This window comes from Pinus tabuliformis, chromosome 6 (genome assembly GCF_031772625.1).
Source record: "Pinus tabuliformis cultivar Carrire ecotype Pingquan chromosome 6, CPIR1, whole genome shotgun sequence".
NCBI lineage: Eukaryota > Viridiplantae > Streptophyta > Pinopsida > Pinales > Pinaceae > Pinus > Pinus tabuliformis.
The window spans coordinates 281915051-282059229 of NC_142292.1; the positions used below are offsets into that span (position 1 = coordinate 281915051).

The 144179-nt window shown below is 38.7% G+C and overlaps 1 protein-coding gene across 4 annotated transcripts; it reads left to right on the plus strand.

Annotated features, from left to right (window-relative positions):
• The first annotated feature begins 20528 nt into the window (after positions 1 to 20528).
• LOC149258450 (GATA transcription factor 24-like) lies at positions 20529 to 110435 on the plus strand. 4 transcript variants are annotated; one of them, XM_089415382.1, is made up of 9 exons: positions 20529 to 20700; positions 20815 to 20948; positions 22110 to 22755; positions 26533 to 26619; positions 26755 to 26888; positions 51856 to 51984; positions 84622 to 84727; positions 109702 to 109776; positions 109908 to 110435. In XM_089415382.1, the coding sequence occupies exons 3-9, from the start codon at positions 22279 to 22281 to the stop codon at positions 109950 to 109952; spliced, it is 1053 nt and encodes a 350-aa protein (XP_089271508.1). In that variant the 5' UTR covers positions 20529 to 20700; positions 20815 to 20948; positions 22110 to 22278; the 3' UTR covers positions 109953 to 110435. The 4 variants fall into 4 exon arrangements, with proteins under 4 accessions (XP_089271508.1, XP_089271515.1, XP_089271511.1 ...); XM_089415389.1 differs by lacking the exon at positions 20815 to 20948 and having other exon boundaries at positions 20529 to 20814; XM_089415385.1 differs by lacking the exon at positions 20815 to 20948.
• The last annotated feature ends 33744 nt before the right edge of the window (positions 110436 to 144179 follow it).

Genomic DNA, 144179 nt, shown 5'->3' on the forward strand with positions numbered 1-144179 from the left:
TTGAGGAACAGCTGCGAAGAGTGATTTCACCTAGCCATCCTTGTAATACTGCCGTGATTGGAAAATTCCAACCTGTACCTGGAATCTGCTGCTATCCCTGTTTATCACTCGTTCCTCAAAATACGAGTCTTCTTTGAGCTCTTTTCACTGACTCGTAAAAAAATGAAAAGTTTGCCGAGTTTTGGCCTTCCAGCTCGTTAAAAGGACCGGAAGAGCTATCCCTCCTCTAGATTTTAATCTTTTTGGACCTGAGGGATTAGTGCACAAAAAGATCGAGCGCTTGTCTGGTTCGGCTCGATAAAGATATCGAACATTCATCCCTTCTGTATTGTTTTATACTTTTTCGGACTTAAGGGATTAGATGACGAAAAAGGACCCCTGGAGTCCACTTTATGTACCCTTTTCAGACTCTCTAAAAATGAAAAGGACCGAGTTGTCTTTGTCGCTGGGCTCGTTAAAAATATTAGATAGCGACAAACTTGTCTTTAGACAAGAACGAGTTTCCCTATCGCTAGGCTCGTCAAAACATAGCGATGGGCTTGCCCGAAGGGCAGGTTATAGATCAAGCATATGTTATCCTCCTCAAGCTTGACAAAAATAAAGAGGTACTGGTCAGAAATGACTGGGGAAAAATTGGGAAGAACCTCAAAGTTTAATGGTAGCAAGTCGCTCTTGAACATGACACTTTTTGCCTCCGTAAATATCGGGTTGGGTTATTATCATTCACCGGTCCCTTCACCATGGTCTCGCCATACCATCCATACATGGGGTAATGCTACCGATCCATCACATCAGTGTCGTTATATGTTCAAGAGATGTCATTCAGAAAGTGTCCACCGGGTCCCATCCACTACCATACATCATCTTTCATCCTTCCATGACCGCCACCCTGAATCATATTTCACAGATCGTTTTCACCATCATCACTAGCTCCGTTCCGTGTCACTGATGTGGGATTCATTAAGGCCCTCCTTTGACGGATCACTTCTTGTCGACATCAGCTCATTATCCAAGAAGTTGATCTAGGAACACCCCCTCAGTACTTTGAAGCTTGCATGCCTCAATGGCAAGTTTCTCACTTCCGGCGATAGGTATACATTAATGACCTTCGACCGGGAGACTTTGCGTGGTGTTCGACGTCAGATCCTATATTCACGCCACGTGAATTGTGTTGTAGTACCTTGAGGGTCATCATCATTATTGGTGATTCCTCTCGCGCTTGTTAACAGTTTACATTATTGACTGGTAATCAAGCGATGTCTTTCCATGTTCGACTTCAAGAAATTCTCACATGGATCGACTTGTACTAGAGTGAAAATCGGACAAGTTTGAAGACCCCAGATCTAGTTTCATCCATCCGGGCTGCAATAGATATTCAGGAGATAAAAACATAGACATGTGCAGCAGATGAGCATCCTACTGAAAGGATGATAATTAAAAGTAGAGAATTATCCGTCTCTTATCAGACGATCGTCTGTTTATGTACGGCAAATGTATTTATAAAGCTGATCATGGGAAATGCCCGCATCAGCTAGATCATGAAAAGAAAGTATGAAAAGATAATGTATTGTATTGTATTTTGTTACAGGTCACCTCCCGACGATTGAATGAACTTCGGATCCTCCTAATAAAGCATTTCACCCGATAAACGACCTCATACTTTAGGGGGCAACTGTTATAGACATTTTTGTGCCTTACAGCATAGAGCATGAAATGTCAATAATCTAAGGGATCCAAAGTCCCTAAACATGTTGTTCTTACCCTTAGAGGAACAAGGTCAGCAAACCACAGCACTGCAAATCAGTTCTCCACTGAAAAACACTCAAAAACAGGTCAGTTTTGGATCATTGCAGCTGCTCCACTAGGCATCTGCGCTGCATAGCAGGTACAACAAAGGCTACCTGCGTTGCATAGCAAGTAGAACAAAGGCTACCTGCGTTGGGCGTACTTGGACATGTGGAGGAATCTTTTTCTCAAAGTGCCAGTTTCCAGGAAGCTTCTAAAAAGACACTTGATGATAAGATTCGCCTAATGATGAGTTAAGAGCTTCTAAAACTCCAAGTGGAAGACAGAAACTCTGAGTGAAGAACTGAAGAACAACTGGAGTTGAAGAGGACAACAAGTCACACATCAAGCTGACTTATCTTCACTCCAAAACTCTATATAAGGATCTCATCCCATGGGATCTAGAGGCCGGAATTTTGTGCAAAGAATTGCTGTTGGTTTACAGTTGTGAGCATTGGGTGATTGCTTGAGGGAGGTGAAGAAGAGATTTCTCTTCGTCGGGAAGGTGATGCTGGATTGGACCTCTCATGGTTGTATCACCACCTGAACCTTACTTCCATATATTAATAAAGCATTTGAGGTTCTTCTATTCGCATGTGTTTCAATGGTGTATTGTCTTACTTGCGTCTTTGATTTATGCTAATCCTTGAATCGATTATGAATGCATGCTCTTGTAGTTTCCTTTTCTTGTCTTATTTGCAGGATCTCGTGTAGCTGGGCCCGTGAAAAGACTTGGATCTGGGAGCAAGCGGCAAACGAAGGAGATTGGATCGACCATTTGCGCAAGACATCGGTAAGTGGATCTCTTCCTTCTTTCTCTTGCATGTCATAAAGAAGAAACTTTAGATAGCTTTGCTTTCAGCTGTTGCTAAGGAACTGTCACCCTTAGAGTGGGTTAGGGTCATTCCGAGTTGGATACTTTCCCCCACAACAGGATTGCTAGTTTCCTTGAAGGATTTTATCTGGAAAATTCTTCTGCAAGCAGGCGACATCTCGCCTCGCTTGTGCTGAATTTAGGGTTAATCATGAATGGATGTCTATCATGGTTAGATGATCACAAATTTCAAGTATATCTTTCTGTTTACCAACATTGGATTGCAGTTTGGCTTGAACAATCTTACCTGGCACATTTTCCTGTAGCTAGACATGACCTTCTTATTGTTGTGCATGTTTCACAAGTAAGCATTGTGGTTTTTGTACAAATCTTTATGTCGGTTCTAATTATTGACATATTTGTCTTTGCAGGTCAGGAAATGCTTCGGTGGTTGCATTGGAAGTTTGATTTCACTTGACCTGATCTCTTCTTTGGTTAAATTAGGGTTTTAGGTTTAGGCTAGCGAGGGATTTTTAATTAAAGTTTAGTTGTCCAAGTTTACTAATTAGGGTTTATTTCCCAAGATTTTCTTGATTATTTAAAATATGTTATTTTTAATTTTAGGCCAAATTAATTTAAGTGAATTTATTTTATTTAAAAAACAAAAAGAAAACAAAAAAATAAAAAAATTATTAATTAAACTAAATTTAAAATTTAAAAATTAATTAATTAATAAATTAATATAGTTTTAAATTTATTAATTAAACTATATTTAAAATTAATTTAATTAATTAATTAATTTATTAAATTGATTTTATTTAGTTTAAATTAATTTTATTTTTAATATTAGGTCAAATTAATCTAGTTAAAAAAATTTACTTTTAATATAGGTTTAAAAATCATTAATTAAATTAAAATTTAAAATCAAAATTAAAAATTTATTTAATCCATTTATTAATAAATTGATGAAATTCAAGCCGACCTCTCCAAACCTAGGTTATCTATCCATCCTTCTATTAATAGGTTCTCATTTTCTTGACTCTCTCTTTCTCAAAATGCAGATCTCATTACCCTGATGATGGACTCACCTAGCTAGTCCGAAACGTTGGTTTCAAAATTGCTCACAGGTCTTTCCATTTAATTAAATAATCTACCAGCCTGTATGGAATCTCTCTTCAACATTACTGTAGGTTGTTTAGTTTTTTGCATTATGATTTTCCTTTATCTTGCATTCATATTCTTGCAGTGCTCGTTCCTATATAGCATGCATAACATCTTTGCATGGTTCTTTTATCTACGATTAGCTTATTTCTTCCGCACACTTACATAACACAACATTGCATTCCATCATAAGCCCTACCTTCTGCATTACATCATGAATTTGTCTTATGGCATAACATACACTGGTCATTGACCTAGCCTTGCATTTTCCCATATGTTGGATGCCACTGCATGAGGCTTCACGAACCTAGAGCCTTCGATCCTTTGATGTTATGCCTAGATTTCTCACACCTATGTGCACATGCTCAACCCTAAAGGAAGATTGCTTGGCCTCCTCACACATGTTGACACCCTCAGACAATTTCTTTATCACCTTGCCCTAGTGTGGAATACCTAAACCTAACGATTGTGTGCAAATTGTAAAGGCTACTCCAAGAGGTTGCATCTCATAAAACTGGTAATTGAAATTGCGTCCCAAACATGTCTTATGTCTATCTATCTCATTAACAAGGAAAATATGAACAGGTACCTGTGGGGAACTCTAGTTGGATCAAAGGACCTATATTTGTAGCCTGAAATTTGTTTTGGACTTGGTCTTGGATGTTTCATGGTATGTGTTTGTTGCTCATCTGTCAATTAGAGATGTGATGTGGAAGTAAGGCATGAGAGCAAACCTAAATCAAAATATCTTTTAGTTTCTGTCAAACAAGAAAAAACCTCTCTTGCTCATAAAATAAGTCGAGATCCCTCATCTTCCCTGGTGTAATAAACGACCAATAATAAGTGCCAATTTTCACATAAAAGAAACTAAAATTAAACAAAGGGTAAAGGATTGAGAAAGGCTTCCTGCGCAGAGAGGTGATGAAACGACTCCGTTGGGGTACTGACCAGGCTCGCTGGTAGTGAAGCAATGTTTGCGATTTCTTGAAGTGACTTCGTAGGGGTATTGTCTAGGGCTGCTAGTAGTGGAGCATCACCAGAAACCTATTTTAAAATTCTTAATACAATAATCCCTCTGCTTTGTTCTTTGCATCATCATTAACTACTGGCATGTGTGAACTTGTAATTTGGTGTTTAATGACTAGCAGGACCTAGCTGAGACACGGAGGAAGGGCATATCTATAAAGGTCAAAATAATGTAAGAGGTACACATAGAGGTACTGCGGGGATGTAATCAAAGATGCTAGATTCTACCAGTGGTTTGACAATTGTTGTAACCGCTACAACAACACCCAAATTTTTGGGCATATCCAAAATTTTGGGTCCCCCTATGCTCGCTCAGCCCATTAGGGTTTTGATAAGGTTTTCAACTGGTTACTCTCTTCTCCCCCCCTTCCTATCAAATCCTGATTTTGTTCCCATTCATGCGTTACATGTTGCATCCACACATTATGTGTTGCCTCAGATACTCACCTTATGATTACATTAGGGTTTTGAAGGTTTGTCGCTTCATTGATGTGTTAAGAGTCTCCCATGACTTCGAAACTTATCTTTCCATAATATGCAGCATAATCAGTAGAGGCATTGTGTGTGGGAAAGCAAGAGTTCATTTGGATCCCCTTATGTTAAACATATTAGGGTTTGGGAGAAACCCTAGATTGTCAAAGTAAGAGTATCCCCTCATGCTTTAACCTAACGTGTATGTCCATAGGGGCACATTCTCGTCGGAATCACACGACATCATGGTGAGATTCATTGCAAGACATATTCTCCTAGGTTCTTGATTAGTCCTACACCCCAAAATGTGCATTGGGGTTTGTGAGAATTATATATTCCCATTGTGTCCTTGTAATCATAGACATATGTGATTCAAGGTCCAACCCTGCTGTAAATTAATTCTCACTCTCCAAGGTGCTTATCATCTTCACCCTTCTCATCTTATCTAGAAACATGATCACATTAGTAGCATTAGGGTTTATGGGAATACCTTTATGTCGATGACTTCGACTCACCATCATTCTCATCCCTTCAAAATTCATTAGGGTTTATGTATTGTTATCCTCATCATGCGCGCCTAAAACCCTGGATGGTTGAATAAAACCACAAACTTGTTTAAGATTACCTTACCCTCTAGATGCACTGCCACAAACATGTTATGGCACTAACAACACACCATAACATCATATTGGCATTGTTGGGTCATATTTCTATGTCTGCACTAGGGTTGGAAGGGAGTCATTGTTTTAGGGATGCATTAGAAGTCTTAGGCAGCCTATAAATTTATTGCTCTACCATGTGCATCATAATAGAACAAAGACATCTTGCATTGTAGACATGACATCTCTCAATTGCATTACGATTTATGAAGCTACCACCCCCCTCATGCATCTTTAGAACCCTACGTTGTCATGATCAAGGGTCCGCCCTTACTTTGGGCTAATCCTCACTCTCCAGAATGTATCTTCACTTCAAGGCACTCTATGGTTTACAATTAGCAGGCCCATTAAAGTGCCCAAATGTTGAGTTGATTTTTGGATTTGAGCATATCTTGTTCTACTCGTATAATTTAGTTGCAATTTTACTATCACCTCCAAATGAAATTATTTCATTGTTTTAATGATTTATTCCCTTTTTGTAACAGGGATGTAAATGGAGCTGTATTGGGCACATATTAAACAAAATGGTCATCACTATGCATCCAAAGGTCGCCTGTAAATAATTGTTCGATTTAAAGCCCATTGGTCACCATAGAACTAACACGTACTCCAAAATGCATATGATGCAAATGGTAAAGAGTGTTGGTAATCTATGGTTAAGGGGAGTTATGAGAGAATGAGAAACACTTTTATTTGGGTTTATTTAAAGGGAGGCAACGCTTTTAGGCTTCATTTTTTAACATAATCCCCAAAGGGTTATCAAATCCCATATGTCTAGTTGGTGTAATAGTGGCATCTTACAGATATATCACCAAATAAACATCAGGGAAGTGTTGCCTTTCGCAAAAGCATGAAGTCCCAGATTTGCTGGTGTGGTGTACATGCATCACGGGACAATGTGATTGCTTGAGTTCGTTGGACGTCCAAGAACCCATATGGGATTGCATTAGATCAAGGGGCGTCATGACTTCAACCACATGGAACAACTTAGAAAACACATTGCGGCAACACCTATTGTGACTAAAATCATTAAGGGAGCAAGAAATAAAATGTTTCAATGCTCTTAGTCAGGAATCAATGTTTCCAAAGTTGCTGACAGGCTCCTAGCCACAAAAGAATGCAATCATCGCTCCTCAGGTCGAATTCATGCTCCCTAAGTCGCATTTTTGGTGTGCGGTGGTTCTGGTCGCACAATAATCAACTTTGTATACATGAACTCTACTTTAAAGCTTGAATTTTATAATCGTCTCATAAGGCATTAACCATCCGCTTCATTTCAACCCATCTTCTTGGGTTAGGATCCTTGAGTGCTATCTCAGTAATCACATGTTTGATATGTCACATCGACTTCCTTACCTTTGGAAGCCTTTCTAGATTTGGGAACCTCAGGTTCTGAGCATGCATCATAGTTATGAAGATCATCTAATGACTTGAGGCAGAGCTTACAGGCCTTCCAATTTGCCCATAGACCTTATGTTTTTCATCATCCAAATGTTGATCTACCTCAAACATAAAAGAAAAAAAAATCCTCAAGTGGACTACGAGTCGTTGTAGCTGAGGTTGCTGCTGCAGAACCTTCAAAATTAACTTCAACAAAAAAATGGTTTATATGGAGACAATCAGTATAATTATGGAGGAGTAGGCTTAGAGAGGCCTAGCTGAGAGAACTTCTCCACCCCTTAGCTTTTTCAGACAACTTTTGTTATGAATCATCTTTAATTACAATGAAATTAGTCCCGATATTATGTGAATTAAATGTGCCAATTACCTCCATTATGCCCTCTGCTTTGTTTAGTTCACACTTGATGATTTTGAAGCTCAAGTCAAATACCACGAAGTAGAACTCTGAGTTTGACTTTCAACATTCTTAGTTTGTTCAATATTCCAGGCTCATTATGCTCTTGGTTTTCCATAATTATGGCCATCAAAGTCTTGACATCCAATAAAACTCCATGGTTTGAAACATTTTGGTGTCTCTGGACCTGGAAAATCCAAACTTTGAGTCCCAATTTGAAATTCATTTATGATTCTTTACTTGGGCATCTAAAGTCTCCTCTGCTTAACCAAATCAACTAGTTCATTAATAGTTTTTGTTGAATGTGCTATGTCGTGTGTTGGTTGAACCGTTGTTGGGCATGCATGGTCGTTTTTGCTGCCCTAATACCTAAGGGCGAGATAGAGCATGTTTGTAGGATGAGGCTTTAGTCTTCCCTTTCCTTATTGTGACCCTTCAACTAGGTTCAAGAGCCTCAAACTTCCCTTTGTTGGTCATCACAAGAGCCTACTACTACTAATGCAAAACCCAAATATTGCACCCTAACACACGAGGAGTAGCCCACCATTAGTAGGAATAGGATGCAACAAGTGTTCACCACTAGAACCCCATCGGGGCAGATAGCTGGGAAACCAAGCCCTATGTTGAAATGGTGTTTGCAAAATAAAATGGTTGTAGTTTCTTGTACGAGAAGATCCCATTTTGGCTAAGTCCAACATAACACATAGGGCATGGGTGTAAGAAGGTTTGTCCTTGTGGGGTACCCACTAGAGCTTTGCATGCTAAAAAGACCCACACCACCCACCATCAATTTTCTTACCTATTTAAGGAGGTTTGAGCTATTCAAAATCCTAATGTTGAGGGCATAACTATAACAAACTCCATCACCTTACATAGCTTAAATCAAAACATCCTTCATTTCTAACAAATTATCCCTAAACTACCATTGAATTACCATGCTAACCCATGCATCTAAGCAAACCTCATCCAAAGTAAGGTCCCAATGAAAATAATAGGGTTAAGCCTCCACCTTCCATGTGGCAGAGGCATCATTGTTTATCATGATTACTCAATTTAGAGAAAAATTATCCTATCATTAAATAATAATACAAGAAACATTTAAAACTTTTAAATATTTAGTATTTATGACCATATATAAGTATTATTTGTCCTGAATCATAATATTTTAAATTATATAAAAAAGATTTAGTTTATTTTGTAATGTCAAAATGTTTGGAAATGAATAGTAAGCATTTTGCAATTGATTTATATATTTACAATTGCACAAATAGATGTGAGATGCTTTACGACTCATAATAAAGGAGAACTTATCATAAAGTAATATAATATAAAATTACAATAAATGTATTTAAAAATATAGACGAGTTTCATCTTAAACAATCAATATATAGTAGCTAGTCCTACTACTTAGTTTAAATATAGCTAAATTAAAGTAAAAATATTGAATTCAAATTAGGGTTAAGGTTTAAAATTCCATCAATTTGAGTTTTATTGATTGGTAAAGTCATGATTTGTGTAATTAAAGAGCAAGACCCGTCAATGCCTATGCAAACATAGCTTTAAAAAACTATAATATGGTATACTTGCATTTACGTTTGAAATACATATTGGTCGTCCAAATGAAGGTTGTGTGTCCAAGTCAAGTATTATATAAGTTATTTCTTAAAATTTGAACTAAAATATTCAATAAAAACATTTTAATATAATTATTAGTTTATAAAAATACATATATTTTATTTTTAAAATCCAAATTTATATTTGAAAATAATAATAATAACACTGATTTGTTCTTTAGTTTATAAAAACATGTATGTTTTATTTTATTAAAATTTGAAATTAGATTTTAACCCCAAAAAAATGATATATATATATATAAATTATTAATTTATAAAAAGTATTGATATCACAATAATGAGTACATTACATTAATAAAAAATAATTATTGCAATAACAAGTCGAAATTCTCAACGAATAGCCAGAGATAAATACTAATAAAAATAATTGTAGAATATAAAAAAATAATTTATATTGTTGAACTTTGTTAGATTAAAACAAATTTCATATATTTGACCTTACTAATTGGTATTCAACGCAATACACATTGCATTATACTACTTGACGCAGGATAATAAGATAAATTTATATTAATAAAAAAGTTGTTATAAACCAATATAATAAAAAGTTATATTAAAAATTACAAGTGAGTTTCATAAAATTAATTGAAATAAATGATAACTATGTTGATTTTTTTTTGTTAAATTTAGTGGCATCTTTCCTTTAATTTTCGAAAATATAGCAGGTTACATCCATATGTCTGAGAGTTAGGTGGCCTTAACTCGCCTAGAGGGAAACCAAGTCTGTTGGCCACCTAACCGCAAAATATGCCATCCAAAAACAAAAAATAATAAGTCTAACCAACCATTCTATGTAAGTTTGAGAGTCTTTGTTCTTCCTATTTTCTAAATATCTATAAACACAATTGCTAGTAAGCCTAGAAATTTGAAACTTTATGATGCAAAACTAGAAGCAAAGATGCGGCCTGGGTCTGGGATCACAGTTTGCCACTTGTCCATATCAAGTTCAAAATCCTCCTCAGTTTGTCGAATCTCAGTCTCCCAATCTGCAATAAGTTGCTTGATTGGGTTGAAGCTACTAGCATGATACGCTTGAGCTGCCTCCTGAATTATACGAGAGTTCAGCTTGCGTCCCCGACTGGGCCCCTTGGAAGGATTGGGTTGACTACTCCGAGAAGGGGAGACCTTCCTTTGCTTCCCACGATCATGACCCCCATGACCATTCTTACTTTTGCCAGTGGCCCGGACCATGATTTTACTGCTTTCTGACAAAGACTACCCTGTGTCTAACTCTAGAGGTCAACCTAAACATGGTCGCAGCTTGGATGCCCAACGCTTCCAAGGGTCGCTCCAATGCTGTAGAACAATGATCGTTGCCAAGACCTGGAGTAGACGACGATAACAAGTTGCTCAGAACAACCAGCTCAGACCAAATCCACAGAAGCCTGAGGTCGCAGACAAACTTACCCAGCAAGTCGGAGGGAAACCTCGCCTTAACACTTGTCATAATAACGTTGCCACCCTCAAGGAGGGTCATTAAACTACGCATGCGCATCACCACCTCTCCAAGTGCAACATGCATGCAGAGGGTGGCCGGAAAATTCTGGTAGATACACATTAAACAATGGGCCAGGACAAGCCCAATGGGGCTGACTCACACCCCGATTAGGGGAACTATATGGATTTATTAAATATTTGAAAATATTAAATATAAATTAATTTAAATAAAATATAATTATCTAGATTTATTTATTTTTTTTCCATGGAAAAAAACCATAATTTTATTCAACGACGAAATTATATGTTGCAGATGCCTGAAGGCATTACAGATACATCAACCGAAGGCCAACCAGAAAAAATGCCTCATGGAGATTCAAAGAAAAGGCCGAGAAGCCAACAGTTGAGCAGAGCGCACAAGCCCATTGAAAACCCCAAAGGGCACACCGGAAACAACCCCCAAAAAGCCCCAAAAATGGGGACACATAGGCCTGACAGAGAATAAACCCTAAAGGGGCCACATAAAACTAAGTCCAAAACGGGTAACAAATACATAACAAACGACAAAGCCCAAATACGGGTCACCAAACCAGGGCAAAAGCCGCCTAGGGAAACCCCACGAGAGATTTTTGGTAGAAAAACGCTTGGAAAACAACCACAACCGCAGTAGCAACACCATTGAGCACAAGAAGAAACTGGCCAAGGCAACGAAGGAACCGCCACAAACTCGAACCATTGTCACCCACCAACATTGAAATTGACCAAGAGAGGCACAAAATTGGAGAAAAAAATAATATGTAGCTGCCATACTCCAACCCCCTCAACTCCCTACATAAGATCGAGAAAAAAGAGAGGCACAAAGCTGAAACACCCTAACCCCCTCAACTCTCTTCACAAAAACTGGGCCAACAACAAGAAGCATAACAACACAACGGAGATGACCAGAGCATATGCAATGGATGACGACGATGATAAGAGCACCTGCGGTGATGACGATCGAACCAGACTATAAAAATACAAAAGACAACGACGACAAGGGTTCTTGCTGCCAAGCCCTCAAACTGAACTATCTAAATTGATTAAATATTTAAAAACATCAAATATAATTTCTTTTTAATAAAAATAAATTAATACCTAACACAAAATTAAAAAATTAAAAATTACACATTAAAAAATTAATATATTTTAATATTTAAGAAATTTTAATTTAAGAAATCCCAAATTTAATATAATAAAAAGTTATATTAAAAAAATTACAAGTGTGTTTTTTTTTGTAAGCTGCGGTGGTGCCTTTCTTTTTCTATTTATATAAAATCAAGTTGATCCATATACAACATTTTGGTGGCCTCAACTTGCCCATATGGGAAACCAAGTCTGTTGGCCACCTGAAATTATTATAGGCCATCCAGTAGCAAAAATTAATAAGTCTTTCAATCCACGCTAAGTAAACCTCGCAACAAAAGTCACTAATCATGTTCCAACCTAACATAAAACTATTGAAAAGAAAATGCTATCCTAAAAAATAAACAGACTATAAACTGCATGAATTAATCCTTTCGGTCTTCCACATTTTCAGGTGCTGCCGTCGAGTCCCCCGGTGCTGGAGATAGCTTCTTCAGTTGTTGTTGGATTTCATCCAGCTTGCTGTCCTGCATAATCATTATGATTTGCAGGTTTTTCATATCTTTCTTGATATTTGGCATACCTTGGGTGATTTCTGCCATTTCGCCCGCCACCTGCTCCAGCGCCCTGGCAAGTAAGCGCTTCAACACCCAGTACATGTGCAAGGCTTGCTTGTAGAGTGTCATCCTTCCTCTGGTATGCCCCGGGTCGGGGATGATATCTCCCCATTCCTCCATCTTGGGCTCAGAGTCTTCTTCCATGACATTGTCTTCCATTTCCTGTATGAGCTGACGAATGTCAATGTCTATTCCTTCTTTGTATGCACATGCGGCCTCCTGCACAGTCGTCCTCATGGTTTGCCTGCTACGCCTCTGATATACTGGTGTGGAGGTCGTTGGGTCGTTTCTGCTTGGCTGGCTTTGCCTCCCTCTTCCTCCACGACCCCTTCCTTTGCCCAGGAGAGCCATCTTTCACTCTACAGCTGCCTGTTTACAATGATCAACATCAAAAGTTAGTTTATCAGAAATTACACTTATCCCCAACGCCTGCATATCCTTATCGCTGGGCTTGCCCTCCCCACTCCAGTTTCTCCTGTTGGTCTGGATACTCCCTGGTCTCTCTCCCCTTGGGTTAGACATGGGTGTGCCCTTAGTTGTCCTATCCCCCACCTAGATTGCATGCTTAACTTCCTCAGGCTGCCCCTTTGCCCTGCTCCTACAGTACCCCAGCAAGCCATTGTTTTGGTCCTCGTGCTTCCTTACCATACAAACCTCTGCCTCGTTTGGAACCACCCCTTCCTCTGCATTTCCCATCTTGCCCCCCTCCGCCACCTACTGTGCGTTACAGTGTAAATTGCAGACCCGCTCAGACACCTCCTTCCCTTAGCGATTCCTAGCTCCCCCTCTCCTCCAACATACTATGAATGGCCAAAAGAGATGCAAGAATTAATACTAAGAAAACATACCCGGACTTTGATCCAGGTGGATATTGGTGGCCACCTGCCAAGTCCACCTGGACCCCCACCATTGTCTTTCTCAGCATTTTCAGTTTCCTTAATTGTAGCACAACTTACTATTTTTAGCAGTTTTTCGGGTCCTGAACTTCCGGAGCCGTTTTGAGGCCCTAAACGACGTTTTTTGGGGAATCCAGGAGAAACATGGGTCCATGGAATGGACCGATGTTGCCCGTTCCAACAATGATAGTGCTCGGATAGATCTTTCTAATGAGCTATTGTACGTGTCAAACGGAGATCATGTGCCAAAGTTACAACCCCGGGAAGTTGATGTACCAACTTACCCCCAAACGGGGCCCATAGTTTGGTGTTTCATCTCCTAGGGTTAGGTTTTGGAATGTTAAGGGTTTTTCATTGTTTCTCAACAATAAATAGGCCTTCGAGCCTCATTGTAACACAGTTCAGAGGCATGTAGCCATCACATCTCTTCTCAGAGATAAGCTACCATCGCCCTAGCTGGTTTATTTCCATTTCTGATTGTAAGCATATTTCAATATTTTCCATTAATGAAATGAAGTATTATTTCCGCTGCATCTTTGTGTATATGGTTATCTTTGTAATTTGTTGCGTTCCTGTTTAAATTCGGATCAGTGGTATCAGAGCGGTCTGCTTTTTCTCTGTTTTTCTTTGCATGTCCCCAACAAGGTCGGGATATAAGGAGTTAGGGCTTGAACTGGTTGAACCTTTGCAAGACCAGCCTCGCAAATCCCGACGGCCTCCCATGGCGGACGAGAAGAAAGACGAGGGGGCAGGAGATCCCATTAAAATCTTGCTCGAAGAAGCCCTCGAGCGACAACGGAACGCGATGATGGACAGCTTTGCTCAGATCCTTCAGCGGCTACCCAGAAGCAACGCATCGACTTCCAGCAGCTACTCTGGAAACGCCACACCCTTTAAGGTACAAGTTAATTTTGAAATCCCCATATTCGAGGGTCAGATAGATGCAGATGCCGTAGATAAATGGTTAAATCTGCTAGAGGGTTATTTTTCTGTTCATGAATTTTCGAGTCGGGAAAAGATTGTTTTTGCTCTCCTCAAAGCAGCCCCCCACGTCAAGGACTGGTGGGAAACCTACTGCGAGCAGAAGGATGAGAGTACTGGCTCACTATTTTCAGCCGCACCCACCTGGGATTCGTTCCGGGATGCCATCAAGGAGCAGTACTACCCTGTCGGGAGCTATGAGGATGAATACATAAAGTGGACCACGCTGCGGCAGGGAAGGGACCAAGACGTGCCGGAGTTCACCAATCTTTTCCATACCCTTCGCACAAAGTTGGGTATCAAGGATTCGGAGCAACATTTGATACTCAAATACCGTGGCTGCCTGCACAAGTACATCCAGGAAGAAATACAATTCCTAAACATCCCCTCGCTCGGCGCAGCATACCGGTATGTCGTCAAGGTCGAGCAGAAGTTTAAACAAAAGAAGCGAGACTTTGGATCTGCGAATCCAAAGCAGGGGAAAGGTGCCCCTAAACCACAGAACAAAGGACAAAGCCAAGGCGGGACAACCCAAGACAACCAGCCGAAGCTGCAAGCAAAGAACAGCGCCGCGAAGCCGAGAAAGGACACTGGAAAATGGTGCGAGTTCCATAAGAGCTCCACTCACAACACAAGTGAGTGTCGGGCCAAGCAGTCACTGGTGGCTGAGCTAAAGGTTTCAGAATCAGATGCATGTTCCGACTCTGAGTCAGAACCCGATAAGGGGTATGAAAAAGGGAAGCAGATCATTGATGCAGACCCCAGCGCCACTGTTGCTACCGCAAAGATCCAGAGGAGGAGGAGCGTCTCTTCCACTCCCAGATGTGGGTAAAGGGCTCCCCAATACAATTCATTGTTGATAGCGGGAGTCAAAAGAACCTCATTTCGGCAGAGGTCGTGAAGCGGTTGGGCTTACCGACCACAGCACATCCACAACCATACACCATTGGGTGGCTTCACCAAGGACGAGATCTTCGCGTGAGCCAGCAGTGTCGCCTTCCATACAACATCAAGCCCTTCACGGATGAGGTATTGTGTGACATTGCTCCCCTTGAAGTTTGTGATGTATTACTAGGACAACCATACTTGTGGAAGCAACATGCTGTGTATGAATCAAGGCCCCGTGCTGTTATTATTACATTGGGAAATAAGTTGTTCAGGATACCAGAGGTAGCACCACCTGCCGCCCTCTCTTTGATTACTGCAAAACAATGCAGTAAGATTATTTCCAAAACCAGGAAATTTGTTTTCCTGATGATACGCCCTCAAGGAAAGAAGAAGACAGTGGCCACGGCCTCCAAACGGGGCCCCTCTGCACGACAACTACAAATGGACAAGATTGTGGAGGAGTACGAGGACATCTTCACCTCCCCGGTAGGGGTTCCTCTGCACTGTCAAGTCAAGCACTCCATCGATCTGACCCCAGGTGCGCCGCTACCCAATGGACCAATTTATCGGCGCTCCGTTCTGGAGAACGATGAAATCAAGAGGCAGATTCAGGAGCTCCTGCAGAAAGGTCACATCCGTCCGAGTTCATCGCCCTGTGGGAGCCCGATCGTGTTGGTACAGAAGAAGGATGGGACGTGGAGACTCTGTATTGACTATCGGGCGCTGAACAAGATCACTGTCCGTAATAGGTACCCGATCCTGCGGATTGATGACCTCCTAGACCAACTAAAGGGGGCGAAATATTTCAGCAAGATCGACCTGAAGTCGGGATATCACCAGGTACCAATCGAACCCTCCGATGTGTGGAAGATTGCCTTCAAATCCAAGGAGGGCCTCTTCGAATGGTTGGTCATGCCTTTCGGATTGACGAATGCTCCTGCAACCTTTATGAGGCTAATGGATGACATCTTGCGGCCATTCACCAACTCCTTTGTAGTAGTATACTTGGATGACATTCTGATCTTCAGCCAAAGTTGGGAAGAGCACCTCCACCACATCCGACAGGTTCTCCAAACACTGCGGCAACACAAGCTATGTGCCAATTTGGAGAAATGCACTTTTGGCATGACCCAGGTTCAGTATCTGGGATACATCATTGATGAACAGGGGGTGCATGTCGATCCAGCCAAGATCCAAGTCATTCGGGATTGGCCCTCTCCAACCACTCTAACAGAGCTCCGCAACTTTCTAGGTCTTGCCAACTTCTACCGCAGGTTTGTGTTGGGGTTTTCTCATATTTCTTGGCCCTTGAGTCAAGTCACCAAGGGCGGGGCGAAAGCAAAATTCTTTTGGTCTGAATCTCAACAGAAGGCATTCAGGGAGTTGAAGGATCGCCTCTGCACGGCACCAGTGCTCGCGTTACCAGATTTACAACAACCATTTGAGGTCGAGACAGATGCCTCTGACTATGCTATTGGGGCAGTCCTTACTCAACATGGACATCCAGTGGCATATCACAGTGAAACACTTTCAGACACAGTCCGGAAGTACCCCACTTATGATAAAGAGATGTATTCCATTGTACAGGCCTGCCGACAATGGAAGCATTACATATTGGGGAAGGAAACGGTCATCCACACAGACCACCGACCTCTACAGTTCATACAGACCCAAGGGAAATTGCAGAATGATCGCCATCAGAAGTGGTCTACATACCTGCAACAGTTTCACTTGAATATCAAGTATAAAAAGGGCAGCACCAATAATGTTGTAGATTGCCTCAGTCGACCACCGATCATGGCGCTAACCACCGTGCTCAACTCTTGTGGGCACGAGACTACTGATTGGCCACTTCTCTACAAAAGCGACCCAGAATTCGGCCACACATACCAGACACTCTTGGAGGGTCGACAGGTTGCAGATTTTCACCTCCAGGATGCCCTATTATGCCACCTCGGTCACCTTTGTGTTCCTTCAAGCGAGCGTGCCAAGATGATTTGGGAAGCACACTACAGTCGGGCTGTTGGGCATTTCGGGGTCGAGAAAACAGTGGCAGTACTACAAAATTATTTCTATTGGCCGAATCTTCGACAAGATGTTGGGAAGTACATCCGATCATGTACTGCCTGTGCCATTGCCAAACCGGCCATTAAGAAGCACGACCTCTATACCCCGTTGCCTACCCCTAGTCGAACTTGGGAATCCATCTCCATGGATTACATGTCAGGCCTTCCTTCCACTAAGCATGGAAATGACTGTGTTTTTGTGGTCGTTGACAGGTTCTCGAAGATGGCCATTATGGTGGCCTGCAAGAAGAATATCACAGCAGAAGCCACTGCTAAACTCTTATTTGAACGAGTGTGGGTGCACTTTGGGATCCCACAGTCTATCATCTCAGATCGGGACAGTCGGTTTCTCAGCACATTTTGGTCCAGTCTCTGGTCAATGCTCGACACCAAACTCACGAAGTCCACAGCCTTCCATCCTCAAACTGATGGCCAGACAGAGGTTGTCAATAGGATGATTGTGCACATTCTGCGCATGTATAACTCAAAGCATCCACGCACATGGGACGAGAGCCTCCCCTATGTTCAGCACAGCTACAACCGAGCTCTTCACAGCTCCACTGGCCATAGCCCTTTTCAGGTGGGTTTGGGATTCCAGCCACTATGCCCCATTGATGTGGCCATGCCACTTGCAGCTACTCACATGAATTCAGCTCATGTCCAGTCCGAAACAGATAAGGCCACCAGCTTCATTGAGCGCATCCAACATATTCGCCAGCAGGTCCATGACATTCTTGAGAAATCAAATGCCAAGTACAAGCAGCGACATGATCAACATCGGGTGCCACACAAGTTTCAGGCGGGCGACAAAGTCTGGTTGCATTTGCAAAAGGAACGCCTTACTGGAGCCTATCGGAAATTGAGACCACTCCGATATGGTCCTTACACCATTACTAAGGCTATGGGAGACAATGCATTTGAGCTCAGCATTCCCCCATTCCTTGGCCTGCACCCAGTGTTCAATGTGGACCGCCTTCGGCCATACTTTCCACCATTGCTAGACACATCCGACATTGCAGAACAGCTCAAACCCACAGAATTAAATCCAGATTGCATGGAACAAGCTGCAACTGATCGGATCATGGACACACAGATCAAGAACACTCGCCAACAGAATATCCAACTGTATCGAGTTGTCAAAGCAGGCCAACTCCTTCAGCAGGGCAAGTGGCTCACCAGGGAACAAGTTCAGCAGGAGTTTCCTCATCTCATGGAGGAACTCAACGCAATGGGGACCATTGCTTCCTAAGGGGGGAGGAATGATCAAGGTGGATATTGGTGGCCACCTGCCAAGTCCACCTGGACCCCCACCATTGTCTTTCTCAGCATTTTCAGTTTCCTTAATTGTAGCACAACTTACTATTTTTAGCAGTTTTTCGGGTCCTGAACTTCCGGAGCCGTTTTGATAGATCTTTCTAATGAGCTATTGTACGTGTCAAACGGAGATCATGTGCCAAAGTTACGACCCCGGGAAGTTGATGTACCAACTTACCCCCAAACGGGGCCCATAGTTTGGCGTTTCATCTCCTAGGGTTAGGTTTTGGAATGTTAAGGGTTTTTCATTGTTTCTCAACAATAAATAGGCCTTCGAGCCTCATTGTAACACAGTTCAGAGGCATGTAGCCATCACATCTCTTCTCAGAGATAAGCTACCATCGCCCTAGCTGGTTTATTTCCATTTCTGATTGTAAGCATATTTCAGTATTTTCCATTAATGAAATGAAGTATTATTTCCGCTGCATCTTTGTGTATATGGTTATCTCTGTAATTTGTTGCGTTCCTGTTTAATTCGGATCAGACTTTCACTCGACCGCTGAAGAATCCGACTCCCGCTCAGCTCCGTTCTCCACCTTCCTTCGCTGCACACTAATCTCTCTTCCCCCCTTAGCCACCCTCATTAACCCTTTCCCACCTGTCCTGCGTCCCATCCCACTTCCACCGCCATTTCCTCCTTCCTCTTCCCCCACTCTCCTGTCACCTCGATGCCTCGGAATTCCCTCAGGCATGTAGGATGCCACCGCGTCCCTTTGAATTATTATGAGGGCAGTTGGTGGCCGGCCTGGCCAACCTCTCCCCTGTGCTGTCATTCTGGTCATACTCTCCACTTCCCTCACCCCGATCGGGGGTACAAGTGTGTTTTAATTTAAACAACATAAAAATAATTTAAATAAAAGAAATCTCAAATTTAATATAATAAAAGTTATATTAAAAAATCACAAAAGAGTTTTAAGTTAAACCACATAAAAATAATTTAAATAAAATAAAAAGTTATATTAAAAAATCACAAGTGAGTTTTAATTTAAACCACATAAAAATAATTTAAATAAAATATTATTTGTAAAGATAATGGATTTTGTGATTTCTTAATGGTGAAGTGCTTTACGAATTGACACTCAATTAATCAAATTAATTTTTATAATTATTTCTTTTATTTGTCAATTTAACAGTTAAGTGGGGATTTGAACCTTAAGTCTCATTGTTTACATAATACTTCATAACAATAATCAATTAATTAAATTACCTATATAAACTAGATATAAAGTAATTTAAAATTTCCCAAAAAAATGTATTAAATTAATCCAATTTAAAATGAATTAAAAATAGTTTAATAATTTTGATATAAAAAAATATTATATAATTTTCAAGTTAACATATTCATTAAAAAATATAAGATAAAACATTAATGAATAATATATATATATATATATATTTTTGATTTTGTTTGCATTAACTATTAAAATAAACAATGTTAATTATTTTTTAAACATATTATTTTTTTGTTTATCAAGTTGTGTGTGATCTTCCAGGTTTGCTTTTTGGTTTGAGGAGTCTTAATCCATGGGCATCTAAGTTGTCAAAGTTACTCGGAACTTGACTAGCTTACTGAGTTTTTTAGCATGCATCTAAGCCGTCAAAGTCACTCGAAGATTCGCTGACGGGGTTTTTTTAGCATGTCTCCTCCCCTAACACAGGTGCAACTACCTAGCGAAGGTTGATTCTGGGTGTTTAGGTAAGGAAGCCATCCTCAACCAATTGTGCCACTAAGACTTAATTATTTTTTAAAAATATTTAATATTAAAACCTATTTTTTTTTGAATAACCATACAAATAATTAAAAAAATAAAAGTAAAATCATTTTATTAAGAAACCATATAAAAGTTGGACTGGCCATTCTAATTTACAACAATGGCAATGCTCAGCGATGCCCCTGCCAAAAGTCGAGTAGCTTTACTCTTTTTCTGTGTATTTTCGTAAGGCCAGTGATTAATACAGAGATTATACGCGTGATCACACGATTGGAGCACGAAGCTATTCGACATCCACAAAAATCGAAATGCTTAAATAAAGGTAATGAAGTTTCTATCCGAAGCCATATTCATAGCTTGGGGGAATGGTTAGTGAAGCAAAATCCTGCAGATCGTCATCAGAGAAAGGCTTAACGAGATCTTCTTCCAATGCCAGGTGTAAATCGGAATCCTCTTGAAACTGGAAACCAGAAGTTTGAGTGCTGTAGAGCCTCTATTCAATTTGGGATTCACCATTCTCTCTCATTGCTGACCTAAATTTGCCCAATATTTAAATGGTCTGATTACCAGGTAATTGAAAGGGTAAAAACACCCAAATTCATTCTCTGCCATTGCCCATTTTGTTAGACTGTAGACTTAAGCTCCAACTTGAAATTCGACATTAACTCATCCATGCAAAATTTGACATCGCTGCCATCTGTTTTAGTCTTACCTTCTTAATGTTTCACAGATTCCATTTTCTTACCATTTTCGTGGGTTCCCGCATGGATTGGACTCCAGCGCATGCTAAAATTTATATAAGTGTTGGAGCGGGCTTTTTAAATTTATTTAATGGGTTTTTCATGACTTGGGTTAAGGAAATTTGAAATCGATTTTGTTGGTCGTTAAGAATGAATTTAAATTTGACATTTGACTGACATGGGCTTATTCGATTTATTTATTTTTTTCTGCTTCCTCCATCTGTTGATCTTCTGGAAAACATATCTGGATGATTTGCTATTTTGGACTGGTAGGGTATCTAGAACATTAGGGATATTAGAATATTTCTCCGGAAAATAATAATTAGGTTAAAATAAATTTAAGAACTGTTTTGTTTGGTCAAGCTCTTTTGACCGGAGAGGGATGGCGGAACTCCATAGAAGACCCGCTTTTTAAGTAGCCGTAACTGAGGGGATGCTATTCACTCAATATTCGAAGTCACCCAGGACTTGCAACTGGGTTAGCACAGAGATCACCATTAACAGCACCTCCACATTAGTACAAAGCCAGTGATTAATGCATTAACATGGCCCCACGCCTTGGGAGATTTGGTCAACCACATTATTGCTAAGGACTGCAACTGGATTAGCACAGGGACCACCATTAACAGCACCTCCACATTAGTACAAAGCCAGTTACTAATCCATTAACACGGCCTCAGGCCTTGGAAAGATTTGATCAACCACATTATTACGGGGAGCATTTCTGCCAAGTTTTGAACCAGGGTCATTATCATGGCAAGCACTACATAACTCGCTAACGAGACCACAACCACGCCCACGGCTTGATGGACACGATTTTTGTAGCTTTTAGAAGAATTAGGACTTCTATATTGTATATAATCGTAAATTTTACTCTGGACGTTCTCTCTGGTTTTCTGTTCCTATTATCGTCATTGAATCTACGCTTAAAAATACTTGCGTCAAATTTGCATGGTAATAACAATGTAAAAGGAATTTTGTTTTGTTACAGGCCAAATGCATAAACCCAAAGATATTTGTGAACTACCACAGCCACTATTTTGAAATTAACTTGTACACTGCATTTTCTCTGGAAGCTATGACTTGCACCTTCAGCCGCCATTAACAGATGCAACTTACTAGATTATTCTAGCTGAACTGTGCATAGCTATGCGAGAAACATGTCGGATACAGACAATCTTGATCCAGAGTCTCGAGTTATTCATAACAACCACCAGCATCATAGTTTCTATCCTGATCGGCAAGCGCCGATCCATGCTGTTAATGCACATGCTCATGTAGCTGCACACCATGCCCCTATGCATGGGATACTGATGCAAGGCCAAAATGAGGGAGATCCTCACAGACATCAAGGAGCCCAATTTCAAGGAGTAGATAGTGGGCATATGCATATACATTACATGCACAGTGATGAGCATGGACATCCATTGCACCATAGCAATGACAATGGTGCTGGAGAAGAACAGGATGAAGGAGATGGAGACAATAATTGCATGGAGGAAGCAGATGTTCAATCAGATGGCGACAATCTCGCAGAACCCCAGTCGGTTGTCCCTGTCCGCAGTCAGGGAACAAATCAACTTACACTCTCATATCAAGGCGAGGTCTATGTCTTTGATATGGTGGCACCAGAGAAGGTAATTTTTCAGCTTTTGGCTTTGAATTTCGACTGCAGTACTTATAAACACTGGGAACACTATGCTTATGCATTCAAATAATAATTTGTATTATGATCAATTCTATTGAGCCAAAATATAAATGTGTTGGCAAATAGCTGAAATCTGAAACTAGTTAGATTATTATGTACTGCATGATTTGCTTATTTGATATTTAGCCACTGTTTACAATTTTATTGTAATTTCAAGTTTACAGTGTTTGCATTTTTTTCCCTGGAAGAAAACCGTAATTTTCATTCATTGTAAAAATGATCCAAAATTACATTCTGAAGATACACACAGGGTGTATTTGTGCTGTTTTGAGCATCTGTTCTATGAGCTTTTAGAGCTTCTTCACATAAAAGCCATTCAAAGTTTCAAAAAACAGTGACTGTTAGAGAAATAGTTCTAGACATCATATCAGAAAAAGGATAGCAGATCGTACTGTGTAAACAGAACAGCCTAGATATAACAAGTCTGTGATGATGAGCAGATATACAGAGTGACAAAAAAGATGTACAAGTCAGTCCTGCCTTTCCAGGGGTCCCTGAAAGGCCTGTGAAAATACTCATAGCTGCTGTCCTCACACTGCTCCAGTACCTGCCACAAATCTTTTCCAAATTTATACCTTCTTTTAATAGGTGGTCTGCAGTCTGGTTGCGTTCCCTGTATATGTGAGAAAATGAGATGTAAGTGAAACTGTCTTTAATCCTTAATATGTCATCAGCAAGAGGAGCAAGAAGATTTCTACACACTTGAGTTCTGTTAACCCAGCTAATAATCAACATCAAGTCCCCATAAACCTGTAATCGAGCACATCCTTTTTCCATAGAAAAAAGTAATAAATGTTTGCATGCAAGAAGTTCTGCCTGGTTGTTTGTCCCCGACCAAACCCCATTTTGACATGCAAAGTATGAGATTCAGATAAGAAAAGTACGAATCCTCCTCCTCTCCTTTGACCCTGATCACATGAAGCTCCATCAAAATAAGCCCATGGCTGTGATCAATTAGGAAATTCTTCACCAATAACTCTTGTAGGAGCAGAACCTTTTTCCTGAGGAAAGTGACTGAGGATAGCAAGGGCTTCGGTCACTACATGATCAAGAGATGATGGTTGGTCCTGGAATATAGCGTTGTTTTGTGCCAGCTACACCCCCCAGCAAATGATCAAAGGGAGTGCCTTATAAGGACACAAACTGAGATTTGAAAGCCACCTTCTCCAAGATTCTTCCATAGCTGATCCTTCCCACTGTCCTAGCTGGCTTACAGTTGCTCGGCATACTGGTCAGATTTGTTTGATGAAAGGGCATTCCTGGAAAACGTGAATAATCGTTTCATCACTGTTTTTGCACAAGGGGCACCAATCAGGCCCAATCACATACCTTCTTTGAAGCACATCTCAGGTTGGGATCTTTCTTTAGGCACCACATAAAAAGTTCTGCCTTGGCTGGGCACTTAGATCTCCAAAGCATTTTCCTCCATCACTTTAACTCTGCGGGGACTCGAACTTCAATCAGTGTGATGTATCCAAGCTTGGGGACATATTCACCAAAAGGAGAGGAACTCCAGATAAGCTTGTCCTCTCTGTCAGTTAGTCTAATATGATTAGCATTCAGAGCATTTACATATGCATTCCATGACTTATGAAAAGCTGCTTCTAATCCCAGCTCCCCAGCAGTCATCCATCCTTGTCTACAAATGGTAGTTTTGGCTGGGCTGCCGATGTGTGCAAGTTTAGAGAGTCCCCTGTCATGAAGAGAGTCAATGAGTGGTTGGGGCAGAACATGATTTTGCCCACTACCTGGCCAAGGATCAAGTCCTATCCTCACTCTGTTGCCATTGCCAACCTTCCAGGCCAGACTATTGCTGATGAGACTGAAAGTATTTAAAACAGCTCTCCAAACAACAGATATTTTTGACGGAGGTTTGCTATCCCTCCTAATCCAATCTTCCAGCAAGCTTGGTGCTATATATTTTTGAATGACGACAAATGTCCAGAGACACAGCGTTGAGATAAGTCTCTAGCCACATTTTGCAGCCAATGCTTTGGAAAACAAATAAATGTTCTTCAGACCCCATCCACTCCAGACGTTTAGGCAAAACTATTTCGTCCCATTTAATCCGGGGGAGAACCCTTTTCTCCTGCCTACCAGACTATAAAAAATTGCTGTAGATTCTTCTGATTTTCTCTAGGATACCCTTTGGTATCCATGTAAGCGACATCCAGTATATTGGAATGGCTTCCAGTACTGATTTAATGAGTACTAACCTTCCTGCTCTTTATAGCCATTTGTAGCACCAACATTTCAGCCTTTTTTCCACCTTTTGTAGAAGCCATACCCAGTCCGCTTTCCTGTAACTGTTAGGCTTGAGCTGAAAGCATAGGTATTTTATGCCATCATCTAGAGGCCTGGCCCTGAAAGAGAGGGAAAAAACTAACTGATGAGATTCCTCCTCCAAATTGTGGATGGAAGTATGTTTGCATTATAAACATTCTCCAGTCAGTTACTGCTGAGGAAATGGAGTCAACTTGCATGTTTTTTTTTTAATTATTTTAATTTTTATTTGTTAGTTTGTTTGTAGTTTTATTTATTTCTTTTATGTATGTTAAACGTTGGATGTTTCTCAACTATTTTTGGCACATCTATATAATATTAAGAGACATCTCTGATATAAAACAAGGTAAAATTTGTACACTTTTGTAGGCATATTGTTGTCACGGAGCGAGTCTAAAAACTTCATTTTTGAAAGATGAAACAGACAAAGCGTATTTTTTCTCAGCATTCATGTTATGTAATAAATAAATATTTCATGGCTTGGTCGAAAGTCATATCCTTTCCTGAGAAATTCGGAATATCCAAGAAATAAAACTATGGCTTTCTTCTACAAATTGTTCAAGCGTTATTTTTTTGTAGATGGACATTTTTAGGGCTATTTTACTTCTGGAGGCTTGTATGTTGAGGAGTTTCCAGGAGAGGCATCCTGCATCCACTGGGGATTGTCCAGCCTAGTGTTTTTAGTGTCGAAAATTCTCTGATAGATATTATTGGATCCTGTATTTGTCCTATCAGGGTGTTGGATGATGATACTGTTGGTCCCTCTGCTTTTGCTTTGAGCATTGATATAGATTTTTTTTCCAAGGAAACCCTCGCAGGAAAACCTAAGGGGTGCTTCCTCACATCTCTGGATGGCATCCCTGTTAAACCTTTTGGAATTGACTAGCATGCCTCACCCAGGAAGATTCTAACAGGGCATCTGTTCCCACAGAACCAGTCAAATGCCCAGCAACATTGTTGCCAACTGGTTGAGCTAACCCTTGGGCTTGTGCATTGGTATAGATGCGTGACAGCACTGATCTCTTATCTACGTTTCCAGCTTTTGTTTTCATTTCCCTTGAAGGCAAATTGTATGGGTGCTTGGGTCTTATGGTTTAGGCTTACCCCCTCTCACTATATTTATAAATTTGTAATATTTACCTTGTTCATATTATTCTAGTATTTTAATGTTTAGCTACTCCCCACTCCCTAGCGTTTGCACCCTAGTTCTTTTCTATTCTGCTGGATGTGATTTCAAGTCCTGTTGACCTACTTTGGTCATTTGTGGACATCATTTCTTTATTTCTCAAGCATGTATTTCCATGAAATTGTGATGTAGCTGACAAATGTCAGGTTCCCTTTTCTTTTAACTAATCAAGATTTATGTAGATCATTGTCTATTGACTGAACAAGTTATCCATTTTGTATTGTAACTTGGATTCAGGTACAGCAAGTGCTTTTATTGTTGGGGGGTCGGGAAATACCAAATAGCATGGCTGGCATGCCCATTGCCACTCTTCATCATCAGAAGGTTTGCCTCTAGATTCAAACCCTTTTTGGTAACCATACACGATATATATTATGTGATATTTATCAATAGGTCTATTAGTTTATTCTTCTGTTTAGCCAGCTGATTGCTTTCTGCTGTCTGGGACGTCATGACTAGGGCTTGTCAGATGTTTCACATCGTTTAAATCAACCACAAAGACTTGCATCTCTTACAAGATTTCGAGAAAAGCGTAAGGAACGTTGTTTTGATAAAAAGATCCGTTACACTGTACGCAAAGAGGTTGCTCAAAGGTATTGGTTATTTCTTATGAACTTGTCAGTGTTCTACATTAAACTGCAGACAATATGAAATATAAGTTTATTTTCAAGTTTAAGATATTAGCTACATGTAATGCTTACTTACAGTTTTATAGATTACACAGACCTGAAATTACTGTGGCAAAGTTGAAATGAGCAGGAGACATTGTTATGCTTTCTGTACTCTTACTGTTATTGCAAGGATAATGATCACTTTTTCAGCTTGGCAGTATATTTGGTTACTGTGTATTAAATATCAACCAAGTCATGTTTTGTTCTATGAGAATGCCTTCTGTTAAATTACTTTTAAAACTAACTTCATCCGTTCAGCCTTAAAAAATTGAGGTCAATTTGATAAGGCAAGTGGGCACCTTTTTTATGTTATCTAATAGAATAATCTGCTACTATTTCATAGTAAAAGATGTGATCTGCTAATCACTGCATTTCGGATTTGTCAATGTCAGATATAAAAAAAATGATATCTTACCATAAAATATTTGGGAAACTATAAAAATTACTAAAATATTGTTTGTTTAAGTATATCAAAGAAATGCTCGTTCTTTTTATCTGTGATTTCTTCTGACCAGGAAATTATAGTTTTCTTTTCCAATTTTCCAGTACAAAGTGCTTAGATCATTCTGGTTTGGTGTGAAATGTATCATTGAAATGGATTCTTCTACTCAACCATGGCTTCTATAAGCCTCGTAAAGGCTTTGTAGCTTTCCCCCACTCAACCATTTCTTTAGAGTCCTTTGGCTGAAGCAAACCTATTACCCTTGTGCCAATTGAACATGCTATTTATAGAAATGGTTGTATCCATAACACTGCAACTACTTGTACAAAAGGTTGCCCGATTAAAGCTGGGTTAAACCATACAAGGCACCACTATGTAATATTCCTAATGGAAATTTACAGTAAAATACCAAAGACATGCACTAGCTACAACATATGAACAAGTATAAAATTCTGGAAAATGACACAAGCAGCAAAAATTAAAAACCCGTAATGCAGCAACAAGGAATCTGAGCCATTTTATTGATAATATGCTGGAATTTTGGTTACAATAGGTGGTGGAAAGTGTGCACATGGGCTTGCTATGAAAGCAAGCAAATACCCAGGTGAAGATAGCTGAAAATTCCCACGCAAATGGCTCCAACAGGCTGTATGCTGCACCCAGAAATTTTCTGCACTGCTGCTGTAGGCAAACTGGAATTTGAGGGCTCAAAATACTTCCAAAAATTCTGCAAAAATAGGTGCGAGCTCCTTGTGACCAGTTCAGCAAAACCAGAAAGGAATTGGGCTAATTCCGACCTCCTGGAATTACCCAATTTTTGTTCTACGCCCTCCTTGCTAGAAACCATGTCCTCCAAAATCACTACTGCTGTGGGTGGGCATTATCCCTCCTCAATCTGCTGTAGAAATCCTCCAGAAATTACCCCCGGTAGAGAGAGGATTTCTTCCCCAAAATCCGTTACAAGAGAGTAGATCCCCGCCACGAATTTCTGCCTAGTGACCCTCTGCGCAGGCCCAAGAATGACAAATTTGGCCCCCTCAAGAGCAGCAACCTCCATCCTTGAAAGTTTCCACAATCGCTGGTCCACCCCTAGTGAATTTCCTCCAAAATTTTCCGGCCAAAATGCCCCTGGAAACTCGCTCTATTGAATGGCATGACTTGGCACCTGCATCCCCCATGGAGTACGAACTGGCTGAAGGTACCACAATCTCCCACAATATTTTATCCTCACTGAATTTAGTAATACCTCCCTAGGGTGGCATTCAAGGTCCGCCGAAGAATGGGTCAGTTTTCTCCTTGGAAAACTCTGGTGCTAAACAACGCTTGTGACTTAGTTAAACAACTTGAGCAACAATGGTAAATGTCAAGTTATCAAATGTCCCAATAATTGCCCCCTCCTATTTATATTTGCTGCCTTCCTTCTCTTTCTGGGCCCCTCCACTCAAATGTTTGACCCACTTTTCCTAAGTTGGTGTCCAAAAATTGTGATGGCTTCAAAATTGCAAAATTGTAGTTCTTCCCTTAGCAAAATTTATTGAGAAGGGAGGGACATTACACACTAACCATCGAAGACAAACTTCTAGTCTAGACTCTAAATTGCAATCTAAATTTTGCAGTGAAGGGAAAAATAATACAGTTAGCCTTTCGCAAGAAAAATAACCTTCCACTTCATCGTTTTCTCCAAATCCATCTTGATTGTGTCGAAGGAGGCCTTTTTTTGGCTGTTTCCATGTTTTTCATGTTGTTAGCTATCTCTGATTATCTTGTTTTTCATGTTGTTGTAGAAACCCCATCCACCTATAGTGTCTTGATTGCTGCAATTTAGTTTGTGAGTGCAAATATTGAAGTGGTTGATGATCTGTATGTATAATTGTTTCTTTGCCCAATAGGTAATGTTTCCACTTTTTCACACTTTGCACTAATGCATACAATTCTTTATCATATGTGGGATAATTAACTACAGTAGAATTAAATGTCTCAGAATGATAGCATATGGGTTTACCATGTTGCATCAACACTGCTCCCATGGCATAATCATTGGCATCTGTTTCAATCTCAAATGGTCTTTGAAGATCTATCAATGCTAGTACTGGTGCTGTACTAATTTTTTCTTTCAAGTTGTCGAAGGCTTTCTGCTGTTGGCCTCCCCACTGAAACACCTTGTTCAATCCTGTTAAAGCATGTAAGGGAGCTGCAATCAAGGAAAAGTTAGCAATAAACTTCCTCCAATATTGTGCTGCTCCTAACTTCTGTAGCAGATTTGGGTTTAGGCTAGTTCACAATGACTTCAATCTTAGAGGGATCTATCTTCAATTCACCACCCCCTACAATATGACCCAAATAATTTAAAGATGTTTTGCCAAATTCACATTTTGATAACTTCACATAGAGATTTTCTTTTTTCAAAAACATGTACAGTCTGCTTTACATATTTCAAATGTTCTTCCCATGTTTTACTGAAAACAAGAATGTCATCTAAATATACAATTAAAAATCATCAATAAAAGGTCAGAGTACATCATTCATAACTCTCATGAAAGTGGCAGGAGCATTAGTTAAGCCAAAAGGCATAACTAGCCATTCATACAACCCTTGCTTTGTCTTGAAAGCAGTCTTCCATGCATCTTGTTCTGCAACTCTGACTTGATGGTAGCCACTACGCAAGTCCAACTTGGAAAAGTAGACAACTTCTTTCAACTGATCTAATAGATTCTCTATGCGAGGAAGAGGATAACGATTCTTGATTGTTATTTTATTCAGTGCTCTGTAATCAATGCACATCCTCCACGAACCATCTTTCTTTCTCACCAACACAATTGGAGATCCACATGGTGATGTGCTTGGCCTTATGAACTCTTTATCGAGCAGCTCCTATACCTACTTCTTGATCTCTGCGTTCTCTAAAGTGGATAACCTGTACATTTCGATGTTAGGCAATGGAGTATCTTGCTGCAAATGAATATCATGTACAATTTCTCTTTTGGGTGGCAGAACTTTAGGTTCTTGAAATAGGATATCATATTCTGAAACAACTTTATCTAAATCAGCTTTCTGTTTAGCATCACAGCCTTCAAATGCATTGGTTTTATCAGGGGTCTTTTCCTTTACAACCATTAGTAAAAATTGCTTGCATGAATTTACAATTCTTTTCATCTGCCTTGAGTTTATGAGAGTGTAGTTATTTTTGAGCTGATGAGCTCTTACAATATATTCTATTCCATTTTTTGTGAGTTGATACTTATTTTCAATTCTATAGAAAATGGCTTTTCTATCATACAAGTAAGGACTTCCTAAAACAATACCACATATATCCAAGGGAACTATATCTAACTCAACCTCATCTACAAAAGTTGACCCAATAGAAAACATAAGTTCACATTCTCTAGTCACTTGTAGCTTTGCTTTATCGCATACCCAACCTAATGGATATGGCTTCTTGTGAGGTGTTGTTAGTAATTCCAACTTCTTTACAATTGCTTCAGAAATCAAGTTTACTTGTGATCCACTATCAAATAAAGTATCAATCTTTTGATGCTTGGAAATAACTCTAATATGAAAAAGCTCATGTCTTTTCCTCTCATTTTCTTCATTATCAATAGATTGTGCAGAATTACTAGTAGATGCTTTAGAATTTTTACCTTTTATACCTGTGGCTGTGATTGTTGTTTCATCACCTGAGTCTGACCCTAAGTCTTTTTGAATAGTAGCAATAGTCTTCTTCTTCTTACCACCGAACTTCTTGGGTTTTAGCTCTGGATGCAAAGACCAGCAGTGTTCATCATCATGTCCATCCTTCTTGTAGTGAGTGCATGAAGGTTTGTCTTTTTGTACAACGTTTGCCTTCCTCTCCTTCCATTTCTGCTTCCTCTTTTCCTTGTTTTTGCTTGCAGTGGGTTTTGATGATCCCCCAATCTCTGGGTCCACATTCTTGCCTCTAGCCTCTAGATGTGTAGCCTGAATTGATACTTCATCTATGCTAGTAGGGTTAAACATGAGAATGGTGTGCCTCAAATAGCTATGCACATTGCAGACCACCTATATACTTCAGCAAAGTTTCAGGTGAGTCTAGAGAAATGCCTAGAATTAAAGCTCTTTTTCTAAATTCCTGGGTATAGCTTTGTACACTTTGCCCCTTATTGTCGAAGAGTTTGCCAACTCATCATTGCTTGCTGCGTATAAGCTAGTGGATAGAATTGTTTTTTAATGGCATAAACAAATTCACTCCAGGTAGAAAGAATTTTACCATGCTTCTTCAAATCAGCTTGTGTCCTGCCTTCCCACCACACTAGGGCAGTTCCTCCAAGGCGAAGGCTGGCCAGCTGAATCTTTTTCCTTTCTGAATCGATGTTCTGCACCCTACAATATACATCAATCTGTCTAATCTAGTTATCTAGCTTTTATGTATTTAATTCTCCATCATATATTGGCAAATCAAATTTTACATCTAATTTAATTATAGATGTTTTCTTCTTTTTATTTTCAGGGCTAGAAGGAGGTGTTGATGGAGGAGGCTCTTACCTTTTCACTTTGCTTTCTGAATGGCCATCTAGAAGAGGTTCCTCTGTTCCTTTGTCTTGTTTGGAGGTTGAAGTACTTTCACCTCGACCTTTCTTAAATTCTCGATACATCTCTTCTACCATGGCTCTCATGGTCATGAAATTGTCCATGAACTGAGAGTCTGATTCCAAGGGAATCTCTTCTGCCATTTCCCTCCGAGGATAGACTCTTCCAATTTCTGGATTCACCTTAACCAATTCTCCTTCTCCTAATTTGAGATTTGACCTAATTAGCATTCAACAATCCAGCACAAGCTTGTCTAATCTTAACAAACCTAAAGCTCTGATACCACTTGATCTGATAATGAGATCTTAGACAATTATTAAGGTATTACAGACTCATGTGCATGGATTTGCCTACATTTAGTGCAACGGATCGATAAGATTGCGAATAATATAGGCAATGAAGCAGTTAAAGAAACATAATAGACAAACACACATAAACACAGCAAGTTTAATATGGAGTTCACCCAAAACTCTTGGGCTACATCTCCTGGTCCAGCCTTCAGTGGTGACCTCTCTATTATGTCTTCAAGAGCAGAGTTTTACAAAGTGTGAACTCAAATTGAGTCTCAACACACAGATACAAAACAACAAGGTTTTACTTGGATCCCCCAAGTCTTTCTGAGTACACAGACTCTCCTTACTGACTCTCTCTTTGTTTGCTCTCTGTCTCAGCACTGCTTGTCCCTGTGTTCTGTCTTCTGTGGCTTTAAAGCCAATCGGCGCTATTTGTTTGTTTCCCCTTCTTGGGCTCTCTGGCTCTCGGCCTCTGTCCGCTCAAACCCCCCTTTGAGCGTTAGCAATCATTGCTAAACGCCTTCAGGGATGGTGGCCACCTGTTCTGTAACGGAAGGGACCATCGATGCCTTTGAAATCCCAAAAATGGTCGTTCTCTGTTTACACAGAGAAATACACGTAAAATTGTGAAAATCTGCCAATATGCCGTTTATCAGATTTGAAATACTATAAATTCCGCCTTATAACTCCTATCGGGTTCGCCTTTATATCGCTTATCGCATCTCCACCGTTGATCTGAGAGATCTAGATCCAACGGCTGAGGTTCATTTTGGGCGGCTCATGCGTACGGGAGTTAACCGCCCAAAAAGGGTGGTTTTCTCTCTCTAGGGCCTGGCCACGTGGCAGCCAGTGTACGGGCTCGGGCGGAGCCCGGCCAAAACCACTTACCACCTACTGCCCGCCCGAAATCCTGCTTGTTTCGGATCTCAAAACATATATACCTGCATGTATAAACCCTTTTGGGTCCGGTTTATCGCTTTATTCACATTTCTTTCGTTTTTCGTTTATTTAACGAAAATGCGATTTACATTGAAAAAGCCCTTTTAGCGGACTTGAAATATTATCAAATATCATTCATAATTTTTATTGGGTCGGGCTATCGTAGTCATAGTTATTATCAGCCCTGCTCCTTTGCATAGCTCTGATGCGATATTGCGATATTGCAATCGCATATCGCCGATCCTTCGGGCCGCAGTTAAGTCCATATATATATTAGCGATGTGATAGTGCGATCGAATCTAGACCGTTGATCTGTGCACATAGATCAACGACTCTCGTTTGATCGCGCTGATCGCTATCGCGCTTCCCATATAGCTGCCTCCGATAGCCTTCGCCGATTGCAATACGCTGATCGGATCTAGACTGTTGATTGGCCAGATTCGACGGCTCTCATGCAAAGTAATTTTAAGCCTTCGATAGCTTTGTTTTTCAATGTTTTTCAGGCTCGATAGTGTTATCCGCCTTTTTTAAAGATTTACCCTTTGTGATAGTTTTTAACTATATGAAGACTTAGAGGGTTTTAGGATCCATTTGGATCATGTCTGTAGGTGGATCAGGGAAATTTAATTGCTCCACCACTAAATCCTTTTCTTAGGATAATTTTTTTTATCAATAATATTGATTTGAAATGCAATTCTCCCATTAGCTAGACAATTTACCAGCTTGTTCAAATCCCTTAGGACATATTACTAGCTCCAATTGGGCCAGACATTTCATCTTCAATTGAGTTTTTCTTAATTTAGATACTTTCTTAAACACAATATCATGAAATAAAATATAAGTTAGAGAGGGGGGAGAGGGGGGAGGGTAGAGAGAGAGAGATAGTGACAAAGATGGAGGGCGAAGAGAGAGAGAGAGAGGGAGGAGAGAGAGAGAGAGGAGAGAGGAGGGAAGAGGAGGGAGATAGGGAGAGAAGGGGAAGAGAGAGCGAGGGAGACATAGAGATGGAGGGGAGAGAGAGAAGGAGAGAGGGAGATAGTGACAGAGTTAGAGGGAAGAGAGAGAGGGAGTGATGGGAGGTGGGAGAGAATGACAAAGAGAGGAAGGAGAGGACTCAATATCAATAGAGAGAAGGGGAGAGAAAGAGAGGGAGAGAGAGATGGAGTTGGAGGGGGAGAGAGAGGGAGGGAAGAAGAAAGACATAGAGGGAGAAAGGTGGAGAGAGAGAGAAGGGGAAGAGAGAGAGAGGAAGAGAGAGGGGAGAGAGTGTGTGTATGTTTGGGCGGTGAGATAGAGAGAGGGAGAGAGAGAGAGTGTGTGTGTATGTTTGGGTGGTGAGATAGAGAGAGGGAATAAGAAAGAGACACATATACAAATATAGATAGTATATAGTATTATATAACCAGCCTAGATCCATATTAACCCTAAATCTATCAAGCACCGAAAGCAATCAAATCTCTCGAGGTGCAAGCCTTTCCTCAAGTTTTGCACTCAAAAAAAGTTTTGCACCTCGATTGAGAGAGAGAGTATGTTTGGGTGGTGAGATAGAGAGAGGGAATAAGAAAGAGACACATGGATACAATTATAGATAGTATATAGTATTATACAACCAACCTAGATCCATATTAACCCTAGATCTATCAAGCAGCGAAAGGGATCAAATCTCTTGAGGTGCAACCTTTCCTCAATTTTTGCACTCAAAAAAGAGGTTTGCATTTCGAGAGATTTGATCCCTCTCGGCGTTTGATAGATCCAGGGTTAATATGGATCGAGGCTGGTATTAATAATGGCCTATTATTGTGCATAAAACCATCCATAATATACATTTGTACGTATTAATATTATAAATTTATAACACACAATTTGACCAAATAGTATAATGCTTTTTAGGTTTTTTTTTTTGTCTTTCGTTTTATTTATAGTAGATGTCCAGTGTCAATATATTTTATTATAAAGGGAGTTGAACTTTTACCAAATCGATAAAGAAAGGCTGATTAACCCAGTACTAAGAAAAAGTTTGAAACTGCCCTGGAGTCCTTGAAAACATATACCAACATCATTGACAATGAATCAAAATGAAAAGATGAATAACAGAGGTATTCAACAAGCTTAAAACATGACAGCCATTTAAATCAATGACTTCGTACACCTTTGGAAAACATAACAACGTCCATTAAATCTATAATCAAATGACCTGACTAGGCTCTATGAGTGTAAAATTTAAAATACTCAATACACAGATTCATAAGGACACATCCATCATAGTTGGCCTTTTTGGTCCAGCAGGGCTAATGTGATATTGTAAGTTGCCTAGCAGAAGAAAATGTGAGTACATGGATAGTTTGGGCCCAATCAAGCTTGGAATGTCATGGAAATGACACAGGGAGCCTCACACTCCTCACCCAAAAGTGCACAATAAGCTCTCAAAGCTCTCAGACTGGCACCTGAAACTCAAATATTTCCTACTCGTTCCTAGGAGCTGTTCCTGTGCAGCTAGGATAATTTATCTTAATTTTCCTTTCAAAACGATTAAGGGCTAGTATTAGGCAAAATAATCAGAGGAACGACCTCTTGATGTTTTTTTGGTTTTTATAATTGCCTCTTGAGTTTAGTTCGCCCATTGCTAGCCCAGGTGTGTCAATTGACTGTGTGTGTGTGTGCGTGCTTTCAGTGAACACATGCACGTGACACTTTCCAACATGGGATATTACAATGGAGCAGATACATCTCATTACCTACAGAAGTTATCCTTCTGCTAAAATTCTGTGACTAGGGTATCCATGACACCAAAGTTGCCTGAGACTTGCTTCTAGCTTCATGACATGGACCTGCCCACTTATGTGATCGACACAACTCAGTAGGGACAAACATGTCTCTGAGGGGATTTGAACCTTGGTGGGGAGCTTGTAGATGAACTTTTCAAATCCTCAACAGAATTTGTTTCTTCTTTTCTAACTACAATTTCTCATGTCAACATCTCCAACTTCTGATCTTGCTGAGCTGTGTGATTGTAGCAATGTGCTTTGCGCTGACACCATGTCAGAAGGTTTGGGTTATTGGTGATGTAGAAAATTTGCTTTTCTCTGTTACAAATATATTCCAACTCAAAACTTCAGGTTTCAAGCCAGGAATGCTCTCTTCCTTGCTAAACACTGCTACCATTGTTATGGACAACCAACCAATATATCACTGTGCTCTCTTCCTTGCTGAACACGTCTACCATTCTTATGGACAACCAACCGATATATCATTGTTTCAATCAACACTGTTAGAGTTACCTAATTTGTTTGCTATACTGCAGATTACTTGACATGTTCAAAATTCTCTCTCTCTCTCTCTTGACAGGTTCTTGGGTTGGGTTGTCCACCTTTACAGTCTCAGAAAAACTCACTTAGTGTTTTATATCTCTGTACCTTTGTCATGGTTTTTACTTATGTTTTGATGTTATGCTTATGTAGGTTCTTGTATTATTTTCGGCATTTTTGAGTTGTGTTGGTACTCCCAAATTGTATTCATGCTGGTTGTACTCTTCAGTCCCATTAACTTACTTTTGTGGTCTTTTTTCAGACATCAAGAAAATTATCTTATCTACTTTATACTGTGCTGTGATGCAGAAACATCCCACACACATTCTTCTTGTTCAGAACTATGTTAATATGGATCTGTAATTGACATGAATTGAAATAAATAAATTATTCACTGAGATAAAGGAGACCATCACAAGAAACTCATAATTAAACACTCGGAATATTGCTCAATAGATTTGCAGAAAAGACAAGACTTTTAATAGCTGAAAAAAATACAGATACAATACATGTGTTCCAACAATTGTATGCTGTGTGTAAAACTCTAGGCAACTTAGGGCTCACTCAACAATTGTTGCACATAGAGAAGCAAGGTGCTCTTTACATGTCATGGTGCAACATGAGACATAAGAACATTGCATGAATCCTTATTGCGGTGCAGCTAACCAACTCTGCCAATACATCATAAAAAAAAGTGACATGACAGCACAGCCTTATAACTAACACCCCTAATTGGTGCCAAGAGCGCTTTTACCAGTACATGTTGGAATCATGATTGCCGTTAGACCAAAACCTGCAGGTGTTAGTCTCTGCTACAATCACCAGAGTTAGGATCCATGAGAGGCGGTTAGTCGATGTTACAAAACACACAGGGAGCGTTGAATCCAATGTCCAACAATCTCCACCCCAACACGAGTTGTGTGAGTTTCGAACTCGAGACTTGTCGCTCTGATACCACTTGTTGGAATCACGATCGCTGTTAGACCAAAACCTGCAGGCTTAGTCTCCTCTACAATAGCGAAACACATGGGGAGTGCTGAACCAATTGTCCAGAAAAGATACAATAGATTTGCAGAAAATATATACTTTTAGTAGCTGAAAAAAATACAGATACAATGCTCAACAATTGTATGCTGTGTAAAACTCTAAGCAACTTAGGGCTCAGTCAACAATCATTGCATAGAGAGAAGTAAGGTGCTCTTTACATGTCAGGGTGGAACATGAAACATAAGGACATTTCATGAATCCTTATTGCAAGAGGGCCACACAACAGGAGCGTGAGGAGGAGAGACCAGGATGAGAGCAGGCAACTACTCAGTTAGAGACTCCTGCACAAGGAGGAAGAGAGCCAAGTAGGTCGACAGGTTGATTCAGGAGGCCCAGGAGCATGTTGAAGCTCCTAGCTCTTTGTTAAGGCTGAGCAAGCAGCCACAAAGGTACACTGGGTATATGGCACTGATGGCAGAGTTATTGCACAGTGAGTGTTCTTATTATGAGGAGGCAACCGCTTAGCACGTTTGGCAAGATGCCATAGAATGATGTCTGGAAGATTGTGCCACGACCAAAGGGCACATCAATAGTAGACTCACATTGGTTGTACAAGGTGTTAGAATTGGCAACTAGGGTCAAATTCCACCTGGGACAACTCATTTGATGCAGATGATGATTGCATTAAATTCCTCTTTTCGACCAAAATTGATATAAAGATCATCCAATTTAGACAAACAAAAGTGTGTTTTTGAATTTATGCTCACACATGGATAAATTGTGCAGGTCGGCCACATCATCATGTAGGCTCATGAAGCCCAATGGACATGACTCTTCACCCTCAATGACTTGTATAAATACAAGTGACTTCTCACCTCATTTGGCATCATCATCACTCACACATTCTTCTCTCTCCTTCTCTCATTGGTTCATACAACTATTGGACAACTTCTCTCTCTCACACGTGTGGCAAGAAGGATGAGTTTTTGGACTGAATTGCAAGGTCAAAAATTTCAGGAGCAGACCAAGTTTGACCAATGTTGACCAGGGACTCTTTGACCTGTTTTGACTGTTATTTTTGGAGGGTTTTCTGTTTCTTTAGGCCGCATTTCAGGGTACAAAAATAAAAAAGATTTGCGCAGTTTGACTAGCGCTGAGTTTTGGGTTGACTACAACTTTGACCACAGATTTCAAGACAGAGGTTTGACCATTGACTTTGTGACTGTTTTGGGCTGATTTTGACCTCCTATTTAGGCCGAGTTTGACTGAGCTTCAAACGAGACATTTTGCTGTTGATTTGACCACTGTTGACTTTCAGGTTAGGGTTGAATTTGATTGCAGATTTGACAGGGCTGTTTTGATTGTGATTTGGCAAGCCAATTTTGACTTTTTGTACTCTCTTTCTCTGCTGAACATTTGATATAATAATACGAAGATTTGATCAAAGGGTTTTTCCCACATTGGGGTTTTTCTCTGGCATCTGCCAAGTTTGGTGTCCTCTTGTCTTGGCTTGTCTTCTGCATCTTGTTTTATGTTCTATCTACTTTTATTGTCAATGTGATTGCTATTGGAAAACTACATTGAAATTGTCATTGGGCTGCTAAAGGAACACTGAAGTAATTGTGCTAAGCATAGAACATACCATTGTTATCTAAAATTAACAGAAGGTGAAGTATGGATCAGATGGGAGTGTGGAGAAGTACAAGGCCAGGTTTGTGGCCAAGGGCTTCTCACAGGTTGAGGGCATAGACTATGATGAGACGTTTTCCCTAGTAGCACGATATTCATCCATCAGGAGATTTTGGCACTAACAACACAGTTGGGGGGGAAGATCCACCAAATGGATTGAAGATAACATTCCTCAACGAAGTGGTTGAGGAGGAGATCTATATGGAGTAACTAGAGGGGTTTGAGTAGTTCAACAGAGACACACATGTGTGCATGCTAAAGAGAGCTCTTTATGGGCTCAAGCAGGCTTCGAGAGCATCGTACACTCGTATTGTCAACTGCCTTCGAGGATTGGGCTTCACTAAGAGAGGCAAATCCCAACCTGTATTACATCGTGGAGGGCTTTCGCTCATTCTAGTGCTTATTGTCGATGATCTTATAGTGACTGGAGCATATAACTTGATTCAGGATTGCAAGGCAAACCTTGCAAGAGAGTTTGAGATGAAGGATATAAGGCTTATGCACTATGTCCTTGGATTGGAGGTTTGGCAGGGTGATGGTGAGATCTTCTTGGGACAGGGCAAGTACACGCAGGAGATTCTCAGGAGGTTTCATATGCAAGATTGCAAGCCCATGGCCATGCGTCTAGTCACAAACTGGAGGAAGGTGGATGCTAGCAGAGCAGAGCGAGTAGATGCTACATTATACAGGCAACTCATCGGGTCGTTGATGTATTTGGTCAACACACAACTTGATATTTGTTTTGCAGTAAACTAGTTAGTTTAGGATGGAATCGACCAAAGTTCATTGGGTTTCTGCGAAGCATGTTTTGAGGTATCTTAGAGGCACGACAAATTATGGATTATGGTACAAACATGTTGATGGAGTGAGGCTTGAGGCTTCATAGATGGATTGGGCAGGGTGCTCCGCAGTTTGGAAGAGTACTTCAGGTTGCATCTTCAACATTGGGTTCACAACTATTTCCTGGCAGAACAAGAAGTAGAGATTAGTTGCACTCAGTTCAACAGAGGTCGAGTACATAGTTGCTAGTTTGGCAACAGGTGAGGCTATTTGGGTGAGGAAGTTGCTTATGGGACTTTTCAGACAGGGGATGGAGCCTATTGTGATACATTGTGAGAATTAGACTTTCATTAAGCTCTCTGAGTATCCATTGTTTCATGATTTCTCCAAGCATATTGAGATCAGGTATCATCATCTCAGAGATTGTGTGCAAAAAGGGATAGTGAAGCTACTGTACATTCCAATAGAGGAGCAGACAACAAATATCTTGTCCAAGGCATTAGCAAGAAGTAGCTTCGTCTATTTTAGAGACAATTTGGGAGTTGTACAAAATCTCTTCCTTGCTAAAAGGTAGTGTTGAAAATTTTAGCATGGAAGGTCTTCTTTGGCTCGTGCCTTAGCCAGAAAGACCACAAGTTGTCCTTCTATGACCATGGAGCAAAAGCATGGAGATGGTGAGCTTATTTCTAGTTTGTGGGAATAACTTCACGAGTTCATGTGTAGTATTTGAGGATCAGTTACGTGGACCCTTTAGTTTGACTACAAGAACGAGTGGTAGTTACGAGTTCAGTTCAGGACGAGTTGGGACTTCAGTCTTTGATTGAAGGAAGGACACGTTATGATTCCAATAATGATTGGAGAGAGAACCAGACCATGGAGCAAATTCATGGAGATGGTGAGCTTATTTCCAGTTTGTGGGAATAACTTCACGAGTTCATACGTAGTGTTTGAGGATCAGTTATGTGGACCCTTCTTTAGTTTGACTACAAGATTGAGTGGTAGCTACGAGTTCAGTTCAGGACGAGTTGGGACTTCAATCTTTGATTGAAGGAAGGATGAGTTATGATTCCAATGATGATTGGACAGAGAACTGGTTCGACTCAGTTAACTAGTCAATGATTAGTCAAGTTCTAAATTTTTACTTGCCTATTTTAGCATGGATCAAATCTGTAAAAGAAAAACGAAGACACATGTATTGTTCGTTGTTGAGTACACAAGTTTGTGTGAGATCTCTTTGCTTGTGGTGTGCCTCTCGTTGAGGAGTTAGTGCGCACGTTTTTAGGAGCCTCTTTGTGCTAAATAATAGGGAAGAATTGTGCTAGGAAATAAGAGGCAATTCTGTGCTAGGATTTAGGAGTTGAATTCTAAAAAATAAGAGGCCTAGTGTGCTAGGAAATAGGATTCCTAGTGCGCAAGGAGTTCGGGCCAGGCAGAATGCAAGGAAGGAGGAGTAGGGTCAGGGGATTGCAGAGCAGATTTAGGCTTGTATATCAGGAGAACAAGTGTGTTCTCAAGAAGATAGATTGCCTTGTAATCGATCTATTTGCTCAATCAATAAGTACCACAACAAAGAAGGCATGTTTTCCCTTTTGGGTATCTTGGGTAAATGAGTGTGTCAATTTGTGTGATTGTGTTTTTATCTGTGTGTTTATATTCCGCTATCTTGGTGAAAGTGAATTTGGTTTCAGTTTTCAGTTGCCTAGTTTTCAATAATTCACTATGTTGTTGCAGAGTTTTGTAAAAATTTAACACTCCATGCCCATGTTTTTATCTAGCAAAGAAATGTGAAATAGATTTTGTGATTTTTGTCTTTTGAATGGCAACCTCCATAAGTTGCGGGCAAATTGGTAATGGAGAACATGCAGTACAGAATGCAATCTAAATAGTAAGAATAGACCGACCTCTAGAACTATTTGAAAATTCAAAAATTATATCAAGATATTGCTCGAACTTCATAAGAAATTGAAACTAGTCATTTATAAGTCTTATCCCTTTAACCAGTGATACTGAAAATTGATCATCCATTCCATGATCCCACTCTTGAATCATGCTCTAGATGAAAGCTTTGCACCAGTGCCCTTGGGAGAGTCCTGTTGAAACAAATTGTTTTAGGGACTGCAATATTCCACGCTCCTGCGCTGCCTATGCTCTTTGTTATGAATATAAATAATTAATAATTAATAGTTAATAATGATTAGTATATTGAAGAGGCTTGAAGAGGCATGTCTCTAAGGATATCACTGTTTATGAAGGGGCACCTGCCTAGGTATATAAATGGGGCCCTCATTTATATCATCATATCACATATCTTGTATATTCAACATTTCTTATATAAATATATTACTCATCCTATGATGGACATTCTTGTATTCCAGATATTCCGAATATTCCATTGTGTATACAAACTTTGTTCGTTACACTCTTGTTGTGGTCTACCCATGCTCCCATTGGTAATGGAGAATTTGCAGCACTGAATGCAATCTGAATAATAAGAGTAGACTGACCTATAAAATTATTCAAAAATTATATCCGGATATTGCTCGAAGATCATAAGAAATTGAAATTCGTCATTTATAACTCTTATCCAACCAGTGATACTGAAAATTAATCACCCATCCCACAATCCCACCTATGAATCATTCTCTGGGTTGAAGCTTTGCAGTGCCCTTGGGAGAGTCCAATTGAAACAAATTGTTTTAGCGAGTGCAATGTTCCATGCTCCTGCTCTGCCTATGCTCTTGTTGTGTTCTGTCCATGCTCCTGTGGTGCTCCTGCCATGCTCATGTGGTCCCCCCCCACAACTCTCCTGTGTGCTCCCCAAATGTTCCTTGATACTTCTCAAACACTGTCGTGGCACTCCCTCAATGCTCCCACCATACATGTTCCATAATCCATTAGAGAGTGAATAACTAGAATATGGACTGGCCCATGCTATTCAGAATTTATTTCTGAGCAAAATGGTTATTTGCAAGCATACCTGTAGAACGTAACCAAGTGTGGAAAAGGACAATGTGATGTGAGATGTCATGATTCTTAAGATAATGAGACATGTTGATATGATAAGCTGTAAAGCTGACAATTATAAGTGGTCATGTCTTTTAGTATGAGTATGTTAGTTGGCGGAAAGTTTGGAAGGGTTCAGGTCATGTACAATGATTTGTTAATTTTTTATGCCAGATCTGATTTAGTTTTCACAACAATTATTTTATACCCAGAAATTATTTTACCCAGTAAATTTTTTGTCTAAAACTGCTGAAAATAAATACACTGGTATTTTAACTTGAGAAATACAACTTGCAGCAGAAATAAAACAGAAAATCAGCCACAAGAAACAACAGGGAATTCTACTGAAAAAATTCTTCTTCACCTTTAATTAATTCAGGGAAATTAGGGCTCCCCTAACAGAGAAAATGATCCTCAGAGAATACATGGAAAATTATTAACAAAATAGAACCTGATTTTTGCTTCCCTGGAATTTCGGCCTCCTGAAGAATTCAGCCCACTGGAAGTTCTTGACCCTAGAAATAACTCGGCCTCCACCTACAAATTCAGCCTTCTCTTCCTCAACCTGTACGGCCCCTTTGCGCACCAGAGAATTCTTCTTCCTTCCCTCACGGAAACCTGGCTGGGTAAATTTTCCCCCTTACAAATTTCGGCCTTCCAAGATCTCAACCTCCTCTCTCCACAAACTCGGCCTCCTCTTCATTTTATTTCCAAAATCAACTTGCTGTACACCTTTCTCTTCTCCAGTCTCGAGTCTCTCACTCCCTTGGTAAAATCACTCTCCCAAACATTTGATGTCTTGATTTTGTGTCTTCATCGTCTCCCTCGGACTTCTTTTAATAATTTAATCTTGAGTTAAATCCCTAACCTCCAATCTCCAAAGTGATAGATGGTTAGGATTAATTCCTAACCCACTTCGATCAATAGTAGAGATTTCATCCAAGTCACCTAAATAATTAACTTATTTATTTTTATAAACTTATCCCAATAGCCAACATTAATCAATTAAATTGATTAATGTGTTTTTCCTAGTTAGATTTATGAAAGAAATCATATTCATACTTCTCATGAGCAAGTATCTAAAGAGGAATTTGGACATCTTTTGCATGCTTGACACCTGGCCTATGCTAAAGCACCTGTCTGAGCAATGAACATCAATATGAATGACCACAATAGTAGGCTAACTGAACTCAAATTTATAACTAGTGTAAGGACATGGTGGGGAGTGCATAAGAGTAAATAAGTTCAAGAAGAATTAACATTTATTTAATGTATGCATTTTTGTTTTGTTTTGTTTGTCAAGTTGTTTGAGTTCTCCAGAGATTACATCACGCTTGACCTGTGGCTTGAGAAACCACGAACCAGGGGCATCTAAGTTGTCAAAATCACCCGGGGATCACACCCGCTCTGGGCCCTCTCAGCCCTTAACATGACTGGATTTTTTTGTCCACGGAGTTTCGAACCGGTGACCTTCACATCACGGAGCGACTTAACAGTACACCCCATCACTGTCTATTCTAAGCCCCGTGGGCATTTAATGTATGCATATGAGGCAAAACAAGCATGCAAATTTATTACCGTCCTTCTCTTTAGAGTCCAGACTAGCAGGAGTAAGAAAATATTGCAGGTATCTCTTGCAAATAGCTAACAAATGATGTTGAAGGCTCTTGGAAATGGTTTTTGTTAGGATTGGAAGGGAGTTTCTAGGATCAGTGCTGCACTGAAATAAAAAAGGATGTGACCATCGCTTTAAGTAAAAGAAGTTGACTATTCAATGGGGTTCTACCCAGCAGCTGCAACATTTAGTGACACAGGTGCTTGCACAGGCTGTGAACAGTTATTTTGCACAGAGTTCTAATTACCTACAGTGTACTCTTAATTTACTTCCTATAATTTTGGTTTAAAAACTTTGTATTTGTAAATTGTAACTGCTAGATAGTTGATGTTATATGTGTGGTCTGTACTAATGGTTGATGCTCTAATGTTACATCTACCGTGGATGACATTTCTAACTTCATAATAATGTAGAAGTTAGAACACATCTACAAGTAGCATAAATATTTATGTTTTCATCTTTTTTTTCAACTAATTTGGCATTCTGCATGTTTTTTTGGATATGTGTGCATTATAATGTATAAAATATACACTACAAAATACTGCCAGGATGCTTTAGTCTTAGCGTTTTGTGCGAAACTGCGCGTTGGGTGCTTCTGATCTTGCACTAGCAACACTGTATTTAACACAGTTAACTTTGGCATTTTTCTTCCCATTCTCGTTGTCAACTAATGATCTTCTTGTCTAATCTGATACTCCCTTAATCGCGAGTTTGAAAGCTATATGACTGATGTTCTATTAACCACGGCATGTAAGTTGCATAGAATTATAGTAGGCTTACTGTAAAGTTTTGTAGATGTTCTATGCTAAGAGCAATTTCACTTTTCTCACAGCAATCATACAAGTAGTTAAGCAAAATGCAGATAGAACATATAAGCAGATCTTACAGAAGACAAATCAGAAACAAGAAAAATGTGTGTGTTCGTTTCGGCGGTCAACAGGATGCTTCAACCAGCAAAGTCTCCTTTGGTCAGCCAGCCCAGATGTGTCACAAGATCCCTCCAACTAGTAGATGAGTCAACCCAAGTCAATTCTACAAAAAGTCAACGCTGTCCTGAAAAGTCAACGCAGGGGCAGCAAGCTAAAAGTCAACGCAGCAGCAAAACGGTCAACCCTTTGACCTCGATTTTTGTGCCAGATAGTACGGCCTTCAAAAATCGAACTTTCCACCAATTTTCAGCTTGATTGGACCAAGCGTTGACCAAAGTCAACGCTGGTCAAACTTTCTGCGAAACCCTAGCAGCAGAAACCCTAGCAGCAGAAAATCCGTGCGGTCTGTCCTCTTCGTCCTTCCCACGTATGGCTGAAATTCGTCCTCCAGGTAGCGTACTCTCTAAGATGAGAGAGGAAGATGTGAGTTGAGTTGTGATAAAATTCTCTCCAACTTTTCCTGTATATATATCCATCAATGAGGGTGTGTGACACATCTGTTGGGCATGTGAGCCTACATTACAAAACTGGCTGACCTTGCACATATAATTTATTAAGAATAATAAATTCACAATATAAGTTCTGCTCATCGGATTAAGACTATTTTTATATGGATTTTACACCTCTCAGAAAGAGGAATCCAACAAAAATATTAGCCTCTTAATCTGAGCATCAGAAGATGGAGTTTGGACCTAGTTGTCCAAATTTAACACTCCCTCTCAACTAGGGAGAACTCCATTTATTAGTGCAATCAACATCGTGAGTCATCCCGCCGAAACTTGCTTTGCTGGCTTCTTTATTTCAGAACAGAAGTGGGTCAGTCACAAAGACATCATTCCCCGACTGACATAATCAGTCCAGAGGTCCCAGACCTCACAAATCTTGATCCCAGATCAAGAGGTTGGACCATGCCATCCTAGATAGAGAGTACGGCAATCTCTGATGCGTCCATCAGTCTTTGCTAATAGTCTCTAGCTTTTCCACACCTCATTGGCCAAATGAGAGGTACTTCCCATGAGCCCTGAACTCAATGGGTAGGATGCATACGGGGCACAGATTAAATGAGTGGCGAACCAGCTCAATAATCACAAGGGTGGGGTAGAAGCATTATGAGTGCTTATAGCTTCGAGAAGCTATCCCCAAAGCCCCCCAGAGCTCCCAGAGCTCATCGTCCAACAGGACCCACATCATAGGGTCTTTCCACGACACAAAGACTCTCACGGAAGGTTAGGAACTTGACCTTCCCCAGGGGCTTAGTGAGAATATCTGCGACCTGCTCATCAGTTCCTATATGATCGAGCCTTACGGCGCCTCGCTGTACCATATCCCGGATAAAGTGGTACCTGATATCAATATGCTTGGATCGGTCGTGGAACATAGGATTCTCAGTCATACGAATCCCACTCTGATTATCACAGAGTATTACAGTGGTATCTAGCACATGTTGGAACAGCTCACTAAAGAGCTTCCTCAACCAAACTGCTTCACAACAGGCCATACTAGCAGCAATGTATTCGGCCTCCGCGGTGCTCAAAGCCACCGACTTCTGCTTCCTGCTCATCCATGAGATCGAAGCAGAACCAAGATTGAAACAGCATCCAGATGTGCTCTTACGATCCACCACACTGCCAGCCCAATCGGCATCAGTATATCCCGGAGTATCACACTCCCGGCAGTGTATCTCAGCCCATGGTTTATCGTGCCCTGAAGATATCTCAAAAGATTCTTGGCACCAACCCAGTGAAAATGATGAGGCTCAACCATCTGTTGGCTCAAAGTATTCATTGCAAAACATATGTCCGGACGGGTGTTCACTAAGAACATCAAAGCTCCTATGAGTTGACGATACTCAGTAGGATTGGCCAAGATAGGCCCTGCAGCGGTGCCACTCAACTTCTTAAAGTTGAGTTCCATTGGTGTCGACACGGACTTACAGTCCACCATCCCAAATCTTTCCAGAAGCTTCACAATATACTTTCCTTGAGAAAGGAAAATCTCTCCAGGTCTCTGCCAGACCTCTAGGCCTAGGAAATAGAGCATCAGTCCTAGGTCTTTCATCTCGAACTCAGCAGCAAGCTCCCTCTTACATTGATGAATGAGAGGGTCACCACCTGTCAGGAAGAGGTCGTCCACATACAGCACTAGAATGAGAGGCTTTCCTTCCACAACCTTAAAGTAAAGGTTTGGATCAGCATTGCTTCGAGTGAATCCCTGCTTCATCAAGTAACTATCCATCCTTTCATACCAAGCTCTGGGTGCTTGCTTTAACCCATAGAGGGCTTTCTTCAACCTGCAGACATAAGTGTCTCGATCTTGAACTTCAAATCCCAGAGGTTGTTCTACATACACCTCTTCCTTTATTGCACCATGCAGAAAAGCGGTCTTGACATCCATCTGATGAAGACTCCATCCTTGCGTAGCAGCAAGGGTTATGATGGATCGGATGGTGGTATATCGAGCCACAGGTGCAAATATATCGTCATAGTCAATTCTCAATCATCATGGATCTGCACCTCAATGACTGTAATGTTGCTCTCATTATACAGCATCACATTGCTACCCCAAATCAACAAGAATGACAGATCTGGTCTTTTCATTGTAATATACTCCTAGTGGAGATTCATATCTTCTTTGCTGTCTATGCATCATCACGCTGCATGCTACCCATGCTGCCTTTGCATCATCACGTTGCAACACTACAACACAGTCAGATCTGCACTAATTGAGGCTTACGATCACCCAATCAAGCCTCCAAATTTGCTCCCACAGGTTGCCCAACCATCTGATCCAAAACTGATCAAATTCCTTGACCCAACACAAGGCATAAATTGTTGTTCCAATCTGTTTTCGCTGCTGCTCCTAATTGTGACTGGTTAGGGCATCCATATGCTGCAACAGCCCTTAACCAAGTCACCAAACAGCCTTCAAAAACTACGTGCTACCCTTGTATAAGTCCTCTGCATCCACGCTGTTGATTAGGGCTCAATCTAGCCCCAAAACAGTCCCACGCAATGCCTTTTCAGTGGGGTAAGGGCCTGCGGCCTACCACAGGTGGCTTCCTGTACCCACGGCCTGCTGAAACAAAGTTTCCAGCCCGCACATAATATTCAAATCAACCCAGAATTTTGTCTCCTTTATTGAGGCCTTTCTGCTGGTTAATTTTCACTCCAAAACAGTCATAGGAGTGACCTAAACGTCCCCTCTTCCTTCACTGGAAATGCCCTTACCTGCACCCAATAAAACAGAGATTTAGGGCCCAATATACTGCAGATTTAGGGCTCCTGTTCTTAGCGTTCTTGGGACAGCGTATGAGGGCTCTTTAGAACTGCGGATTCTCCTCTAGATCTCTCTGTCCACAAAACCCAAACACGTGGAGAGAGTGCAGTGGTAGTCTCCCTCTTAATGCCAGCTTCTCTGCAGAAGTCTTTGAACTCATTTGACTCATATTCAGTGCCATTGTCAGTCCTCAAAATCTTGATCTTCTTTCCGATCATATTTTCCACCAAGGCTTTGAAGGTACGGAACCACATGAAAGCCTCATCCTTCTTTTTCAAGAAGTATATCCAGGTTTTGCGAGAGAAGTCATCAGTAAATGTCATATAGTAAGAACATCCCCCAGGGATGTTACAGGCAACATACCAGAAAGATCAGAATGGACCAGTTGCAATATCTCAGATGTCTTTGTGACACTTGAGGGGAAAGGTCCCCTTGTATGTTTTCCTTCAGCCCTTACATACACCTTTATGATTATTTCCAAAATCAGGCAGCCCTTCATGTTCATGATCTTATAATGCTGCCTATGCATCATCATCATGCTGTCCTATATATCATTGTCACATCACAGCCATATAAATCACTGTCATACAAGAATCACTTCCATACATCAAGAAACATTGTCCAAATATCACTAAAGTCGCTGCCCAAACATTATTGTCATAGGAACAAATATCTCTTCCATATATCATCTCCATTTGTCAAGAGAACAATATCACTGCCATGCATAACTGTTATAAGAGTAAGTGACACTACAATGAGTGTAGAAGATCACTGTCAAAAACTCTGTCATATTGTCATATTTCACTGTCATACGTACAGAAGATGGGGTCTGATAATAAGCCCACTTGACTACCCTTAAGCTCTTCCATATATCCATTTTTAAGACTCCAAATCATCTACCTTCTAACAGCCCTTGTTGTCCTTCTCAAGGGACTATACTTGGAGCTTTACCAAGCATCTTCTTACAGCCCATTATACCAGAATTGCAAACTGTCTAATCTGGACCATAGTATCTGGCAAATTCATCATTATAAAAGACAAGCACATACCTGTGATAGACGTCATATTTCTGTCCACAACTACATTTTGACCAATGCATAGGACCCTGAAATTTCGGCCCTGGTTAGGGCTTTCTGTGGCTTCTACGACAGCCCACTATACAGCCTTCAAACCTCTTTAATTCCTACGTTGATGGTCAAGGGTACTGCGGCCTTCTTCCTGCTCCTTGCTGGGCCTCTCGGCCCTCTCAAAACAGACTTTTGTCCCATTGTAAAACTCAAAATCACTCAACGGCCTGTGCATAGAGAATAACCCTTGCATTTATGCTCAGAACTCCTCTTTACAAGCTCAGCTAGCCTCCTTCCTTACTTGGCCAATCAGATCATAAACAAAAGACACAGAAATACTCCTCTTCGCACTTTGGCCAGAGCCTTAAGCCTGCAGATACCTCTTCATCACTACGACTTGACTCTTCATGACTGCAACCTCATGTCCTTATGACTGCGGCTTCCTTTACTGCCTAAACATATCCTCTACAGCTGCGCTGTATATCTTTCCGTAACAACGTATATCATTGATAGCGTATATAATCCTCTATGTACAGCGACACAAAGGCATCCATTGACTTCGATTAGGGCATGATTATTTCGATGATGATTGCTATAGATAGAGTTTGTCTTCACCTCAGCTCTAATACCATGTAAAGTTTTGTAGATGTTCTATGCTAAGAGCAATTTCACTTTTCTCACAGCAATCATACAAGTAGTTAAGCAAAATGCAGATAGAACATATAAGCAGATCTTACAGAAGACAAATCAGAAACAAGAAAAATGTGTGTGTTCGTTTCGGCGGTCAACAGGATGCTTCAACCAGCAAAGTCTCCTTTGGTCAGCCAGCCCAGATGTGTCACAAGATCCCTCCAACTAGTAGATGAGTCAACCCAAGTCAATTCTACAAAAAGTCAACGCTGTCCTGAAAAGTCAATGCAGGGGCAGCAAGCTAAAAGTCAACGCAGCAGCAAAACGGTCAACCCTTTGACCTCGATTTTTGTGCCAGATAGTACGGCCTTCAAAAATCGAACTTTCCACCAATTTTCAGCTTGATTGGACCAAGCATTGACCAAAGTCAACGCTGGTCAAACTTTCTGCGAAACCCTAGCGGCAGAAACCCTAGCAGCAGAAAATCCGTACGGTCTGTCCTCTTCGTCCTTCCCACGTGTGGCTGAAATTCGTCCTCCAGGTAGCGTACTCTCTAAGATGAGAGAGGAAGATGTGAGTTGAGTTGTGATAAAATTCTCTCCAACTTTTCCTGTATATATATCCATCAATGAGGGTGTGTGACACATCTGTTGGGCATGTGAGCCTACATTACAAAACTGGCTGACCTTGCACATATAATTTATTAAGAATAATAAATTCACAATATAAGTTCTGCTCATCGGATTAAGACTATTTTTATATGGATTTTACACCTCTCAGAAAGAGGAATCCAACAAAAATATTAGCCTCTTAATCTGAGCATCAGAACATGGAGTTTGGACCTAGTTGTCCAAATTTAACACTTACACAAACCATTGTTTAAAGCATTTTATGGATATTGGTTTGATGTCTTCTAAAACTTCTACTATCTTTGAGACTATATAAATGCTTATTGCATGGTAGTACCTACACATTTTGTTTTCACAAAAAATAGCTATCTTACGGTTTCAAATGCACTTTGTCTTGGCCAAAATGCCACTTCTTGATAATCTGAATGCGATATATGTTCAGAAGAAGAAAAATGGTCAATGAGAAATGTAAAATATAGGATATGTTAAGCTATCAAATATGAACCATGTCAAATTGCCAACACTCAAAAGGGCCTGGAAACAAGCTTTTGGTTCTCCGGAATGATCTGTTTCACCATCAATATATTTTATGTTATGAAATGACCTTGTGCCAAAATTCCCATCTTTCTTTACTGGTTTTATTCATGTCTAAGTCTTGGATTCGCTATTCAAAGTTAACAGAAGTCTGCAGAGATTCAGTTGACATCAAAAGAAATTCATTTACTTTGGCTGTTTTGTGTAGGATGCAACGCAACAAAGGTCAATTTACATCATACAAGTCTGATTCTAAGGATTTAGTCTCTGCTGGACATAAGTGGGATTCAGCTGAGGGTTGGGCTCCAAACACTAATGGGACACAACAAGAAGCTGTGTGAGTTTTCAATTTATTATTGTACTGTTATGGTTTTCACCCAAAGCTGCTAGATAAGTTCTTTTCAATTTAACTGTTTGTGCAGAACTGTTAAAATTTAGGGGTTTCAAATATGTGTTGTGATGGACAAGACATAATTTGATTTTCTTACATTCTCATTTTAAGGGGTGATAGTGTGACGTGCAATGCTTGATCTCATCTCCAGCTCATGTCTGTAAAAGTCTCATTATAAATTTGCGTTGTCGCATGTTTTTTTGTCATGATAAGTCCATGTTTAATTTGGAAACTGTATAGTTTTCTTTTTTGAAGAGGCAGCAACTGCGTTCTGGTAGTGATTGTGTGGAAGCAATAACATGAAAGTAATTTTTACATGTTTTTTTGTCATGATAAGTCCATGTTTAATTTGGAAACTGTATAGTTTTCTTTTTTGAAGAGGCGGCAACTGCGTTCTGGTAGTGATTGTGTGGAAGCAATAACATGAAAGTAATTTTTACTAGGTTAGGCCCTGGGTAGGTCACCCAACTTAGCGTTAATGAATTATTTTAGGTCATTAAATGTCATAATGACATTTATTATTAGTATATTATTAGTGATTGCAGTGAGAGAAGTGAGGTGCATTCTGCAGCTCAATATGGATGAGATGTGTGCTGTGTATAAGCTAGAACGAAAAACAACTTGATGTCTGATAATTGAACAAAAACTGAAAAAAGGCAACATAAAAAAGTAAATAAAGAAAAATAAAAAATAACACAAACAAGTATTGATCCATCTTATTCCGGAATTTTTTTGGTGCCAAGAGGTTTGCGAATGGGTTATTTTTTATCACTCTTGCTGCTTAATAGATCCACAGTTAAGAAGGATCTATGCTGATTATAGAAGTTTGGTAGGATAACCACCAAACTTATAAATAAAAGCGTGTCAAATATTATGTAATGATCACTCCAATGTTAATAAACTTTTGTTGTATTTCCTCTGTGTGTGTTTCTGTTATGCTCTTAACCTGCAAAGTAATACCCGGACATAGAATTTGCGAAGAAAAGATACCGACAACACAAAATATGCGAAGAAAATATACCCTGAGCACAGAATAGCAATGATTTTATTATTCAAAGAGAAATGTTCACAGGCCTCTTCGAGGGGGCAACCTCCAATAGAGCAGAGCTCGATTACAAAACAAGACACGATGCTCCTCGCAGGGAGTCTCTATCCTTTATATATGACTCATACATGCAATACCACGGGCCAATATCGTGGGTTTTATTAATACCATCTATCTAATACTACCGCCCATTTACCATCTATCTAATACTTCCGCCCATTTGCAACTAACTGTGGTCCCGTCATTAATTGCGGGTTAACCACTTACAAATATTAATATGGGCTTTATTGACTCTTGACTATGACGTGATCCCAAGACATAAATAAGGGGGTTAGGGTGGGACCCTAACATGCCCTCCCCCTTAAGACTAGCCTTGTCCTCAAGGCTGAAGCTGCGGAAACTGCTGAAGAATAGTGGCTGGTTCCCAAGTTGCATCTTCCGGAGAGGTGTCTTTCCATTTGACGAAGACCTCCTTAATCATGTGGCCGCGCAGGTGCTTGTCTCGTGTGTCTAGAACCTGTTCAGGTTGAAGCCAGATTGACCCTTCTTCGTCCAATTCAGGTAGACTGGTTTGAACTCGGAAATTGTTCCCAATCACTTTCTTGAGGCACGATACATGGAAAACTGGGTGGATTTTTGCTGTCGGTGGCAAAGCCAACTTGTAAGCCACTTCTCCAATGCGCTGAAGTACTTGGTATGGTCCGTAGAATTTTGGGGAGAGCTTTTGACAACCTTTGTCTTTGAGTGATGTTTGCTTATATGGTTGCAGCCTCAAAAAGACCTAATCCCCTTCTTGAAATTGGCGCTCTGAGCGATGTTGGTCAGCCTGTTGCTTCATACGGTTCTGAGCTTGATGAAGATTCTCGCGCAGATGGGCAAGCATGGTTGCGCGGTGTTGTAGGAGTTGATCCACGGCTTGTACTTTGGAGCACCCCGTGAGATAAGAAGTAGGGGAAGGCGGAATTTGTCCATAGATTGCTTCATAGGGAGTCATTTTGGTGGTGGCATGATAGTTGGTGTTATACCACCACTCCGCCAGAGGTAACCACTGTACCCAAAGGTGTTGCTTTTCTGAAGTGAAACACCTAAGGTAGGTTTCTAGACATTTGTTGATGGCTTCGGTTTGACCATCTGTTTGCGGATGATATGAAGTACTGAGTTTGAGTTGAGTGCCTTGTATTCTGAAGAGCTCCTGCCAAAAATTACTGGTGAAGATTGGGTCACGGTCGGACACAATAGAAGTGGGCATGCCATGCAATTTGAAGATCTGATCCATGAAAGTTTGAGCAACCAAGGTTGGTGTAAATGGGTGGGGTAGGGCGCAGAAATGAGCATACTTCGACAGTCGGTCCACAACCACCATGATGACTGACTTGTTCCCAGACTTTGGAAGACCTGTAATGAAATCCATGGAGACCTCTGTCCAAATTGACGCCGGAATGGGCAATGGTTGTAATGTGCCTGGTGTTGACGGTTTCCCCTTTGTGACGTTGACAAACGTCACATTCTGCTACGAAAGTAAGGATGTCCTGTTTCATGCCGGCCCAAAAAATGATCTTCTGGTCCGAGCATACGTCTTCTGAAAGCCCGAATGTCCTGCAATGGGAGAGGAGTGCAATTCTGCCAAAATGCGACTTTTGAGGGTGGATGTTGGCGATATTACGACTCTGTCCTTGTAGCGAAGAATATCATTCTGCCACGAGTAGCCCTTGCTGGAATTAGGATCTACCTGCAATTGAGAAATGAGTTGGAAGAGCCCGGGATGTGAAAACCATTCCCTGCGAGCCTCTTCAATCCAGTCGGGAATGGGGAGGGAAATTGCGAGCAGAGTACTTTCCTCCTCAAATTGGCGCGACAATGCATCTGCTACCTTGTTGTCTTTCCCTTTCTTGTAAATGATCTCATAATCATATCCCAGCATTTTGGCTAACCATTTATTTTGTTGTGGGGAAGATAGGCGTTGCTCCAAAAAATATTTAAGACTGTGATGATCTGTGCGGATTTGGAAACGTCGCCCCAACAAGTAAGGTCGCCAGGTCTCGACTGCATGTAAGATGGCCATCATTTCCTTCTCGTAGGTAGATTGGCCCAGATTCTTCCCACTTAGTTGTTGGCTGGTGAAGGCCAATGGTCGCCCTTCCTGCATTAAGACCGCTCCAATACCTGTTCCCGAAGCATCACATTCAATGACAAATGATTTAGTGAAGTCCGGTAGTGCTATGACAGGAGTGGAACACATGGCGGTTTTGAGAGCGGTAAATGCCTGTTGTGCTTCCTCGTTCCAGAAGAAGGAATTTTTCTTTAGGAGTTGCGTTAGGGGCTTCGCTATGTGGCCATAGTTGCGGACAAATTTACGATAATAGCCTGTGAGACCCAAAAATCCTCTCAAGCTTTTCAAGGTCTTAGGTTGAGGCCATTCTTGCATTGCCAGGATCTTTTTGGGGTCCACCTTGACACCTTCACGCCCCACAATGTGGCCCAAATACTCAACTTCTTCCATGCCAAACGAACACTTAGACATCTTGACAAATAATTTATGCGTTCGGAGCAGATTCTTCCCACTTAGTTGTTGGCTGGTGAAGGCCAATGGTCGCCCTTCCTGCATTAAGACCGCTCCAATACCTGTTCCCGAAGCATCACATTCAATGACAAATGATTTGGTGAAGTCCGGTAGTGCTAAGACAGGAGTGGAACACATGGCGGTTTTGAGAGCGGTAAATGCCTGTTGTGCTTCCTCGTTCCAGAAGAAGGAATTTTTCTTTAGGAGTTGCGTTAGGGGCTTCGCTATGTGGCCATAGTTGCGGACAAATTTACGATAATAGCCTGTGAGACCCAAAAATCCTCTCAAGCTTTTCAAGGTCTTAGGTTGAGGCCATTCTTGCATTGCCAGGATCTTTTTGGGGTCCACCTTGACACCTTCACGCCCCACAATGTGGCCCAAATACTCAACTTCTTCCATGCCAAACGAACACTTAGACATCTTGACAAATAATTTATGTGTTCGGAGCAGTTGCAAGAGTAGATCTACATGCTGAAGATGTGCCGCCCAAGTGCCACTATAGATGAGGATGTCATCGAAGAAGACAAGGACAAATTTTCTGAGATATGGTTTGAGGAGGTGATTCATAAGGCTCTGAAAAGTAGAGGGGGCATTACAGAGACCAAATGGCATGATGAGGAACTCATAATGGCCTTCATGAGTTCTGAAAGCTGTCTTGGGAATGTCGATTTCCTTCATGCGAATTTGGTGATAGCCTGAGCGAAGATCCAACTTAGTGAAGAATTGAGCCCCATTGAGTTCGTCCAGCAAATCGTCAACCACTGGGATGGGAAATTTATCTTTGACTGTTAACTTATTGAGGGCCCTGAAGTCGGGACACATCCACCACTCCCCATCTTTCTTGATGACCATGACCACTGGGGATGAATAAGGACTAATGCTGGGACGAATGACACCTGCTTCCAACAATTCCTTGATGATTTTTTCTATTTCATTCTTTTGGGTGAACGGATATCTGTATGGCCGCACATTTGGGGGTTGGGCCCCTGGAACCAATGTGATGCTATGATCATGTTCCCCTCGCGAGGGTGGAAGCTCATGAGGCTTGTCAAAGACCGTCCGATGTTTATTTAAAATCTGTTGCATCTCAGGATGAATTGGCGGAGACATGGTGTCTACTACCTGGATGGCATTAAATTGAGCTACCACTCCATGATGGCCTTTTTTTAACAATTTTTCCATTCTATGCGAGCTGATGATAGAGGGGGCTCCCGCCTGTAGTCCACGGAGGGTATGTGTGGAGTTGTTCTGCTTAAAACTCATATATAACTCCTGGAAATCCATTGTGATTGGCCCAAGAGTGCGGAGCCATTCCGCGCCTAGGACAATGTCGCAACCCCCCATGTGTATTGCAAACATGTGGGTTTTCAATTGATAATCATCCCCCATTTGAATTTTGACATTTTCACAGCGACCTTCACATTTCATTGTGCCCCCATCTGCAATCTGGACTTGGAAGTTAGAAACTGCCCGGACGAAACAATGCGCTGCTTCAGCGATCTTTTGATGGATGAAATTATGGGTACTTCCACTATCAATCAAGACTACTACTGGGCGATGTTTAAGAAAACCCCTGATTTTGAGAGTTTGAGGGGAAGAAATTCCTGCCAATGCATTTAGCGAAATAATTGGTTCATCAGATACAATTTCCTTTTGGTTATCTTCTTCGATCTCCTCCAGTTCCTCAAGTGGTGGATCTTCCTCGGTGGAGCTGTAGTCAGTGGCATCTATTTGAAAAAACTTGTGCTCTTTGCATTTATGACCCGGGGAATATTTTTCATCACAGTAGTAACATAGTCCTTGCTTCCTTCTTTCGGCCATTTTCGCAGGTGACACCTTTTGAATCTTAAGTGTCTGAGTCGTATTGGGAGCCTGTGAGGGACGACCTTTAGCGGGGAAGTTGGGGCGGCTGGATTGGGCTGTTAATGCACGTTCCACCTTACGGGCTACCTGGCAAGCCTCTGTCCATGTGGGAGGGTGGTGGAGTAGAACCTGAGCTTTGATGGCTTCTTTAAGACCGCTGATAAAGCATTCCATGTAGAACTCATCTGTGAGACCCCTAGTGCGGAAGGCTAAGGCTTCAAAAGCAGTAATATATTCCTCCACTGTACCCGTCTGTCGGAGCTTAGTGAGACGCCCCAAGAAAGAGTCTTCCTGTTCAAAGCGATTGCGAAGAGTTTTGGCAAATTGGGCCCAATCCCGAAATTGTCCATTGCAACGCTGATGCCATTCCTTCCATTGCCATCGTTCATTGTCCAAGTACATGGTGCCCACCATAAGCTTAGTCCCCTCATCTATGATATGATTCAATTGGAAATACTGCTCCATTTGTGCTAGCCATGCGGACGTGTGAGAACCGTCGAATTTAGGCATATCCAACTTGGGAGGTCGCTGACTAGGTGGTGGATGGGTGTGTCAGACGTGATGAGAGTGGCTAGACTCACCCTCATGGTATTCATGGCCATTATACGCCTCCTCGTGGGCTGGCTCCTTGCCCTTTGGGAGTGCATCATTTATCTGGTTACTTATTCCTTTAAGCTCAAGTTCGATAAACTTCACCGCCGATTGGAGGGAGTGCACATGCTCTTCAATTTTGTCGATCCTTTCATTGGCCATCGCTTGGGCGCGAGTTTCTACCATACACCAACCTGAGGACAAAAATTGGGACCGCCTAAAATTTTTTACTAAGAAATTGAATGGTACCACCTTGCTCAGCTCGCCGTCCTGATTTTGATGGGCTAGGTCACCAATAAGCGCCCCGGAAGATCTCAGACTTCTTTTTTTTTTTTTTTTGTGGAAAACTCCGAACAGAGTTTTACTCCTTCCTGATCAATACTGCAGTCGCCAAATCCTCAAAATGTCAATGCCGCCAAAAGTCCTGCGAAAATTATATCCAGGGACAGGAACCCTTCACAACTACTCCGATCTGGTGGATCTGAGAGATCTGAATGGTGGAACAACTGCTGCTGCTGATCTGATGGAGCTGCGGGACTGATGTCTGCTGCTGCTGCCCTTGCTGATCTGGAATAGGTGATGTGTGATCCCCCGATAGAGAGGGAACTATGGTCTTGAGGAGTGTCAGGTGCTACAGATCGCAATATACATAAGGGTCTGACAGTAGTACTCGGCCCAATGTTTCAGGGCTCTAACTAAGGAGGATCGACCGTACCCTTAGCCGTACAACCCGACTACCCTATCGTACGGGCGAGTAATCTCTCCGAGTGCTGTTCTCGGTGTACTGTAGCCACAAGACGGCCGAAGGTTTATCTATGGCGAGGTTTCAAGGGAGCTAGGGGGCTTCCTATATACCCAGAGGGTACATGGAAGACAGTCAGTGCGCGGTTCTGTCTAATGCGCTACTACTCGAAGGGGTACCCACAGGGGTTACAAGGGAGTCCAACAGACGTGACCACCTCTTGTATTTCCTGCGTGCATGCCTCCCCAAATCCGCAGGTTTATGCGCTTAACGACAGATCCCGTGGTTTAAAGACGCCGGAACACGTCTCTAGCCAAAAAAATTTTTGCTAAAATTTGGAGATCCCACCGAGCCCTGGAAAGTGCTCTGATACCACTTGTTATGCACTTAACCTGCAAAGTAATACCCAGACATAGAATTTGCGAAGAAAAGATACCGAGAACACAAAATATGCGAAGAAAATATACCCAGAGTACAGAATAGCAATGATTTTATTATTCAGAGAGAAATGTTCACAGGCCTCTTCGAGGGGGCAACCTCCAATAGAGCAGAGCTCGATTACAAAACAAGACACGATGCTCCTCGCAGGGAGTCTCTATCCTTTATATATGACTCATACATGCAATACCACGGGCCAATATCGTGGGTTTTATTAATACCATCTATCTAATACTACCGCCCATTTACCATCTATCTAATACTTCCGCCCATTTGCAACTATAACTGTGGTCCCGTCATTAATTGCGGGTTAACCACTTACAAATATTAATATGGGCTTTATTGACTCTTGACTATGACGTGATCCCAAGACATAAATAAGGGGATTAGGGTGGGACCCTAACAGTTTCAAGTTTTCCGACAAATGTATCATTGCATGCTTGAATGTGGTGAGGATGAAGTGGAGAAAGTCTTGGGATAGAGAAAGAGTTATGAATAATGAAAGTCAAGTCATAAGTGATACTTTTGGTTTTTTTATAAACTGGCAAACATTTTTCAAAAGTTTCTTATGTTCAAAACTATACAAAAAGAGGGCTTTTTGTAGGTGGCAGATGGAGACATAAATCACTGCAGTGAAAAAGTTGAGCTTGGCAGATGGTGGCAGCATACCTAGCTGGCGGCTGTTGATATTTACTAGGGTCAATAAAAGAATCAATGGAACCAAGTCTCAATCAAATTCTGAAATAGCCTCCTCACAAGTGCACTAGAGAGAGGTAGGCCTAGTGTGCTAGAGAAAAAGTGCAGCGCAACTGCTGAGAAAAAGAAATATACAAGTGTGCCTAAGAGATATGCCAATTGTAAGGTGCTAGTGTAATTCTGCCCTAGGATTCTTTTTGCACAGCTATGGTTTTTACTCACACTTTCTTCCAATCCACAAGATAACAATTTTAGTACAAATATAGAGCCAACAGTATGACACAATATTATAGTTCAATCAAACGAGTGTGACATTTACTGAGTGCATTGTTCACATAGATCATCCAGTCCAATACCAGTCCATAAAGTTCGAATTCAACAGGAGTATGTAACCAATATAAACTACACAGTATTTATTGAAAACTACCAATGCAACAGTAATCTGGCCTAACTACTTTATAACTCCAATACCCTAGCTCGCTTAGATCTGATGCTTCAATACTGCCCTACTCACTGTTCAGGTCCGCTCTCAAAACAGGGCTCTCGCACTCTCTCAGTAAAACTGGCTCATGATTTTGCACCTCGATTTCAACTTAGGTCTGCTTGACGTAATTCTTAAACCTTGGCTTCACCTTCCTTGACAGCTCCACACTTGTTCGGCTTCTGTCTGTCTTTAGGGAACTTCGGCTCCTTTAGAGACCACAGAATATTGCCTTTCGAGACTTCCAGGATGTTCGGCCTTACTTCTTGTTACAGGGTGCCCGCGCGGAAGATTTCTTAAGCTCCACGATTATCCTGATTGGTTCTGGCTCAACCTCAGAAGTTTTCCAGCCTTATCCTATTCGCTTTACCACAGAACTTACAGTTGAATCGTAAATCAATCACAGGATCCCTTTTGCCATTCGCTGCTTCTATGGAGTGGGTTTCCTGTGGACAAGACAAGAAAATGGAACAGAGAACTTACTGCCTTCCCACTAGTATTTCTGTGCCAAAACAAACGATCAGGGACAAACAAATCTTCACTGCTTCTCCAAATGGTACTCCTGTGCCAAAACAAACGATCAGGGACAAACAAATCTTCACTGCTTCTCCAAATGGTACTCCTGTGCCAAAACAAACGATCAGGGACAAACAAATCTTCACTGCTTCTCCAAATGGTACTCGACCAAACAGAACTTTGCTGTCTCTCCAGAACAGAATTAAAGGACAGATAGAGAGGAGTCAACTAGGGTGGGATCTTTCACCACCGAAATTGACAGAAGAGAAGGGGTCTTAAAACCCTCAGAGCTAATTCTCAAGAAACAAATGAACTGATCCACACAATATGCCCAATTGAGTTCATCTATCTTGAATTTATAGATTTCCTAGAGGGGTTTCTCTTCTTAATTGATTGAGTAAAATACACCAAAACCCCATCTGTGGGTTTCTCTCCCCAATTGCCCCAAAACTTGCCCAAATCTGGGTATTTTTGGGGTTTTCCTGTTATTGAGGACTATAGCCTACAGGGATTGATAGGCTACTTCGTCCCTTATTAGCCCATAATTTGTGGAGGACATTACCATCCCCCCTGCTCGAAATATATTGCCCTCAAGCAATTGCAGATTTGGGTGCTGTAAAACTCATTCTCCTTCCCAAGTCGCGTTCTCCTTAGGTAGTTTCTCCCATCTGATAAGGTATTTTGGAATTTCTCGTCTCTTTAACTTCTTTTCTCACAGGACCATGATTGTGTCCATGATCAACTCTACCTGTCCTTCTTCGTCTAAGGGTGGCAATTCGAGAGAGGTGGTGACTTGCTGTTCCACATCCTTCTTGAGGCATGATACATGGAATACATTATGGATTTTGTTGTCCTTTGGTCAGCCAGGAAAATTAAAAAAAACTTCATTGCTATACTTTTGAAGAGTCTTGGACAGCAAGCCTAGGTAGTGTGCAAAGGGATAAAATTAATTGTTGGTCAATTTGACAAAGATGGCTATTGGGCTATGTTATGAGGACAGGTTGGATGGGGTAGGAAATTTTAGCTCGTGGAAGGACAAACCAATACATGAAGATGGTGTTGAAGGAGAAACTGAGAAATGCAAAGATGTTTGAAATTGAGTCATTGACACAGTTGCATCATATCTAACTTGGATCACTTAGATTATAGATGATTTGACAACAGTGGGGGAACTATTAACAATGAAGAGTTTGTCTGATCAACTTTGAGTGGCTTTCTTTCGAAGTGGGATGATTTTGCTGATGGGATCGTCGCATTAGAGAATTTGCCCAGTTGGGATAGATTGTGGGATGACTTCGTACAGGAGGAGACAAGGAGACATTTTGAAATTGCAGGCCAACTTGATGGAAATGATGATGAGGAGAATTTTTCACTTGTTGGAAAGGGCAAAGGTAAAGTAAAGGGAAGTGGGGGATTTGCTTTCGTGAAGGACATCAACAAAGTGAAGTGATTTGTGTGTCACAAGATTGGTCACTATGCAAGCCAATGTCCACAAAAGAAGAAGGAGGAGGATCAGATGGATGCATGAACATCAACTGAGATTGATGACTTTATGGAGAAATTCGAGAAGAAATCATCTCTAGTTTCCTTTGTTTCTAACAATAGTATTGTTGTGTATGAGGACAATGGGTTATGGCTATAGTGGACAATAGAGTGTCCAATCGCATGATTGGGTGAGGTCAATGTTCCACAGTGTTCTCAGACTGCCATGTGCGTTGTGGAGCTAGCAACACACATGTAGTGAAGGGGGTTGGATGTGTCAGATTCTAGCTAAAGTCAGGAGGATTTATGGAGGCAACAATGATGTTATTTGTTCAAGGGTTGATGGTCTCGTTAGGAGCTTGTTCGTCATGCAAAGTGTGCCGGTGAGTTGCACACATGTTGATGTGATGTGCATGTAAAGCAATTTAAATTTTATGACTTGTATTTGAGTTAAAGTAAAGAAAGCTAAAGATAGGATAGTTAACTAAAGTAATGTCACTTATCTTCAGTTAACTTAATGAGCTAATTTTCGCTGTCAATCTCAGCTTAGGAAAGTTATAAATTGAGCCTAATGTGAGGTGCTAAGACACAATGATAACACAAGATTGAGAGAGGATTCTTAGTGAGCGTGTGCTGAGTGAGAGAAAGTGCAGTGGGACTAGTGATCGATATTGTATTTTCTCAGCTAGGCCACTATCCCTAGTACGGGAACCCAAGTAAGTTTCGTGATTAATTTATTAATGAAGAACTAGTGATTGGGCATAAATTGTTTATGTGTGTTTGTGATTCAGATTGAGTTTTGATTTTGCTTATGTTATATTTTTTGTGTTAGGAATCTGGCTATGTATTCATTCTGCTTATAATTGTTGGAGCTGAATACTGGGCGTTGGGTTCTAAAAGTATATCATTAACTTCAACATATTTCTTGATAAAAGAGTCTAATATCCACAACAAAACCATAGTTAAATGGGACAATGGTGCTTTAAGGTCATCTACACAACAAGCTGCCTCTAGATCTAGATGATCATTCCTTTGACCCTGCAACTGCCCTGAACCAAAATTCATTGTACTAATTTCTTCCGTAATGGCCTTCTCATTCCTTTTTGTTTGAAAGATGCGCTTTTTCAAGGAATCCAATCCTTGATCCAAACTTTTACCATGTTCTTGAAATTCTTTAATGTGGCTAAATGTCCCTTTTATACTGCACAACAACCTTTTATCTTCTTGTAAATACATACTCATGTGCTTAATTCTCTTTTTCGTCAGGTTTTTCCTCTAATCAAATTCCTTTAACCTTTGTCTAACCTTCATTGGTGAATGACTATCTTGACTGATTAATTTAGAATCACCTTCTATTTTTGATCTGTTCAAAGTTGCTGCATCATTCTTATTCCAACTTGAATATCCAAGAGTGAAGCGTACCCGAACTTCTACTACATTGTTGTTGAAGGTGAGCCGCTTATTCTGGTGTTATATGTGGACGATTTGATTTTGACAGGCGTAGATAAGCTCATCCAGTAGTGCAAGAGAGTTTGAGATGAAGGATATGGGGCTAATGCACTATTTCCTTGGGTTGGGGGTTTTGGTAGGGTAATGGGGTGATCTTCTTAGGGCAGGGCAAGTATGCCCTGAAGATTATGAGGAAATTTTACATGTAGGATTGCAGGCCCATGGGTATGCATCTAGTCACAAACTGGAGGAAGATCGATACATCCAGATTAGAGCGAGTTGATCCTTCACTTTATCGACATTTAATAGGGTCATTGATGTATTTGGTAAACACACGACCATACATATATTTTGCATTTAACTCTTTGAGTCAGTTTATGGTCAAGCCTACTAGAGCGCATTAGGTTGCTGCCGAGCACGTATTGAGTTATCTTAGGGGGACAATAGAGTGCAGGTTGTGGTATAGACAGGTTGATGGGGTGAGGCTTGAGGGCTTCTCTGTTGTAGATTGGGTAGGGAGCTCCATAGACAGGAAGAGTACATTGAGATGCACATTCAGTGCTGGATCAACAATTGTTTCTTGGTTCGGTCGGAAACAGAGATCAGTTGCATTGAGCTCAACTGAGGCCAAGCACATGGTTGCCGGTTTGGTAGGGTGCAAACCTATCTGGTTGAGGAAGTTTCTCGTGGGCTTGTTTGGGATAGAGTTGGAGCCCACTGCAATCCATTGTGACAATCAAAGTTGCATTAAGCTCTCTAAGAGTCCAATGTTTCAGAGAGGTATAATTATGCTCGAGTATGTAGTAACAGAGGAGTAGACAACATACATTCTGAGCAAGGCATTGCTAGGGACTAGATTTGTGTTAATTTTAGGTATGTTCTATGCTGAGAGCAAATTTACTTCAATTTTCCATATTAGCCTAATATCAATTCCAGATTAGCAATCACATTTAGCATGATAGTAAAATGCAGATAGAACATAAACATAAATTGCAGAAGACAAGCCAAGACGAGGACACAAGATGTGGTGCCAGCCAGGGACAAACCCTAATGCGGGGAAACCCTTGATCAATTCTTCTTATGTTCTTAAATAGTTCAGTAATGAGAGATAATACATATACATCAGAAGTCAACATTTTGACTTGTCAAAATAAGAGCATAGATATTTTCTAGGAAGATGACACATGAGGTAGCAGATTTGAACACAGGTGATTCCATCACCATGTTGTACCCATCACTGTGCTGCACCCATCACCACTATGCTGCATCTATCCTCATGCTGCATTCAATATGTTGCACCCATCATCATGCTACACCTATCACTGTGTTGCACCCATCATGCTGCACTATGGTTGCATGATGCAATATTGTCATGAAATAGCCTTAGCTGCTTATTATGGCTTGCAGCCTAGCAAAGTAGCTAGCTGTAACTTGTAAATATGATATAGTAGAGGTATCTTACTATACCTCATCCGAGATATCAAACCTTCGGGAAGGACATCCTAAATTGTCCTCTATAATACGGATCTCTGCTCTATCCATGACTGCATTAGACACCGAGATCCTACACCCAAGACTTTAGCTATGCCGAGACTGTAATACTTCTTGTTACAGGTCTTAAGGCCTTCTGCTCCATCCATTTGATTGTGAGAAGACAACACCTACAGGTATGTTGTCTATACATATGCCGAAATAGGATACTGCTTCTTGTCATGCTTCAAGAATGTATCTAGACCTGTTCCATACATCTGCGTTTGTGACAACTCCTAGGTGATCTCCATACCTGTGATAAAGCTTCTCCCATGACTGCGTAGGAGCCTTCTGGTCAATGTGATGATCATCCTCCATTAGGACAACGTTAATAGAGCTCCTTCATTGACAGCAAAGAGCTCTCATTAGTATCTGCGGCTAGGGTATATCCTCTCATTAGGACTGCGTTTAACTGTGTGAGAGACTACAACTAGAGCTCCTTTTGGAGCATCCATTGGAAGCGTATATCTTGCTGCATATAAAGTCTCCTTTAGGACAACGTGAAGGGATCCTCTAGCTGTATAGAGCCCTCATTTGACTTGTGGAAGAGACCTCTTCTTTCCAGCGAATTAGAGTGGAATAAGGTCAACTGTTAGGGCCTGCGTTAAACCTTCTTCCATGACTGTGTTAGGTTCACTTCCATGACAACGTTAGGTTCTTTATTAGGGCAGCGTTAAGGCTCCACCATACCAGCGTTGAAGCCTTTCCTTGCTGTGATATAAGAGCCTCCTTTTAGGCAACGAAGATTCCTCTAATGTAACAATCATCCTCCATGAATGTAGATGAGGGCAGTGTATAAATCTCTTTAGACAACGTCTAGGTCTAGGGAAAACCTTCTAGGACTGCGTATTCTCTTAGGGACTCTTCCTTCCACTAAAACCCAAACAAGTGGAGAGGAAGAGATCACAAGAGATGTGTGCCAAATGACTTGCAAGCCACCTCCTTTTATAGTAACACGTTGAGGATAGACGAGGGCAATTTGGTTGCTGGCCGACCTTGACAAATTGTCGCATAATACAAATAAATTCATATCTCCATGAATACATGTCAGAATCGGATGATCTTTAGATCAATCCTACACCTTTGGACGAGAGGAATCCAAGAAAAATATCAGCTGCCATAAATAAGAAGACCCACATGGAGTTTGGCCCTAGTTGCCAATTTTAACACCCCCTCTCAACTAGGGAGAACTCCATCTGCTAATCCATCTGCCAGACTGTACTATCTCTGCCATCAGTGCCCTGCATTGCTTTGCTCTGCTCTAATGAACTATGAAGAAGAAGAAGTGATTGAGAATGTATCATACCATCCTCTACTGACCCGAAGTTATCCCATATAAAGATAGTGTCCCATACCACTCTTACTGATCCGAAATGAGTTCCAAATAAAGAGAGTGTGTCATACCACTCTTACTGATCTGAAATCAGTTCCAAATAAAGAGAGTGTATCATACCACTCTTACTGATCTGAAATCAGTTCCAAAAGAGAGTGAATTATATAACTCTTACTGACCCGAAGTCAGTTCCAATTGATCCGAGATCAATATCATCCTAGCATAGGGAGTATGGTAGTTACTCGATGCGTCCATCGGTACTACTATGGTCCCTATCCTCATTTCCCTACTCTTTGGCTAGATGAGAGGTACTTCCCATGAGTCCCAAACTGCATGGTTAGGATGTCTCGGCAGGAGAAGGATGAACCACTCATCTTGCCTACATGTCACCATGGGTATCCCGGGGGAACGCTGAGCCACTCACCCTGTACACAACCAATCACTAGGGGAAGGCTGAACCACTCATCCTATAATTGTGTCTTGGTAGGAGAAGGATGAACCACTCATCTTGCCTACATAGCAAACCACTAGGGGAAGGCTGAACCACTCACCCTATGGTTGCTCATCGCTCCAAGAAGTACCCCCAGGGCCCAAGCCCCTCGGAGCTCCCAGATATCAGTGTCCATATCATACAGGATCTTCAAGAGAGAGTCTCTCCACGACTCCCAGTCATTCTCAGAAAGTCAAGAATTTGACGTTTCCCAAGGGCTTCATTTGAATGTCGGTGACCTGCACATCAGTCCTAATGTGTTGGAGCCTTCCTACTCCCCGTTGTACCATATCCCAGATAAAGTGGTACCTGATGTCTATATGCTTGGTGTGATCATAGAACACACGATTCCTCAACACTCGAATCCCACTCTGGTTGTCACAGAAGATCACGGTGGTATCTAGCACGTGTCCAACTAGCTCACAACAGAGCTTCCACAACCAGACAACTTCACAGGAGGCCATACTCACAGCGATGTATCCGGCCTCATCGGTGCTCAAAGCAACCAACTTCTGCTTCCCGCTCATCTAGGATATCGAAGCAGAACCCAAAGAGAACCAACACCTAGAAGTGCTCTTGCGATCCTCCACACTGCCTAACCAGTTAGCATTCGAATAATCATGCAGCTTATATTTTCTGCAGTGTATCTCAATCCATGAGAGATTCTGCCCCGAAGATATCTCAAAGGATTCTTGGCACCAATCCAGTGAGGCTAAACCATATATGAGCTAAACATGCTAACTGCAAAACGTATATCCGGATGGGAGTTCACCAAGAACATCAATGCTAGTATGAGTTTATGGAACTCAGAGGCATTTCCCAACTAAGGTCGGGCATCACTACCGCATAACTTCTTAAAGTTAGGCTTCATCGAGGTAGTCATAGGCTTGCAGTTCACCATTCCAAATCCAGAATCCAACTCCCTCTTACTTTTGCAAATGAGAGGGTCTGCACCTGTTAGAAAGAGGTCGTCCTTATAAGGTGCAAGTATGAGAGGCCTATCATCCACAACCTTCCAAGCAATGGTTTGGATTGGCTTCACTCCTAGTGAATCTCAGCTTCATCAGATAGCTGATTATCCTTTCATACCAAGTATGGGGTGCTTGCTTCAAGCGATAAAGGGCTTTCTTCCACCTACATACATGAGATTCCTGATCATGAATCTCAAACCCCTCGGGTTGTTCCACATCAGAGGTCTTGCTATTACATGAAGGGAATGGTCCCCTTGTAAGATTTCCCTCGGTACATCTCGGACATGTACCTTCATGCTCTTCCTTGAATTCAAGGATCCCTGTCACCATCTGTCTCACATCGGGTAAGGCCCCATAATGAGCAGACCTTCGGTGCTATAGAAGAGATGTGTCAACTGACATGGTCCCCAATGGACTTCCTGCAACTTGATACAAATTGCCAACCCTGAACTCAAAAGCATCTTTAAAAATTCCTTATCCACACACGTACCTTTCCATTGATGAATGCCACCTTTGTCTTCCATTGCTGAAATGGACCCTAGGTTCTTCTTGAGATAAGGTACACTACCTTGATCCAATTGAAGAGTAATATCCCCTACACCCTTTACGTGATAGGTGGCATCATCTCCAAGAATAATCTCCAAGTTTGCTTCCTTCTCTCTCAGACTAGAGAGAGTTTCCCTGTGTCCGGTGAAGTGCCTTGAAGCACTACTATCAATAAGCTAGATTCCCAAAGAGTCTGGAGGAGAAGTAGCGGAGAGGGCCAATATAAGAAAATACTCCTTTAGCTGATCAGAAACAACATTTGATTCTTCATACTAGGAGTTCCTTGCTTTCTTGAAGAGTCGGCCATTTTCTTGATGACTTGCATTCCTTTTTGCCATTGTACCTGTCATTCCTTCAATTATTGAAGATGCCCCTGGAATGATTGTTATCATCATTAAGTGATGTGTCCCTTCTATTCGGAAACTCCTTCGCATAATGGCCAAACTTATTGCAAGCAAGGCCATCCTTAGATCTGGACTTCCCATTGAAGTGACCTTTAGGTAGGCCACCAGAAGCTACCGCCATGCCACTCTGATAATCTTCTTTGCTTCTACTTCACCCTTGGTGTATTTGAAGACGGATGAGGAACCCATTGAGTCTTTTGACCTTGTCCAACTGTTTTCGGTGATTGCTTTTTCACCCTTGCTTGGGCTTTGTCTTCACCTCAGCTCTGATACCATGTTAATTTTAGGTATGTTCTATGCTGAGAGCAAATTTACTTCAATTTTCCATATTAGCTCAATATCAATTCCAGATTAGCAATCACATTTAGCATGATAGTGAAATGCAGATAGAACATAAACATAAATTACAGAAGACAAGCCAAGACAAGAGGACACAAGATGTGGCGCCAGCCAGGGACAGACCCCAATGTGGGGAAACCCTTGATCAATTCTTCTTATGTTCTTCAATAGTTCAGGAGAGAGAGAGATAATACATATACATCAGAAGTCAACATTTTGACTTGTCAAAATAAGAGCAGAGATCTTTTCTAGGAAGATGACACATGAGGTAGCAGATCTGAACGCAGGTGATTCCATCACCATGCTGTACCCATCACTGTGCTGCACCCATCACCACTATGATGCATCCATCATGCTGCATTCACTATGCTGCACCCATCATCATGCTGCATTCACTATGCTGCACCTATCACTGTGCTGCACCCATCATGCTGCACTATGCTGCATACTGCAATACTGTCATGGAACAGCCTTAGCTGATTGCTATGGTTTGGAGCCTAGGAAAGCAGCTAGCTGTAACTTGTAAATATGATATAGCAGAGGTATCTTACTGCACCTCATCAGAGATATCAAACCTCCGAGAAGGACATCCTAAACTGTCCTCTATAATACGGATCATTGCTCTATCCATGACTGCATTAGACACCGAGATCCTACACCCAAGACTGTAGCCATGCCGAGACTGTAATACTTCTTGTTACATGTCTTAAGGTCCTTCTGCAGTTCTGCTCCATCCATTTTATTGTGAGAAGACAGCACCTACAGGTATGCTGTCTATACATATGCCGAAATAGGATACTGCTTCTTGTCATGCTTCAAGAATGTATCCAGACCTGTTCCATACATCTGAGTTTGTGACAGCTCCTAGGTCATCTCCATACCTGTGATAAAGCTTCTCCTATGACTGCGTAGGAGCCTCCTGGTCAATGTGATGATCATCCTCCATTAGGACAGCGTTCATAGAGCTCCTTCATTGATAGCGAAGAGCTCTCATTGGTATCTGCGGCTAGGGTATGTCCTCTCATTAGGATCGCGTCTAACTGTGTGAGAGACTACAGCTAGGGCTCCTTTTGGAGCATCCATTGGCAGCATATATATTGCTGCATATAAAGGTCTCCTTTAGGACAGCGTGAAGGCATCCTCCTCTAGCTGTATAGAACCCTCATTTGACATGTGGAAGAGTCCTGTTCTTTCCAGCGAATTAGAGTGGAATAAGGCCAGCAGTTAGGGCCTGCGTTAAACCTTCTTCCATGACTGTGTTAGGTTCATTTCCATGACAGCTTTAGGTTCTTTATTAGGGCAGCGTTAATGCTCCTCCATAAGAGCCTCCTTTTGGGCAGCGAAGATTCCTCTAATGTAACAATCATTCTCCATGAATGTAGATGAGGGCAGTGTATAGATCTCTTTAGACAGCGTCTTGGGATAGGGCAAACCTTCTAGGTCTGCGTATTCTCTTGGGGATTCTTCCTTCCACTAAAACCCAAACAAATGTAGAGGAAGAGATCACGAGAGGTGTGTGCCAAATGACTTGCAAGCCACCTCCTTTTATAGTAACACGTTGAGGATAGATGGGGGCAATTTGGTTGCTGGCTGACCTTGACGAATTGTCGCATAATACAAATAAATTCATATCTCCATGAATACATGTCGGAATCGGATGATCTTTAGATCAATCCTACACCTCTCAACGAGAGGAATTCAAGAAAAATATCAGCTGCCATAAATAAGAAGACCCACATGGAGTTTGGCCCTAGTTGCCAATTTTAACAATTTGTTTACCTCAGAGAGAGGCTGTGTGTAGTGCAGAATGCCTTCCTCTCTAAGAGGGAGTGTTGATTGCAGTAGAGCAGTGAGGGTTCTGCTTACCTAGTTGCTAAGGCTATAGAGGGACCCACAAGACAACCACTTCGCAGGATATTAATTTATTTAACTATTTCCTAAAGTTAGACTCAGTAAAAATTTGAATTCCTAAAGTCAACTTATGATATAATCTCAACCCTTTATCAAGATCTAATCTCAGCCATTGAGAGTGAAGGAGGGGCATATGACGAAATTATAAGAGGAGATATACTGAGTAAGTGGCCAATCAATTGAGCACAAGCAGCATGTCAGATCAATGAAGGGAGAGACTAGGGTTTCAGCAGATCGCAGAGCTACAATGACTAAGAAGAAGATCAAGTGAGGGCCGAGATACTCTTACAGCCTCAGTGCAGTTATTCCACTCGCACCTGTGCGTAGGAGGAGAGATCTGCAGCTCGCACGTGTGTGCAAATAGGCATATCTGTGTGGCCGTACGACATATCGAGTGCGCTGTAGGGAGATTGATTTATCTTGGGCGCTGATTAGTGTTTCTCTAGAGAGAAAGGGAACTTTTCCCTTGCTATAAATTTTCTAACGATTGCCCTTTTGCTGAAGATAACAAAAGACACACAAAGTTTGCGGGTTTTTCTTGGAGTTGGGGTTACCTGGGTATATCTCGTGTTCTATGTATTGAATGTGTTTGTCTTTCAGCTTATCATTAATTTCTTCTGTGCATGCTAAGTTAAAAAAATTAGTGTATTTGCAATTTAAGTTTCTGAAACAACTGTTGTTTGTATTTCTGGTTTTTACACTTTGAAAATTGCAAATCATTTACTGGGTTTCAAGGAAATCTAACAATTGGTTGAACCAAACAAGCTGTTATGGCCACCTATATTTATATAACGGACCATTTGTACATTGAATGTAATATAGGGCAATGGTATATTTTAATAGATTTTCCCCTTTGTGGATTTCCTGTTCCCTGTGTCCCTTGCATCATATTTCTTTATATTTTTTTGCACGTGTTTATTACAGGTTATTAATGCCGACAAAACTTAATCTAAAAAACATTAGGAACCATTAATATTTTAGGTTTTAAATTTTCATGGATACACTACTTTTCATCAACACATAGTACTATTATTCTTACCTTGCTTCTCTTTTTTCTTCTTCATTCCTGCGTGTTCATGATATTTCTTTCTTCTTTCTGTCTTCATTATTCATTTGCCTTTGCCATTCTGTTTGCCGTCGCATCATTCTCTCTGTCATTATCTTCTTTTACCCTGCTTCAGTTGCGACATCTTATTTCTTCATCCCGCTTTCACTATTAGAGTCAATTTGTTGAAAACAATACAATTGTTCCTTAAGAAACTGCCATTGTTTATTTGTTAACGGCTTCTCATACTGATACCTCTGCTTCTCAATGCGTTTGGTACATTTATTTAGGAGCCACCAAGCATATGACCGGTAACAAGAAGTTTTTTCAAAATTTGCTCCTTGTGATAAGGATATTATTTTTGGTGATGATAGTTCTCATGAAGTATAGGGTAGAGATGATGCGTCCATGCAAGTTTTAGGAGATTGCATCAAAATTTTACATGATGTTTGGTATGTCCCTGTCTTAAAAACAATCATCTGTTGCTAAAACACCTTGGCAAAATGGGGTAGCAGAGAGAAAGAATAGATTATGGAGATGGCTAGGTGTATGTTGAAAGGTCATCATCTTAGTGATAAGTTGTGTTGGAGTAGTGTAGACAGTAATGTTTCTGTTAAATCACAATTTGATAAAGGCGGTTTGTGGACAAACCCCCTATGAAGCTTGGTCAGGAAGGAAATCAGAGGTAACCAATCTCAACATTTTTGGTTGTTTAGCATATGGGCATATTATGGATTCAGATAGACATGAGGTGGAGGCTAAGAGTGGAAAATGCATATTTATTTGATATTATATTGAATCAAATGCATATAAGCTATATGATCTAGTAAATAGAAAGGTTATATGTAGCAATGTAATTATTGATGAAAGATTCCAATATGTCCATGCAAGGTGAAAATGATGAGCATGATTTCAAAACTCCTGCTACAAATAGGAGGTTTAGAAGAGGAGGACAAACAAGTGGAGGAAGAAAAAGTAGATTTGGAGTTGGAAGGACAAAATGGCTGTAAATATTTGAATGATAAAAGTTAGTTTCATAAAAAACCAAAATGGTACCGTTAGGTTCTTTATGATGGAAAGCCAGATGAGATACAACAAGGAGAAGACCAAGGTATAAATCACCACATCATGTAAATCTTTCTTTTGATGATTGAAGTTGTGCATTCTTATGATCCAATTATTTTTAATGAAGGAAATTGTAAACACGAATGGAGAGATGCAACACAAGTTGAATATGATGCTTTGATAGAAAACAACACTTGATTTTAGTTGAATTACCCTCAACTAAGAAACCAATAGACTATGAATGGTTATATTGCACAAAGTTCAAATCGGATGGATCTATTGATAAATATATATCTTGGCTAGTTGCAGAAGGATATGCACATAAATAAGGCATTGATTATGAGGAAAAGTTTGCTCCTATTGCAAAATTAATTACAATAAGAATGTTGCTAGCTCTTGTAGCACAGTTTGGATGGTAGGTACACCAAATGGACATTAAAAGTCTATTTTTGAATGGAGATTTACAAGAAGTTTATATGGAGCAGCTTGAAGGAGTCGCGGTTGGAAGAAAAGGAAAGTTAGTATGTAAGCTTGTGAAGCCCTTGTATGGACTAAAACAAGCCCCTCAAGCATGATATGAAAAAATTAAGAAGTATCTTAAATCAAGAAGTTTAAAAAAAAGTGTTTCCGATCTTAACTTATATTTCAAAAAGAAATTATAACTATGGTTGTATATGTTGTGACATGATAATTACAGGCAACAATGATGATTTAGAGTTGGAAGAACAAGATGGAAGTCAATCTTCGAACAATGAAAGTTAGTATCATACAAGACTGAAATGGTAGAATTGGACATGTTAGGATGGAAACCTAGATGAGATACAACAAGGCAACAGAAGAACAAGGTCTAAATCATCACATCAGGGAAATTTCCTTTTGATGAATGAACTTGTGCATTCTTATGATCCGAGTTTTTTTATTGAAGCAAATTGAAAACAAGAATGGAGAGATGCAATGCAAGTTGAATATGATGCTTTGATAAAAAATGACACATGGAAGTCAGTTGAATTACCCTCAACTAAGAAACCAATAAGTTATAAATGGGTATATCGCACAAAGTTCAAATTAGATGGTTCCATTGATAAATATAAATCTAGGTTGGTTGCAAAAGGATATGCACACGAATAAGGTATTGATTATGAGGAAAAGTTTGCTCCTACTGCAAAATTAATTACAATAAGAATGTTGTTATCTCTTGCAACATAGTTTGGATGACAGGTACACCAAATTGATGTTAAAAGTGCATTTCTGAATGGAGATTTACTGTTGAAAGTATTAGTGAGAAAAGGGTTACTTGATTTGTGCCTTAATCATAGGAGCCAAAATGAGTTCCTTCTTGTGCATAACTCGAGTTCCTATAATTTAGGAACCAGTCCCTAAAACAAGTTAGGATGCATTTAGCTGAGGAAAAGTTTGCTCCTACTGTAAAATTAATTACAATAAGAATGTTGTTATCTTTTGCAACATAGTTTGGATGGCAGGTACACCAAATTGATGTTAAAAGTGCATTTCTGAATGGAGATTTACTGTTGAAAGTATCAGCAAGAAAAGGGTTACTTGATTTGTGCCTTAACCATAGGAGCCAAAATGAGTTCCTTCTTGTGCATAACTTGAGTTCCTATAATTTAGGAACCAGTCCCTAAAACAAGTTAGGATGCATTTAACTGATGTGTTGAAATTGAAAGTCAAGTTCTTGATTTTCTAGTGTGAATTGATTGAGGAAAAACACAAGTGATTGAGTTTCAAGTGGTTGAATTGAAATAGGATGAGTTGCATGAGCAGTGAATTCATGCTAACTCAATCAATCACAAAATCATTCCTTAATTAGAAAACTCACTAATTTTAACCATTCAAATCGCCTTTAAAAGGAGGAACAAAGGCACAAGTTTAATCACTGTTTTGGTGAGCACGAGTTTGTGAGACCAAGCAATAGGAAGCACGAGTTTGTGCGTGGAGCTTGCGAGAGGAAGAGTGTGCAAGAGAAGCTTGTGCACAGGTTGGTAGAGGGTAGCAGAGATCAACAGTCTTGCAAAGGTTTCAAGCTTAGATCAAGCAAGAAAGACAAGTGTGTCTTTCAAATTGAAACAATTGTATTTTGTAACAGATCAATTGCTCAATTTCTCTATAAATAAAATTCTCAATGAAGCATAGGGTTTTCCCAGTTGGGTTCCCTAGACAATTCTGTGTTTTTGAATTGTGTGACTGTGCTTTTATTTCTGTTCCTATTCCGCTGCATCTAGTAGAGAAATTTTGTGTTTATGTGAGAAGAAATTTTATTTCAGATTGCTCATATTAGCAGATCATAATTTTGTGGATTTTCTATAGTTACAAGAAGTGTATATGGAGCAACCTGAAGGATATTCAATTGAAGGAAAAGAAATGTTAGTATGTAAGTTGGTGAAGCCAGTGTATGTACTAAAACAAACTCTTTGATCATGGTATGAAAAGATTAACAAGTATCTTAAATTAAGAAGTTTCAAAAGAAGCGATTACGATCCTGACTTATATATAAAAAAAGGTGAAGAAATTATAATTGTGATTGTATATGTTGATGACCAGATAATTAGATGGGACTCTTATATTTTGCTTGAGCATTGAAGTTTGGTGACAACCACATAGTATTTTCATCTCATCGACAAAGTATGGTTCATCTTTGTATGTACTTAGATATATCGAAGGCACCTTACAATTTGGTCTTGTATTGGAGAAGAATGATAACTTCATGTTGAAAGGTTTCTCAGATGCAGATTGGGTAGGTGATACAGATGAAAGGAAATCTATAACAGGTTATGGTTTTTTCCTTGGTAGTGGAGTAATTTCATAGGCAAGTAAAAAACTACCTTCAGTAGCACTTTCAACAATAGAAGCATAATACAAAGCAATTGTTGAAGCAACTTGTGAGGCATTGTGGTTACGTACAATTTTAAGTGATTTGAAGCTTCCACAAATTGAAATGCAACCTAGAACTTTACACTGTGGCAATCAAAATGCCATCAAGATGATGAAGAATCAAATTTATTATTCGAAAACAAAACATGTTGAAATTCAACACCGCTATATGAAACAACAAGGGAAAAACAAAGAAATAGAGGTATTTTATTGTAGTTTCCAATGTCAAGTAGCAAAATCCTTCACCAAGGCATATAACAGGTTGAAGTTCGAGCTTTTATGAGAAAGGAGTTGTGGACAATGAAATTACCTTTAAGAGGTGTGTTAGATATTTTTAATGATGATTTCATTTAATGTATTAATTAATAATATAATAAAGTCATAAGTAGTAAATAACATTTATATTATATGTAATTATAAATTAGGTGACAAGTTCTTATTGAAAATAATGGAATCTCTTATATGTGTGTGTGTGTGTGTGACACCATATATATAAATACACACACACACACATATATATATGTAATTGACGATACATATATTTCTTATTCATTCATGTTCTCTCACATTTCTCTCAATTATCCATACCATGAAGAAGATGTGGGATACACTCACAAAGCTGTACCCGAGCGATTGTCAAAGTCATAAGATGGCGCCGAGGGAGAAGTTGCATACCATAAAAATGTCCAGGGGGGAAAGCGTGACATCTTACTTGACCAAGATAACACAGTTGAGATATTAGATGGCAAGTGTTGGGGACATGATTCTAGAGATTGAGTTGGTGCATATTGCCTTGAATGACTTTACAAAGTAGTGGGAAGTGTGGGTAAAATGTATTGTTGGTTGAGAGCACCTGCCCTCTTGGTAGAGGATATGTTACGATTTCATCCAGGAAGAGATCCGAGAGGGTGCTTAGCATGGAGATCAGAAAATTAAATTCAAAGGAGGGGAGAACCTTGCTCTAGCAAGCAAGGGTAAATCTAAGGCCAAGAAAGGGCCAAGTGATGGGTCTACCTCCAAGGGTGAGAATAAGAAGGATCCAAGCAAGGTTAACTACTTTGCATGCCATCAGTTAAGACATTATGCCAGCCAATACCCTAATAAGAAGAAGGGCAAGCAAAAGAAGTAGGTTGTTGCTATTGAAGAGGTGGACAAGTTTGCAACATAGTTCGAGAATGAGTTTTCACTCATTGCATGTCTCTTGAGTTAAGTTGCCACCAACGTGTGGTACATTGATAGTGGGGCTTCTTGCCACATGACGGGAGTCAAAGAGTATTTCACCAGTTTGAAGGAGAAGGAGTTCGCTTTCTACATAGAGCTTGGTGACAGTGTCAAGTACCTTCCAACTCGTATTTGGCATGGGCAAGTTTCAGAGGGAGTCCAACAAACCCTTGTTGGAGGACGTGTTGTATGTTTTGGGTATGACAAAGAACCTGATCTCAGTTGCTACCTTGGAGGACAAGGGTTACATTGTGACCTTTGAGGAGGGTAAAGTGTATATTCGACCCAAGAACTCCAAGACAACGAAAGTGATAGGGGTTAGGAAGGGCAACTTGTTTCGGTTGCAGTTTGAGCCAACACATGCATTAGTAAGTTGTAGCAGATGGTTGGGAGAGTTATGGCACAAGAGGATAGCACATATTCATCATGGAGCACTTAATGTGCTCAAGGAAATTGTGATAGGGCTGCAAAAACTGAAGCTACGTTGCACGAAACGGGGAAACGGGTACGAGTTTCCAAAACGGGCACGGGTATGAAACGTGACCCCCCCAAATTTTGGAAACGGGGAAACGCAATATATATATATATATATATATATATATATATATATATATATATATATAGATATATATATTAGGACATTTAAGAAATATGTGCAATCATAAAGCATATATCATTCTAATTTATTACATTATGATTAAATTGTCAATTGTCAATGCATAAATTATAAGTCTCTAAATTTACATCATATTTACTCATGAATGATCACATAATGAAAATAGCAATATCCAAAATCAGCGACGAGAAATTTTTAATTTCTTGTCTCGTGCTTGATTGGGAGTCTCTTCCTACATAGTTGAACGACCTTAGTGCTCTTGATTAAATACAAGTTCCATACCCTAGTACATGTCAAAATCCAATGGAAACATCGCAATCCCCCCAATCCTGAAATCCTGAAAAACAGATAAGTCTGCTAGATTTTGAGTGAGATCTAAAATTCTACTTTCTCCATATGAAATCCAATGAGGGTGAAACCACTCTCAAACATCCTGAGCCATTTCATGGTAATGTTAAAAATTTAAGTAAAAGGATGAAAATGAAAAATAAAGGAGAATTTAACATTACCATGAACTGCATATCAACACTAGGGCCATAGGCTTGAACATTAGGCTGCCCCACTCAAAAAAGTTCTCTTTTTTATAACTTGAGAGGCATTTAGAAGCATCCAGAAGATATTTTAGTTGCCCAATAAAAATTTAGAAGCGAAAAAATAAAAAAAAACAAGAAAAAGTCAAGTTAGAAGAGGAAACTCCGCCGTACGGCCTGGAAACTCATTTACGGCCGTACTAGCCTCGTTTCCTCCTCGAGAAACGGGCTAGAATGGCTGGAAACACGTTTCCTGGCCGTGCGGTACAAGTTTCCTTGTTTCTGTTTCATTTCTAGCCGGAAACAGACCCTTCTCCAACATTTCCTGCAACTTAGAACTGAAGGATGAGCAACATGAGGTGTGCAGGTGTTGCACACTGGGTAAAAATGCCAAGACCAATTTTCTGAGCAGCGTCACTAGGTCCAATGGGATTTTGGATCTAGTACATTCAGATGTGTGTAGGCCCATGTCAACAGCATCCTTGAGTGGGTACTAGTATTATTTGACTTTCATTGACGATTTCTCCAGGAAGACCTGGATCTATTTCATGAAAAATAAGGACGAGGTCTTCGACAGATTTAAGGAGTTCAATGTTCTAGTCTAGAATCAAACATGGAGAAATATCAAGATGTTGAGGTAAGACAATGGAGGCAAGCAGACATCTAATGTCTTCAAGGATTTCTGTGCGCAGGAAGGCATCAAGAAGGAGTTTACAGTTCTGTTGGAAATACTGAGAGGGGGTGAATCAATATTTCTTTACAATTGTTATATTATGCCAATTAAGATCATTAATTAAACCAGGACACAAGATGTACAATAAGAAAATAATTTTATTAATAAGAATGATGAGGACTACATTCGTCTTACAAACAACTAGGCTCCAACTTATACAAAAAATTCTTCAAATTCTCCAATGCTCCAACCTTGGGTGAGAACTCCAATTCTCACTACAAGTCCAAGCTCCAACTTGGTCTACTTGAGGACTCCAATCCTCAAATCTCAATCCAGGCTCCAACCTGGTTTTTCACAAGGCTCCAACTCTGTGTGAGGACTTCAATCCTCTAGGTCTCCAACCCTCTCAATTCACTTTAGTTCTTCAAGGTAACTTCAATGTTTTTTCAAGAATTCCAAAGGCTTCTTCAATAAGTCTTGAAATATCTCTTCAACAATACTTCAAGGATGCTTGTTCCAACAATGCCTCATATAGTGCTACAAGATCTTCAACAAATGCTAAAAATAGCCATCAAGAATCAAGATTCTTCAAAGTCTGTTTCAATTCAAGGTCAACTTCAGCAAGTCATTGAAAGTGTCTCCAAGGTCCTTCATGTCTGCTCAAGGAATACCTCAAAATGTTTTTAGTAATTCCTCAACAATTCTTCAAAAATGCCTTCAAAAATACCCTTCAATAGTGCTTCAAGATGCTTCCAAGATTGACTCCAATAATGTTTTTCAGGGCTGCCTACAGTAGACAAAGATGCCTGCTCCAAAACCAAGTAGATTTGCTTAACAGGAGTGATCCAATAAGCCCAAATGCACTTCTCCTTCTCAAGTCCAAGTCTCCTTCAACAAACCCAGAGGTCTGCCTCTTAAGGTAAAGATCTGCTGCTCATCAAGGCTGAGGTTTGCTGGTTATTAGGTCAAGTTCTGCTGTTCACTAGGCTGAGGTCTGTTCTTGCTAAAGTATCCTTAAGAAAGCACCCTTAAAAAGGCCCAAAATGCTGATCAAAGGAGGGAGCTGAGGTCTGCTCCTGTAGTGGCACCAAAACTCTGTAATAACCCGAAGTTCAACAGGGGTTCAAGGTCTGGTTACCAGGCCGAGGTCTGTTCTTGTAAAGATCCCAAAATCTGTTAGAAAGTGCCCAGGCAAAGGTTGAAAAACTTCCCAGAAAATGTCCACAGAATACTTTCGAAAGTGACATGGAAAACCGCAGATATAAAGTGCAACAAAGTCTTTTCAACTAGCCAAAAATCATCTGCAATAAAGTCTGTTTAAACTGGCCGAAAAGGTCTGCTGCAAGATACTGAGGTGTAGCCATGAAAATCGCAGAACATCTAACCAGAAACCTTGTCATGCTTCCTTGATAATCTCAGTTCGCGAGCTGTGAACTTGGATCTGAATTGCCTCTGTTTTTTCTCAGATCCAAATCTTACTTTGTTGCTTGACTGAGTTTCTATATTTTTTCTTCATTGGAGTGCACTGTCAGATACACAAATTCTTCATACCTTTTTGCTCCATGGATGGTCAATATATATATACTTTTGAACCCTGAATCAATGTGATTGTAGAGGGGCTGACTTGAAGGCCGACATGATAGAATCCGACCTTACTTCATCATGAGGTAAAGTTATCGGTATACAGTGCCCATGGCGCCCATGTTTCTCAAAGCAAGATGTCCATAGAATTGCGAATATCCAGACCGCTGTGATAAATGGACTGCATTCAGTGTTTAATTTGTATCCATGCTAGTGAATTCACTTCTTTTTTGCCACAAGAATTAGTAGCAACTCACTAATACAATCATTAAATATTCTCCTTCAGCAAATCAATTTATTTTTGTTCTATGGCTCTATTGAGAAATAGACGAGCAATGATTTGAGTCGTAATAATATATTGGCTTCAATATATCACCTTGTTGAATTCATTGGACAAAGATCCACATGCAGCACTGCTGTTAGTTTACTTAATTAATTAGTCTGTCGAACAACAATCGTTGTATACTTTGTGTAAACAACAGGAACTCCATCGCTTGAATTGCTAGAATGCAGGAAATAAATTCCTTAAATTCAGTGTTTAGTTTGTATGCCATTGATTTGACATCAATGACAATACGTCAACAATCTTCCCCTTTGTTATAGATGGCAACTCCCCCTGCGATAATGCATCTCCTGTTGTTATGCTTCTTAATCTTTTGCCGCCTTTGACATCAATGGCAAACGGGGTGCTCTCTTCTGTCATGCTCCCCCCCTGTCATGGTGCTGCCTCCATGCATCTAAAAATTATACAGCTCATCCGGTTAAATAAGCAGCCTCTTGATCATTCCCAAGCAGCAACATGTATAGAGCTTGTCTGTACTGTTGTTTTCTTCCACAGGCACATTATGAAGCAAGTTGGCTCTCAATTGTCTTGTAAAATTGTATGGACATTGATAGCAGTAGTCAGCATCGGCTACTTATCATCCCATAGATACCAATATTGTAGAAAATTTGTAAACTGCTGTAGCGCAACCCAGTTTCACGTTTTTTGCATGGTTTAATGCCCAAACCCCATCACAACATGTGAGCTGATATATATATATATATATATATATATATATATATATATATACATATGTATATATACATATGTGTATTTAACAAAAAACAACATGGACTATACTTCTCTGATTTTTCACAGCTGATATAAGACAAAATATGCAAGCACACACAGAAAATGAGACACATTGCATAATTATAATTGGTCAACAGACCCTGGAAAAACCCAAAAGGGGAAAACCAGTTTTAAGGGAGTATTCTGTTGCTTCTTAAAGGAGTTTGTACAGCAGAGAAGGGTCAACTTATCTCTCTTATTTTGTTTGCTGAAGTCACTGTGAGAATACAAAGAAATTATAGACTCCTTACAATCATAAACTCAAACTGTCCTTGCTTGATTTCCTGTGCAACTAACAGTGGCTAAACCTGATGTAAACAAGGCATACAAATCCTGGGAAATGCTGCCACCTTTCCAAGTGTTAACAGCCTTAAACTGAAGGCTGAAGGTGACCCAAAATCTACACTGACAGGGAACTGATTCACGGCCTCTTTACAGCACGTTTTACTCAAGAAAGATGACCCACAGGAGAGTCAAATGACTCTGCCTGGAAACACTTTTTTTCTCAGCTGAACATGTGCTCTCAACCACAAGTGTTTCCTGTCGACACTCAGGCTGCTCCACGCTCAGGTAAAACACTGGCAAACTGATATATTTTTGGACCTGTGTACCCAGAATCTCTGCTCAGATTCCTCCTGAAGATTAGGCCAGAACTCGGCCTGAACACAAACCCAAAACTCAGCCTTGGAGATAGCCTGAAGATCAGTGAAAGTTTGGGCCTCAACTTGGCCTGTTCACTCCTTCAAACAATGCCTGGAACAGTAACCCGAAAATTTTGGGACTCACTCCTAGAAACTCGGGAAGTGTGCCTGATATGTAGCTGAGAATTTTGGGCTCCTTGTCCTGCTGTGCAATCTTCTCATTTGACTGCAACCTTGCCTCAACTCCTTGACTGGCTTAAGCTCCTTACTAGCTCTCTCTGCCCTTCTCTTAAATGCTCATGAGAGAAATGATCTCTATCTTGCTGTACGCTGCTCTTCCTTGCTTCTCTGAGCCTCCTTGAGCGCACTTGAGCTCCTCTAGCAGCCTCCCTATGCTCTCCTCTTTCTTTTGAGAAGGGGGTCAATCAATATTTCCCTAATAATCTTTTCACAATTGGTTAGATACCCCTTTTAACATTCAAATTATTTAGAGTGTAAACAGAAACATGAAATCATGACATTATCATCACATCAAATAAATAGTACACATGTATTGGCTCAATAAAAAACTCGGTTATGTTATGTATGGTGTACATACAACAACAATTTACCACATAAGCTGGAAGGAAGTGAAAAACTCCCTAAAGAAGCTAATGCTTCCCAAATCTGAGGATGTTTGCAGACTAGCTCTTGATTCTCTACTAACAACTATACTACCCAATTGATGAACTGGATCATCTAAACTAACTCTAATACCGAAAGACTAAGAAAATAATGCCTGAAACATTGCTTTCTGTTTAATGAGTTGAATTTGTCCCAGTATTTATTGACTTCTCCATAACCTTTGCTTTCCCTTCATGAGAATTTATTCATTCAAAAGGTACTTGGGCAGTCTAGATTTATTTCATATTTACGTGGTGCAATTTCAAGTTTACAGCTGTTTTTCATTCATGTGCTTATGTCTGCAATTTTGTTTATTTATTGGGATTTCCTAGTACATAGAAGAGATGAATGAAATGTCATGGAAATTATTCAATGAGGCTTAGTTTAATTATATACTTTTTTTCAGACTTAATGTTTCCGGAATTCATTTGGGGTAACCTATATTTGTTTATTCTAGTGCCTTATTAAGCAGTCTCTCAAAATGAGGTGGAATTTTTGAAGAACATGTTACGATGATTAGTTCATTCATGATATTGTTATGTGAATTTAGCATTTATGATTCCTCAGGTCGCTAATCAAAACATTTATCTATCTGTTTACTGAACTGAAATTTACACTAGATGAATTGACCTTTCTATTTCTGTGGTGAATGTCAAGATCACTGGTGTCTTTCATGTATGTACTGATTCCTGTGCAATGTTGCTTATTTCTTGTGATTTCCTAGTGCATGGAAGAGGTAAATGAGATGGTCATGTTAAGTATTTTTATGAGGCTTAATTTCAGGGTGTTCCCACTCTATGGCTCCTTTCGTCAGAGGGATGAAGCTAAAATTGTTTATGCTTGTCCGGTTAAGCAATCTCTGGAAAATCGGGGGAAATATTTGAAGAACACATTATGACGATTTATTCATTCATAATATTATTATGTGAATTCAGCATTTATGATTTCTCCTGTCTGTAAGCAAAGCAGAAGAAGCACACAAAACACTGGATTGGCTTATGCTATGATATTTTTGCCTTATATATGCAAGCATGCACAGCACCAGATGATTGATGCCTTACTGTACAACATGTCTAAATGGTTGGTTTTATGTTTTGAGTCTGAGAGAACTGTATTTGCTGAAATATGGTTCCTGCAATTTGTATATTACTATGGCAGATGCCTTCATTGTGGCACTGGGGAGAGATCTACTCCAATGATGCGGCGTGGGCCAGTTGGACCAAGGACACTTTGCAATGCCTGTGGACTAGTGTGGGCCAACAAGGTTTGGTTATTTACTTTTGGGGTTGTCATATCCAAGGAACACTGCAAATAAATTATTATACCCGTAGATTGTCACAGAAAAAACATATTTTATTTAGTTTTTATGTTTCTTCCCATATCAAGGTTGCTTATACTAATAATAATATTTCCCTTAAAGTGTGTACTGTTGATTGAAGTCTTATGCGGCATTAATTAACTTCATGTTTTGTTCTTCTTGATTCCCCCACTATAATTAAAAGTGATCCAAAAAGTTTAGCTGCATTTGAAGTAATCAAGGTTAAGTTTATAATCTATTGCAATCTTTTACTGACATTCAACTCTTTGATAGTTGATAATAAATTCATACTGTTGAAAACAATGAAAAGTGTAACTAGGTTCGGTCTTCATAATGACATGTAATTATGATTTAATGTAATAGATGAAAAGAAGAAAAATAAGATTATTGTAATGCTTGCATCATGGGTTTCATGAGCAAGAGATTTTATTTTTAGTTAAGGTTCCTATTGAGACCCCTTAGGGATGTTGTCATCTAGTCATAAAAGTCTAAAGAGTCATTGTAATGTAACGAGGGCATGTTACACATCGTAAAGAGTCAAAATTGTTTTGTAAGTCACCCTCCAAGACCTTGTCACTAGCCCTCACTCAAGTCGGCCTACAATGAAGGGATAATTCTAGAAATGTGAAGTCGGCCTACTCCAAGGGATCATGTCGGCCTACCAGTGATGAACCAACCACTATATATAGCAGTACTCTGTCTCATTTGGAGGATATCAATTTGGTGAAGCAAGTCTCTAACATCAAGTGCGCAAATTATCCCAGAAGGAGCCTTAAAGTCAACGAAGAAGGAAGGAGGGATTGTGAGGGATAGTGTATTCGTTGGTGGACTGTTTTGGGCTAAGTTTACCCTCACACGTGCGAAAGTTACAGGTCTGAAGTTGACAAGAAGAGATCGAAGATTGCAGTCATCTAAAAGTGATCTTGTTTGGGTGAAAAAATTCGCTCAAGGAAGTTGAGTGAGAAGGAGAAAAGATTCTCCTTCTTGATGAGACTATTCAAGGAGCAAAAGTCATCTAGGGTTTTTGTTGTGAAGCTAAAGGACCACAGACCTACAAGAAGAGGCCAAAATTCTGTAGGAAGCCGAGAAGAGTGTGAAGAAGAGCAGAGTTGATCTAAGGGTGAAGAGGAGGATAGTGGCTTGGTTTTGGAAGGGCTCTAGTGTCAAGGGTCTTTGTCATGGTCTTGGTATTCATCAATAGAAGATTCTATAAGAAGAATTCATTTGGGTTTTCCTCTCAAAGAGTGAGAGGTTTTGGCCCTGGTTGACAGCCTATATACTGTGTCTCTTGTCTCCTTATTGTTCATGAATGGTAATTGTCTTGATGAAAAGAACACAATAATAACTCAAGAAGAGAAGATGATAATCAAGAAGTAAAAAGACTATCACAAACAATTATCATAAGTAGAGAAATCACCTCTATTGATGCCCTAGATTTCTCAACAAAAGTGACTTTATAAAATTTGAGTGGCTTAAACCATTTTAGAAAATGGCTTTTTCAAAAAATGGCTGAAGTCATCTCAATGAGAGATCAAGTCGCCACCGTTGATCTTGTGATGGCAAGATTTATTGGGTTCCGGTTTAGTAATTAATGAGTTTATAAAAGGAGAAAAGGGAGAGTAAGAGGCACAATTTTCAGGAGAGAAAGAGAGGAAAAGAGGGCTGAGGAGAAAAAGAGGAGCAACAAGGAAGAGCACAAATTCCAATGCAGCTAACAATAAGAGAAGGGCATGTTTCTCAAGGTAGCTTGCAGCAGGCCAATGGCACATTTTTCTAGGTTTTCAGCCATTAATGCAGGCCATACAACAGTAAATCTGGGCATGAAATTTCAGCCTAGAGGGAACAAATTTCAAGGATAAACACTGCTGTTTTGTACAGGAAAAGTTGGCACAAAAATCGAGACAACAAAGGTAGTGTTTTCTAGATTGTTTTCTGCTGCATTTACAGCAGTATGTATGATAGAGGCACAAAATTGTAGACAGCATGTGCCATGGTTTTCGAGAGAATTTTGGGCACAATATTTAAGATAAGTACAGTTGGTTTCTGCTGGATATTAATTGTTGTAAACTCAGAAATTTCAATTGGCGGTGTCTACTGAGGTGACAATTTTGCCCGTACGACCATTTCTCACCGGACTCTGACCATTTTCTTTTTTCAAAAAAACTGACCGTGGGAGTGTTTGAATCATTTTATTTTTTGATGGTGGGAATCGATTCAACACCATCAAAAACCTCTGGGGCACCCAACATCCTGAAGCTTGACAGTTGTAAACCAGATTTCCAAAAATTTCCGTTGGATTTTGTCAAAATTGTGTAGGAATTTCCATTGTTTTCCAGGCAAAAACATTGACTCCTTAAACTGCACGATAATTATTTTTTCTCTTCTATTCGTTTTCCCTTCAGGGTTTTTCTAGGGGCTTTGCCCAAAAATCTTGAGTGCCATTTTTTGTTGGTTTTTACTGTTATCTTTAGCATTTAAATTTTAGATTTAGTATTAAGCGTTTCTGCTCATAAAAATAAGATTGCATGTGTTTGGGTTAAAATACATTATTGTTGAAGTTTTTATTGGAGTTGGAAATCTGAGTGTTGACTAAGTGTTTGACAAAATTCCTACATGAGATAATCACATTGTAGGTGAAATTTCAACATGTTATCAGAGTGAGGTTGCTGAAGTACAGTTGATAGATGTTGACACAGGTTTATTGCAGGGGTCGCAAAAGGGGATTGTGAAGGAAAAGTGAAGGGAAAGTGACTATTAGTTAGTTGCGAAAGATGGCCTCCGACATCAGATATGAGGACATGTTGGAAAGGGTCTCTAATTACTTGCAGTGGAAAGTGAGAATGGCAGCTGTTCTCGAGGAGAACAAGTTGTGGAACATCATTAGCACTGTTGTGCCTGTACCCACATCAGATCCTATTGCTCTAGATGTTCATGAGGTGAAGGAAGCAAGGGCATAGAGGATTATCTTGGACAGTGTGAGAGACCACCTCATTCCACATTTGGGGACTGGGGGATCCACTTCTGAAAAGGACATGAGACAAGTCAAGTGCTTTACATGTCACAAATTTGGTCACTATGTAGGCCAATGTCCAAACAATAAGAAAGGTAAGGACAATGAGGAACATGTAGCGGTTCGAGAAGGATTTTTCCTTGGTATCTCCTCTTTCGAGGAGCAGTGTCGCTGAGTGCAAGCACGCTGGAGTTTGGTTTGTGGATAGTATGGCATCACACCACATGACATGGACTAGAGCTATGTTCCTGAGTATGGCAGGTATTGACTTTATCATGTGTGTTGACAGTGGGGTGCACACCACACATGCATTGAGGGGGACTGGATATGTCATATTCTAGTTGAAGTTAGGAGGATATCTAGAGGGTGACCATGTGCTTTCAGTACCATAGTTGCGAGCAAATCTCCTCTCTGTGGCAACTCTAGAGGATGATGGATATGCTGTTTTATTTTGTAATGGACAAATGGCGATTTACTTGATGGGGTAGAGTGTGGATGCAACACGAGTTATTGGCATTCATGTGGTTAGGATGTACAAGCCAATATGTCATCTTTTGGATGGTGAGTCCGGATGGATCTCATGTTTAGTGGCAGCATAAGAGGCAACTAGAGGAGAGGATTCTTCTGGCTCGTTTAGGAGATCGTCATGGTTTGAGATGACAGAGGAGGATGCTGAGGGTGGGAGAGAGGAGTCTTCTAGGAGCATGGGTTACTAACACAGGTCTTTAGGGCATAGATAGGGTGTTGAGTTAGAGGGAGCTTCTGGTTTAGAGGGAGCTTCTATATTAAAGTGTGATGGACTTGGACTTAGATTGACATGGTAGAGGAGCTAGAAGTACCTCCCTCGTTAAGAGGGAGTGTTAGTTTTGTAGCGTTAGATGTACTTCCACATGGGTTGTGCCTAGCATGTGGAAGTTGTTGAGAAATCAAGGGCGACTAGGTTAGGGTGATTTCTTTTATCTTTGATAACTACTTGTGATGTTTTTTTACTTTTCTTTCTTATTAGCTTCTTCTTTACTTATTATTATGTTGTTCTTATCATCAAATAACTACCAAAACATGAAGATCAATAGTACACAAGGACACAAGATGTAGGCTACTAGCCAGGGCCAAAACCTCTCCTCTTGAGCGGAAAAGCCACATTCATATTCTTTTGATAGAATCTTCAAATGACGAATTCCAAGACCTAAGACCCTTGACAAAGACCCCTCTAAGACCAAGTCAAACTTCTTGATGAACTTGCTTCTTACAAATTCAACCCAAGTAAACCTGCTTCAGAATTGCTTCAAATTCACAAATTTGAACCTCCAATTCCTTGACTGCAATTTCGGCCTAACTGTAGAAACCCTAATTTTGCACGTGTGAGGAAAGAATCGTGAATTTGATCTTCTTCTTCCTTTTCTTGATGCGCTTCTCATTCCTTGATAATTCAGTCTTCAATCTTGATGCTTCTTGACACTAAATTCGGCTCCATGATGTGACTGCAATTTGGTCTTGTTGCAACTCAAAGATGCCTAATTCTTCTTCGCATGTGTGGGATATTTAGTCCTAAAACAGTGCTTGAAACTTCAAATTTTCTTCTCTCTTCTCTCTCCTCTTCTTCGCTGGTTATTCTTGTCCTTTTTGTGTTTCAATGAGCTTTTTTGGATGCTCTCTTGATGAGGTCGAGTTCTCCCTTATATATGGGCTTCTTATGGAGGTCGAATAGCCCTTATGAGGCTGACTTGTCACTGCTAGGCCGACTTGTCGTCTAGTAGGCCGACTTGGTCTTGGATGAGGACATTTAACTCTTTTGACTCTAAATAAATTCCTTTTACAAGATACAACATGCCCAATAATGTCTCTACATATGACAATGACTTCTTTGACTTTTTGGCTCCATGAGAAAGCCCTAGAAGCACTCAGTGGGTGCTTGACTTATAAATAAATTAACTTAGAGCATGAAACCCATGCCCAAAAATAACAATAATGAATTATCTTTTTTCTCTTTACATCAAATAGATAAAATCATGATTACATAAGACATTATGAAGACCGAACCTAGTTACATTTTTGAATGCTCCCTCTTAACTAGGGAGGTATTCATAATACATACAAGGTACATGGACATTCTCATACTGAAGAATTCTCTTAAGAAGAGTTGGATTAGTAAGCCATATCATAAGCTATCCTATCAGCTTATATCAATGCATCTCATCATATCAACCAACATTGTTATATAACAAGGCCTTGACTAACAACTCCGTCTCTCCACAAGATTAGAGCATAATGCTGGTGAGACAAATGATTTATAGACACCTTCATCATTGACTCTGAAGGCGCATACCCCATTCGAATGTTGAAGGTATGTCCTTTTAGGACCATTCTCATCTTGGATTTACACATCCTCATGGAATTTCCTCTTCGACTACTCTTACCTATTGGATGCTCTACCTCATCCTCAAAGAGTATCGGAATTTGATGCTTACCCAATCCTCCATTCTTTCTTCATGACATGAAGACAAGAATGATGTGTCTATCTCTCCCTCCCAACTGGGGAGGATCTGCTCATTCCTATAAAAGGAATATGCCCAAGCTCCCTCTAAACTAGGGACTTGTTTCCAACAACAACTATCTGCTCTTTGGTGGAGATCGTGGTACTATCAACTACTTCTCTTGCTTTTTGCATCATCATATCATGGATGAACTTCAACTTCTTGATCATGGAGCCATCTTCTTCATAACTTCTTGATAGGGCATCAACCATCTTCTAGATCACTTCCCTTTATGTCATCCTTCTCTTCATCAGGAAGTGATCTTCTTCATCATCTAGCTATCCTTCATACTGCTATCATTTCCAAGTCATGTTTCTTCCAGGATTGCTCTTGTGAAGGTTTGGTGATTGAACCCGTGACATATTCAATAACATCATTCTCCATGAGAATTAAGTCTATTCTCTTCTTCCATGCAAGATAGTTAGATGCCCCAACAAGTTTATTGTTCTCATTTCATAAAGAAGTCATTTGGTTTGTACATTGAGCCATGAAATATAAGGTACTTGCTTGATAGATGAAGATACTTACTAGATGCCTTACTTGATGACGATCTTCCTTCTTGAAGAATGCTTCTTCAATATAAGGAGAGATGTTCTTGTTCCTTTAAATATGTTTTAGATGCGATCCTTTCTTCAATGAGAGGGAGATCACTTTGATTTTGATAATGAAGTTCGTTTCTTTCTTGCTTCCTTTAGTTGATGATGTAAAATGTGAAGGCTATCAAGAATGTAGAGTTCTTTTGATATGGAAGTGGGGTCTTTGAGGTCTTCTTTTTCTTCCAAGAATTGTGATGATATGATCCTTATGATGGATAGTCCTCCTTGATGCTTCTTAGTTCTCCTTGATGATTTGATTTCCTTGATGTTCTTCTTATGCTTGGCCCTTATGTATCCTTCTTCAATTAGATGATCTTCAAGCTGCCTTTCTTGTTCTTGTCACCTTTGCTCTGATACCACGTTGAGAAATTAAGGGTAGCGAGGTTAGGGTGATTTTTCTTATCTTTGACAACTGCTTGTGATGTTATTATGATCAAATAACTACCGAAACATAAAGATCAATAGTACACACTCCCACTTTGTATTCCACATTGATATACTTAGCAGTCCTGTTGACCTATTTGTGGTTATTTGTTGGACATTAATAAAAATATCTTATCTTTTATCTTATGTCGCGACTCTAGAATATCATGTCAGTAGTATTGGCATTGGCTAAGGCATTGATGAGAAATCCAAAGGATTGATGATGGCAATGGTATTGGTATTGAGTTTCTGCTCACATAGTTTAATTCTTTCTCAAATAGTTCAGTTTTGCATTAGGTGTTCAATGTTTATCATACTTCTAGGAGTATTGGCGCAGATCAAGCACATGGGTTTTGAAGACCAAAGGCTCGAAATGGTTGTGATATTCCATTCACGCTCAGGTTGTCATGAAGTCACGTGAATCTTTCGTCAAAGGTTTGGGTTAAATTACTTGTGTGATTGCTTCCTGAGCCTGTGCAATTCGAATTTGTAGTCAAAGCATGCATCATCTGTCTCACTAAGCATGCAAATTGCTACTCAACACAACTTGCTACTCAGGGTGCTACATAGAAGAATATGGGTGATGGAGTTCAAAGTGTGAGGTAGAATCAAATTCAATATAGCTCAAGAAAGTTGTGAAATGAAACTCTAAAAGCTTGTTGACTGATCTCTTTGTGTGACATGTTATCGAGAGCCTTGAAAGGATCGCCGACCATGAGGTTTAACTCAACAATTTTTGACAAATAGAATGCTTATATGTTTCTTGCATAGGCTAAGGTATTTGTAATTGAAAGCTTTGATTGCTTCGATTATGCTTGACATTGACAATGAGAACAGAGGAGACATATAGTTGCAATTACATCTGAAAGTCCACAATCGTTGTTGGTTATCAGAGGTTCCTATTCTAGTGTTTCATATTTGTTACAACCTAAAATGGATGGTCATTTTTGCATTTTTCAGAGGTGTGCTAACTAGCAACGTTCCACCAGGGAGCACACTCTTGTAGGTTATCTTCAAAACTATTACCATTAAAACATGAAAATCATCATACACCTTGTTCATGGTAAAGAGAAAAATTGCAATCAATGGCTGTGTCAGTTTGAAAGGATATCGTGGATGGATGGAGTCAAAGTGATGCTTTGTTCATACAAGTTAAATCTGATAACATAATTGAAGTGCTAGTGAATTAGTTTTTTTTTTTTTTTTTTCTTCATTCTCTTTTGAAGGAGGTCGTACTAAATAACATAAGATCGTTGTAAATAATCTTCATACCTTGTCTTTTGACACTTGATTGGATAAAAGATATCAACAATTTTGGTTGTTGTTGGTTGAAGCAATCCTAGTACATCTCCCTTGAGGGTGCTGCTATAGATTCGCTAGTCAAGAGAGAAATTGCATGTCGATTTCTCATAGTTAGCAAGAGAATAAAGATTTTCTAGAATAAAATTTGTGATGAAAACCCTCAGAGCAGTGCTTGGTGCAAGATGCAAAGATCAGGATTCAAGGAGGACCAATAAGTGCCAGGAGAAATCAAGCAAGAAGCCCATATTGGACATATTTTTAATTTAGGTTAATCTATGCATTATAAAAATGATAGATATGATTGACATAAACCAAGCTACCCTCAATATGGATAATGAAGCATTTATGCACCATAATTGATAAAAGGAGTACGCTACATTCTTCTCACTTTGATGCACTAGAAGATCAATCTGATAGCAAATGTAACGAAGCTCTAGAGGTAGATGAAAATAATGATCACAAATTTAATGAGATGGAATATGAAAAGTCTTCTGAGGTTAAAGACTTTTGCAACTTGAAAACAAATGAATATGAGAATGCAGTTGCAAGGAGAGAATTTGAAATGAATGGACCATGTCATTAGGGGAATTTAATGGCACTTCTTATACCTTTTGGAAAGTAAGAATGAGGAAATATCTAATGTCACTTGGTGCAAATGTCCTGGGCTTAGTGGAGAATGGCTATGAAGAGCCACCTGTAATAGCTAACAAAGAAGAGAAGCTTGAATTTTCATTCAATGCCAAGGCCATGGATGCTATCCTTAGTAGGCTAATTGAATCAATTTTTTAAAAAGTAATGCATTGTAATACTGTAAAGGAAATGTGGGCTAAGCTAAAGAACATTCATGAAGGAGATGGTAAAGTGAAATTTGCCAAATTACAAGTTTACAAAATGCAGTTTGAGTCTTTGAGAATGAATGATGATGAAGACATAGCTAAGTTATTTGTTGGAGTTGATGAAATTGTCAATGTTATGAATGGTTTGGATGAAAATTAAAGAGTCTACAATAGTTCAAAAAGTGTTGAGGTTACTCCTTGCCAAGTTTAATCCCAAAGTATCAACGATTTAAGAAATTTCTAACATTGCAACCTTCACAATGGATCAATTGCTTGGCTTTCTAATAGTGTATGAAATGATAATTACAAAAGGAAAGTCAACCACAAGGGATGCAACATTCAAGGCAGATAAGAAATCTACAGAAGGCCAGGAGTTCTCATGTTCAGACTCAGATGAAGAAGAAGAAAAATTGGTGTGAAGGCTGAAGAAAGAGACCGATAAGTATAAAGACAAACTTCCTTTTAGGTGCTTTAATTGTGGATGAATTGGCCGTTATACCTCAAAATGTCCTTTAAAAAGGAAGAAAATAAATCAAAAGGTAAAGAAAAGAACAAATATAACATAATGAAGAATGAGAAAAGATTTAAAAAGAAAAGTTTTTATGCACAAGAAGATAGCAGTTCCTCTGATCATGCAAATGAATCTTTTGATGAAGAGGGAATTAGTGAATTCATGCTTATGGCCCTAGAGTTTCAATCTGAAAAATTTAATTAGGGTGAGTTGAGTAAAGAAGAAGGTGAAGTTGACCTTAGAGGAGAGCTAACTAGTGCTCTAGAAGAAATTGACAGACTCAAATAATATAACATAAAACAAAATAATTTTTGATGAGATATGTTAAAGAAGAGTGTAATTCTAAAGAGCTACTCTAGTTAAAAGTTTGATTAGAAGAGGCCAAAAAGGTTAAAGACATCCTATTACAACAGTTGAAAGAGAAAGGCAAAGAATGTAAAAAGTTGGAAGAAGTAGTTGCTCTTAGATCCCCTCTTATGAAAGCTGGTTTGGGTTAGGAAGGAGAAATTAGTAAGAAAGAGACAGAGGATAAAAAGACCATTAATTTCATCAAAGCCATCACATGAGACAATGAGAACAATCAACAACTAAAGAATAAGGATGTCAACAATGCTCCTAAGCAACAAAGAAGTAATAATGCATCTCAACAACATCAAAGATAAATCCCACTCATGAGTAGTAGATGAAAAATCCTACTCATCAACAACAGACTAGAAGACTTGACAAGCAAACATTAAGATACCAAAAACCCTATTTCTTCAAAAGATAAAATTATCAGATGCCAAGGAGACCATATTCACAAGCACCAAATATTCCCAGGTATGAAAATTTCTTCTATGGATATTGTTATTTGTGCAAAAATTTTGGCCACGAGGATGTGAACTGCATAGCATATATCAGAAGGAATGGAATAAGAAGTCAGAAAAGAAGTGAAGTCAGGAACATATTTATAAATGCAAGAACAAATATAAGCAGGAACAATAATTCATTTGCCCACTTTTTGATGTCATTGAATGCTACTATTGCCACAACTTTGGACATAAATCTTATCAATGTCAACTCAAAAAGTTCAGACCATAGTCTCAAATTAATCATAGGACAAAGGAATCCATGGGGTGGATAAGGAAAAAGGAAGAGAAGAAAACTAGTAAGTGTGGTTTTGTTCTTTATGCTCAGAATCAAAACAATCAGTGGTATGTAGACAATGGTTGCCCTAGGCATATGACCAGTGATAAGAGCAAGTTCCTGACTCTGAATGAAAAAGTTTTGGCAATGTCACCTTTGGCAATGACGCACTAGGGAAAATAATGGGAAAAGGTACAGTAAGCTTGAATAATGGCAGAGGCAAGGCACAGGATGTATTGTTTGTGGATGGATTGAAACATAACTTGCTGAATATGAGCAAGATGTGCGACAGAGGATATGATGTCATCTTTAGGGCTTAGGAATGTGAAATAATGTCAGCTACAACAAGGAAGATATTGGCACAAATAATGTATATGTTCTAAAGGAAGACAATGAAGAATGTCATTTGGGCAAACAAGATGAGTGCTGGCTGTGGCATAGAAGGCTAGGGCATCTAAACTTCGATCATATCATCAAACTCAACAAAAAGGGAGTTGTAAGAGATCTGCCCAAAATTACTAAGCCACAAAACCCTATCTGCAAGTCATGTCAAATGGGGAAACAAGCTCGTGTTCCTTTCAAGACTAAAGATCAACTATCAACCAACAAGCCACTTCAACTAGTACACATGGACCTGTGTGGACCTTCTAGAACATAAATACTTGGAGGTGAGCATTACTTCATGTTAGTGATTGATGATTTTTCTAGACTAACATGGGTAGCTTTCTTGAGAGATAAATCAAATGCATTTGAGAAATTCAAGGTATTCAAAGCACTGGCAGAGAACCAAACAAGCTGCAAGATAAAGAGCACACTGTCAGATAGAGAAGGAGAGTTTATGTAACAACCCACAATTTAAATATACAACTAATTAGATCGACTTATGTGATTTATAATCAACACACAACTATTCAACTAATTAGCATAGAATTTCGAAAAACATGAGCAGAGACAACTTACCTGTAGCGATGATATTTCTTACTTGTGATTTCAGAGTTGAACGCTATTTGAATCTCACTAACCACAACAAAGTTTTGGGGATGAATCTCCACCCAACTGTAGGCTTAGCTGCACATAATCTTTCTATAGCCGGCGACCCCCGAGACCTCAATCAACGTACTACTGCCAGGGAATCCTTTGTCTCAGAACACTTTTCTCCCAAGAGAATGGATGAAGGAACGGACGAATCTCATCCACCTCATTGTCCTTTAAAATTTAAATAGACCAAAAAATGGAAAGGGATCTCCATGCACACATTCCATATCTCAACATGCCAACTTTCATTTCTTTATTTTAAGTTTTACTTAATTTAATATTTCTTTTAATTTAACTCTTCTTATTTATTTCTTTTTACTTTTTGTTAACTTATTCTTACTATTTTTATTGTTCACTTTTATATATTTTTATTTAGAACTCCAGTTTATTATTTAGTATTTTATTTATTTATTATTATTATATTCCATTCATTATTTATTATTTAACTACTATTATCTTTTCTTTATTATTTACTATTATTATCTTTTCTTTATTGTTTACTATTTATTTACTATTATTATCTTTTCTTTACTGTTTATTATTTATTTACTTATATTTTAATATTATATTATTTTTATTATTATTAGGGGGTATTACATACTCCCCCCCTCTTTAAGGAACATTTTATTTCATTTAGTTATTTATTACTTCATGTTTGCCCCACATCCTCTGTTGAACTAGTATAACCAACAGGCATCGAAAGTTTCCACAATATCTGGGAAATCCCAAGGAATCTCTGTAATTTTTCCCACTTTCAAAACTAGGCATAAGCCTCATTGGTCTGTACCATAGCCCAAGTCTGACCCCAAGGCTCACACCCAACTGAGACCTCATTTGCCCTAAGGCAACAATTCGGTTCAATACTCCAAGCAGTAGTACTCCAAGCATCTTAAAAGGCTGGCCCACTCCCTCCACACTCACTAAGGTGCACAACCCCAAGCATCGAAGTCCTTACACCCCCACCAGACTTTGGCATCCTAATCCGTTATCAGGCACTTGGAATACAATATTAGGCACTTGGCCTCCTCAAGATGTCCCATAGCCCCTCAAGAGCTATACAAGACAAAGGAACCATTGGCATATGTAGTGTTGATTGATTATGTTCCCAGCCCATATGTTGTTACATATTCTCCCTCGCAAGTATGGGCTTCCACAAGATCATCAAATAAACCGGCCTCTCTCTGCCCATTTGTAGATTTCCTGTCAATCACCACATATCAACATGCAACCATACATTAGTTATAACATCATAGTATCATAGAAAATAATACACATGCCAATTCTTGCATATCATAAAATCTGCATGCAATTACCACATACTTCAAATCATAAAATATCCTCATAAATTATAACATCAACATACCAACATCAAAGACATATCATGACATCACATAATAAATGAACCACACGTCAATATACCTCATATCATAACATCATAAATATGTGAATCATCTCAATACATATAAAATATAGAGCAATAATACACTATAGGATTCGTATCATGATTCATCAGAAAAATCAATTTCATTTGCTTCTATAACAATGAGTACTAATGATGAAATAAGATTATTCAACATCCATATAGGAACTACGCTATGTCATCAACACTGTTAGTAACATATTTTTATCAAGGTACCAATTACTTTTTAATAATCATTCACTGTTCTTTTAACTAGGAAGTTGACTATTTACCTAGGGTTATAGTCATCATCATTAAATTTCAAGGGGTGACATCCTCAAAGCAATGTTGACCAAAGGACTATGAGAGTTCAATCACATATATTTTCAATAATACGAATTACATCTATATCATTATATAAAAATGATACTCCCAACCGTAAATGATAACCCAAAATTACACAAATTTACACCCTTTTGAGTTCAAACTCTTACATCAGTTCCATAAAAGATAAGATGCTAGCAACTAGGATACAAAATAGGCACATGATCACATTATTGCAACCAACCCATAAATAAATATAGTGGGCATGATTGAAATAATCAACCAATTATATTTTAGATGACTTACAATAGATCAACACCATGAGAAAACTTGATACCTCTATAATCAATTGACAAAATCAAGTCATAATTGACCAATCATCAAAACTCACATAATTGAATAAGGGACACCACATTGTTAGTTATTCTAAAACTAATGTCAACAAGGACCAAAAAATTCTCCCTCGGTCAAATGTAAATTAAATATATCACTGTCAACAACATTAATAGCTAGACCAAAGGAAACCCAAACAGTAAATAAAATTGACATCCTAACTTAATAGACAAGTACACATTAGGTGAGAAATCAACATTTTTAATTAGAACTAAAAGATGAAAAACCATGGTTGAAGAATAGCATCTCATCTTTATTTTTCCCTATCTTGCATAACAATAATAATAAGTTCCACAATGGAGATCAAACCCACAATTTATTTGCCATTCATCCAAATTCGTTTATTACAATACTTAAACCATAAGCTATCAATAACTACTAATTTTGTAATACTCTAAATATTTTCAAAACTAATAAGAATTAAAACAAATATTTATAAGAATTCACTAATACCTACATAAATAATACACAAACACTAATATTTATCTCTACATGAATGCATTGAAAGTAATATTTTTACATTTAATATAATTAATTAAAGTAACTTGCAACCCCATGAGTTTAGTGAATGTATCTTTGCAAATATTTTAACTGTTCAAACATATGAAGACCAAAACAAAAATATTTTGGATATAATTGTTGTTATTCCTTTAACATAGTGACCAAGATGAATATTTGGTAGCAAAACACTCCTAGCCATTTAAATTTCATAGGAGGCTTTGTTGAGGGTTATTAGCCAACCAATATCCCATTTGATCCCCATCTTAACAAAAGTGAGAAATGGTGAACTCGATACTGAGGCATTTCAAATCAATTCAACTTTGCTATTGATTGACTAGTTCATGCTCTTTTCCTTACCATAGATGACATCAATGAGTGTAGAATCTCTTTTGAGCTCTAGGGATTGATATTCTAGAGACACAATTTGATACCTTCTATGACCGCTATCAATACAACCTGCTTGTTTATTTTCATGCCATTCTTTTTAGTAACACTGGTTTCATTATGCCATCCCTATCCTAGATTCTTGTTGCCATAGCCTTTCTTGTCCCAATTGACTGTCCATTAAAGAAAGCAATATTAGTTTTCTACCAAGCCCTAAAGAAGGGATGGAGGAATTCATGTGCCTTGGAATGTGCATTCCCGAAGCCTTACGTGATGAAGAGCAGGGTATTTGACCATATTTTTTTTTATGTGCTTGTTACCGAAAAATCTAGCAAGCTAGCAAAGCCTCACTAAGCGCTCTAGGTCTTCGGGCAATAATGGGATCCACCACCACTGTCACCTCAGTGGCCTCTTCCCCGCTGTTTTGTGGTTGGATATCATCCCCGCAAGGGAGGCTTCCCTGGCAAGACTTAGAGATAGGATGGCCTATGGATCTAAGCTAAATGGCTTTCAAAGGAGCCTACTAATTAAACACCCTATAAGGATTTTCAATAAAGGAGGGACGAGGTGTGAGAGCGTTGATGGGATTGAGAAAAGCACTGCCAAAGCTATGGAAGCCGAGGTAAGGTCTATAGATTTTCAAGTAAACTTTTCCTTTAGACATCATCAACTCATTCTTATTCTTTCTTATTTGTCCTGATGATGGACCCCCTTTGGGGTTTGAAACGTTGGCAAAATGAACTGAAGACTGTGGTTAATCCGGATCAGGAATCAAAAAACTCCCACAGAAGCCTAAAATCTAACACAACTCATAAAATGTTGTTACAAGTTGGATTTCGAGAGTATGCAGGTTTAAAACATGTAAGACGCTATAACAACAATGGAAATAACCTATTTATGGTATGCTCAATGATGGTCTTAAGGCTATTGATAAGGGTAATCAAGGGATAGGTCAACAATGTGTTTTTGGTTGTTGAAAATGCAAGTCGCGACAAACAAGACGTAGCCACCAACCCTAGAATTGGGGTTAAAACATGTGATAAATGGTAAATTTTGCTTTTCATACAATAATCGATGCATTGCTTACTTAAAGGACAATAACATATAGGTACGATTTAGCTATTAAATGTAGATTTAACCAAACCCTAACCCTAGTTTACTGTGGAACAAAGAAAAATGGAAAATGAATGTTGATCAACAAACCTAGATTAGTGCCTTCTGTCAATTGGGCAAAGAAGTCGATGGAATGAGGTCTATGCAAGAGGTCCTTGGATAGAGGGTGTGGAAGGAATGTTGCACCATTTAAGCAAGTTTCATTTCATCAATCCATAGAAAGGCTTCTCCATGCAAAACTTATCTTACCCAAGACAATTCACACTCTACTTGGCCATTGTGTCCAAGAGAAAACAAGGATTACTAGTGTGAACTCTTTCAAGAGAGATAAAAGGAGTGTGTATGACCATGATCTAAGAGAATTTGACTCCAGTTTATTTATGAGGGGTAATCGAGCCAAATTTCTCTTAAAAAAAGCCCTAAAAGTTCACTTTAAGCATCCAACAAGACTAATAAGTCACAAGCCGCCTTGAAGAAACATAATAAACAAACATATTTTCTCCACACACGTGGGAGAATTATCTCTCCAACACAACGCCATCCTAGTGTAATGAGCATCTCCATTAAGCAAAGTGACAAATGGGTCCAAGAGTGTTAAATTTCTTGTGAACCTAGCACTTGACAATTCATTAACCTAGTAGATTATAGATATATTGAATGAAAGAAAAGCTAGATTCTTAACTTAATTAGCATAAGTAAATTTCACATTAATCAATCTCACTCACAATGATACAAACATATTTTTCCCTATCAAGAGCTCTTCATTAATATTCAAAACTTGCTTGGGCTCTTGTCTTGGGATAATGACCCATTTAAGAAAATTACACATTATAATATACCTTGTATTTGATCCACCAGATGAGGCCCTAGATTAGTCCTCTATCTCGTTGGCTGATCTGGATCCCTGATACTACACCCCACCTACAACTTTCTCAGACTGATCACACTAGAATGGATGTCCATCTCCACTCATTGAGATGCCACTGTTAATGTCTTGTGTTGCTGTATGGCGTGTCTTCTACTTCTCCTTAACCTCGACTTTATAACTTTACATTGAGCTAAATCCCTAACCATAATCTCTGAAGTGATTGATGACCAATATTAGATCGTGGCTCACTTGAGATCAAGGGGTGAGATTAAAACATAATCATTAAAGTAATTATTTCACTTTTCTTAAGTTTACTTTAGCTGAATTAGCCAACATAACAATTATGTGCTTTCTAAAGTCGAAACTTAGGCTTAGTTACAAAAGTAACTTGCTCACACTTGAGCAAGTATTCTAAGGAGATTGTGGGTGAATTCTTGCATGCCTAAAGACTTAGGCTTGTGCAGAAGTACCTTCCCAAGCTACAAACATCAACAAAGGGTGTTCCTCACTCCAAGACATCTCATCAAAGTGAAAGGGTGAATCTCCAAGCCACATCTCCTCATTCAAGATGTCATCATCAAGAAGCCTTGCATCATCTTTCTAGGGTTTGCATAGGTGACGTGGAAACCCTAAGGCATGTTGTTGGCATAAAAGGAGGTGTCCTAGCCCTCTCAAAGCGTCTCAAGTGATTACCATCCGTGTCCTAGCCTTCTCAAAGCGTCTCAAGTGATTACCAACCTAGGGGCATCCTAGGTCCTTTGAGGCACATCATCAATCTTGCCAATAACCTGGCTTCTTGGCTCAATGTTTAGTATTTGGTGGTGTGCAAGGGGCCGTACATCCATGTGGAGGCTCCTCAAGGGCCAACATTGGGGATGCAAGATCATAATTGCTCTCATGCGGGGCTAAACATCCTATGCATTGTGTTGCAGAGGGCCAAGCCATCCCTCAAGGGATATCTTATGCATATGTGAGCAACCACCTAAAACATACCCTCAAGCTTAAGTGAGATCAACGTCATAGGTAAAGAAACCATTAAAATATCATTGTGGACCCTATTCAATGCTAGGGAAAAATACTTCACACAAGCCTTGCCTTCAATTGTCTTTCTAGTTGATGATCTGTAAGCAGTTATCACACTTGTGCTGGGGATGATTATGCAGTGATCCCTAGTTGGTGCATCCAATCCCAATTCCTAGGTAGTCTTGTCAATCCATAGGTGCATGTGATAAATGTGCAAATGGAATGGGAAAGACTCTAAGGAAGATGCCACTGCCTTGTTGCTAGCTGAAAGAGGTCCAACATTTTGGGTGTAATGACGATAAGAGGAAGCATTCATGGAGGCTCCAGTTACCCCTTTCCTCAACCTGCCTTTTTCACCCCTTGGTCTTCCTTTTTCTTCAATGATTTTCCTTTTCTTTTTTGCATAGCTTGTGCGACTAGCTTGCTTTTTGCTTTTTCAATACCCCTTATAGATCGGGATTGGAACATTATAGTCCATTTGAGTTAGGGACAGCATGATATGCTTAGGAATTGGGTGATTGCTTATGATGGGGGTAGAGCTCAGGCTAGGTTTTTTCCAATGTTTTTAGTATTAGTCTCAACCATCTTTTGCATTTTTCATTTTCTTTCATTTGTGGCTTATATATGCTTTTATCTTTCTTTTAGCTGCATCAACCTCTTAGAGCAAAGTTTTACGCCCGAACTCAGAGATGTGGATAACTGGTGCCAGTACTAGTGAAATAATAATCAACCCAAAGAATGGAAGTGGATACAAGGACAGATGGAAGGTGACAAATATGGATTACGTTGGGCACACGACATCAATCATTGCCTCCTATTTGTGCCCTTCCTCAATAGTGGAAGGAAAAGGCCTTAGAGAAGGTCATAGTGGACTTGGGGCAAAGGATAACCTCTGAGGTGAAGTGTGGGAACAAGGATGCCATAATAAATAGTTAGTCAACCAACTCAACCTGTGATCCATATTAGGATGCCCTTAATATTAATTGAAAGCACATGATTATAGAAATGGTTAGTGTACTTTTTGATAGATGCCCCACCTTCCTTCAAGAAGTATGCTAGAATGGGAGAGAGCACTGACCAGAGCATAAGTGGAGAGCTCTGAATTGAAGCTATCTGTGGATTATCATAGGGCTGCTAGCTAGCTAGCTGACCAAAGAGGAGAATAAATTCTCTTAGGTGCTACCCAGTTGGGTGGTAACATCTGGCTCCAATCATGTGCTCACTGTAGAGTGCATAATCCATGTGCTCAAACTCTGAGTGCATGGGACTCCCAACAATTCCTAGTGCTTGTAGACCTGTTACCTGTACACTCTAAGCAACTTGTTGATAGCAACTGAGTAGGGTGTTGATCGTCACCCTTGTGATATAGGAGAATAATAAATAAAGTGTTAGTTAAAATAAAAATTGAAAATTATCCGAATATGCAAGGAAATCCAGAATGCACATAATTAAAGAAGGATGCAAAAGCAATAATGCAAGGCACACAATCCTTACGTACCTACCTATTACTACATGCATCACACAATCCTTACCTACCTACTTACTACTACATGCATCAAATTTTATCAGGGAAAAATGCCTCTAGGAGTTGCCCATTTATGGTAAAGGGAGGCATTCTCCTTAAGGCTTGTTAGGTGATAAGAATTAACTCCCCCTTTTTACTGAATCTTATACGGCCCTTGCCATAATTTATCAAATTTTGTGTGCATGCCTGGCTTTTCTTTTCTCTTGTCACATAACAGAAACATACTTCCAGCTTTAAACTCCCTTTCTGATCAAGTGTGGACTTAATTTTCATTTAATTCATAGTCATTTGATCATGAGAAAGTCATTGTGACTCATCTATTTCGACCAACTGGTCTGTTCTGGCCTGCACCACATCTTTTTCTTTGGTATTATACTGCAAGCATTGAAGGATAGGTGACTGCAGGTGGATTGGCAGCTTCGCTTCAAGCCCATACACTAACTCAAAATGGGGTTTTCCCGGTAGATACCTTAAGAGTAGTATGATCTGCCCAAAGTGCATATTTGATTTTGCTATTCCAACTTTTATTCTCCCCCAGTCTTCTTAATAATAGTCTTGAGGTTCTTATAGCTAAACTTGGCTAGGCTGTTCCCTTGGGGTTAGTAATTGGAAGAATGGGACAACACAATTCCATACTTAAAACAAAATGAAGCAAGTGCAATTGAGCTGAAAGCCTTAGTATTATTTGTCATGATTTTGGAAGGAATTCTGAAGTTGGTGATAATCCTGTTTTCAGGGATGGTTATTACTACATCTTCATTAGCCTTTCGGTTGGTAAAGCTTCAACCCTCTTGGTGAAATAATCAGTAGCAGTTAGAATGCATTTATGTCAATTGCTAGAGTTGTCTTTAAATTGTCTGATAATTCGAAACCTCATTGTTGAAATGGTGCTTCGACTATCACGGATTTCAAAGGGCAGGGAGTTCCTTTATCCAGCGAAAAATTGATATGGCTGGCAAAACTCCATGTATCCAGTAACATGGCATAATTCCAAGGGCAATATATGTGGAGGCATAACGTAATGAAATGTCTTCCTTTGAAGCAAATGGAAAACCCTCAGCATACTATAATGGCTAGGATCCTTGAAGTGGGCTCTACAATCCAGAAATTCCAATATTAGAGCTGATTGTCGTAGAATTGTTTGTTCCTTGAAATGGGAACAGAAATTGAAATTCAAAATTAAATGCAGAAATGATGCGTATGGAAGGGTTGTAATTTAGGCCTTCTGTCCTCAAAAGTACCAGTGCTTTGTTGAAGTACACAGCCTGACAACTGCTGTTTCCAGTAGATTGATTTTTGCTTGGAGCACTAAATTTTCATAAAATAAAGAGGACTGTGACATGGACGATTTAATACATGGAGTCCAGAAATAGAATGCCTATGATCTTTTTATTTTAAGTGAGGTCTATTTCTTGTGAGTTGAAAATACTTTGCTGCAGATTGCTGTCTGTGTTCAAATCAGGTGCAGGGGTGGGGTTGGATGTGTGGAACTGGGGAAAGTGCCTAATTGAATGTTGGTGTGCACTGAAAACCCAGTCTCATCCGATGGAAGAACCCGACTCATCCATAAAAGAATCTTGCATTTTTATCCAAAAATCCTTTAAGAAACGGGATATTTTAATCATATCCGTATGCTAATGCATAACACATGATTCCAGACTGAACATCAAAGGTAATAGAAAATAAACATTCACATACTGAAAGAAAAGAAAACAGCGGAAAAGGTCAACAGCGAGTTCACTAAGCAACAAAAACTAGAAGTCAGCGAGGAATGAAAATAATAGAACTTAGCAAAACAAGGAGGACAGGGAGTAACAAAAAAAAGACACTGTTAAACATATTTGATATTTTGTTTTTTTTTTCAACATAGTAAATGCATATTTGATATTTGGTCACCATTTACTCACCAACCAGAATGTAATAATGTAAATTACTTTTACAAATGCGTAGGATGCATTTAATTATGCATGGATTTTTTTATATTTTATTTTTTGCATCTTTAGTCCAATGAATTGTGTTAGGTCCCTATCCTAGTGTAACCCTTTATTGTTATTAGTACAACCCTCTTATTATATTGTTGTGCCCATGCAGTCCCCATATTGTTATTATTGTGCCCCATAGAAGCCCACTATTGTTATTATTGTGCCCTTACATTATTATTGTTATGTCGGCTTTGATTATATTATGACCCCTTAGACTCCTATATATAGAAATGAGGTCTTGTCATTTGTATCATCCAAGAATTGTTCATTTGTGTAATGTAAAGGAGGTTGCCCCCTCGAAGAGACTTATTTTGAAGGCGTTTATCTATCCTTTCTATCATTTTTTGAGTTGGTTTCATAACATTTGGTATCAAAGCTTTGTATTCTAGGGTTTCGCTCCTCCAAACAGGTCATTGTGGCATTTTCACTATAACTATTTTTTTGCGATGTTTCAGAAGCTAACAAAAAAACCCATTTGAGATGAAAGCGCGCTGAACCTCGGGTCTGAATTTCAGATCTTGTCTTGCTATATTTGCGGAGATCTGATATGAGGAAGTTAAGGTTTTTGCAAGTTCCAAAATTCAATCTCAAACAGGTCATCGTGGAATTTTTGCTATAATTATTTTTCTACGAAGTCTCAGAGTCTGAAATTAAAATCCATTTGAGCCGAAAACTTAGTGAAGCTAGGGCCCGAATTTCAGATCTTGTTTCACTATATTTTCGGAGATACATTCCAAGATATTTAGGGTTTCTGCAGGCTCCCGAATTACATCCCAAACAAGTGACCTTGGGAAAATCGTCAAAACTTTCTCTCCGAGCATCAGATTGAAATTTCATAAAGTTACAGAAAAAGGACGCACTGTACTTTTCTGTATATCGTTTTCAGGTCTGAAGGTCGAAATAGTGACACGTGGCACTTCGTACAAGTTTGCTCTACTGAAAAAGTATATAATCAGGTCATCTTGGGAGATTGGGCATAACTCTTTCTTGGAGAATCCAATTTCGATCAGACTTGTGGCATTGGAAGGAGGACGTAGAGGGATACCGCAGGTCGCAATTACAGACCTTGGAGATCTGAACTTTCAAAGATACAACAGATTGAAGATCGAGATCCTAAAAGCAAGAAAAAGAATGACTCGAATCAAGAAAATAGAAACACCTAGTAATCAAAATTTGATGGATGATTTGATCGATGTTAAGATAAATAGTTTTATCTATGCCATGGAAGTTGATATTGATGGTATGAAAGAATATTGGAAGAAATACATGGAAGATTTGAAGAAAGACATGGAAGGTTTGAAGGAAGGTGGGACAAAGCTGCTACAAGAAAGGCCTCCTAATGGCGAAAATGTAGTAGAGGAAACTCATGATGAGAAAAAAATTAATGTTGATCATGATTTCATAGAATCTAACATTGGATTGAAGATCCAACATATTCCAAATATATATACGAGGAAGTTTGATGGCAAGAATCCCGTAACATGGATACTGCAGATGGAGAAATATTTTGATCTACATGAGGTGCAATTGTTACAAAAGGTACGTATTGCATCTTATATTTAGAACTGAATCAATTTTATGGTATGAAGGCCTTTGTTCTTGTAAACCACTTGTCACGTGGTCAATTTTCACGAAGGAAATGATAGCACATTATGAGTATACAAAGAGAAACACTTTCTTTAGCCAATTGATAAATCTCAAACAAAAGGGTTCAGTGGTAAAGCACATTGAAGACTTTCAAAAATTGAATATAAGGGTAATGATATTTCAGAGAAGCAAAGGATTGATGTCTTCATAAGGACTTTAAAAGATAACATTCAACATGAGGTTCGTCTTTGGGAACCTGATTCATTGGAGAAGGCATTCAGGTTGGCAAGAAAAAATGAAAGCGGAATTATGGAAACAAGGAATCCCACCACTCAAAACTATAAATATGGAAGTGTTTTTACTCCTAGCCTTCCACAACCTACAAGGTTTACATCACAACAATTGGAAGAAAAAAGAGAAAGGGCTTTGTTACATTTGTGATAGCAAATACACTAAAGGTCATAAGTGTGTTGAGAAGAAATTATTTTACATAGATTATGAAGAGGAGGAAGAAAATGATCAAGAAACAACAAAAGAAGAGGATATACACCAGGAACCAACCCCAGAGAAAGAAGAAATGAATCCAACCATATCTTGTAAAGCATTGGCAAGAATAATTTCCTCAAACTCTCAAGATAGAATGACATATCAAGAAGAAAAAGGTTCAAGAAGTGAAAGATCACATCGAGAAAGAAGAAATGAATCTGACCATATCTTGTAATACATTCGCTGGAATTACCACTCTTAAACTATAAAGATAGGACATATCAAGAAGAAAAATGTTCAAGAAGTGAAAGATCACATTGAGCATCAAGAAACGAATCCGACCATATCTTGTAATGCATTGGAAGAAATTACCACTCCTCAAAGTCTCAAGATAGAAGGACATATCAAGAAGAAAAAGATTCAAGCAGTGAAAGATCACATCGAGCATCAACAATTAGTTCTCCAGCGTTTAAAGGATGACGCCACTTTGGTGCAGAATTGAATGAAACAATAGGCAAATCAACATCGTAGTGTAAGAAGTTTTGATGTAGGCAATTGGGTATTTTTACGGTGACATCTCAAGCAAGCTATTTATGAGAAGGAAATGTTGGCAATACTACATGCACTTAAGAAATGACGACCTTACCTAATGGGAAGACACTTCAAGGTAAAAATGGATCATGATAGTCTTAAATATTTTTTAGAACAAAGATTATCTTTAGAAGAACAAAAAAAAATAGATCACAAATATGTGGAGTTATGACTTTGAAATCATCTACAAAAAGGGAAGCAAAATGTTGTTGCAGATGCACTCTCAAGAAATGATGAGGATGTGGAAGCATTGTTTTGTGCTATTTCTATTATCCAACTAGATTGGATAAACAAAATAAGGGATGAATCGAAGAAGGACAAAGAAGTGTGGCCATTCATTCAAAAGTTGCAGAAGATCCCAGTTCAAACAATATTCCTAGAACTTGATGAGGAAGGAAAAATCATATTGGAACCTGGAGCAGTGACAAAAACAAGAACCTGACAGCTACGAATTCGATCAATTTCAGAGTATCTCATCAAGTGGAAGAACTTACCTGCAGAAGATTCTAGATGGGAGGACAAGAATTTTATATAGAAGCATCAAGAACTACTCAAGCGTTGGACAACACTTTTTGAAGGAGAGGGGCATGTTAGGTCCCTATACTACTAGTGTAACCCCTTATTGTTATTAGTACAACCCCCTTATTATATTGTTGTGCCCATGTAGTCTCCATATTGTTATTATTGTGCCCTTACATTATTATTGTTATGTCGGCTCTGATTATATTATGACCCCTTAGACTCCTATATATAGAAATGAGGTCTTGTCATTTGTATTATCCAAGAATTGTTCATTTGTGTAATGTAAAGGAGGTTGCCCCCTCGAAGAGGCTTATTTTGAAGGCATCTATCTATCCTTTCTATCTTTTTGTGAGTTGGTTTCATAACAAATTGTGTGTGATACTTTGAAAATATGCGATATTTAATGTGCAAATAGTTCGCTTAAAAAGTAGAACTGGAGTTTTCTAGAAACAACATGAAAAATTTGGCTTATTATAAACAGTATAGAATTTTTTTTGTTTCTATTTTAAGAAATCATGCATTTGGCCTTTTCTATAGTTAACATAGTGAGTGTGTCCAGTTCATTTTGTTGAAGCATAGTTGCTAATTGATATCTCAATTGTAACCTCTCTCGACTTTGGAGTTTGGGCATTAATTATGGAACGCATAAGCTACAGATAACTATGTTGAATTACAGTACTCACATTTTCAGTGCTGTAAAGTAGGCATAATTCGATTGAATAATTAAAGCCTCCAAGCTAAGTTGCATCCATTTTTCTTTGACTATTGCTAATCAGTTTATTCTAGAATGGCAATATATAGAATTTTGTGGATAGTTTGGATGGTTGTATTTATTTTTTCATGTTTGCAGGGAGTGCTGAGGGACCTTTCAAAAAGTTCCACATCTTTGGGAAGCCAGGAGCAATCTCAGAGCTCACATGAACAGGTATTCTGTTGCCTTATCAGAGTATTTTTGGCTCAAATTATTTAATTAGGTTTTAGAATGTTGTGTTTACATCCAAAGTTTGCAGTTTGGAAAGGATTTATTTCTAACAGGTATTGGTTGGGTTATTGAAGAATGATGGGGGACCAGGAAGCCAGGAGACTGAGCTGGGTGAATAATTGAGTTACATTTCCTCCACCTTTTGTCCATAGTCTGTCATGACATACATGACAGAATCGCTTCTCTGTCGCTTCTGTTCTTATAGAAAATTGAAGAAGCACTTTAATACACTTCTGTTCATAAGGTGCTGCTTAAAAATTTTCCAGCAAGTGCTGGTGATGATCTTCTGACATCGGTTATTCTGTACAACTATTTTTGTATACAGTAGAATAATTATTCAGTAAGAAAGAGAGCATATCATATATGGGAAAAAATATAATTATTTTATAAGCTTCCATGTGGCCAAATGTGGTCCCTGCGACTCTAATACAGACATTAACAATTAGAAATACCCAATTGGGAGATGATCACACAAGGCATTATTCCTTATATGTTATACCGTTTTAGAAAAACAGAAGTAGCAGATCAAGGAAAATATGATGAAGGGATATAAATAATGTAGGTTTTTAAAATTTCCACATGAGAAAATCTGGTCTGTCACCTGTGACCAAAATACAGAATGATTAACCATTAAAAGTGATCCAGGTTGCTGGTTGATTGTATTAGGTACATACCTTTGTACTATTGTCAGCACAATGAAATCCGTTGAACTCAGACTCGTGTAAAATAAAGAAAAGTAGGAGTAACTAACTGCCACATTTTTATCAAGGCACAGTAAATTTTCATCTGATAATTCTCAAGGAGAGTGCAGGATTTAGGCTTTTGACAAAACTTATTTGGGAGTAACATTCACCATTGAATGTGGAAAGTCATTGGTCAAACTAAGATTATCTGAGGATATATATATATATATATATATATATATATATATGCTTTATGTCAGTGTTCTTTTCAGCGAGTTTGCTGGTCTGCTCTACATAGCTGCCATGCATCATTTCTTTTGTCTTATCCTTTGAAATGTTTCTAATTGGTGACTGTTAAAATTATCTTATTTTTTAGACTAGATATTTTATTAGCAGAAGTAGGTAATAATCATACATGTAAAATTCACCTCTAGCTTTGATCTTAGGTTCCCAACTCCATTAAATTTCTGATGCTGGGTGTTGTCTTTCCTTTTGAAATGCATTATAGTTGCTTCAATCTTTAAGGACGTGAATCAATTCTTTGCACAGTGCTTCAAATGCCAAAGAAAATTACTTTTTGTATATTTTGCCAAGGAGTTTTAACTTGCGTTCAAACAGAACGGAAATTGTCTCTGATGTCTCGGTTCATTGATTTGGAGACAAGGCTGCCTAAGATTTTGAAATGTTTAACTGGTGAATTGGAAGGATATCATTACATCCAAACTGTGTCTTCCCAATGCAAGCTAAAATTGTCAATGTAAGCTTGCTTTTGTTTTGGACAATTTACAAATAGCTTTTTCCAAAAGTTTCGTGCAACATGGTGTCTTTGATTAGTTTGTAAGCATTCAATGAAGTGACTGCATCGTAAGGACATCTCGGTGGACTTCATCAATGTATAGGAACAAAGATCCTTACGATTCAAATTTGTTTGAATTGCTTTTGTTTTGGACAATATACAAATAGCTTTTTCCAAAAGTTTCGTGCAACATGGTGTCTTTGATTAGTTTGTAAGCATTCAATGAAGTGACTGCATCGTAAGGACATCTTGATGGACTTCATCAATGTATAGGAACAAAGATCCTTACGATTCAAATTTGTTTGATCATTCCATCTTTATCTATAACTGGTTAACAGAAAGGCAGATCAACCCTTTTTCTTCTTGGTTCTTTAAGCTTGAACTAATGACTTGTGATAATTTACTTGCATTAGGATGTACAAAGCTTCTTCATCCATAGAACTAGAATTATATATTTATTTAAATTTAACTTGTAGGCTTTTGCAGTTACTCAAGTTATCCATACAACTAAGAATATTTCTAAATTGTGTAGGGTATTTTTCCCGTGGTTAAGTTGTCCATAGTACAAAGAAGAATTTTGTTATCAATTGTGTTTCCTTGATCATATCACTGTCATAGGAAACCAACAAGGCATCAAGATCCAGAAAGTGGCTAGGATCATTGTGGACATTGTTACATCCATTTAGGGATTCCAGCATATAAGTAGCAGTTAGCCTCGGAGACAATAATTACACAGGTATAGGTGCATGGTGGTTGTGTTTCACGTCAATTGTACGTGATAATCTTGTATGTAAAATTCATTTACAACCATCGCAAGAACAACGGGCTTTCTTGGAAGTTGCCACTTTGCCCTGCGTGGGATATCGGGCACTCAAAGAACCCTGTTTTTCTGGGTATTTTTGGCTCTGAATCCAATTGGAATTATTTAGGAAGTCTGATTTCATCTCTGTGAGGGGGATTTTTCCCATGAGACAGTTTTGCCAATTGTTTTTCAGAATAAATTGATCAGAATGTGCGGAAATTGGGCTCGCCAGAAATGGGGCGATTTGAGTGCCCCAAATCAAATGTGTTGATTCGTTCAGGTTCCAGTATCTTCCAAATAGAGTTGCATATGGTTTGAAGAAGACATTTTGATTCCTCCCAAAGAAATGGATCAGGTTGCCCCACCAATGGACAAAGAATGAACTTGGATGCTATATTTGTTCCATGCACTACACCTAGGTTCTGGACCGTGATTGACATTGCCACAATATGACTTCCAACAAGCGTTACCCGAGACAACTTAGATGGATTAAATTGTGGCAATATAACTATCAACATTGCCACAAGATGACTTTCAACAAGGGTAATCCGAGACAACTTTTGTGGGATGGGCTTGGGTTATTTAGCCCATTGGAGGTGGATGAGTAAGAAGGATCTATATGCGTATCCCCTCTAAAGGGGAGTTCAACATAAGTAGAAGCTAATCTAGATGACATTTTCAATGAATCAATATACTTTGATGAGTCATGGTTCATAGATAGAGTTTTTATTGTATAGTTTATAGTTCGATGAGTTTTGGATTATGGAGATAATTTAGAGCTTTAGATAGAGTTTTTATTGTATAGTTTATAGTTTGATGAGTTTTGGGTTATGGAGGTTATTTAGAGCTTTGTCTTTGGTAGGTAGTTGTTTTAGAACTTCAAAGATATGTATTTTGATGTGATTTTAAAACACTTAATTTTTTATTTTTAAATTTAAATTTGCGGAAAACCTTGTGGGGGAACCCAAGGGATGCTTCTTCACACTTGGGAATGATATCTCTAGTAAATTTTTTCATGTAAACAAGTGCGCATGACAAAAGGATTCAAACCGGTAATTGTTAACATAAGACTAAACTAGCCAAATTTTCAATAACATTGGCAAAACTCAGTTGAGCTTTACACTTCTACATGGATTACAACCAATAAATTAAGATTGTTGTTTTATTATTTCTCTTTAGATTCTTGTGCATGAAGTTATTATTTACAATTAAAATTTAAATGTTTTAGTATTTGTTTTATTTTCTTTCAATTGACTTTGAAGTTGATGAGCTCATCAAATCGTATGTGATTTTAAGTTGTATAACTTGATTTCAATGTTAGTGTTTTTTAAATAAATATATGCCAAATCTAATAAAAAAATGGTTTAAACATCAATTAGATTACCCAACAATCTGTTGATAGGCGGAACAATTCTAGCCTACAATGTGGAGATACCACCCGATCAAGGCTCCAATCAGAGCCTTACTCATTTTCAGTGTTTGGCTTGGTTGTTGTGACCTAAACTAATAGAATTTAACCTACATGAAGTGTATAACTAATTAATATTATCAATACTATTTTTTAATCCTAATTCGAAGTACTTGTGTTACTGACAAAGAGGAGAAAGAGAACTACTCAAATGCAAGTTTCTTAGGAAATTGTAGATGTTGAAAATAGTAGTTCTTTCAACTGATACATGGGTTCAACTAAGCCGCCTAATAAAATTTACTCCAATGCAACACCAGGGAGGTAAAATGGGTTTTGTTTATATTTATTTAGGAATATATACTGTAAGCATTAAAATTTACTTTAAACAAAGCTAAAAAAACTAATCAATGTCAATGGTGATAATTCATTACTCAATTTGAAGGAATGAATGTTAAAGATAATGATAATCAATTCAAAAGACAAATAAGTTGAATCTAAATCAATTAATGAGGATATAATACTTAGTTTAGTTATAGAATTAAACCGAGTATTCTGACATTCATAAGTCAGGAAACAATTCATCAAATCTGGATTTTGTATTCAATTTAAATCATAAATGCATGTAGAAAAATATAACATACAAGATCGTTGAAGAAAAACAAACTTTTTTGAAACACTATTGAGGTCTTGGAAATCAATCAAAAATCGTTGATAAATAATACCAGTCTTAATTTAATACAAATTCATTCAACCAGCACTTTCTTCATCGAAGGGGGTCGTATATATAGAGTAAAACTTATTAGCAAATATTGTTCATGATTCTGATAAAACAAAACAATTATGTCAATAGTAAGTCTGTTGCATGGGAGTTATCAAGTTTCTACATTAAAATCTTAGTTGTAAAAGCTGTTATTGAGGTTGCTTAAACTGGTTGTCAGTTTGACCTTCTCCCAACAAAATTGAATCAACCTCCAATTTTTGTGGGATCTTTCTTGATCCTCCTTACCTCTCCCCTGCCCAGACAAGCTTAACACATATGAGAACTTTGAGGACTAAGAAAAACATGCAACAAGTCAACTATAATGAAACTCAGATAAAATTTATTTAAAACTAAATTACGATTAAGCTCTGTCTAATTACATTTCCTTTTCGATGATAGAATCCGAGTATCAAGGGTTCGGTGAATGAAATGGGTGTAAGTGGCTTCATTCTCGTGGCATGCGCACCTCTAGTGCCTATGTTATAAGGATGAGGATAACTCGGTTTTATTCCCTTACTGATACACAATTGGGCTAACATCTCTATCATCTCTTCATTGTTTCTAAATATATCCTCCATGATTTCTTGTGTACTCCTCCCCTTTTGTGCCATTGTAATATCCACAAATATCACCAATCACTGTGCATACATGCCTACATCTCCATGATCTTGCTAGTTTCCCCACAGTTGGCCAAGATCATGTTGTGGTACCACTATAATGTTCCAAATTGAAATTTACAGCAAATAACAGAGACATGTACAAGGAAGCAACAACAATAAACAAATTCCAAACATGCACATCAAAATACACAAGAAATTGAGCCAAACAACTAAGCCATTTTATTAATACAAAAATCTGAGTACATAAATGAAAAGGAATGATAGAACTTAGGCTTGCTAATGCAAGCATGCAATACCCAGATGAAGATATAAACAAACTCCAATTGAAATGGCTCAATTAGTCCCAACACATTGCCCAAAAAATTCTGCTGTCGCTATTTGGGGTGAATTGTGATTTATACCATCAAATTTGCTCCAAAAATTCTACAAAATTAACTAGAGGCTTCTCTCACCCAAATCTACCAAACCCAGAAAAATCTTGGGCTAATTCTAGTTGACCTGGAAAGCCCCAAAATGTGCAAATTACCCATAAAATAATATTGTTGCTACTACTGCTGCTAGATAAGAAACTGAAATTCTGACCCCAATAATGCCTGGATCCCTTTGAGATTGTAGCCACAGACTCCTCTCCTATAAACCAATAAAACCTAGAAAAGGTTTGGCCTAACTCCAAGCCAAAATCGAACCCACAATATGATGCAAACTGCCCACTAACCAACAATATGCCCTACTATAAGAATGTATGATTCTGGCCCGAATACTACCCGAAAAATTCTATAAAATTAGCTATAGGCTCCTCACACCCCAACCAACAAAACCCATAAATTGTTTGGGCCAATTCCAGCTGACCCAAAATGCCCAAAATAGAGAAAATCTCCCAGTTACATAATTTTGCACCCAATCAAAGAGAAACCACTGAGAATTGATAAAACATTCTTGCAAATGGCTGAGAAATTGTGCACAAAAATCCTCCGGCAAATAGCTATCACTGCCAACTAAAAATTCCCAGCAAATATCAACACCAAACATCAACAAGAAACCTTGTTCTCCAATCCCTGCACATGTTGTATAAGAGAAAATTTGGCCTAGCTAAAAGATATAGGAACTTATATGAAAAATGGTGCTAAACTCCTCTAACCAGTAGAAAATCTCCTGCAAATATCCGAACCCTGCAATAGAAAGATGATGCTCCGAACAACCTTTGGAGTTTGTCTTTTGCGGTAAGAAATAATGAATTTCTAAGTGAATAATCTGTAATAAACTCCCAAATTCTCTCTTAGGGTGACACTCGAAGTTCACTGAAAGTAGAGGTGGAATTTTCGTTTGGAAATTCCTTGCGCTAAACAACATTGGTTGACTTGGCTAAGCAGCTCAAGTAAACTCTCCAAAATTAGAAATAAAATGCCAAAATAGAATGATCAATATGAGGCTCCAACCTTCCTTTTATTGTTGTTTTCCTTCCTCATACCACCGTTCTATTTCTCTCACACTATGCTTGTTACCATGGTTTGATTCTTCCCATGGTTCGATTTCCTTTTTTGGTAATCTCCACAACTAATGTTCACTTTAATTTTTCTTCTTTTTTTAAGTCCCAACTATTGCCTTTTCTCCAAAATTTACTTAATACCTCCACAACTTATTTATCCTAATTTTATTTATCTAAAAAGATTTATTATTCCCGAAAATTGCAAAAGTGAGAATTTCCCTTAGCAAAATTGTTAATTGGGGACATTACAGCCGGTCACAACACCCAGTCCTATGGTGAAAAAAAATAAGAGGCTAAGCAAAAGGGGCTAAAGGCTATGATCATAATTTCAGAAAAAGTGTTATGCAACTAACTCACAAAATAGAAGAAAACATAGATCAACGACTTCAAAATCAGTCTCTTCAAGGGGGAAACCTCCCTTACATTACACAAATGAACAATTCTTGGATGATACAAATGACAAGACCTCCTCTCTATATATAGGAGTCTAAGGGGTCACAATATAGTCAAAGCCGACATAACAATAATAATGCAAGGGCACAACAATAACAATAGCGGGCTTCTATGGGGCACAATAATAACAATGTGGGTATAATATGGGCACACCAATAAAAATAAGAGGATACAATGACAATAATAATATGGGAATACACTAGTATTATAGGAACCTAACATGCCCCTCTCATTCAGAAAAGTGTTGTCTTCAACGTTTGAGTAGTGTTGTATGCTTCTGTATAAAATTCTCATCCTCCCCTGTGGAATCTTTAGTGGGCAATTTCTTCCATTTGATGAGATACTCTAAAATTGAACGATTTCATAGTTGTCGAGTGCTTGTTTCTATGACTGCTTCAGGTTCCAATATTATTTTTTCTTTCTCGTCAAGTTCTGGCAATATTGTTTGCACTGGGAGCTTGTCACCTATAACCTTTTTTAAGCATGAAATGTGGAAAACTAGGTGAACTTGGGACGCTGTAGGAAGCTCCAATTTGTATTCCATAGTACCAATATTTTGCAACACTTTGTACGAACTATAATATTTTGGTGATAATTTTTTATCCTTCTTAGCTTGCTTGAGGGACATTTGTTTGTATGGTTGTATCCATAGAAATACCTAGTCACCTACATCAAAAGCGTCTTTCACTGTGATGTTGATCTGCATGTTGTTTCATTCTATTATGCGCCAAAGTGAGATTCTCCTTTAAGAGTTGGAGAACTTGTTGTTGATGCTTGATGTGATCTTCCATTACTTGAACCTTAGAATTTTCTCTTAAATATCATGTGATGGACAGTGGATGATATCCATAAAGTTCCATAAATGGGGTCATTTTTGCTGTAATATGGAAAGAAGTGTTATACCACCATTCAGCCAGAGGCAACCATTTGACCCATTGTGTCTGTTTATAAGATACAAAGAAAGAAAGATATCATTCCAAACATTTGTTCACTATTTCAGTTTTCCCATCAGATTGAGGATGATAAGGTGAGCTATGATCTAACTGAGTACCTAGACAAGAAAATAATTCTGCCAAAAAATTTCCAGTGAAAATGGGACCTCTGGCACTTACAATAATCTTTGGGTTTCCATGTAGCTTTTGAATTGTTTCCATAAATGCAGTGGCAACTGTACATGCTTTAAATGGATGAGATAATGCACAAAAGTGTGCATACTTGGTAAGTCTATCAACTACCACCATGATGACACTCTTTCCTTCGGACTTGGGTAAACCTGTGATAAAATCCATTGAAACCTCCTCCCAAAGTTGACTTGGAATGGATAAAGGTTGTAATAGCCCTGGGGCCTTAATTGTTTCAACTTTATTTTGTTGGCAAACCAAACATTTTGCCACAAACTTTTGAATATCAGATTTAAGGTCATCCCAAAAAAATTACTTCTTAATCCTGTGGTAAGTTTTTAAAAATCCCGAGTGCCCTCCTAAGGGAGAGGTGGACAATTCCATAAGAATATTTTGTTTGAGTTGGGAATTCTTATAGAGGTATAAACGATTTTTGTACCATTATGATTCATTTTTCCAGCTAAATGTATCAAATGTATTGGGGCCTTGTTGTATCTTTTGAATGAGTGCCCACACTTCTTCGCCATTCTCCCATTCATATCTTGCTTCGTTTATCCAATCTGGTTGGATAATAGAAATGGCGCAAAGCAATGCTTCCACATCCTCATCCTTTCCTGAGAGTGCATTTGCGACAACATTTTGCTTCCCTTTTTTGTAAATGATTTCAAAGCCATAACCCAACATCTTTATGCCCCATTTTTGTTGCTCTTCTGAAGATAATCTTTGTTCTAAAAGGTATTTAAGACTACCATGATCTATTTTTACCTTGACGTGTCTTCCCATTAAGTAAGGTCGCCATTTCTTAAGTGCATGTAGTAGTGCCAACATTTCCTTCTCATAAATAGTTTTGTGTAAATACTTTCCTTTGATTGGATGACTTTCAAAAGCAGTGGGTCTTTATTCTTGCATTAAAACAACACCAATTCCATTTCCTGAGACATCACATTCCACAATAAAGGTTTTTGTGAAGTCTGGCGTAGCTAAGACCAATGCTTGGCATATTGCCTCTTTAAGATGTTCAAAGGTTTTCGTTGCTTCCTGTGTCCAACAAAATGCATCCTTCTTCAATAATGTTGTTTGAGGTGTTGTTATTTTCCCATAATTCTTAACAAAGTTGCGATAATACCCTATCAACCCGAGAAATCCTCGCAATTTCTTTATGGATGTGGGGATTTTCCATTCCTTAACGGCTTTAATTTTTCTAAGGTCTACCTTAACACCTTCATGAGATACAATATGACCCAAATATTCCACCTCTTGTACTCTAAAGAAACATTTGGAAGTTTTTGCATATAATTGTTTTTCCTCGAATAGTTTGAGCACTCTATCAAATGTTGAATATGATCCTTCCAAGACTCGCTGTAGATTAGTATATCATCAAAAATACTAACACAAATTTTCTAGGGAAGGGTTTGAAATGGAATTTCATCAAACCTTGAAATGTAGAAGGTGCATTGGTAAGGCAAAAAGGCACGACCAAAATTTTATAATGACCCTCATGAGTTCTAAATGTCATTTTCGGAATGTCTTCAGTTTATTTTCTAAGCTGATGATATCCCGAACAAAGGTCCAACTTGGTGAAGTAAATTTCTCCATGCAATTCATCCAATAATTCATCGATGACAAGAATGAGAAATTTATCTTTAATAGTGAGCTTATTGAGCTCCCTATAATCTGAACACATGCGCCATGATCCATTCTTCTTGTGCACCAGTTCTACTGGAGTAGAGAAAGAACTCTGACTAGGTTGAATTATACTAGCCTCTAGGATTTTTGCAACCAAACGTTCAATTTCACTCTTTTGGGCATAGGGATATCTGTAAGGCCTGATGTTTGGAGGAACACTTTCTGGAATCAAATGAATAACATGATCATGATCATGAATAGGTGGGAGGCCTTTGGGAGTCTCAAATACCTTGGAATCATTGTCCAAGACTTTTTGGGGATATGGAAAAATAGATGATTTAGACATGGGAACCTCTAGCGAACATAATTATGCAATTACGCCACACTGTTCTTTCTTTAGAATATTTGTCATGTTGTTAGAGCTGATTATCTTTCCCGGTTTCTCTGTGATACCCCTTAATTCAACTTCCTTTCCTTCTGAATTTTTTTTCAAGAAAAGTTATTGAAAATTAAAAGCTATCATACTCAAAGATTGTAGCCATAGGACTCCTCGTACAACATCAGCACCACCCACTGAATGGAAAGAATTGGACTATTCAAAACATATTCTCTCATGGATAGCTTGGTATTATGACACTTTCCAGAGAAATTTATGGTTCTTCCATTTGCAACCATCACTTGAGACTCTAGTGCTGGATATAATATGTAATTCAATTCCTTTGCTATCTTACAATGAATAAAATTATGGGTACTGCCCAAATCAATCAACACTATTACATTTTTCTTCTTGATATGTCCTTCTATCTTGATAGTTTGAGGAGTGGTTATTCTGGTCAATGCATTACACGATATGGTCGGATTCATTTGTTCTTTCTCTATGCTTTGTTCATGGTGTGTATTCTCTTCTTTTGATGTTTCTTGTTTTTTTTCTTCTTCCTCCTCACAATCTATGTAAAATAATTTCTTATCAGCACACTTATGACCTTTCGTGTATTTTCTATCATAACTGTAACAAATCCCTTTTGCTCTTTTTTCTTCCAATTGTTGTGGTGTCAACCTTGTAGGTTGTGGAAGGCTAGGAGCAACACCACTTCCATCTTTATAGTTGTGATTGGTAGGCTACCTTGTTGCCATAATTTTGCTTTCAATTTTTCTTGCCAACCTGAATGCCTTCTCCAATGAATCAGGTTCCCAAAGGTGAACCTCACGCTGTATCTTATCTTTTAATGTCCCTATGAACACATCAATCCTATGCTCCTCTGTAATATCTTTTACCCTTATATTCAATTTTTGGAAGTCCTCAATGTGCTCCATCATTGAACTTTTTTGTTTGAGATTTATCAATTGGCTAAAAATGGTGTTGCTTTTTGTATCTTCATAATGTGCTATCATTTCTTCCGTAAAAATTGCTCAAGTGACAATTTTTTTACGAGAGCAAAGCCATCGATACCATACAAACTGATTGGGTCCAAATATAAATTCGCAATACATACCTTTTGTGTGTTTTGCACATTATGGAGATTGAAATATTGTTTCATCTGTAGTATCCATGTTAGGAGATCCTTGCCGTTAAACTTCCTCATATCGATCTTTGGAACATGGTGGGTCTTTAATCCAACGTTAGAGTCTATGAAATCACGACTAACATTTTTTTTTGGTTTCATAATGAGTTACTCTACTACCTTTTCCCCATTAGGAAGCTTTTCTTGTAGCAACTTTGCCAAAACTCATTTCAAGCCTTCCATGTCTTTTCTTCAAATTTTCAATGTTTACTTCTAAACCATCCATATTAGCTTCCACGCCATTCTTTAAACCATCCATTTTAGCTTCCATGCCTTTGTTTAAACCATCCATCTTAGCTTTTTCTACTTTTTGTGAGTGTGAAATTTATTGCACTTGGTCTCGTAATTTTGATATATCATGTTGCATTTCTTCTTCTTCTTCATGAGTCATGCTAGAGATTTCAGGTTGCTTACTAGGTGTTTCCATTTTCTTTCTTCGGGGCATCAATTAATGATAAAAATGATTCACTATTTCCTTTGAATTCCTTCAAACTAATTTTTCAAACCAAACTTATGCAAAATTTTAAAAAGACTACACACCTTTTTTGTTTTTGTAGGAGCTGGATATTGAATCTATTGTAACTCTATAATTTAAGATCTCCAAGGTATGAAATTTCATCCTGTGGTAGCCCTTTGATTCCTCGTTCCAACCTCGCAAGTCTGATCAAGATTGGATTCTCCAAGAAAGAGATTGAAAATCTCCCACGATGACCTGATTATAGAATGGTGCAGTAGAGCGAACTTATACGAAGTGCCACGTGTACCTGTTTCAACCTTCAGACCTGAAACCGATACGAAGACAACTACAGTACGTCCACTTTCTGTACCTTTTTACGAAATTTCAATCTGATGCTCAGAGAGAAAGTTATGACGATTTTCTCCAGGTCCCCTGTTTGAGATATAATTCGGAAGCCTGAAAAAACCTTAACTTCCTTGGATCATATCTCCGAATATATAGCGATACAAGATCTGAAATTCGTAGTTGAGGTTCATCAAGATGTCGGCTCAAATGAGTTTTAACTGTAGCATCTGAAACGTCGTAGGAAATTTTTATAGCGAAAATGCCACGATGACTTGTTTGAAGCAGTGAAACCCTAGAATCCAAAGCTCCAATTGTTATGCAACCAGCTCATAAAATAGAAGAAAAAATAGATCAACGACTTCAAAATCAGCCTCTTCGAGGGGGAAACCTCCTTAAATTACACAAATGAACAATTCTTTGGTGATACAAATGACAAGACCTGCTTTGCATATATAGGAGTCTAAGGGGTCACAATATAGTCAAAACCAACATAACAATAATAATGTAAGGGCATAACAATAACAATAGTGGGTTTCTATGGGGCACAATAATAACAATATGGGTACAACATGGGAACAAAAATAACAATAAGAGGATATAATGACAATAATAATAAGGGAATACACTAGTATTATAGGCCTAACAAAAAGACAACAAGTAAACAACCTTCTCAACCCTCATCATTCCCTCAAGCTCCCTCTCATTCAACCCCTATTCTCTCAGCTCCCCTCCCTACCCCCTCTTCTCCATTGCCTCTTTTCATCCCTCCCCTCCCTTAGTCCAACCTTTTAGTCTCTAATCCATTCGATCCTCTCGAAGAGCCTTCCATTCCCTCCACTTCTCCTCCCACCTCCCCGCATCTCCCTTTTCCTCCCTTTCCCATCCCCTCCTCCCCCAATCTCCCCCTTAGCCCCCTACCTCCCTCTTTTGATCAAATCCTAACAAGGAACCAATCCAAAGATTCAGTATCCTCTCTTGACCATTAAAAATAACAAGGAAGAAATACAAACAAAGAACTAAGAGATGAAGTTGCAACAAAGATATGGCTATGGGTACTCAATGACCTATGTATTCCTTCCTAAAAAAGAACATAGAAAATAAGGAGAAAACCCCCCATCCTTCTAGAGGGAAAGGACCCTCTATCTCCAACCAAAATAAATAATGAATGTAGTCTCTTGGAACTGTCGAGGAATGGGAAACCCATTGAAATTAAATGCAATCAAAGACTTATTAGTAATGGAAAATCCAGACATCCTCATGATACATGAGACCAAAATAAATGAACAAAAATTTGGGAAAATGATCCAAAAAATAAGGAAATATTAAGGCTCAACTCTCCAAGAAATAGGGGTCTCGAGAGGTATTTGCACTCTATGGAGGAAAGGAAAATGGGAATTAGTACATCAACTAAAAGATCAACATTGGATTAAAACTGATCTAAGAAATAAAATCACTGATGAGCAATACTGCATGATTAATATCTATTCGCCAAATCACTATAGAGAGAAAGAAGTATGTTGGAATTCTCTCAAAGATATGTTATCTCAAGTACAAAACAAAAGCATCATAGTTGGAGGAGACCTCAACTTAGTCTTGAATGCCGATGAGAAGTCTAGAGGATCCTTTCATGCTGATCCATCAAGGGACTCCATTGAAAACATTATGGAATCCTATAACCTATTGGATATTCCTCACAGTAACGGAAAATATACATGGAGCAATAAAAGAATCGACAAAAGCAATATAAAAGAAAAGATAGACCACATCCTAATCTAGGATAACATATTAACAAACTTAAGCTCAATCATTTCTAGAATAGTCCACACTTCAACATCTGATCACAAGCCAGTGGTAATCTCCCTAGGGACTATGGGGAATTTGGGACCTATATTATTTCTATATTGCCCTTCGTGGAACAGTAATGAGGAAGTTAAAGAAATAACAACAGAGGTATGGTCCCAAAAGATTACAGGTTCTTGAAATTTTGTTTGGGAAACCAAACTAAAAATCTTGAGGAAGGAAATGAAAATATGTGTCAAGAATAATCATAAAGAAACCCAGAAAAGGAAGACAAGATTATTAAAAAAAATGCAAACAATTCAAACAAAATAACAACTAGAAGAAACAAAAGAAAGTCAATTCCAGGAAAAGAAACTTTATTGGGAAATATATAGAGAGAACAGAGCAAATGAAGAGGAATGGAGATTAAAATCTCGCAACCTTTGGTTGAAGACAAGAGATAAAAACACAGCCTTCTTTCACAATTCAACAAAGATGCGTAGAATCATAAATCATATTGACAATATAAAGTTTGAAGGACAAAGAAATCAGAGGTCAAGAAGCATTGGAAAAGGAAGGTTACAACCATTTTAAAAATATTCTAACAACATGGAACCTTCATCCAGCGTATTCCCAATAAAATAAGTGAAGAAATCAACTTTGAACTCACTAAAGAATTCAATGAGAATGAGATCCAAGCAACTGTGTGGGACCTTCATATGGACAAAGCACCTGGCCCCGACGGATTTTCCATTGCATTCTATCGTTACAATTGGCACATTATCAAAAAAGATTTTAGAAGAATGCTAAGAAATGTTTTTAGGAAAAAGAAGTTAGGAGGTTTCACCAACTCTTCTTACCTTCCTCTTGTCCCAAAAGAGGCAAGGCCCTCCACGTTCAGTCGATTCTGACTGATCTCCTTGTGTAATTCCTCTTATAAAATAATCACAAAAATCCTAGCCAATCGAATAAAGCCTCTCCTCCCTGATCTAATCTTAGAAAACAAAGGTTCGTTCCTAACAGACAGATCCTGGACAATATTATGATAGTCCAAGAAGCAATGCACTCAAGTGTATCAAGGAAAGAGCAGGGCATCATTATAAAATTAAATATCACAAATGCATTTGATAAAGTTAATATATCCTTCCTATCAGCAGTCCTCAAGAAATTTGGATCTCAAGTGAGATAATAGTAGTAATCAGAGCTTGCACAGTAGGACCATGGATTTCCCCTCTGATCAATGAAAGGTCGAGTGAGTTCTTCCAAAGTTCCCGAGGATTGAGATAAGGATGCCCCTTATCTCCATTTCTTTATATAATAATGGCAGACTCGTTGAGTAGAACTCTTGAAAAGTGCAGAAGAGAACGTACATTAAGTGGCCTCTCTATAACCTCTGGAGTCAAAAGCATAAATCACTCATTATTTGCAAATGATACACTATTGATGGGAGGGGCTTAATGCATAGTAGCCCAAAGGATAAAAAAAGTGTTGAATAATTTCATGGAGGTTTCAGGAGGACTCCTAAACAACAAAAATGTAGAATCTATCGCTGGAATGCACCTCCACACACTCCTCAACAAATATCTCAGATTTTGGAGATTCCCTTTCAAGCAAGATGTAATCATTTCCTCTATCTAGGCCTCCCTATATCTAAATAAATTCTGAAGACAGAACTGTGGAACAACCACATTGAGAAAATGAAAAAGAAGATACAAAATTGGGGGATGAATTCGCTCAATTTAGCAGGCAGAGTGATCTTAATTCATTTAATGCTCACAACTCTCCCAATCTATCAATTTGCAACAATTTTAGCACCATCTAGCATACGCAAGAAAATAGAGTTAATAATAAGGGGATTTCTGTGGCAAGGAGGGAAATCTGAATAAAAAAAGTTCAACTTAGTAAAATGGGATCAAGTAACCTTGCCATATAAAAAAGGAGGTATGTCCATAAGATTCCTTGCCATAGTTTCCGTGGTCGACGCTGCCGTAGTTTCCGTGGTCGAAGCTGTCGTAGTTTCCGTGGTCGAAGCTTTCGTAGTTGTCATGGTCGAAGTTTTCGCTGCTGTCGTAGTTTCCATGGTTGAAGCTACCGTGGTCGAAGCTGCTGTAATTGCCATGATTGAAGATGTTGTGGTCGAAGTTGTCGTGGTCGAAGTGTTGATTTATTGGGATTGGAAAAATAGAGCTTGTTGAAGTCTTCTCTTGAGAATAGAATAGGGTAGAGTTGGAGAACTTTGTGAAGCAGCATATTGAAGATTTGTGGAGATCATTGAAGACCATGATGCATTGAAGCCATAATGAGGTAACCTTGGAGATTTTGTTTGGGTGACATGAAGAGTAGTGGCGATACCTTCTAAGAAGACAAGGTTGTCATTGATGATGTGACATGGAGACTAAGGGAAGGCATAGCTGAAGATTGAAAAGGCTTGTTGAAGAAGGCATTGAGAGCCATGAAGTATAACCAAATACATATTGACAAAGTAAATTAAGGGTTGGAGCCTCGAAAAGACAAGCTTGGTGCCTTGGAGGAGAGGGTTGGAGCCCTAGAGTATCAAAGTCCTCAAGAAACCAGGTTGGAGCCTGAACCAGATATAGGGTTGGAGCCCTTGAGGTTGGTGCCTCAAAATTGACAAGGTTGGAGCCTTGGAAGTCCAAGTCGGTGCTTGGAAAATACAGGTTGGAGCCTGGGAGATTAAAGATCGGTGTCTTCATCTAGGGTTGGAGCCCTACATATATTGTACTTGATTTATTGTAAAGAAGAAATTAATAAATTCATTTATTCTTATTGTTCATTTTGTGTTCTAAATATAAGTGATCTAAGTGGTAAAAGTAACAGTTGAAAAGAAATACTGATTCACCCCCCCAGTATTTCCAACATGGGGGGTCCAAAAAATACCACTAACCATATATGTATTTATGCACAAATATATAGGATATTACATTTGGGAAATTTATTAGTTAAGTGCGTGGTGGGCCATAGGCTTTGACTTTTGGATTTATGACTGTTGTATGATAAATAAATGTGGTTCTAATGCTTTAGAGTTTGGATTTTTATTATTTTTTAATTTTGATAATTCAAATAAATAATTTCTCACTTAGGCCTTCTTCTTTGCTTGTGGTTTTGAGGAGAAGACTTCATCCTGCTCTACCTTTTGATCCAAATGTCGGTTTGAAGCACTAGATATATTGTTGGAAAGCTACTCCTGAGCACTTTGCCATGAAACACCTGAAACATGATCTGACCAGGAATTATGCAAAAAAATCTCCCTAACATCCATACTTTGTCTTGGCCACCAAACTTCAAGAACTAAATGGCTCCTTGGACAAGAAAACATTTAGGCTATGACACCTAGTGATTCATAGGCTAAACTTTACCAACAGATTCCCAAAATAGATAACTGCACAAACATATTACCTATATTATAGGACCCTAATAGTGGCTCCAATGGGGATGACATCCTCCCAGTGAGGTGCCAAAGAACATCGTAGACTAGTAGCCTAATCCATTGGGCTGAACCCAAGCCTGCAACATGCTCTGCCATGAAACCACTGCAACTGAAAACCAATTGATAATATGTTCTAATCCTCAAACTGAATCAAATCCATTCTTTAAACTAAAATCTAAATTGTATACTAAAAACTAAAAACTCTACTGCAAATTGAAATTGAAAATAATGCTCAAAGAGTGGAGCTTATTCATCACACCTACTCACTCTAATTTGCTGAAATGACTGCAATATCAAGTAATAACAAATTTCCAATGCAACCAGTCAAGCAAATGGATACTTAACTGAATTATGCTCATAATTCTCATGAGAAGGAAAAAAAGATATGATACTTCCAACCCAAACTGCCACTAAAATTGTTGACCATAATTTACAAACATAAGAACAACCATTTTCCTTGATGACCACAATAGATTGGCTAGAGGATCTTGAAAAACATGGAAAATTACATTTTGATGATCTTCAAAAGGACTGCCTTCTAAGAGAAAGGGAGTAATTTGTTCATCAATCTTACTGTCTTCATTTAAAACAACCAATTCATCCACAACAATAACATCCACATGTTTTGGGACAACATGTTCTTCAACAATATCTTCATTATCTGAAGCTGGAGGCATATTTTCAATTAAGGTAGCCACATCTTGAATAACAAAAAGGTCTACACCCACGGGGTCTAAAACAATATTCTCTTCAAAAATATCTGCATTAAGTTTAAAGGAACAAACTTGCTGCATATTATTACTGAAAATAATGGATGGATCATGGCTTTCTTGAGTTTCTATGCTAGCAAACTCAAAATTCTGATTTTCAGAATTTTTTTCCTGGATTAAAAACTTAGGAGAAGAAGGGAATGCAAGGAAACTAGAATGATCATTTTCATTTCTGAAAATCTGAGAATATTGCTGCAAACTATCATCTGTAAGCTTTGTTTCTTCATTACAACTGGGCTGCTTTTTCTCTTATTCTTCTGAAATGTATAGAGACTGTGAAATTTTATCAAGAAGTTCATTTGAAATTAAGTCATTGAAATGCATATTTGCTTTATTTTCAATCATGGGAGAAATAAATACTTGTTGAAAATTTTCTTGAGTGCCATAGTAGCTAACTTCTTCAACTTCTTCATGATTGAAAGGTCTCTCATGAATAGCCTCTATAATCTCATCGTCCATAAATTGATCATCTTCATAGTAACCTACCAGGTATTGAATAAAACTTTCAAACTGATCACAACAATTTTGAACCAGCAACAAAGATGGATAATCTTTTTTGTATTTCACAAAAAAGATAGTATGAAAATGCTTCAAAGGACATATACTAGCAGTTGACAAATTTTCATACCAAGACCTGGAATTTCCTTCCAAAGTAAGCATGAACATCTTCATAAGACAATCTTCATTCCATTCAACCTGAAGCCTTCGTAAATGCATATGGAATTTGATAAGATGTAAAGTAACATTATTACCTTTCTCATCTTTGAACTTTGGCAAATATGATTTCCAAATGGATATTAGATCTGTCCATAGGAGCATACTTGTGTTTTATTCTTGAACTCATCTTGAAAACAATCAACAATAATTGATGAAATTACAGAGCTTCACATAGTGGAGTCACCATGAGTGTTCTACAATCTGGATTTTTTTGACAATGGAGTCACCATGAAAGCTTTGAGCTCTGGATACTTGAACATGGAGTTGCCAGGTGCAAGATTCAGCCTTTCTGTGTCTGACTGCTATCCACCATCAATAGTCAAATCTGAACTTAATAGAAATGAAACCGTTCATCCCTAATATGGTAGCGAGAATGTTAACACTCTGTAATTTCTTAATGCTGTGAAAGAAATTGCAAAGGTAACCATATAACCACTTTTAAGTCTGGGAGCTAGCCCTCCTAAATTCAAAGAGGGATCTCTCTGTTATATTTAGCTTTGTTTGCTTTATAAGATTTTAGGCTAGATGTTAAATTTAGGGTTTGGTTTTTGAGATGGTTTGGTTGGAACAACAAGGGAAAGCCATTGGGAAATGGAGTCAATTAAGTTTCAAGTTGATCAATTACAATAGTGATATATGAGTTTAATAGGGCAAGGTAGGCAGACTTATTAGATCTTAAGAGTTTTGTGAGATGGAAAAGATGGAAAGTTTAAGGATCCATTAAACATAGAGCAATTAAGAATTCTAGTGTTTAATTTTAGTTGAAAACATTGAAATTGTTCAAAAGACAGAATTGAGTGTACTTAAACAAATTCAGATTCTTATTTTTCTTTGAACAAAATGAATAAGAGAAACATATGAATTGACAAAGAAGAACACATTAACAAGAGAAGATAACTTCACCAATAAGTTTGACACAGGAATCTTGAAAAATCTTTCTGTATTACTGAAAATTGGTCACTCAATCTCAGTGATCAACTTTACAGTCAATGGTAATCTTTCTTAGTACAAGTCCTAACACACTCTAAGTCCTATTACAACATATTTATAGAATTTCTGCTAAACTATCTTTAGATTCCAAAAAAGGAACTAATTACATAATATTCTTTAACAATTTCTGGAAAAATCTAAATAATAAACTAAAAATAACATAATATCTCCAAATGATCTGATGAAAATATCGAACTGTTCATTAAACTTTGGAATTGGTTTTCTGAATGCTAGAAATCTGCAAAATGGTCCTCAATTTGCTGATCTTCTGCTGCTAGGTGTCTTAGATTGATCTTCATTCCCTTGAAATCTGGAAAAAGGTTGAAACTGTCTTCACAAAATCAGCTAATTGCCCTCTTTAATCTAATTTTTCCGCCTGTGAGTTTTGTTTCTGTCATTTTTGCTTTTCATCATCTTTTGAATACTTTGTTTTGTCACAAAATATTTGGAAAAAGAAAAAATAATATATTTTAAATAATATTTCCAAATATTTTGATGAAATTCATAATTCAAATTTCAAATTATTTATTAGAATGATTTATAAATCCATCATGTTTTCAAATCCATGTTCTATTTCAAAAATCCATGGCTTGTTTTCTCTTCCCATGGATTTTGAAAAACCATGTGTTGTTTGGTAAATCCATGGCTAGTAAAGTATTTTTATTTTTCCTTTTACCCCTATAGAATATTTGGATGGATTTCTAAAACCATGTGTTGTTTTTACTGGCCTTCCTTTGATTTTCACGTGCAACTAAAAATTCAAATTCACATGTACCTGTAAATTCTTTTTACATCTGTACATTAGTTGAAATTCAAATTCACATGTACCTGTAAATTCTTTTTACATAATGTACCTGTAAATTCTTTTTATATTTGTACATTAGTTTCATAAACATATTATTTTTCGTAAACATATTTCATAACATATGAAATTTTTCTTTATATACCTTCCCGCCATAATTTAAATGTAATAGGAAAACCCCCCTTTGGTGGGCACTAAGCGTAGCTTTATTTATTCACAAATCTCCAGGATTTTACATTTGGGAAATTTAGTAATTAAGTGCGAGGTGGGCCATAGGCTTTGACTTTTGGATTTATGACTGACTTATAATAAATAAATGTGGCTCTAATGCTTTAGAGTTTGGATTTTTTGTTTTTGGTAATTCAAATAAACAATTTCTCACTTAGGCCTTCTTCTTTGCTTGTGTTTTTGAGGAGCAAACTTCACCATGCTCTACCTTTTGATCCGATGCCAATTGGAAGCACCAGATATACCATTGGAAAGTTTCTCCTAAGCACTTTGCCATGAAAAACCCTACAACATGATCTGACCTGGAATTTATATGCAAAAAAATCCCCCAAACACCCATACTTTGTCTTGGCCACCAGACTTCAAGAACTAAATGGCTCATTGGACAAACAAACATTAGGCTATGAAACCTAGTGATTCATAGGCTAATCTTTACCAACAAATTCCTAAAATAGATAACTGTACAAACATATAACCTATATTATACTACCCTAACAACAGGGAATGATTCCTGGTGGAAGTAAGTCTTGGAATCTAAGTATATGAATCATGCTTGATCTTTCCTTCTAGTAGAAAGCACCCCGATCAAGCCATGCTCTCAAGTTTGGAAACTAGTAAAAAAAGTCCCCCCTCTCATCAAGGAGCACACATTTAAACTCCTTGGGAATGACAAAGGTACTAAACTATGGGAAGATAGAATAATGGGGAACCCTCCCCTAGCCCTTCATTCAAATCTCCAAAATTTAAGAAGATGGATGAGCTCAAAGGGAATAAGCACACTGGAAGCAATCTCTCTTTGGAAAAGTAGTAATTGGGCAGATTGGAAGATCCCCATCCTCCCTCAAAACCTCAAAAAATAATGGGACTCTTTAATCATCCTTCTCAAGGGAGCTGCTCCAATTAATCAAGATTCCCAAGATTCATTTATATGGGATCCTAATGGATGAGAGTATTAAGTGAAATCAAGATATTTGACTATTAAAGCACAACAAGGTAAACAAGATTGGGCACCTTGGAGAACGGTGTGGAAAGCTGAAATCTTTCCAAAGGTGAAAATATTCATATGGAATCTACTAAAAGGCAAAGTCCTAACTGCGGATAATCTAAAAAAAATGGATTTTCAGGGCCTTCCAGGTGCCCTTTGTGCTTAATGGCTGAAGAAAGCATTCAACACCTCTTTCTCGATTGTCCCTTTGTAAAACATTGTTGGAACCTCCTAGTAAGTCCCTTGGAGATCGATTTGAATCTATCTCGACCGTTTAATGACTTCTTTACAGCTTGGAAAAGGGCATATCCCTACTCTCTTAAAAAAAAGCACTCGATCAAAAGGTATTGGACAAGTCTCCCTTCCTTCTTGTGTTGGCAACTTTGGTTAGCAAGAAACCAACAAATTTTCAATGACCGCCCTCCAGTCATCGCGGAAGTATTTTCTAGGACTTGGGGTCTTACATCTGAATTCCTATCTTCAAAAGGAATGAAACCAATTGACACTAATTCATTATAATAAGAGGAGATAAGTTGGATCAAATATCTAATTAGTAGGCCTAATTGGCCAAGCACCCCCAATTTAAAGCCAACACTTCAAAATTGGAAAATTAGGATAAAAAATGAAGAATTCATCCTTTGGATGAAAAATTTAAACAAAGCATGCCTTTTTTTGATGGCGCTTCAAAGGAAAATGCAGGAAAAGCAAGAGCTGGTGGCATACTCCTAGAACCAGGTGGAATTAACCCTATTACCTATGAATGGGGACTTGGAAAAAACACAAACAACAGGGCAGAGGCCTACAGTTTGTTGTTGGGCACAATGAGCCTAAAAAAAGGAATATTTAGAATCAAGTCATAATTGGTGACTCGGCTATAATCATTCAATCTATGGTTACAAGAAGAAACCAAAAAATGCTGCTCTATGCCAATCCATAACAAGAATCAGACAAAATTAGTTAAATTTGGGCCAAGTTTCCTTCAAGCACATTCTGGGAGAAAACAACAACTCAACTGACACCTAGGCCAACTCGGCAGTGGCACCGCCTCTTGGTGAATCTCGTATTCTTCATGACAATATACATATTCAAATTCCATAAAATATCCTTCAGATCAATCCTGTCATTGTCACATCCATATATGGATATGAATTTGACTAAAACTATATATAATCCTCCTTCTCTGAAAACAGATCTATCTCAAATCCTTCTCGTAACCATCTCCTGCTCCTGGTTGATTTTCAAGTTTGACAAGCTCCCTTAGTTTTATCGTGACTCCTCATCGACCTTATCCTCTCCTTACCCTATCCTCTGTTTTCTCCTTTATATTTGCCTCTTTTTCGCTCCATCCTTCATCTTCTGTTGTGGCTTCCTCTCCCCCTTTAGTTCCAATTTCTCCCCTTCATCTACGTATCCGATTGTGCATCGACCTCCCTTTGCTTCTCTATTTTCCTTTAACTCCCTCTCCCGCAGGCCTGCTTTCCATCTATCCAGCATCCCTCACATTCTTCTACTTGTCTCATCGCCTCCAAGCTGCTCTTTGCCTCATCTCTCATCCTCTGTCGTCTTATTCAATATCTACCAACAGGGAGCACTCTCTATGGATCTCTCATCCTCCTCCCTGTCGAAGCGATCCATTTTTATCTCCAGACATCAGAGAAGAGCTAAGCCATCCCTCTACTCAACAATGGAAATGAATCCTCTTGATATAGCTTCCCAAAATGACAAGTGCGTAGTATGCAAAGCAAATAAATTTACAATAGATCAGTTCCGCGAAACAGTGAAGGATATAAGGCATCAATCGAAGTCAGAGAATTCTTTTCTGAAAAGGAAACTTAATGATCAGAATACTGAAATTGCTTTGCTCAAGAACAAGTTCTCACACCTTGATGAATCAATCAACTATCTCAAGGGACTCATCATAAACAATTTGGTGAGAACTCAAACTACAAGGGCAGTAGGAACCATGAGTCAATAAGTTCTAGAAGATCACAACAGTGATACTAATGCAAAATTCTCGGCAATTATCATAAGTTTTTCACATGTTATGTAAATGTAAATTTTTGCTTAATCACTTTGTAAGACAATATAAGCATAATGTAGTAGGAAATCTGGGCAATTTTGGATCCAATGCTCGAGGCAATCGGGACCACGCTCCCTCTTCTGCCTTTATAAGCGAGTTAATCTCCAAAAAAATATATGTAATGGAAGGTTTCTCCATTTTCCTTTTGGAATAGAAATCTCAATATCTAAACTTAAATACATAAATTAAATCATATTAATCCTTAAAAAAACTCAAGAACAAACACACACAGTTGGTAGTAGTGGTCTGCAAAATCGCTCAGCTTTACAATCTGGGTTCGGAAAGGTGTTTTTTTTGGAATCAAATGAGGAGTTACAGGTCCACTTGGCATGGATATCCCCTGATGTTGGGCAAAACCATTACAAAACCACCCATGGATTTAATTTTGTTAAACTAGCAAATCTTCTGACTCGTGGAATCTCATTTACATATTTTGTCAAACAGATGGTATGCAAGCTTGAATCTACAACCATGCATAACAAATAGAAACAATGACTTAATCTATAATTACTTATGTATTTTCTAAATTCTTTTCCAAACCATTTCATCTACTGTAAGTGAATTGAAGGGTTTTGAGATTCATCAAGCGTTATTTTCATTCAACCATTCCATCAAACACATGGAAAGCATCCTGAGTTGTTAAGAATCAGTCTGAAATAAGAGTTAACCAGTGATGATTATTTTAATGCATTATGTATTCTTACTTTTTATTTACATTTGCAAGGATCGTAAGCACATAATGACTGAAAATTACCTCAATTGTTTTCCTTGAAACTATTGGCTGTCATTATTTTGCATTTTTATTTTAAGGGCTGATCCAGTGATTCCTCCAGGTATATGTTGGGTATGTGTCAATTTCCTTACTTCTCCCGTAGGCTGCAAGTTAGCACTTATTCATGCATAATCATTTTCATATATAATAAAAATAATAGCATTTCCCATTCACGGATTTTTCCAAACACTTTGCAACATATCGTGAAACCATTTCTAAAACATGTCTCTAGTTACCTATTCCAATTAAAATGAAACAAAACCATAAATCATGAAACTCTTACCCAAGTCCTTTGGAAATTCTTTATTGCAATTACCTTCAATAATATTTGGCTTTCCCTTCTCAAATTCTACAATACCAAGGTTAGTACCATAAACTACACCAATAATAATTTCATATCATCTTGAGATCTAAACATCCATTCATATAGACCACTCTAAGTATTCATTTTCAACTGTCTAATAAGATTCCAAATGTCATAAGCTTAAACCAAATTAGATTCTTACAACAATTTAAACTTCTACTTTTTATTTTATGCTAAAGCTATACTATAATTTTAGGAAAATAAAAATTATACCTGAAGAGATATTCAACTCCAATTGCTGAGAATATGATCCATCTTTGATCCCTTAACCAACTCATTTAAACCATCCATCTTTCCACCCAACCCTATCCAGGGAGAACTTCTCCCCTTGGAACCCCCGAGCTGTAAGAGCTCACACGCAATACCAAAATATAGCAGTAGAGAGATATACAAGGCAAGTTGAGGAAGATAAGTTTTACTTCCTCTCCCTCTCACAATCTTCTTCAAATCTCTCAAACTCTTGGTATCACCATGCACCTCCCCTAAGTGAGAATACATGAGACACATATATAGGAGCAACAAATTCTTATCATAAAGGAGGAGTAATATGCATGCCTTGCATTCCATTTAGAGGAGTGTAACTCATGCCATTAAGGAGAGGTATGCATGCCCTAGTGAAGGAGAGTGTAACATATGCATTAAAGAGAGCGTAAGAGGAATCTTTTATGACATGTCTTTAATGAGTGTAAGAGGAATATGCCATTCTTTGATGAGTGCATAAAAGAGAGTGTAATGTATTATTAAAAGAAAGAGATATTTACATAGATCCATGAGAGTCATCAAGGAGAGAGGTGTGATGTGATTGAGGAGATGAAGGTGACTTGTAATTCCCTTTTAATAATAATATCATAGTCTCATACGTAGTAATAATAATAATAATAATATTGAGGATTAAGACGAGATTGAACTATTAGGATTGATTAATATAATTTAAGTGATTTTATTTCCACTATACTTGATTACCCATTGATTGAAGGCGATTTAGTATTTTTGGAAAGTCATACTTGAGATTCTATACATGACTTTTTATTTTTAGAAAGTCACTCCAGAATTGTCAGAAATGAGATTTTATTAAGGAAATTCATCCCTGAGCTTCCCATGAGTGGTATTTTTCTTCCGGAGAATAGGGATTCCACATCCCTATTGCATACATCTCTGTAACTTAGTATATTGAGGGTTCCACGCCTTGATCTACTCCAAGGATCCAAGATTCCACACCTTGATATTTTAAATATTTAGGACTCCGGGTCCCATTACTTTTATTAAAGATCCAAGACTCCACCTCTTTATATTTCATGGATTTAGGAATCCACGCCCTAATCCTTTTATTATAGATCCAAGACTCCACGTCTTTATCTTTCATGGATTTAGGACTTCACGCCCTAATTTCCATGGCTTATCATCTACTCTACTTTGAAACTTCACGCTTCACCTTAAGGTATTAATTGTGAGCTCATACCCATCTGATGGTTCGTTCGTAAGGCCTTGTTCCAAGACCTGCACACATCACAATTTCATAGATCAAAAGAATCAAATGAATTTCATATATAACTTATTCACATTTTACCAAAGATTGTGCATGACTTCCACATACATTTTGGTTATGGAGAAATGGCTTCCATAACCATTTATAATTTGAACATCCTTGTTTACAAATAACCAGGTCCCCTGCCACATCCTGCCTAGTACACGATTATGCATATATAATCATACAAATCATATATCATCCATTAATAAAAATTAACCATATGTTCCACGTAACCATGATCATCCATGGATATATGTGTCTCAATCTTGGATCACCATCCATGTCATACACATGTGTCCAAACTAGGATACCAAAAGACAAAACATCGATAATATGCTCTTAACCAAAATCAGTGTTTATACCCACAACCATAGATATTATCATAAGCACATAACAATCAGGTGACCCAAACTAGGTGTATAGAATATAAGCATGTACATAAGTTTGTCATGCATAATCTTATATCATTACATCAAAATGACCCTCTTAAGTGTCACAAAACTAACCTTGCCAAGGTGGGACTGCATACTCCCCCTCTTGGGCTAAACTTGGCCCGAATATTTTCCTACAGTCATAAGATACTTAGTTCGTTTCGATTATCCTATCAAGAAGGTGTTAACCTTATGTATATTTATTTGATTTCTTCTTCTTCATGCCAATCCATAGTTTAATGTTTGCTAAATTGGAAGCAACTCCATGAAAACCAAAACATACCATTCTTAATTAGGTAGAGAATATATCCATGCCATATTAGGCATGTTTGAATATAAAATGCCAAATATTTCTATATCAAAACCAACCATACAATTTATAATACCATATCAAATACTGTTTTATGTAATTTATATGGCACCTACTTAAGTTATCTATAATAATTTGATATTCTACATGTTTTTCTTTCTCATAGTCTGCATGGATTCTACATGTGCCATCTTCTTAGTTCTATAGTATGTTGAGCTTGCTAAGCTATAAACACATCAAATTCCTCCTCTATCTAAAACTATCCTCGCCTGTATGGATTCATTATTTAGCAACATCAAATCCAACCATGGAAGGGATATGATGGACATCGCATCAGAATTCGAGAAATTAAGATTATCCAGAGCTAAACTCATTTCCAATCTAAATTTTCTTAAAAATTATTTAATAACCTATATATATATATATATATATATATATATATATATACCCTAATTATAGCTCTTGGATACATCATTAAGGTCTGGAGAATATCTATTGACGCATCCTCCCCTGATGATGGACTCACTTGGTACTCTGAAATATTGGGTTCACAAAACTCTACAACAGGTCATTCCTCCTCTATCTAAAACTATCCTCACCTGTATGGATTCATTACTTAACAACATCAAATCCTACCATGGAAGAGATATGATGGACAACGCATCAAAATTTGAGAAATTAAGATTATCTAGAGCTAAACTCATTTCCAATCTAATTTTTCTTAAAAATTCTTTAAAAACCTATATATATACCCTAATTATAGCTCTTGGATACATCATTAAGATCTGGAGAATATCTATTGACGCATCCTCCCCTGATGATGGACTCACTTGGTAGTCCGAAACGTTGGGTTCACAAAACTCTACAACAGGTCATTCCTCCTCTATCTAAAACTATCCTCACCTGTATGGATTCATTATTTAAGAACATCAAATCCTACCATGGAAGGGATATGATGGACAATGCATCAGAATTCGAGAAATTAAGATTATCCAGAGCTAAACTCATTTCCAATCTAAATTTTCTTAAAAATTCTTTTAAAAACCTATATGTATACCCTAATTATAGCTCTTGGACACATCATTAAGATCTGGAGAATATCTATTAACGCATCCTCCCCTGATGATGGACTCACTTGGTAGTCCGAAACGTTGGGTTCACAAAACTCTACAATAGGTCATTCCTCCTCTATCTAAAACTATCCTCACCTGTATGGATTTATTATTTAAGAACATCAAATCCTACCATGGAAGGGATATGATGGACAACGCATCAGAGAAATTAAGATTATCTAGAGCTAAACTCATTTCCAATCTAAATTTTCTTAAAAATTCTTTAATAACCTATATATATACCCTAATTATAGCTCTTGGATACATCATTAAGATCTGGAGAATATCTATTGACGCATCCTCCCCTGATGATGGACTCACTTGGTAGTCCAAAACATTGGGTTCAAAAAACTCTACAATAGGTCATTCCTCCTCTATCTAAAACTATCCTCACCTGTATGGATTCATTATTTAACAAGATAAATTCCTACCATGGAAGGGATATGATGGACAACACATCAGAATTCGAGAAATTAAGATTATCCAGAGCTAAACTCATTTCCAATCTAAATTTTCTTAAAAATTCTTTAATAACCTATATATATACCCTAATTATAGCTCTTGTATACATCATTAAGATTTGGAGAATATCTATTGACGCATCCTCCCCTGATGATGGAATCACTTGGTAGTCCGAAATGTTGGGTTCACAAAAATCTACAACAGGTCATTCCTCCTCTATCTAAAACTATTCTCACCTGTATGGATTCATTATTTAACAACATCAAATCCTACCATGGAAGGCATATAATGGACAACACATCAGAATTCGAGAAATTAATATTATCCAGAGCTAAACTCATTTCCAATCTAAATTTTCTTAAAATTCTTTAATAACCTATATATATACCCTAATTATAGCTCTTGGATACATCATTAAGATCTGGAGAATATCTATTGATGCATCCTCCCCTGATGATGGACTCACTTGGTAGTTTGAAATGTTGGGTTCACAAAACTCTACAATAGGTCATTCCTCCTCTATCTAAAACTATCCTCACCTATATGGATTCATTATTGAACAACATCAAATCCTACCATGGAAGGGATATGATGGACAGTGCATCAGAATTCGAGAAATTAAGATTATCCAGAGCTAAACTCATTTCTTTAATAACCTATATATATACCCTAATTATAGCTCTTGGATACATCATTAAGATCTGGAGAATATCTATTGACGCATCCTCCCCTGATGATGGACTCACTTGGTAGTTTGAAATGTTGGGTTCACAAAACTCTACAACAGGTCATTCCTCCTCTATCTAAAGCTATAAATAGCTCACACATTGGTTGTATAAACAACAATTATGGTCCATCCCATCTCACAATCAAATTTGCATACAAGAAGCATAAAATCATCCACATACAATTTCCAATCAAACTACACAACAAAACTTGATGTCATGTATAAAACCCACTCTTACATTCCACTTGATTTATGTCTTATCAATCCAAGTTTCCCCTTCTCATTCCATAATACATCCTTGCAATCAAAATCTTTAGGATCTACGTATAGTTTTTACTAAATGTTTACTCTTTAGGAAAAAGCACACTTTGAGGTTCAAGACACCATTTTTTTTAACTAACAAGCTAAGGTTCTATACAATCCTTATTTACCCACTTATGTATTATAGACCATTCCTTTAGTTCCCTCTTCATTATTATTCACTTGTATTACTTGAGAATCAATTATGAATGACTCTATTAGAATATCTTCATTCTGAAAGCAAATTAATGATATCTTTTTGAAAGCGGCTTGTAATCAAGAACAACTCTCATAATTATGCAAATATGGTATCTATGTGATTGAATCTACCTTTATAACTGTAAGTCAATTTTGTTTTCCAACATACAAATTTGCAATCTTCCAATACATGACAACTCACAAAGTAGGTTATCTATAACATTATATCAACCCCCATTTCCCAATTACTCATGGTTTATTTTCAATAACTAGGAAATTCATTTGGCTTCAGGTCTTGTTCCTTGTTGAGCCTCAAACCTGCACTTCTTTACACATCCTCTCAGCCTCCTTTTCCTATTCATTTCCTTCTTTTGCCACTCATTCCCTCCATCAAATTGCTCAAATCATTGTATTTTAGGACTTTTTACATGGTTTGCTAATTATGCTAATGACTGTTGTTGGTTTAGAATTTTGGTTCAAAGTGCCGCGTTTCCGCAGCTCACACAGGGTTTCCGCAGCTGATCCCGGTTTCCGCAGCCAACCCCGGATTCCGCAACTGTTTTATTAAATGATATGTTCCAGGTGTCCTCCGGGAAGAAGAGCCACATGGGCAAGTTCGTGGAACCGAGGACATGGCGTGTGTCCTTCTAGCTCACCCAAACCGGTCATAAAAACCCGTGGTCAACGAGGAGGCAAATACGGCAACAAAAGTCATTGGCGGTGGCACGGCTCTGTGTGTTCTGTTTTGGAGCACGTGAAGAATAGGTGGCATCTTCCTCAGGCACGAAGACAGTGGGAAACATGAATCCAACAGCAGATTGAATGCCCACAACGACCGTTGCCTAAATTCGAGGACGCAGCAAGATTACGTGTTTTTACACAGCTGCTTGAATAGCTTAGTTTTCATTAAGTTAGTTTGCTTTCCTCTGTTATAAATAAAGCGTCTTTGAACGCTGGATAGTTAGTCGTTGTTGTAATCATTTTGTTTGAACTCCCCACTGTACTTGACATTTTGATGTTTAATACATGAGAAGACTGTTTTACATCTAAGCGTATATTTGCTCATTGAATCGGCTGAAGTAGGCAGAGGGCCCCTGTTTGCTGAAGTCCTGTACAGTAACTTTTAATTTCCAGCATTTCTTTTTCTTGTTTCATGTATAATAGCTGTACATATGTCTTTTAAATTTGCTGCATTTTTATTTCTTTTCAACATGTATAATAGCTGTACATAAACTTTGATTTCTGCTGATTTACATTTCTGCACTTTTGCTCATGACTGATCAGTGTGTTATGCAGGTTTCTTAGGCAAGCCCGGGACAGTTTTCTTTCTTTTCTTTTCATAACTAGTGGCATGCGTGATCGTCTTGTCTATGTTGCTGACATTCATTGTTTTGCAGCCTTGATTTTCCTTATTGTCATTTGCATATTTGCTTTCTGCTCTTAGTTATCAAGTTGTTCATTTATTGATGGTTCTTTTTTTCCGAGGAAAAAATCAAAACTTTTTATTAAGAGACTATAAAAAGTTTTACATGCAATTTTGGTCATAAGCCATACACCTGGCTCATATGTTTGCTGATCGGCTCAACATCTTGGAGCTGTTTCTGCTGTTTTTAGAACCTGTACAGTCTTCCTCCCTGTTGGAGGCATAGATATTCTCATCATGAACAAAACAAGAAAAACTGGGGTCTCCTTCGACGAAGGAAAAACAACCCCTTACAACAAAATTTAAAAGTCTATAACCATGTGGATACATATAACATTATATATAAAAGTCTGTTTGCTGTAGCTATGTACCGGAGAAAAACTATAATGGAGACTATATAAAATATAAACAAAAAAAAAATATATATCCAAGAAGAGTGCTGTCAAAAAAGATGAAAGAGCTGTGATCAAAGTGGCTGAGCATAAGGAGGCTGATCTGATATGAAAGACTGCCCCTGTCTGATCTCTTCTACTGTCCAGCTGCCCAGATCCTGTTGTAGACCAGCCTTAGATAGCTGATCTGCTTCCTCGTTCCTGTCCCTGTAAATGTGGCATATCGAAAACTTGTTAAAGGATGCCTTCAAAAAAGAAATTTCTTCAACAAGGTATTGATGGTTCTTTTTCTATAATCAACTAACTTTATTGGAGCCAAAATATCACTTAGTGCAGCTTGGTTTATTTTGCTTTAAGACTCACATTACTGACCTGTTCATAATTGTTCTCACATGATTAGAAAAGGTTAAAATAGTGTGATTTGTCTCACTTAAATTTCATATTGATTAGATTTAGATGAAGAGTTAAAATAGTGTAAAGTAGTTGTTCTTGCTTTTAATTGGGTTAATATAGATTTCATTTTCATTTTCCTCAGCAGCAGAGATACTGGGCCGATGCCATTAGTCCTTTATTTGATTTTAAGCTTTGATTTTATTTGCAGTTGTTGTTCAAGCTTTCTTGTAGAATACTTTTTAAGTTTTGAGAAATCATTTAGAGCTCACCACAATCACCCACATTTCACTTGCTTTATTTCATTTCCATCACATGACAGTAGGAAAGATACATTTGAAAACAAACTTAAAAAAACGACAAAAGATTAAGAAAATAGTTACCTAAGTACATATAGAACACCTCACTTCATCAGCTTACGAGCCCCGGGTTGACATTTAAAAGTTGCAATTTAGACATCACTAAATTGACCAAACATTTTGGCGCCGTTGCCGGGGAAGTGAAATTAGGTAGCCAATTCTTAAAAAAAAAAAACAAGAAAATTTCAAGGAAGGAAAATTAATAACCTCTCAAAGTATGCTCTCCTCTTGCACCTAGAGTGATCTGGAGGATCAGAAAAGAGAAAGTTATTGGTTTAATAGTTTCTTGAGTATGCTCTCTTCTTGCATCTAGAGTGACCTGAATATCAGAAAGAGAATTATTACCCCGACTTGAAGAAAAATAAAAAATGACATGCATAGAGCAAGAGATTCTAGGGGAAGGTTTTTAGCTAGAGCTAAGAGTTCGATTTTTACAAGTCCATCTACTTCAAGAAATAGACAAGAGACGCCTCCATCTTCTCCAACTTACACTCCAAGCCCTAGGATTCCTGGAATTCAAGAGGCAATAGTTGACTCTCCCACACCATCCATCGAATCTGAATCAGAAAGGGACCCTTTTCTTCCTTCCATAGGAGGAAAAATTGTAATTGAAGAAGTAGAATCATCTGAAGAAGAGGGAGAAATTCCTTCTCGCTCACCCTTAGTAGAAGAACCAGAAAACTCTGAAGTCTCCGGGGAAACTACCATGACAGAGGAAGGAGCACCTGGATTTGGTAGAGGTAGAGGTAGAGGAGGAGGAGGAGGAGGAAACAATGGAGGAGGTCGAGGTAACATTGGAGGAAATAGGGATGGAGATAACCCATTCGGATTTCCTATAGTCGATGAGGACTCCAGAGCCACCATGAAAAACATCTCACCATCTGTCGTCCCAAACTTCCATGGGATGAGGAATGAGGAGTGTAGAACCTCTATTTTACACCCATTTGTCTACCATTTTCCTTCACTTTTCCTTATCTTTCCTTCACTTTTGCCTCATTTCCACCATAAAACCTCTCAGATCATTACATTCAGTGTCAATAAGCATGATCAAGCAAGTTTGCTAATGGATGATTATTTGTTTAGTTTTTTTGACATACTTACAGGATCCCGCAGCTATCTAATGATCCCGCAGCTATCTGGAGATCCTGCAGCCATTTTGTTAAACACTATGATCCACGTGTCAGATTGCTAGACGGGCCACATGGGCACCTAGATATCATCATGGTCGAGGTTCCTATCCTATTGTTTCAACCATACACGTCACCTTCAGCCATGGTCAAAGCAGGTTTAACCACGGTCAACTCAAAGTGGTTCAACGGTGTTTGAAGGCTGTTCGGTCACGGCATCTCCAATGGCGATTTGTCCAAGTTCTGAAGGCGATAGGGAACGCAATCCAACCAGGATTTATGATCCATGATGACAGGAACCATCAAACTCGTTATGCAACCGTGATGTGTCAAAACAGACCTTTAATACGCATGACTGTCTTTCGTTTTTCTGTTAACTAGTTGTACACGTAGATAGGTTAGAAAAGCCTATAAATTGATGCGTCTGCGTACGCTCAAAAGACTTTTTGATTGGTAATATTTTGCTGTACTGTGTTGAATTAAGGAGCGGTTGTAAACTCTGTTTTTTTTCCAGCACTCTATTTTGTGACCTG

Bases quoted from the DNA above. Each gene is read 5' to 3' on its own strand.
- LOC149258450 (XM_089415389.1), top strand. From the start codon at position 22,279: ATGTCGGATACAGACAATCTTGATCCAGAGTCTCGAGTTATTCATAAC. The intron at 26,620-26,754 runs GTTTGCCTCTAG...CGTCATGACTAG, and splicing joins CCACTCTTCATCATCAGAAG to GGCTTGTCAGATGTTTCACA. The intron at 26,889-51,855 runs GTATTGGTTATT...TGTTTTGTGTAG, and splicing joins CGCAAAGAGGTTGCTCAAAG to GATGCAACGCAACAAAGGTC.